We start from the raw sequence: 144,179 nt of genomic DNA, 5'->3' as shown, positions 1-144,179 counted from the left end.
CTGACTCAAACTCATTCCTTTTTATGACTGAATGATATTCCATTGTATGCATATATCACAACTTTTTTAATCCATTCATCTGTCAACAGACATCTAGGCTATGTCCATGTCCTGGCTATTGTAAATAGTGTTGCAATGAACCCTGAGGGTATCTGTCTGAATTATGATTTTCTCAGAGTATATACCCAGCAGTGGGATTGCTGGGTCATATGGTAGTTTTATTCATACTTTCTCAAGTAATCTCTATATTGTTATCCACAGTGACTGTATCAATTTACTTTCCCACTAACAATGAAGGATATCAGCCCTGGGATTTCTTTGGAAGGAATGATGCTGAAGCTGAAACTCCAGTACTTTGGCCACCTCATGCTAAGAGTTGACTCATTGGAAAAGACTCTGATGCTGGGAGGGACTGGGGGCAGGAGAAGGGGATGACAGAGGATGAGATGGCTGGATGGCATCACTGACTCAATGGACGTGAGTCTGAGTGAACTCCGGGAGTTGGTGATGGACAGGGAGGCCTGGCGTGCTGTGATTCATGGGGTGGCAAAGAGCTGGACATGACTGAGCAACTGAACTGAACTGAACAATGCAAGAGGGTTCCCTTTCTCCACACCCTCTCCAGCATTGATTGTGGATTTTTTTGATGATGGCCATTCTGATTTGTGTGAGGTGATACCTCACTGCAGTTTTAATTTGCATTTCTCTGATAATGAGCAAAGTTGATCATCTTCTCATGTGTTTGTTGGCCATCTGTATGTCTTCTTTGTAGAAATGCCTGTTCAGGTCTTCTGCTTATTTTTTGATTGAGTTGTTTGTTTTTCTGGTATTGAACTGCTTGTAAGTGACTATACTACCCAAAGCAATCTACAGATTCAATGAAATATCAAATTACCAATGGCATTTTTCACAGAACTAGAACAAAATTTTTATGATTTGTATGGAAACACAAAAGACCCTAAAAGCCAAAGCAATCTTGAAAAAGAAAAATGGAGCTGGAGGAATCAATCTTCCTGACTTCAGACTATACTACAAAGCTACACTCATCAAGACAGTATGTCACTGGCCCAAAAAATGAAATATAGATCAATGGAACACGATAGAAAGCCCAGAGGTAAACCTGCACACCTGTGGGCAACTTATTTTTGACATAGGTGGTAAGAATAAACAATGGATAAAAGGCAGCCTCTTCAATAAGTGGTACTGGGAAAACTGGACGGCTGCATATAAAAGAATTAAATTAGAATACGTCCTAACACCACACAACAAGGTAAACTCAAAATGGGTTAAAGACCTAAATGTAAGGCCAGAAACTACAAAACTCTTAGAGGAAAACATAGGCAGAACACTCTTTGACATAAGTTACAGCAGGATCCTCTTTGACCTACTTCCTAGAGTAATGGAAATAAAAACAAAAATAGACAATGGGACCCAATTAAACTTAAAATCATCTGCACAGCAAAGAAAGCTATAAACAAGATGAATGGATAACTTCCAGAATGGGAGAAAATAATTGCAAATGAAACAGCTGACAAAGGACTTATCTCCAAGATATGCAAGCAACTCATGCAGCTCAATATCCATTTTTAATATAATAGTGTGCATATGTCAATCCCAGCCTCCCTAACTATCCCTTCCCCTATTCTTCTCCCAGTAACCATAAGTTCATTCTGTAAGTCTGTGAGTCTATTTCTGTTTTGTAAATAAACTCACTTGTATCATTTCTTTTTAGATTCTGCATATAAGGGATGTCATATGATACTTCCATCTCAAGCCTTTTTGATTGTTAAATATCACAGAAGCAGCTCCAGAGAGTAAGCGCATTCTTGGAATAGAGGAGACCTTTTAGGGAGTCTGTTTATATCAAAATAATTAGACTAATATATCTGCCTTTGTCTTGTCTGGACATTTGCCCTGATGCTGCAAAGAGAATTGTGGTTAAAGCTGTTAATTCCTTAGCACCAATTAAGGTGGTGGTACCAAACTGCCAGGAAATCACAGTAAAATAAAAAAAAAATATTAAAACCACTATAAAATCAAAGCCATTTTCATTTAAGAAAGTTCTTGATGAAACAATAAAAATTATGAATTTTATTCATTCTCAACTCTTGAGTATATTCCTATTTAATATTCTGTGTGATTAAGTGGGAAGCATGCAAAGCTTTTGTGTTGCATATCAATTTGTGATGACTTTCTCAAGGAAAAGCACTTACTTGAATTGTGAGTTAACTAGCCACTCCTCCCACCCCACGGATTATCTTTTTTTTTTTTTTTTTACAGAAGAACTAACTATGGTTATTCAGTCCTGATATTAGGCAGACGTTATTTTCCAAAATGAACTAAGTGAGCCTGTTACTTCAAGGTAAACATCTGACAATATTTGCTGCCTTGGACAACATTCGAGTTTTCCAGCAAAAATTATAAATAGAAAAGTTAGAATTTTGGAAAAACCTGTTGATGGCTTCCCAATTCTTAAGGACTTTTCTGATAAACCCATGATGATACAATGACTGATTTTTCAATATTGTATAACAAAATGTGTTCATATGTGAAAGACTAGAATGATGTAGTGGGCCAACGTTTTCCAATTATAATACAATGTTCTAAAAGCTGGCCTGGGTAAAAGAGCCATTCAAAGTAGATTCAAAGTAGACTAATGGGTCTACTATAAGGGTAGGAAAAGTTCATGGGTTGCCATACAGGAACAGTTATAGATGCAGAACACAAACAGATGGTTGCCAGAGAGGAGGGAATGGGGTGAGGATAAAAATAGGTGAAGAAGACTGAGAGGTACACACTTTCAGTTGCAAAACAAATGAGTCATGGGTATGAAATGTACAGTGTATAGAATATAGTCAATAACTATGTAGTGTCTTTGTATGGTGACATGTTATAACTAGATTTATTGTGGGTATCATTTTGAAATGTGAATAAATATTGAATCACTATGTTGTGTAACAAAAACTAATGTAGTGTTGTAGGTCAATTATACTTTAAAACAAAAAACAGATTCATAGAAAAGGTGTTCAGATTTGTGGTTCCTAAAGGCAGAGGCAACTGAATGAAAGCAGTCAAAAGGTACAAACTTCCAGGTATAAGTACTGAGGATATAATGCACAACATGATAAATGTAATTAACACTGCTGTATGCTGCATATGAAAGCTGTTATGAGGATAATTCCTAAGAGTTCTCCTCTTAGGATAAAAAGCTTTTATCTCTATTTCTTTAATTTGGTGTCTATATAAGACAATAGGTGTTCACTAAACTTATTGTGTAAGTCAAGTCATTATGCAGTACATTTCAAACTTATATAATACTGTATGTAAATTATGTATCAATTAAACTGTAAGAAAAATTGTACTGTGAGAAAAATGTCTCTAAAAATATAATTTTTAGTAATTATGTAAAAAAGTTCATGGATATGTTTTCATCCTCTACAACACAACTTTTAAGATACTACCTTTTACTGAGTTTTGGTGTAGTAGGGAAACAGTGGAAACAGTGTCAGACTTTATTTTTCTGGACTCCAAAATCACTGCAGATGATGACTGCAGCCATGAAATTAGAAGACACTCCTTGGAAGGAAAGTTATGACCAACCTAGATAGCATATTGAAAAGCAGAGACATTACTTTGCCAACAAAGATTCGTCTAGTCAAGATTATGGTTTTTCCTGTGGTCATGTATGGATGTGAGAGTTGGACTGTGAAGAAGGCTGAGCGCCGAAGAATTGATGCTTTTGAACTGTGGTGTTGGAGAAGACTCTTGAGAGTCCCTTGGACTGCAAGGAGATCCAACCAGTCCATTCTGAAGGAGATCAGCCCTGGGATTTCTTTGGAAGGAATGATACTAAAGCTGAAACTCCAATACTTTGGCCACCTGATGCAAAGAGTTGACTCATTGGAAAAGACTCTGATGCTGGGAGGGATTAGGGGCAAGAGGAGAAGGGGAAGACAGAGGATGAGATGGCTGGGTGGCATCACCGACTCGATGGATGTGAGTCTCAGTGAACTCCGGGAGTTGGTGATGGACAGGGAGGCCTGGTGTGCTGCGATTCATGGGGTCGCAAAGAGTCGGACACAACTGAGCGACTGATCTGATCTGATCTGATCAAAGAAGAATACCCACAATTACATGGAAAGGTTATTGAAATATTCTTTTCTTTTCCAACTACATATCTCTGTGTGGTTAAATTTTCTTTATATACATCAACCAAAAAAGTTATCACAACAGATAAGAAAATCCAGCTGTCTTTTGTTAGTCTGGACATGAAGGAGAGTTATAAAAATGTGATATAATGGTGCTCTTATTACTGTCTTTTCATTTTCTTTTGGAAAGTAAAATTATTTTTCATTAAAATATGTTATTTATATTAACCTATAGTGGGTTTGTAACTGTTATTTTTTAGTTTAGCTCTTTTTTAGTGGGTTAATAAATGAATAGTGTTTAAATCTCTGTTTTAATTCCTATCATGACAGACATTGATAGATATAATCCACATAAACAAAGCCTCTTTGAGATCTGTGGTAAGCTGAATCATAGCTCCCTAAACTTGTCAACATCCTTAGATCATGGTGATCATTTCATAATGCATGTAAATGCTGACTCACTATGCTCTACAACTGAAACTAATATAATATTGTGTGCACAGTATATTTAAATTAAGAAAATAAGAGAGTGGGACGGGTTGCGAGAGGAGCACTGACATACATACACTACCCTGTGTAAGACTGACGGCTAGTGGGAAGCTTCTGTACACCAGGGAGCTCAGCCTGGTGCTCTGTGATGGCCTAGATGGTGAGATAGGCAGGTGGCGGTGGGAGGGAGGCTCCAGAAGGAGGAGACATATGTATACTTATAGCTGATTCATGCTGTACAGGAGGAACCAGCACAACATTGGAAAGCAATAATCCTCCAAGTAAAAAATGTTTTAAAGTCTGCAAAAAAGAAAATACAATGTAAAAAGTTATTCACATCCTAATTCTTAAAACCTACAAATATTACTTTATATGACAAAGAGAATGTTACAAATGTGATTAAATCAAGGACCTTGCAATAATTTCTATTATCCTAATTAGCTGGATAAGGCTGATGTGATCATGTAGATCCTTATAAAAGAGAGTTGCTCAGAGGAAGCACTAGGAGATGATGACAAAGTGGGGATTTTTCCTCGCATTTTCCATGTGAGGAAGGGATCATGAGTCAAGGAATATAAGTGGTTTCAAGAAACTGTGAGAAACAAGGAAACAGACTCTCCTCAGAGCTTTTAGAAGGCATCAGTGCTCTTGACACTTTAACCCAGTAAGACCAATTTGGGTTTCCAACCTTCAAAACTATAAGGTAATAAAATTTCAGGGTCTTATACCACTAAATTTGTGGTAATTTGTTACAGCAGAAATAAGGAAATGGAGTCCTCAGTAATTTATAAGTGTTGTCCTGAGACCAAAGTTTGAGAACCACTACCCTAAGGCCTGGATATTCATTGGAAGGACTGATGGTGAAGCTGAAACTCCAATACTTTGGCCACTTAATGTGAAGAACTGACTCATGGAAAAGACCCTGATGCTTGGAAAGACTGAAGGCAGGAGGAGAAGGGGACGACAGAGGATGAGGCAACTCTCTGGAATAAAAGCCTCGGCAGTGTGGAGTAGCTGAACACTTCCCCAGGTCCAGAGGGGTCTTCATGTGAGACCAAACCCATATAACCTTCAGTTCAGTTCAGTCGCTCAGTCCTGTCTGACTCTCTGTACTCCCATGGACTGCAGCACACCAGCCTTCCCTGTCCATCACCAACTCCCAGAGCTTGCTCAAACTCATGTCCTTCAAGTTGGTGATGCCATCCAACCATTTCACCCTCTATCATCCCCTTTTCCTCCTGCCTTCAATCTTTCCCAGCATCAGGGTTTTTTCCAATGAGTCAGTTCTTTGCAACAGGTGGCCAAAGTATTGGAGCTTCAGCATCAGCCCTTCCAATGAATATTCAGGACTGATTTCCTTTAGGATTGATTGGTTTGATCTCCTTGCAGTCCAAGGGACTCTCATGAGTCTTCTCCAACACCACAATTCAAAAGCATCAATTCTTTGGTGCTCAGCTTTCTTTACGGTCCAACTCTCAAATCCATACATGACTACTGGAAAAACCAAAGTTTTGACTAGATGGACCTTTGTTGCTAAAGTAATGTCTCTGCTTTTTAATATGCTGTCTAGGTTGGTCATAGCTTTTCTTCCAAGGAACAAGTCTTTTAATTTCATGGCTGCAGTCACCATCTTCAGTGATTTTGGAGCTCAAGAAAATAAAGTCTGTCACTGTTGCCACTGTTTCCCCATCTATTTGGCATGAAGTGATGGGGCCAGATGACATGATCTTCATTATTTGAATGTTGAGTTCTAAGCCAGCTTTTTCACTCTTCTATTTCACTTTCATCAAGAGGCTCTTTAGTTCCTCTTTGCTTTCTGCCATAAGGGTGGTGTCATCTGCATATCAGAGGTTATATTTCTCCCTGCAATCTTGATTCCAGCTTGTGCTTCATCCAGCCCAGCATTTCGCATTTAAATTAAATAAGCGAGGTGACAGTCTACAGCCTTGACGTACTCCTTTTCCTATTTGGAACCAGTCTGTTGTTCCATGTCCAGTTCTAACTGTTGCTTCTTGACCTGTATACAGATTTCTCAGGAGGCAGATAAGGTGATCTGGTATTCCCATCTCTTGAAGAATTTTCCACAGTTTGTTGTGACCCACACAGTCAAAGGTTTTAGCATAGTCAATGAAGCAGAAGTACCTGTTTTTCTGGAATTCTCTTGCTTTTTCTATGATCCAACGGATGTTGGCAATTTGATCTCTGGTTCTTCTGCCTTTTCTAAATCCAGCTAGAACATCTGGAAGTTCTTGGTTCATGAACTGTTGAATACCAGGCTTGGAGAATTTTGATAACTTTGGGCTCCTTCAGAACTGCGAACAGAAGAATGTGCTTCATAATTATATACAAATAAAGGAATTAGTAAGTCAATGGGCTCCTTACTCTTTGTCACTTAAACAATATGATTTATGAAGTTCCTGCTCAACGCCAAACACTGTGAGGTCATTCCGCACCTTCACCTCTATCACACACAACTGCATTGCAAGGCAGGTCCAGAAGGATCAAGGAACCGACCTGAGGCACATAGCTGTTAGGTTGGTGCACATGTAATTGTGGTTTTGGATGACGAATTTTAAATCATAACTGGGCTTAAACACATCTTTAGTAATCAGATAGGAACCATTACAGTCAACACATTTCTGCCAATGAAAAATAAATTTGTTTATTCCTGTAGCATAAAAATCTGTGCCTCAGGATTCAATGAAATATTGGAAAGCATTTTCTGCCCCATGCTGGTTGTGGAAGCATTTTCCTGGCAAAAAGTTGTGATGCTTGAAGAAGTGGTAGTCAGTTGACAAGAGGTCAAGTTAATATGGTGGATGAGGCAAAACCTCATTCATTCCATTGGGCTTTTGAAGCATTGCTTGTGGGACATGCGGTCAGGCATTGTAGTTCAGTCCTTTCTGTTGACCAATGCTGGCTGCAGGCGTTGCAGTTTTTGGTGCATCTCATCAATCTGCAAAGCATACTTCTCAGATGTAATGGTTTCTCCAGGATTCAGAAAGCTCTAGTTGATCAGACTGACAGCAGACCACCAAACAGTGATCGTAACTTTTTTTTTTTTTGGTGTATATTTGGCTTCAGGAAGTGCTTTGGAGTTTCTTATCAGCCCAACCAATGAGCTGGTCATTGCCTGTTGTCATATAAAATCTACTTTTCATCATATGTCACAATCTGATCAAGAAATGATTCATTCTCGTTGCGTAGAATGAGAAGATGACATTTCAAAATGACGATTTTTTTTTGATTTGCAGTCAGCTTATGAAGCACCCACTTATCAAGCTTTTTCACCGTTCTAATTTGCTTCAAATGCCGAATGACCATAGACTGTCATCGCTGAGTTCTTAGGCAACTTCTTGATCAGTTCTGATGACGCTCTCAGCTGGTCTTTGCCAACCTCTGATGGCCAGCCACTACGCCCCTCATCTTCAGGGCTCTTGTCTCCTTTGCAAGACTTTTTGGACTGCCACTGCACTGTGCATTTGTTAGCAGTTCCTGGGCCAAATGCATTGTTGTCTCCACGGCTCTATGACCCGTTTTGAACTCAAATTAAAAAATCACTTGAATTTGTTTTTTGTCTAACATCATTTCCATAGTCTAAAATAAATATCAAATGCACAGGAAGTAATAAGTCATTAGTGAAAAAAAACATAAACTGAGAAATAAACTTAAAAATGATGTATAATAAAACCACATTTATTTAAGAATGTATTCCAGTATTAAATGGCCAAGTTCAACAAGGCAAAGCCACAATACTTTTGCACCAACCTAATAGTAGGTGGCAGAGTCATGTTTTGAGTCTGTATCAGTCTGGCCCCAAACCCACGTCCTTTCTTCCATGGGTTTGGACGAAATTCCTCAATGTCAAATAGGCAGTAACCTACAGGTGGTATTTATGTATTCCATCACCACTATTTTTTTCTGGCCCCCAAGTTAGGATGAATCTAGCCATCAGATCAGATTTGGTCAATAGTCCTGGGTGGGGATGGGTAGATGCAAAGGTGAATGGGGAGTTAACATTTCCCTACACTTACTGTGATCATCAGTGTTTTCATTTCTTCGGGCATTATGTTTTCTGCGTTGGCAAAAAACTCTAAGGCAATTGATCCATAAAGCGACTAGTGTTCACGTGGATGCGTTTCTTTCCCTCAGATTTTAAATGAAAGGAAGAGATAAGTTCATAGTAAGGAAACAATGGCTCAGTTGCTTGTGTCTCTGTGACAAGCATTATCTAATACAATTTACCAGAAATTGTTATCATTATCACTTGTCTTCTGGCTGCAGAATACTTCAGAATAGAGTGTTACCATGGTGCCTCTGATCCTGAGCAATTTTTCCATTTGTTCTGTTTCATTGGTAAATATTTTCTTGCTTTGTCCTTAACCTAAAATAAAACAGCAGAGGACTGACCTGTTCTGAAGTGACCTTTGGCAGTTTCTCTACTGTTGGGTGGCTGATAAGTTCATTAAGCTTCCTATTAATTAACTTTAATAATTAGCTTTGATATGGCCCTACCCAATGGTTATTACCTTGGCTACGGACTGTTAACTCAGCCTGTCAATCGGAAAACGTACCCACACTGCCAAGGGGCAACTTGACCCTGTTGAGAAGGAAATAGAGAACCTCTCCAACTGCCTTTGTCTTGGGGACAGCAGAGCTCCAGAAACAAAGGGATGCTGTGTGTCCAACCTCTTCACATCCAAACTTATGTCCTTCTTAAGGTATGTCTGTTTTTAATGAACCATTGGCAGACTGAGTCATCTTGTCTTAATTTAAATCATATTCCAAAAGACAGATCTGATTTTTTAAAAAATTTGACAGATTTCAGAGATCTTTTTTTTTTTTCCTTTTAAAGGAACCATTCCTCTTTCAGAAAGAAGGATTCATAAGAGCCATGAGTGGTAAATCAGTGTCTGTGCTAGAATCGCCTTTCAAGGAAAATGTTTGCAACCCCACACTCACTGGGGTCGCTCACATCCAGAGACTCTGACCTCCCTGTGAGGGCGCAGGCAGAACCAGCCCACAAGTAATGAGCGTGGGCTTGAAGGCAGCACGGAGCTCTCTCCAGCCACAATGCCTCGCTAATAAGTTTTAGAGCTGCCGGACGTCACATGCAGGGGAGACGATACTTGTCAGCTAATTTGGCTTTTAATACGCGAACAACCTGACTGCTCTGAGGTTTTTCTGTAGCCAAATTGTCTCACCTGTTAAATCTGTAATGTATTTAGGAAGTTTCATTTTACATGTTTAGAAAGATGGCCTTGAAGACTGCTGGGTGCTTGAGCAGGAGAGCCTTGGAGGAGCATCCAGGAGCCAGGGGCTAACCCTGAGGCTGTATGCCAGGGGGTGGGGAAGTCGTGTGCCAGTGGCCAGGGAGCCAGATCCCCTCCCTCAGAGGACTGGATGAATTTCGGTGCAGGGCTTCAGAATTTAAAAAAAAAAAAAATCCAAAATGCTGATATTTTTAGTTCCCACTCATTCCTTGACTATGAATACCAATGTGATTGAAATTTCCACCAGTCTTCAAAGCAGACTTACCTTTAAAGCAAATGCCAAGGGTTTGAAAACTCAGTCAAGATGGAATAATATTCATAAAAACAGGGAAGGCCTTAAAACGCAAAAACCTTCGTGCTTCAGCAGAGTTGGATTAAGGTCCCATGGTCCCCTGCTTGTGACCTTGGGACCCCAGGGCTCAGCTCCCTTCCGGGTAATTGGAGCGGCTGTAAAACCCACGTGGCCCTCCAGGAGATGACCTCCAGGGATGTGCTGTGGGGGATTCAGGCATATTCTTGTCATCTTTCAGCACTAGGGACTGGAGGAGGCAGGGACAGAGAAGGGCAGGAAGACGGGGGAAAAGGAGGAGAAAAACTCAGAGGATGAAAAAAGAAAAACCAAAACATGACCGCAGAGCAAAGTCTTGCCGATGGAGCGCTAAATAGGAAGGGTGGCTCAGAGCCCTTTTGGCTTTTACACACCCGTCATTTCCAGAACAGCTAAGTACCAACACTGGGCAGCCAAGTCAAGACACACCCTGCAAGCTTTCATTACCTCAGCCCTTCTGAAGAAGTCGCTCAAGAGCTCATCTTTAATGCCTGGGAAGCCAGCTAGGGACTTCTGGTCAATGCCATTTGAGAAAAAAAAAAAAGAAAATCAGAGGGTGGGGGAGATCATAAATAATGAATCTCACCAACATCAGATACATTACTTTTCTTTTTTGAGTTACAGACAGGAGAAATTATCGTATTACATATATTTAAGAATATAGGTGATGCTAGTGGTAAAGAGCCCACCTGCCAGTGCAGGAGACACTAGGGACCTGGGTACGACCCCTGGGTCGAGAAGATCCCCTGGAGGAGGAAATGGCAACCCACTCCAGTATTATTGCCTGGGGAAGCCCATGGACAGAGGAGCCTGGTCGGCTGCAGTCCATAGCGTCACAAAGAGTCGGACACGACTGAGAGATTTCACGCAGGCAGTAAGAATCTGGAGCATATGAAAAAGTTGCAAACATCATCCAAAAGAACCCCTCCCAAAAAATGTAATAAATGGTCTAGGGTTTCTCATACTCTTTGCATATCTTTATTTTTCTCTGTCCTTCCAGAACCACACAACGAAATCCCAAGCTGGGATCAGATCTGCTGTCAACATGACTGGTTCCTACATCTGGTTTGCATAAACTGTCGACATCCCGCAGTGCGGGGGCCACTGTGATGTGTAATTTACAGCCTTGCACATCAGCTGGACAGTTGTTGGCACTTTGTGGTCCCTCCCCTAAGCCTTGGTCTCCATTACTGCCAGATTCCGCCCTGATTTTCAGCCCTCCCCAGGCTTCTTGGGTCCCGTCCTCCTCCTCCACCCAGTCCATGGTTTACCTGCTACGCAGGGAGCCAGGGGAGAACCCAGGGAAGAAGCCTCAGTCTTGGTGCCTTTGTCTCTCTTCACCACATCTAGTCTGCAAGGCCCTCTCTGAATCTGTCACCGTCCCCGCAGATAAAGTCTGAAGTCAGGTCCCTGTCACCTCTGGCTGCTGCTGCTGCTAAGTCGCTTCAGTCATGTCCGACTCTGTGAGACCCCATAGATAGTAGCCCAGCAGGCTCCTCTGTCCCTGGGATTCTCCAGGCAAGAATACTGGAGTGGATTGCCATTTCCTTCTCCAGTCACCTCCGGCTAGATGACTGCAAAAGTAATGGCTCTGAACTGTTGCCTCATCCTCTCCTCTGGTCACTGTCTGGTCACCTCCAGGGCCTTGTCTCACAGCCTTTGTTCACCTTTTCAATGAGTCACCACTGTAGCAATTAGCTTCCCCTACCCCGGGCCTCACCTCGGTTGCCCTAAGGCTTCTCTTCCTTGGCGTGTCTGGTGCCTGCCCCAGAGTCCCGCATGGACGCACTTCCCATGGGACCTAGAAAGGTGGACTCTTGGCCAGTGAGGGGTAAAAGCTCAAAAACGCACACTCCCCCTTACCCAGGGGCTGCCACCTTAAGATCCCTGTGTTCATTTCTTGCTCTTCGTCTCCATTTCTGTCACATCCCTATTGTGGGATCTCGTGCCAAAGGAAAACATCTATAGTCCCCACCCACAAGGGAGGTGCCCTCTGCCGGGTTGGCACATGGATGGTGTGGGGTGGGGAGGTGGCCCCAGGGGGTGGGGTTCATGTGGAGTTAAGTTTGATTGAATGAACAAATGGAATATCCTTAGGCACCTGGATTTCTTAATACAGAAAAAAATCTCTAAGCCACATGCTTTAATCCATGATATACTCCCTGGCTCATCCATATTTTAGGCTAGTTAATTCCCACATGACAAGGATGTTACACACCTCACGGAGCTGGTTACTTAGCTGGTGCGTATTGGAGTATTTTATGGCAATTTCACAAGAGCAAAGATGACTTTAAGGAGAAGAAAACCCGAGTATCTTGTGAATCGACCTCAGCACTAGCTGTTCGCTCTCAAAGGCGAGCAGAGTAAGATGAATTAGAAAGCGTCCCTGCCTTCCATTTGCCTCTTTCACTATGAGGGGACAATCTCTAGACTAATGAATCGCTAACTGCATCTGCGACATGGATCCAGAACAGCAGGGGGACACACTGGGCCGAGTGGAGTTACTGGATTTCTCCTGGCAACATCGATTACATTTCTAGCTGTGACTAACCCTTCCCCCTCCCTCTCACCAGCATCCCTCATCACCTCCAGAGATGAACTCAGCTCTTATCACCAGCCTTGCTTTCTGAGTCACCACTCATTTTTCCCACCTGGGGTCTAACTAGACGGCTTGACAAAAGATGAAGTAATTTATAGATACATTAGACCTTATCACCCTGGCTTTGGTCTTCCCTTCTGGTCTCAAGTGAGGCTGACTTTTCAGATTGGCTAGAAATGTAGTGCTTTTTTTCCCCTTTTGCCATGTCTGGTGTCTCTCTCTTATTCCCTCTCCATTTGGGGACATGTTCTCTCTCCCACGTTTGCCTGTGTTTGGAACTTCTTTGGAGCCGTGCCTTTGCAGGATGGTTGCCAGCAGCACATACATTGAGGAAAAGCATTTTCTTTTTCAAGCTTTTTTTCTGTCCTGGTTTGCATCTAGGTGAAGGCAGGTTAGATACCAAGCTGTGCCTTGGTACATGTATGTACTTTTTTAAAAATGAAAATAGCTTTATATTCTGAGCAGTGTTTTAAAAATATGTCCCCCGATTTTCTGATACTCCCCCCATCCTACAGGCTGCTGGTCCTCTCTCTGGAGTGTGGTTGGTCTGTACTAACAGGTGCCTCGCTTCTAGTGAATAGAAACTGGTAGGAGTGATGCCTTCTGTCCAGTGTGACCCCTGAGACTAGGACATAAAAGGCAGGAGGCGTAGCCTTGCTCTGTCTCTTGGCTCACTGGCTGGCATTGGGTTTGGGGGTGGGTAGGACAGCCTCTCTCAAAACTGACCCTCCAGCCTCAGTCAAGCCTTCAGCTGGCTGCAGCCCCAGGCAGCATTTTGGTTGAAATCTCAAGAGAGTCTCTAGTCCAGAGTCTCCCAGTTTGGCTGCTCCCATGTTCCTGACTCACAGGAACTGTGTGAGATAATAAATGTTGGTTGTTTTAAGCTGCTAAACTCTTTTAAGTGTAGCAATAGATAAATAATGCACTCTGCCTTCACGTTATTTCCTGTGGAGGCTAGAGGTGCTAAGACAACGTCTCTTTGTCACATCAGAGTGACTAAGGCTACCAAAACAATGACCAAGGACAGGAGTTATTTAGGAATTCTTAGTTTGAGAAATTCAGTTCAAAGATGTATAACAGAATTACATTTTAAAAATTTATACTCTCTTTTCCCAAAGAAGGCACAGTAATTCCAAGAAAAATAAATGCACAGAGCCCTAAGTACAAATATGAAATAGAAAATCAGGACCAAACCAAGGGAACGGTAATTATAAGCATAGAAAGAAAGTGAAGTCGCTCAGTCGTGTCAGACTCTTTGCTACTCAGTGGACTGTAGCCCACCAGGCTCCTCTGTCCATGGGATTCTCCAGGCAACAACACTGGAGTGGGTTGCCATTTCCTTCTCCAGGGGATCTTCCCAACCCGGGGATCAAACCCGGGTCTCACTGCATTGCAGGCAGATGCTTTATCCTCTGAGCCACCAGGGAAAGGGTTATAAGCATAAGGACCAAATTAATTGCCACAGTTGAATCTTAACCATGATCTGAGCTTCCTGGTAGTCGTGGTGAAAGGGGGAACTTAGTAAGTTCCGTAGTTTGGTTTTTTTTAATATGGAACACTTCATTAATTTTTGTGTCAGCCTTGTGCAGGGGCCATGCTAATCTTCTCTGTATCATTCCAGTGTAGTTTTTCTTATTGGAAAGGAAACAAAGCTTTTCCTAGAATCAAAATTTAAAACAAAGTTCTCATGCGCACTTAAATATGAATGCTGAACTAGGTAGAGGATAAGACTCCCAGTCCTTCAGAGATATTGTGTTAGCTAAATTCATTTAGCTGTTACTTGTGTTCTTTAGTAAAAGAGGGAGGCAAGACTCAGAGCTCAGAGCAATGGTGAATTGCAGAAAATAAAAGGAATTTCTTTGACCTCATGCTGCTGGGCCTTTTGAAAGTGGCATGTAAATGTCTGTGGAAATATTTTTGATCTGAGTTGAAGCCCTTGCTTTTCTTTCTCTTTTCCTTTGGTATATATATATATAGCATGAAAGCACTTCTTGGGCAGCAATTTAAAATAGCCCAGTTTATCTCTCTGCGTATATTCCCGGTCTCGGTTTCAGTCTATAAATTCTTTCTGCTATCTTGGACTTTGCCTGAGAATGTGAATCCTGCAGCACATCCCATCACATTCCTCTGGTTTCCTGACCCCCTGTTATTTTCACCAGTCCTCCTAGATTTTGTTCACAATCCTGCAGGGAGGCTGCAAAGGCGATGGAATGCGGTAGCTGGGCTGCAGGGAAGGTCCAGGGACCTAATTGGTTGTGTGCAGCAAGCTTTCCAAGAGCACTGCTGGGCTGATGCCCTGCTTTTGAGAGTGAGCTGCAGGGGTCTTGCCAGGGTGTGCCAGGCCACAGTGGTCCCGGAAAACCCCAGTGTCCATGGAGCTGCAGAGCCGGAGTCAACGCCAAGCATGAAATGGAAGGAGATTGCTCTCCCAGGGTCAGACAGGGCACCTCTCCTGCCTCCCCTTGCCCTGCGAAGCTGTGTCTGTGACAGCTGAAAATACAGGCTGTACTGTATAAAGACGCCAAGCACACTGCCTGGCTTGTGGATTTCAATTTCTGTTGGTTTTCTCCTTCCCTTCTCCTCTGTCTCCTCTCCTCCCCTTCTTGTTTCCTCCTTTGCCATCTCTCCTTCCTCCATTCTGCAAGCATCTGAAGAGCAGAGCTGGTGTGTGAGTCCATTTTATTGAAATGTTGCCCTGGCTGTTTCCTCTGCCTGGAATCCTAGGTCTTCTCTTTGCTCAGTTAACGCCTGCATACCTTGTCAGCCTGAGCCTTTTCTGCTCCCTCTTCTTAAGTCAGCTGTCCCTGTCAACTCTTCCCTTTGCACTGTGCTGTGTGCTCAGTCACTAGAATCGTGTCTGGCTCTTTGGGACCCCAGGGACTGTAGCCCACCATGTAGCCCATGGGAAAATCCACCCATGGGGTTTTCCAGGCAAGGATACTGGAGTGTGTAGCCACTTTGTTCTCCAGAGCATCTTCTCAACTCAGGGATCAAACCCACATCTCCTGCGTCTCCTGCATTGGCAGGAAGATTCTTTACCACCGAGCCATCTGGGAAGCCCATTTCATCCTTTTAATTCTTATCATATAGATTATTTTAATTTCATTAGCATGATGACCTGATTAAATAAATTTTACATTTTTTATATGCTACTTCCCTGAAACTATCTGGTCACCTTTATATTCCCAGAACAGTGCCTGAGCCATAACAGTTATCAATATCATTAGTTGAGTGGTCAATGAATCAGTGGATGAAAAGGTCTAGTTCCATGAATTGTGCCTGGTGTCTGCCAAGGCATCACAGTTCTTGTGTGATAAAGATGAATACTTCTGTCTACTAGGATGTGTTCAGAACTGTGGACACCAGGTGTTCAGAGGACCAGAACTGTCCCCCAGTAATGGCAAGGCCAGATTGGCAGGCTCATAAGTGAAGCAGAGTCTTCAGATCTTTCAATACTCATTAAGTCCCTGTATTCACTTGCCAGGGCTGCCATAACAAAGTATCACAGCTGGATGGCGAAACAGCCACTCTCTCCCTGCATCTTCACAGGGTCTTCCCTCCGTAACTTTCTGTGTCCAAACGTCTCTTCTCAGATGGACACCAGTTATAGTGGATTAGGCCTTGTCCTAACGACCTCAGCGACCTCACAGAGAAGGCAATGGCACCCCACTCCAGTACTCTTGCCTGGAAAATCCCATGGGCGGAAGAGCCTGGTAGGCTGCAGTCCATGGGGTCGCTAAGAGTCGGACACGACTGAGTGACTTCACTTTCACGTTTCACTTTCCTGCATTGGAGAAGGAAATGGCAACCCACTCCAGTGTTCTTGCCTGGAGAATCCCAGGGATGGGGGAGCCTAGTGGGCTGCTGTCTATGGGGTCTCGCAGAGTCGGACACAACTGAAGCGACTTAGTAGTAGCAGCAACGACCTCAGCTAACTTAATTGAGTATTTAAAGACCCTTTCTGCAGGTGCAGTCACATTCTAGGGCCCCAGGGTGAGGACTTCATTGTTCAAAAACATAGATTTTGAGAGGGCCCAATTCAGGGGCATAACAGTATTTCTAAAGCTAAACCACCACTTACTACCCAACGTGATGTAGTTAACCTCTCTGTGCCTTTACTACCGCCTCTGGAGATAATAAAAGCACCACCTAGTGGTGTGGTATGAAGTTTGTGAGGTGACACCCATGAGGACTTGGGACAACCGCCTGTGAAGAGCTCCCAGTACACGTCAGCTGTTATTGTGATACCTCATTCGTCAGAAGATGGTTGTGGGCAATTGGACTATAAGAATTCGTCTCCAGCACCATTGACAATAGCCAAGATATGGAAGCCACTTAAATATCTATCAACAGAGGAATGGATAAAGAAGATGTGGTACATATACACAATGGAATACTGCTCAGCCATTAAAAAGAATGTAATAAAGCCATTTGCAGCAACATGGATGAACCTAGAGATTATCACACTAAGTGAATTCAGAAAGAGCAAGACAAATACCATATAATATCATTTATATGTGGAATCTGAAAATATATATATAAATGAACTTACTTACAAAACAGAAACAGACTCACAGACATAGAAAACAAATTTATGATTACTAAATGGGAAAGGGGGAAGAGATAAATTATGAATTTGAAATTAACAGATACACACTGCTGCAGCAGCTGCTGCTGCTCAGTCACTTCAGTCATGTCCGACTCTGTGCGACCCCATAGACTGCAGCCCACCAGGCTCCCCCATCCCTGGGATTCTCCAGGTAAGAACACTGGAGTGGATTGCCATTTCCTTCTCCAATGCAGGAAAGTGAAAAGTGAAAGTGAAGTCGCTCAGTCGTGTCTGACTCTTAGCGACCCCATGGACTGCAGCCCACCAGGCTCTTCCGCCCATGAGATTTTCCAGGCAAGAGTACTGGAGTGGGTTGCCATTACCTTCTCCGAGATATGCACTACTAAATATAAAATAGATAAATGAGGATTTATGGTATAGCACAGAGAACTATATTCAACTTCTTGTAATAGCCTATAACAGAAAAGGATCTGAAAAAGAATATCTATGTATAGTGAAGTGAAGTCGCTCAGTCTTTGCGACCCCATGGACTGTAGTCTATCAGGCTCTTCCATCCATGGGATTTTCCAGGCAAGAGTGCTGGAGTGGATTGCCATTTCCTTCTCCATCTATGTATAACATATCATATAACATGTAAAATTAAATCACTTTTCTGTACACCTAAAACTAACACAACATTGTGACTCAACTATTTGTGTGTGCTCAGTCACTCTGTCACGTAGCCAGCCAGGCTAGTCTGTTCATGAGATTCTCCAGGCAAGAATACTAGGGTGGGTAGCCATTCCCTTCTCCAGGGGATCTTCCAACCCAGGAATGGAACCCGCATATCCTGCATTGCAGGCAGATTCTTTACCCTCTGAGTCACCAGGGAAGCCTGTAAATCAACTATACTTCAATTAAAAAATTGTTTTAAAAAAAGAACTGTTCTCTGCCCTCAAGATGCTTACAGACCTCTTTGAATGAAGATAAAACTAATCAGTAAAAACAACCAGGCATTGTCCTTAACCCATTTTCTCTATTAGAATGTAAGCTCCATGAGGGTAGCTTTGTTCATGACTCTGTATTTCCCTCCTTACTAGGCACTTCCTGGGCACTGACTAAATAACTATTCTGTGAGCAAATGAATGAATGAACCATGGCTCTGTGAGCTCCTGATCCCAAAGAGCAGACTCAGGGTCGGGGATGTGAGCCTTCCGGTCCCTTCACAGGCTTCTGCTGATTGCAGCAGCCAGACATGAATGGATCTCCCCCTCCCAGGGCATTTTTAATCTGGCTCCATCACTCAGGAAGTTAGTGAACCTCTCCCCTAGGATGATCCAGGCCAGCTGCAAGGGTAGTAGTTGTCATAATTAACATTTATCTTGCTTAGACAGTTTATAATTATAATCAGCTCATTCAAAAACCCTATAGGGTTCCTTCCTTTGCTCTGTCAGTCATGTCCAACTCTTTGTGACCACATGGACTGCAGCCCACCAGGCTCCTCTGTCCATGGGATTCTCCAGGCAAGAATATTGGAGGGTGTTGCCATTCCCTTCTCCAAGGGGATCTTCCCCACCCAGAGATCAAGAGACAGAGATGTCTCTTGCATCTCCTGCATTGGCAGGCAGATTCTTTACTGCTAGGGACACCTGGGAAGTCTCTTCTATAAGGCAAATATTACTATTATTTCCAGAATGAAAGCATGAAGAGGTTAAATAACCACTCCCCAGCTACTCAACTTGGAAGCAGCAGATCGAGAAATTGAATTCGGATCTGTCTGACTCCCAAGTCCTTGCTTTCACTGTGAGCTGGCTTCTTTTTTTGTTTTTGTGGATATTTTAAGCTGTGTCAGAGACTGCTCGCCAGATGGCTTTTTAATCTCTATCCTGTTGCTTCATTATTAATCTCTAAATTGTTTAGTGGCGAGAGAACTGGTACAGAAAGCAGGCATCTGCATGGGAGAGGTTTCTGGAAGAGCTGCTGACATTTCACGTGGAGGGTGGGCTAGGTCTGGGTAGAGGAGGGACACAGAAACACACTTACAACTGGGGGGACAGCCATGGGATCCATCTGTCTGGCTGCTGCTGCGAGGAGGCTCAAAATGACCATGTCACCAGCAACGCAAAGCTATGAACCAGGGTCAGTCGAATATTTAGCTGGTGGTTGCTTCCTGCTTTGGTCTACTTGGAAAGGGATAAAGAACTCCTTGCATTCTTTGCATATACTGAAAACCCACACTGCACTGGAGTTAGGGGCTCTTTCTGGAAGATGGCTGATGCTTCAGGTAGAGTTCTGCATGTTGCGAAGACCCACATCCTGTTTTCCCCAGGCAGGCTGGCTCCTTAGAACACGCCATGCTCAGCTGGGCTGGGCAGCGCCCAGCCCTTTGTCTAGGCTGTGCCGAGGAGGACTGGAGAGTCTGGTGTGCCTCCAGTGGTAGCTAACTCCCAGGAACCTCTCTGGTCCTTGTATCTCCACAGGATGGAGGGGAAAGTGCTCTCAGATGAGAAAAGTAGGTGGAGGCTGGAAATCAGCAAAGCACATTTATTCCGCCAAGTATACAGCATTCTGAACTTGCTCCACCCTTCTTATTTTCCATCTGTCTCATTATTCATCCCAGTAATATCTGGGCACTTTGAAAACAGTGATATTTTAATGTGAAGCTATTCCAAGGAGAAAGGAAAATATCCTCATTTGGCATAAACCCGCCATGCAAATTAGCCTAAATAAAAATGAGACTAAAGGCAACTTGGAATATTATTGTACTTTCTTAGGCTCCTGCCAGTCTCTGCTGTCAGCTGTAGCATTGCTCCATCCTGGTGACAGTGTTGAGAAGCAGGGGCTTGTGTTCTGGAAAGCTTGGACACCAAAGATCCTGCCCTTGGGCTGTGCTGGACGAAGGCCTTGAAGGCCACACCAGGGGCCACAACAGGACTTTCTCAGAAGGTATTCCCACGTTTGGCTCATCAGAGATCAGCCTCTCATCAAAGGACTCTGGCATCCACTCTGTTGGTTTTGTTTCTGGGTGACTATTTAAGTTGTGGGTGTTTGTCTGTATGCTTGTATATGTGTATGTTAAGGGTCAATGCTACGCAAGTTGACATTAAAAAAAAGTCACAGAAAGTCTTAAGATCAGGATTAGCAAATCATCATGCTCCTGCCACTGACGGCAATGAAGCAATTTCTTTCCTTTCTCTCCATCTGCATCATGTTTTCTTTGCCTTCTCTTCTCCCACTTGTCTCCTTGAATTCTCTCCTTCCTTCTCCTCTGGGTGCACCTTATGTTTGCTCTGGATTGGGGGTCATCCTAGCTTGAAGCAATACACAAATCCAGAATGGAGGGCAGATGCTGTGGCCAACCAAAGCAATGGGTGATCATCATTATCATTAATTTCCTCAAGTCATGGTTGAAATGGCCTCCTTGGAAACATTCTCAGAATCCTTCCCTAAGCCTATCATGTTTGTGAACCGTTCTGAAAGGAAAATGTCAGCTGGCTATGTTTATTCCGAGGTTCTATTTCAATCAGACATTAAGACAACTGGGACAACACCCTTATCAGACTTGTCGCAAAGGAGTCAGACATGTCACTACATTCATTTCACGTCTCTAATTTCAAAGGTCGTAAGGCTGGAGGTGGTTAGATACCCTTCTGCAGCTTTGCTTTGTTGGGGGGAATTTGAAATGATACATGAAATCAACAAGGCTGACTTTTGAACTTTTTTTTTTAAACTGTTGAGCCCATGATCCTGCAATCTGTTTTATTCTAAGAAATAATTCACTGAACAAGCATGCTAACGTGGATAAGTGCTGAAATGTCTAATCTGAAATGTTAGTTTTTCATGCAAGTTGGGGAGGAAATGAATAAGATTTCTGAAGTGTCCTATGAACCTCCTTCCTCTAGATATTTTTATTTATAAGCTTAACTTCAAATCTCTTATTTCTTTATCTGAATGTTTTAAAGTCTTCCTCACCGTTGATACTCGTCATATTCTTCTCAAATAGCCTCATTTTTTCCTTATCTTTCCACGTATCTCAAATTCTCAGTCTTTCCAACAGATAAGATTCCAAAGCTCAGCCATGTGGCTGAGCTGTATCAAAATCCTCCATATTTTGCATGCTCTTTGATCTTGAAGTTCAACTCAGTTGTTTCTCCATATTGGCATGTACAAATATTTAGGCATTAAGATGGCCATGAGAACATCAGTAATGAGAAGAAAATTGGAAACAAGATATTCATTGAATAAATCATGAACACTGATGGAGTGGAATATTATGCAATCATTTCAAATGATGTAAAAGAATAGCAACATGAAAAAATATCCCTAATGCATTATTTAGAAGAGATAAAAGGAGAGTTCTAAATAGTATTGTCCCAGCTTATTAAAAATGTGGCCAATTTTTTCCCCCAAAGACTGTTGGTATAGACATTAAATGTAAACAATGGTTTTCTCTGAATGATAGAGGTGATTTTTATCTTAAAAAATTTTTTTAAATCTATTTCATGTTTAAATTTTTCTGGCTTTTATCTATCTCCATGTACATTTTTCCTGTCTGGACCACAGGAAATTACCAGAAACCACTGCCAGGAAATCACTCTGGGAATAAACAGAATTATCCAAAGAAAATCCACATAAGCAAGTTTCAATCCTCTTTCTAGGTTGCAGACATCAGTGTTTTCTGACCTATATGTCCCTGTGACCTACCCTGAACCAGAGTATCAAGGGGGTGCAGATCAATGGTTTTCAAGACTAGAAGGGATTCAGAGGAGGCTGTTGAAGAGCCCTCAGACTGAAAACCACCTCACCAAGGAACTTAAATTATACACAGTTTAAGAGACAGTTGCAAGTATCCCATTTAAAGAAATATTTGAGCAAAGAAAATAACACTACCTAACCCTTACCCGGTTGATGTAAAAGAGGAAAAAAAAATCTATTGAAGTGCAATAGAAAAAAGAAATTTTGGAGACTTAATGTAATAAAGAGAGTTAAGTCATTTTGGGAAATTGGTAAAGTACCAGAACACAATTTAAAACATGAGAATGGCAAAAAAAAATTTTTTTAATGAAGATGTAAAATCTCTACCCTCTGGAACCTAACAAGCCCATCCCTAGATCAACCAGAGAGTTCATGCTTAAGGAAAAGAGTAGGACATTCAGCCTTACTAGAGAATTCTTGGCAGGATAAACCACTAGTCTGACGTGGTGTGGCAATTCCCATGTGCTTATTTATTTGTGTTTAAAACCTTGAGGGTCTTGAAAATCAGCCCTGCCGCCCACGCCTACAGTTTAGAATGACATCCTGAGTGGTGCTACATTCTCAGTCATCAAAGACATATTCCTTCATGCTTAATATAATCCTCTTAGAATGGTGGGGACAGCCAATGTTATACTTTAGGAAGAATTTTCAATCATGTGAGTAGAAGATCAAAGAGGTTTCCTGGGACTGCATTTTTTTTTTTTGGATTGTGCTTCCTTTGACAAGAGATGAACGTAAAATAGAACATACATCTTTAATTTATTCAAAGTAATGAATAATAACTCCATCAATCAATAAATATTAATATTTGTTGGACATGTATGATGTGCCAGGAACAGTGCCAGTTGTTAAGGATAAAGAACAAAGCATAAAGCCCTCAGGAAGCCCACAGTGTAACTAAAGATTCTCACTGATAGAGTGTTTTTATGACATGAAATGTACCAGGTGGCTCAGACGGTAAAGAATCTTCCTGTAATGCAGGAGACCAGGGTTCGATCCCCAGGTTAGAAGGATCCCCTAGAGAAGGGAAGGACTACCCACTCTAGTATTCTTGCCTGGAGAATTCCATGGACAGAGGTGCCTGGCAGGCTACAGTCCATGGGATTGCAAGGAGTTGGACACAACTGAGCAACTAACAATACACCGCCAATATTAAACATGGTAAAGAGTCAAATGGGGTTGAATTCATCAATTTCTCATGAAGATTTGCATTCAGTTTGCAATGTCTCTGCAGTGACTTTCTCAATAAGAATTAATTTCCCAATGAAGATGTGCTTCTATTTGCATCCTCCAGGTCTACTGTCCACCCTTCTCCATCCTACTATGCCCTGGAGTCTGGCCTGTGTGCTCTTTGACTTTTGGTTGGGTTCAGCCAGTGAGACATTTCGCAGGAGTTGAGCAGGTGGGGACAGTTCGACTGGGGTGTTGATTTTCTCAGCTCCCCACCCGCTGCAATTCTCTACACAGACCAGTGGAGAAGTTTCTCTGTTCGCTGTCCTTCATGCCTGAGGGTGGACTGACTTCCTACTACCGACAGTCTGCAGCACTGCACTATTCTTGTTGGTTTCCTAAATCTAGCCCACGTTTCTGTAAACAGTTCCTGTAATAAAACTCTCTTTGAATTACCTAGCTTCAGGGTGCCGTTTCATGCCTTCCTGACACAGAGGGAGAAGGACCTCATTAAAGGATAACACGAGATATCTATTCTAGATTATTTCTGGGACCAGTATTAATGGGATGTTTTGAGGAAACCTTAATTCAAATCAACCCTCTTCATAATTGTTCCTTTGCTGATATGTAAATCAGTAGCACTTTATGAGAGGCTAGTAGATCATAGATTTGAAAGCCTTTCTTGTTTCTTTCACCATCTAGGAAACTATAAACACGTTAAATCCGTGGCATCGTCTACTGTCAGCCTTAGTGTATTTGTAACCTCTCTCCCCACAGCTAGGGACAGTGGTCTCCCACCTTCAGGTTCAATCTGATGTGAGTTCCCATAGCAGACTCTGACCGCAAATATCAGAGTTAGCAGCAGGCTTGCCACCTTCCAGACTGGCTGTGACCTTTTGCTCCTCTGCTTATTCCTGTACCTCTCCATCTGTTCTCTCTGGCACTTGAAATCCTACCACGGCCAGTACCCCTCCCAGGAACCCTGTAGCCCATAGGTGGCTGTTCCCAACCAGGATACAGTGAATGGGTGTGGCTTTCTGTTTACCACCAGTGCCAACCCAACATGCGACCACGTCTCTGAAAAGGGTCTGGTCGCTGCTACCAGATCCTGCCCCATGATGGGCCACACCCATCCCATGCCTAAAGAGAGAGCACACTTCTGTAAATGCCAACTAGCTTGTTTATTAAGTGGTCGTTCTGTCCTAGGCACCATTCTAGGTCCTGGGGAGACTGGTTTCCTATTGCATTTGGAAAGTGGGAATAAATGATTGAATTCTACTTTTGGTAACAAAAGGAAGAGAGATAACTTACATATTTAAGCCTTAGCTGTAATTCGTCATGTTGGTTTCTTCTCTTTTCCTTTGATACACATCTACCACATTCCTTCTTGCCTTTTCTTTTAAAGATAATTTGCTTTCCCTTAATAGATAAATCAAGCAATTATATTTTGTGATTGTATCCAAGGATCTGATTCTACTATAATCCTACGAGGGTTTCCTTTCAAAGACCATAGGTCTAAAATATCAAAAAATGACTTTTCAAACTCTCATAATGTAGATTGTGAGATAAATTCAGTTTTGCTCACTTCCATAAAATAAGGCTATTCCTGTCTTGCAACCAACTACACAAAGTGGCCTTGATTTGCTGACATTTGCTGACATTGGTTTTAACCAATCCTTTTGAACAAAAAAACCTCATTCAATAGTTTTATTAACAAGTCGTATCCATTTTAACAGATTTTAAGTTTTATTTAATTAAATGGTTCAAGAAAATTTTTAAGTATGGTTTGGGTGACTTGCTTTTGTTTTTTAATGGCACAACTGATGATTTGGCTTTTATAACAACTTATTTCATTGTGGATGCTCAAGAGGGTCTTCAGCAAATGGTTCTGAAGCTGGGGGTGGGTAGGGCAACAAGGCCAGAGTTTCAGTCTGAAGAGTCCACAGGCTATTAAAACTGTTAACAAGGCTTTACTGCATCCTCTAGGATGGAAAGAATGGCTTTGTAAAGGGGAACTGAGCTAAGCATGAACACATCAAGGATATCCACTCTGAAACTAGAGGAGAGAGAAAATACAACTCCCAATTCCTTTTCCATGGCTTTAATGGCTAAACACCACTTAGTTTAAGCTAACGGGATACAATGGTGCCTTTAACAGATGCCTTCCCATCAAGATCTGATAGGAGCCCTGAAAGTCTAACGTTGAATCCTCTTCCCTTCTGCCAAGGATGTCAGTCCACATCTCAGTTCCTCTTCTCTGACTGATTATGAAATTTTGAGCCATTCCTACTGCAGCCCACCACTCTCCCTGGGTGAAACTTGCTTTACACCTAACACCTGTGTGTAAATAACATGGTAATAACTCACTTTGCTTTCTCAGTGTACCACAGGGATCTCACTCTTGAAAGGAACTCTGAAACATATGCTTTGTAAGGCAGAATACCTCTTTTGTAATGTAAACAATATAAACCGTAGACAAAGCTTCCACTTTACCTAAGTTTAGGTTTTTACATATGGGGTTTCATTAAAGCAGAGCATATCTGTAAATGAAAATATTTTAAGCCTCAGCCCTTTGCCCATCATAATGGTTTTAAAAAACCTCATTACAATAAAACCCATTAGCCTGAATAATTAAATTAAAAAATGCTTTCTGCATGCATTGAAATTTCTGATTTTAATAGGAAAAAAGCACAACTGAATGCCTTGTTTTTAAGCCTGTTTCAATCAAGTTTGAAAATAGCAAACAGTATAATGACTTGCAGGATGCAGAAAGTACACTGCAGACTGTGTGTGTTGGGGATGGGGAGGTGAGGAAAGGCAGACTACGCTGAGGACAGAAGAGGCAGATAGAACCTTGGAGAATGCGACCAACACATACAACCTTATTTCAATCTTTACAACTACACAGATTTTGTCATTCCCAATTCGACAGAGAAACTAAAGCCTGGAAGTGTTACATAACTTGTCTCATATCACACAGGTTTCTAAGCAGAGGTCAGAATTCAAACTCCCATCTCTGCCTCTCAAATAAATACTCTTAACCCCTCTGCCTACTATTCAACTGAAACTTCAATTGTCGGGAATTTTTGACCCACAAAGATGAAATTTCATATGGTTCAACTAAGACCTCTCTACCACACAGAAATCCAAGTAGGAAAAGATAGAGATGATCCAAGGTGACTTTAGTCCATTTTGTAGGATGGGAAGAACCCAGATTGCTGCTGTTGCTCACTTACAGTCCTGTTAGCTTCATGTCCCTCCCACCCACTTTGGGATACATCTGTACCTCCCCTTTTTACCAGGTCATAGGCAAAGTGCTAGAGACACCAACCTGAGTATGACTTTGTCCTTGACCTTGACCTTGAGAAGTCTGCATGCATGCTAAGTTGCTTCAGTCATGTCTGGCTCTTTGCAACCCTGTGGACTGTAGCCCACCAGGCTCCTTTGTCCATGGGATTCTCCAGTTAAGAATACTAGAGTGGGTAGCCATTCCCTTCTTCAGGGGATCTTCCTGAACCTGGGATTGAACTTGCATCTCCTGCATTGCAAAAGGATTCTTTACTGCTGAGCCACCAAGGAAGCCCTAAGTCTGTGGCTTTACTCTAGAAGGAACAAATCAAGAGTCTATAAATTGCCTGAGCAGAAATCTTTTCAGAGGGTGGGTCCAGCTGCCTTTGTCCATGTGGGAATGGCCATGCTGATCAGCACACCCCTTACAGATGGGCACGAGGAGGGCCACCCAGACCTCTAAAGGGGGTCTTTAGTATCTGCATCTTTTTATCCAGGGGAAAAACAGTAGCAAGTGACACATGGAGGAAAGAAGTCAAGAGTTTAGAATCCAGGATGGGATGTTGCTCCTTTCTCCTCTCATTCATCACTCTCAAAGCCCCATAAAGTTCACGGCTCAAGAGAAGTCACATCTCACTGCATTTATTTCCTTGGAAGCTGTAGCCCCATGATCTGGCTTCTAGTTCATACATTGTATTTAACTTTACCAAAATCCCAGCAAAAAAAAAAATTGGAAAAATCTGGAAGTTAATGAGATTTAGCTTATGTATGGCACCCCACTCCAGTATTCTTGCCTGGAGAATCCCATGGATGGAGGAGACTGGTAGGCTGCAGTCCGTGGGGTCGCTAGGAGTCGGACACGACTGAGCGACTTCACTTTCACTTTTCACTTTCACGCATTGGAGGAGGAAATGGCAATCCACTCCAGTGTTCTTGCCTGGAGAATCCCAGGGATGGCGGGGCCTGGTGGGCTGCCGTCTATGGGGTCGCACAGAGTCGGACATGACTGAAGCGACTTAGCAGCAGCAGCAGCAGCAGCAGCAGCTTATGTATATCCATATACTCATGTATTCACTGTACAGAGTATACTAAAGTATACTACATGAGCTGAAAATTCATGTGGCCTTTAAACAAGCAAACAAATTAGTTAACTAGCTAACTAACCAACTAACTCAGTTATTTCTTCTGGAACAATGCCTCAAAAAACAGTGGATGGAAGATGGCAGAGTAGAAGGACATGTGGTCATCTCCTCCAGTGAGCACCAAAATTGCAACTAGCTGTTGAACAACCATTGACAGGAGGATGCTGGAATACACCAAAAAAGATACTCCACATCCAAAGACAAAGAAGAAGGCAGCGCGAGATGATTGAAGGGGGGGCAGTCATGATCAAATCAAACCCCATACCCGCTGGTGGGTGACCCACAGACTGGAGAACAGTAATACCAAAGAAGTTCTCGCACTATTGTGAAGGTTCTAAACCCCATGTCAGGCTTCCCAGCCTGGGGACCCAACAAAAGGACTGGGAATCCCAAGGGAGTCTGGCCTTGAGGGATAGTGGGATTTGATTATAGGCCTTCCAGAGGACTGAGGGAAACAGAAACTCCAGTTTTGGAGGGTACAAACAAAATTTTGTGCTTGCCAAGACCCGGAGGAGCAAAGCAGTGACCCTACAGGAGACTGAACCAAAATTACCTGCTAGTGTTGGAGGGCCTCCTGTGGAGGCGGGTCAGCAGGGGCTCACAGGGACAGGGGCACTGGAAGATCCCCCTTGGCATAAACCCTCTTGGAGTTCACCATTAACCCTACCATAGAGCCCAGGGCTAGGTTGCCTCAGGCCAAATATCTACAAGGGAAGGAGTGCAACCCCACCCATCAGCAGATAACTGGATTAAAGCTTTACTGAGCAAGGCCCTGACAACCAGAGCAAGACCTAGTTTTTCGCACCACCAGCCCTCCCATCAAGAAGCCTACACAATTCTCTTAGCCTCATGCATCAGAAGGAAGACAGAAAGAGCAAGAAGCACAGTCTCACAGCAGCTGAAACAAAAACCATATTACAGAAAGTTAATCATGATGAAAAAACAGAAAGTTATGTCGCAGATGAAGGGACAAGAAAAAAACCCCAGAAAAACAACTAAATGAATTGGATATAGGCAATCTTCCAGAAAAAGAATTCAGAATAATTATAGTGAATTAATTTCCCAGGATCTTGGGAAAAGAATGTAGGCAAAGATTGAGAAGATGCAAGAAATGTTTACCAAAGACCTAGAAGAACTAAAGAACAAACAAACAGGGATGAATAATGCACGAGAAGGAATCAACAGCAGAATAACTGAGCCAGAAAAACAGATAAATGACCTGGAGACAGAACAGTGGAAATCACTGCCATAGAACAGAATGTAGAAAGAAGAACAAAAAGAAATGAAGACAGCCTAAGAGACCTCTGGGACAACATTAAACACACCAACATTCACATTATAGGGGTCCCAGAAGGAGAAGAGAGAGAAAGGACCTGAGAAAATATTTGAAGAGATAATAGCTGAAAACTTACTGCACATGGGAAAGGAAATAGCCAAGTCCAGGAAGGATAAACCCAAGGAGAAACACACTGAGACACATAGTAATCAAACTGACAAAAATTAAAGACAGAGATAAAGTATGAAAAGCAACAAGGAAAATGACAACATATAAGGGAACTCCCATCAGGCTCTCAACTGATTTCTCAATAGAAACTACAAGCAAAACCAATACAATATTGTAAAGTAATTAACCTCCAATTAAAATAAATAAATTTATATTAAAAAAAAAAGAAAGAAACTACAAGCCAGAACGGAATGGCTGAATATGTTTAAAGTGATGAAAGGGGAGAACCTAAAACCAAGAATACTCTACCTAGAAAGACTCTCCTTCAGATTTGATGGAGAAATCAAAAGCTTCCCAGACAAGCAAAAGTTAAGAGAATTAAGCACCACCAAATCAGCTTTAGAACAAATGCTAAAGGAACTTCTCTAGGCAGGAAACACAAGAGAAAGAAAAGACCTACAGAAAACAAACCCAAAACAATTAAGAAATCGGTAATATACATATCGATAATGTATGTGTGTATGTATTAATGTAAAATTACAGTTACCTTAAATGTAAATGGATTAAATTTACCAGCCAAAAGTCATAGACTGCCTGGATGGATTAAAACATATGCATGTATGAACTTATATTTACCACATCACTCTGCGTGACCCCCTCCCCCAAAAACTATATGTAATTATTTTATATTGTTAAGTTAATCATGTTCCCATTGTGACTTGCAATTGAAATTATCTTTTATTTTTGTCTGGCTACTGCAAGGAGATCTAACCAGTCCATTCTAAAGGAGATCAGCCCTCGGATTTCTTTGGCAGGAATGATGCTAAAGCTGAAACTCCACTACTTTGGCCACCTCATGCAAAGAGTTGACTCATTGGAAAAGACTCTGATGCTGAGAGGGATTGGGGGCAGGAGGAGAAGGGGACGACAGAGGATGAGATGGCTGGATGGCATTACCGACTCGATGGACGTGGGTTTTGGTGGGAGTTGGTGGTGGGCAGGGAGGCCTGGCATGCTGCGATTCATGGGGTTGCAAAAAGTTGGACATGACTGAGCGACTGAACTGACTGACTGACTGATTGATTGTGGAAATCGATAAACATCTTTTACTACTGTGATTATGTAACTATTACTCACTTAATTGGAGAAGGGCATGGCAACCCACTCCAGTGTTCTTGCCTGGAGAATCCCATGGACAGAAGAGCCTGGTGGGCTACAGTCCATGGGGTCGCAAAGAGTCGGACATTACTGAAGCGACTTAGCACTCACTTAATACCACTGTATCATGATTGGCCAACAGAAAAATAATAGGACTCTATATATCACCAAAACTAGGTTCTAACAGAAAAACCTGTAATCATTTTTTAAAATCCAAATGCATATCAGAATTATCTCGAAAGTTTTTGAAAAATATGAATGCTTAGGTACTGCTTTTGTTCTCCAGAGCCCCAGATATGTTTCTAATGAGCAGTCGTGTTTAAAAACAACTGGACTATATGATAGTTTTTTATTTTTATCTAGTTTGTTTCACTTTTTCTATTTCATATTCAGTGCTCCCATTTCATTTAGTTTGTGTTCTCCAATTTCCAACTTCTCCATCTTTCCCTTTTTTTTCTAGGTTCTTTCTCAAGCCTTTATCAAGTGTAGTAGAAAAGCTTTTGTATACATATACATATAAATATGTATAAATATATATTTTAGGAAACTTATGAATTTTTCCCTAACTAAAAAAATTATGACATTTTGATTCCACTTTGTTTGACTTAGTATGAATAGAATGCTAGATTTCTAATTAAAAAACAGATATGCAGTAAACATCAAAGGCCTACTGTATAGCATAGGGAACCATAGTCAATATCTTGTAATAAACTATGATGGAAAATAATTTCAAAAATAATATATATGTATTTGTATAACTGAATCACCTTGCTGTCACCTGAAAAATTGTAAGTCCACTATACTTCAATAAAATATGTATATATTATTAAAAAAAAAGTGGATGGTGTATTCCTGTCCAGCGCACATGGTTTTACACACACCCCATAGCCTTCAAGTGTCTTCCTTCAGAACATGGTCTTTTCAGATGCTTCAGGTCAGACAACAAATTTAGTCAGTTATTGTGCTTAGTTCAGAGCGGAAGGGCTTCCCTTGTAGCTCAGCTGGTAAGGAAACTGCCTGCAATGCGGGAGACCTGGGTTCGATCCCTGGGTTGCAAAGATCCCCTGGAGAATGGAAAGGCTACCCACTCCAGTATTCTGGCCTAGAGAATTCCATGGACTGTACAGTCCATGGGGTCACAGACAGTTGGTCACGACTGAGCGACTTTCACTTGCAGCTTCACTCAGAGCAGAAAATGAACTCACTGTAAACATTCTGAGGGATTTTTGCTTGTTTGTTTGATGGAGACAAACCCTTCACTTGTGGCTGGCCCTTAGGACTCATAAAACAAACCCTCATTTATCCTGAACACTTGAGTGGGATGTCATGGAGTTGGTAATTATTAATGACAACTAATGGCTGGTGGTTATTGATGACATTTGTGAGAGCAGGATAAAAATAATAATTATAATAATGTGAGATGTCATGAACAAGCAGTAATTGCGATAATGATTGCTATTATAATAATGAGTGAGAAAAGGATTTTAGGTTATTAAATCAATAAGGATAACAGAAGCCTGGATGTGTACATATATACAACTGTGGAGGGTTGCCAGATAAAAAGAATAGTCACTGTTTCTTTAAAATTTAAGTATAGTTAGTTTACAATCTTGTGTTTCAAGTGTACAGCAAAGTGCTTCATTTATGCGTGTGTGTGTTAAATTGCTTCAGTTGTGTCCGATTCTTCGTGACCCTATGGACTGTGACCCACCAGGCTTCTGTGTCCATGGGATTCTCCAGGCAAGCATATTGGCATGGATTGCCATGCTCTCCTTCCAAGTAGGGTGCTTCTGTGTCTTGGCTGTTGTACATTGGGGTACACATATCCTTGTGAATTAGCATTTTCTCCATATATATGTCCAGAAGTGGGATGGCAGGATCACATGGTAATTCTAAATTTAGTTTCGTAAGGAAAACTAAAGTTTTGTTCTTTATAATAGCTGCAAATTACATTCCCACCAACAGTGTAAGAGGGTTCCTTTTTCTCTACACCCTCTCCAACATTTACTATTTGTACACTTTTTAATGATGGCCGTTCTGACTCGTGAGAAGTGATACCTCATTGTAGTTTTGATTTGCATTTCTGTAATCATTAGCGATATTGAGCATCTTTTCGTGTGCCTGTTTGCTATCTGTATGTCAAGAATAGTCATTATTGATTGAAGACACTATATGCCCATGTGCCAAGCACTGTGCCCACGGCATAACATACGTGATCTCCTTTAATTCACAGCATCTCTGCAAGTAGATATCCTTGGTAGCATGATTATCCTTGTTATGTTAAAGAGAACAATGGAGGTTTAGAGCAGTTATGCAATTTGACTATGGTAACTTGAACAAGTGATAAGTGAAAAGTGTCAGTCACTCAGTCGTGTCCGACTCTTTGTGACCCCATGGACTGTAGCCCACCAGGCTTCTCTGTCCATGGAATTCTCCAGGCGAGAATACTGGAGTGGGGGTAAATGGCAAAAAGAGAATTTAAATCTGGTCTAGCTATGCCAAAGTATTACACTTAATACATTTAAGTACTAAATTGGTACACTTAACCAGTAGCCTGTGGTTACTGAAAATCAACCCAAAAAACAACTGGTGTACTCTGTTATCCAGGACAACCCTGACACGAGTCGAATTTCAAGGGACCCCAAATACTGACAAGTTGTCTCAGACCCCATGGTCCTAGCTGGCATTAGGACCATTGCGGTGATGACCCCATACAGGCGGTCCTGTAGAACTGCCCAGTAAAGAAGAGTGTTTCTATAAAGAGGAGGGACTTGGATTACTGGGTTGAGGACAAAGCCTCATAAATATGTGCCTCCTTGGGGTGTTTGGATCAGAGTTGTGGTCTAAGCCATCCTTTGAGTTTCTCTGTATGAACAAATCTCGAGTTCACTGCCCTCCAGTGACCATGACTCGAGCGCTCAGAAAAGCTCTTGGGTTTGTACAAGTCTGTGTTGCCTTAAGAGCATGGGTGGGGCTGTGACTTCATGGTAACTACAATAAAAAGCAAACCTCACAGTCCTTTGGTGATTTGTTTGAATAGTGGCTCTCCTAGCTTCTAACTTTGAAAGATGTAAGGTTTTTTTTTTCCTTATTTGACAAAAAGGATAACAGGATTGTTGGTAAATATTTTATCTAACCTGGAGTGACCTATTTATCAACAAAAGCTATCTACTTTGCAGTGAATTATAACAAAATCGTAAACCTGACCCTCGGTCTATGGCGAGTATGATTTAGTCTTTGATGTCCCCACAGGCATGAGAACCCCCGGTACTTGGAATCGTCACTAACAGCATCGCTTGTCACTGCACACGGGGAGTGTGGCCATTTGAGCACTGCACCTGGGCATATGGATAAATGGGCCCTCACTACTGACTGTGAAAAATGACACATACAAGCTAAGAAGAGCTCAGAAAAATGCCTGAGAATTCAGCATAATGCAGATGAAATGTAAACCCTTTTACTAAGGACTCAATAGTGTACCTGTTCCCCTCATGAAAGCATGGTTACATTCCACTGCTAACAGGCCTGAATAGGAGTGACATTTATTTCAGGGCTTCAGGGTCTGGCCTGTTATTAGTTGTGCAGACTATTCTGGTCTGCCAGAGTCACATGGTTGCAGTGTAGAGTAGAATTCTTTTCCTTAGAGTTGATTTCCAAGCCAAAGCCAAGGGGATAATCACAATGGTTTTTGGCTGGAGCCATGGTGAGTCATAAGGAAAGGGGATCCTGGGACTGTCACTCACTCCTTTGCAGAGGGAATTAACTCCGAGAGCCAAATGGGAGAAGGCAGCTCCTTCCACTGAGTAAAGAAGAGCACGGTTTTCAAGCACAGTTCCCGGAAGGCACAGTTCAGGTTCTGAACAGTCATGAACAGCTAAAGTTAACTTCCTGAATTGTCGGTCAGTGTGCTCTGGTTATAAATCTACAGCTCGCACAAAAAATTAAATTGAAAGATACTGGATGATCAACATTATGAATCTTGCAATTTTCCTACCTCTTGGCATCCTGGGTTAAATTCCGTAGGTAATATTTCATGAGTGTTATTTCAGTTGGGTTTGGGTACACGTTTAGATAAAACAGTACTTGAGTAGAACCATGTGCATTACCAGCACTCAGGAACATAGAAATGATTCATGCTGTGGACTTTCTCTTTTGTGGGGTGACCTTCTTGCAGATGTGTAGTGTTTTCTGGCAAAACTCCTTTTGTCATTTGTTATTCACTGCAACTTCTGAGGTAGGCTGGGCAGGGACTGTGCTTTTGCTAAGTGTGATATGATAAAAATAATGGGAACAGAGAGTTTCATAAAATCAGCAAAGCTCAGTGATAACCAGGATGCCCCAGAACACAGGGCAGAAATCCACTGCAATGCACAATCGATAAAATGATAGGCCCCATTTGGATTAAAGTTCTCATTTACAATTCTCCCACTTAAAGCAACTTCATAGGTTTTACTGTTCCTTCTCTCATTCATCGCCAGTAGGAACATTTTCATCAAAACTGGGTATTTGGTGCTTAAGAGTTCTCCTGACACTGCTTCTTACCCACCGAATAGAGTCATAATCCTTAGTATGTAACTTCAAAATCCTTTACACAATAACCAATTGCTTCCCCAAAGAGGATTGTGACTTCAGATGGTGAATAAGCTGCTGTAGGAAATTAACTCTTGAGAAATGAAAGTCCTGTTTCTGTGCTCTTAGAGGCACAGAAAAGAAAAAAATTTAGAGGCTATCACACAAATGTCAAAGCATCCTTTATCTGCCTACAGAATATCAGGACCAGACAGGTCGCTCACAAGGTTACTCTGCCCTCTTATTCAAAGCTGAGCGCTGGGAGAGAATGGGGGGTGGGGGGGGCACTTGTTTCCTGGAATCTCCTGCCCTTTTCAGCAAACTTGCCCAAGAGGCCAAGACTTCCTTAATTTCTATGATATCCAAATCATTCCATTTACTCTCTCCTTCTAGATTTTTATGCACTAGCTGAATCCTAAAAGATTTTCTGCCTTCTGCACTTGAAAAAGAAGGGAAATCTCATAGGTGAAAGGAAACCAGTACACATCGTTCAGTTTGAAAAAAAGAAAACACAGACCCACGCTCTCAAGAGCGTGTGCATGATATACTTGCTTGCTCTCAAGGTCAAATTAGCAAAGATTATGAAAGCAGACCCACAAAAGCATAAAAATGCCACATCAAGCCAGGCGAATCCTCCATCTTGTGCTGCACTCCGTCTTCCTGGGGGCACCAGTCAACAGGGGGCTGTGTGGAAGTGAAAGATCTTGGTGACCAGAGTCGCAGCTCTGAGTCCTGGCAACACTAATGAAGGAACTTGAGCTGACCACTTCACCTCTTCAAGTCCTGCTTTCCTCATCTAGATGAATCTCTTCTACCTAACGGGTAGTTTTGAGAACCAAATTAGACAATGGATGTGAATGTACTTTGTAAAGACTGTGGTTAACATCTTTGCACGAAATGAGAGACTCAAGGGTCTGGAGGAGAGATGTGAGGGGCGTTCCCAGCATGCCCCACGCCAGCACTGTGGATGCCCCGCCCACTGCCTGGCCTCTGCACAGCTACGCAGAGATGGCTCCCCACGGGGTTGTTCTAGTGCCTCCAGATCCTTTCACAGCGCTCCTGCCTGTCCTTGGAGGCGCTTATCAAAACTGTAATTTAGCTAGCTATTTCTGCAATCCTTGATTTGTCATACGCCTTCTCCTCTAGACTGTAAACTCCTTGAGGGCAGGGACCACTAATGTCTCACTTCCTGTTAGAACCTGTGAAGCTCAGCGCTGGCACATAGTAGGTGTCTGGTAAATATTTCTCCAATGAACAGTGGAACACAGCTAGTAGGAGGGTTTACAAGCACGTCTCTAGTGTCTCAAAACCACATTCTTTGTCTGCTCTGCCTTTGAGCATACAAAAATCTTGTTTATTTATATTTAATGTTTGGACGGTTCTGGAATTTGTGTCTAGAAGTCAGTTTTCTGCTGTTTCTGTATTTACATTTATGCCATACCTGGCGCCCGTAAGGAAGCTGCTATCGGAAGTAGCACTTCTGCTCTGTATCTTCAAACCACCTCTTTCAGGTTTCGGGATGTGCCCCCTTTGCACAGTTTTGCAAGTGTCCATGAGCTGGGCTCAGGAAAGGGCTGGGAAGCCTAGCATGCTGCAGTTCTCGGGGTCGCAAAGAGTTGGATGTGACTGAGCAAGTGAACAGCAACGGCGGGGTTAGTCGGACCGTCTCCTCCTTTCCTCCCGTCCCTTTTGTGATATGAACCCTTTGATCACATCCTTCTTAGCCATTGCTTCCAGCCGAAGAACTCCAATTACTTTAGCTTATTTTCCTACAAAAACTACACTTTCTTGATTTTTTCAGATCTTTTCTTCTAGACATTTCCCAGCTCTGTCTAGCTTTCCCAGGGAAAGATCCAACTTTAGCTGGACTCTAGGTAAGCAATCCCTTTGCTGATCCCCCATTGATTCTGTAATTAAGGCAGGAGGTGGCAGTTGTCTCACACCCTGCAGTTTCCCCTCCAGCGCCAACTCCCCCCGCCGAGCAAACTTGGCGGTTAACAACCTTTCACCCTTTGCTTGCCAAGAAGATCTGATCTTCCTAAGGAGGCCCTCAGTCCCGGCCCCATCCTCTCATCCTTGTGCTTCCAAGAGAAGAATTGTTCTCCTTTAAAAACTTTCCTAAATCCTACAAATGCTGTTCCCAGACTTATCCTTCCCCTGTCTTACTTCATCCTTTCCTTAGTGAGAATAATCGACATTAGCTGTTGTACCAGACAACAACCTAAATTTCAGAGGCTCAACAGCACGAACAGACGTCTCACTTCCACAAAGCCCAGTAACAGTTGATCAATAATCTCTAGGCCCATCCATGTTACTGCAAATGTCATTATTTTGTTCTTTTTAATGGTTGAGTAGTATTCCATTGTGTACATAAATATATCTTCTTCTTAGCTCTTCTGAAGCAATGCTATCTGGAACATGTGGCCCCCAGGGATGCCAAGTGGGGGAAAGCCTGGTGGAGATTGCTACTTTTTAGACTATTAGCTTTAGCTAATCAAGTGAATCATCATGTTAGTGAAATATTTTAAAATACTGTCTTTTTCATCTTTATCCTCTCTTTATTTAGTTAGTTATTGAAGGATAGTTGCTTTACAATGTTGTGTTAACTTCTGCTGTACAACTAAGTGATTCAGTTAAATATAGCTCCCTGTGCTATAGAGTAGGACTTTGTTTATGTGTTCTGTCTGTAGCGGTCTGACTTGCTAATCCCAAATCCCCAATCGAGCCCTCCTGCATCTGCCTTCCCCTCGGCGACCACAAGTCTGTTCTTTGTGTCTGTGGGTCTGTCTCTGTTTTGTGTGTAAGTTCGTTTGTGTCATATTTTAGAATTCCGCATATAAACGATATTACGTGGTATTTGTATTTCTCTTTCTGACTTACTTCACTTAGTGTGATACTCTTTTAAGTCCATCCACGTTGCTGTAAATGGCATTATTTCATTCTTTTTTATGGCTGAGTAGTATTCATTTTCCAGTACTCTTGCCTGGAAAATCCCATGGATGGAGGAGCCTGGTAGACTGCAGTCCGTGGGGTCGCTAAGAGTTGGACACGACTGAGCGACTTCACTTTCACTTTCCACTTTCATGCAAATGGCAACCCTCTCCAGTGTTCTTGCCTGGAGAATCCCTTGGACAGAGAAGCCTGGTGGGCTGCAGTCCACGGGGTCACACAGAGTTGGACACGATTGAAGCAACTTAGCTTAGTATTCATTTTTAATTTCAATTTTTATCTATGGTTTGTAAAGTATCTATTATGTGTAGTAGTATATGCTACATAATTTAAAAATAATTAATAATAATAAAGGAAAAACTAGGGGGCTGACAAGGTTGTATGATGGAAATATTTGAAGACCATTGGTCTAGAGGGTGCCTCTAGACCCAGCCGAGTTGCAGCTCCATGGCCCAGCATTTTGGTATCAATATCCTAAAGCCACTCTGAACCCAAGAAGTTCAAGATGGAATACATATTCTTCCACTAAGGGAACATACTTTTGACAGCCCATTTTCCCTCACTAATGCTCTGATTTCCAAGTTTAAGGCTTTTAAGAGAATTCTGACTTTGTCTTTTTTAAGACTATTCCCCCCAGTACCCATTTATTCTGCAGGCTTCTTCTGCCTTCATTCCCCTCCATCCTTTCCATTTCCCTGGCACTGTCTCCCTCCCACCTCTCATTACATCCCTCCACACTTATTGCACTAACTTCCCAACAGTGCTCCCTCCCTCCAGCACCCCTCTCCTCCACACATTCAGTTACTGCATTTGCCTTTCCAGACTACCTGTGTCCTTCTGCCCCTTTCCCAGCCTTAACTCAAAAAGCACAATAGTCAGTCTCTCATATCTTTGAATCTGAAGATTCTTGCAAGTCTTGAAGAAGAATTGCAAGAACTTCTATAATCTGAGCTTTCCCTTTCATTGATTTATTTGGTCAAAACAATATTGATCAGGTATCTCCCTTATTCCAATCCCTGTATGGATCACTAGATATATGTTAGTGAATAATAGAACAATAATGATTTATTAAGTGTCTCCTGTGTGACACATAGTACTGAGCTGAACACATAACTGAATATGACACATGCTGTACTGTGAACAAGATAACAAAGTCCCTTCTCACAAGGATTCATGCTTTCTATTAGATCTTATATTTTACTCCCCCCCCCATTTAAATCCTTCATCTAAAACTTGTTATTCTTTACAAACACGCTAGATTGATTTCCTAGTTCTGAGCCAGCCCCACCACTCCCCTGCATCCCCCACCGCTGATCTGTGTTTGACCACTCTTTAAAGTGCTGCCCATCCCCCTTGACCTTTGTGGGGTTCTCCCTGACTGCTAACCTTGTTCATTTCTTCCCTCTAAAGATCTCTGCCAAATACAAACCATACCATGCACTGTCCATTCTACCCCTTCCATTTCTTGAGTTATGCACACATGTAGGATCTTCCCACCTACTGTGTGAGGCTCCGACTTCATGCTTTCGTTGCTATAGCTGTCACCATGCTGCCTCTGATACTGTCGATGCTCCTTAAATATTGTTCAGTTACACCAAGATCGATCTTGTGAGGGCAGGGGATTATGGGAGTTTTTTCCCAATATATTTTTCATATTCTCTATAATGTGGCTATATTATTTTCATAATGAAAAAATTGCAAATAAAAACAAATAAAATACTTCTTTAATTCAATTTAATTGAAATCCAGAAATAATTGTTCTCATTAGGTAGCTAGACCTTGGCAAGTACTAAAGCTAATTTAGACCAGATTGGAAAAATTCAAAAGTGGTTATTAGCATTCACCAGTTCCTACTAGTGTAAATTGCTCTTTTCCGATGACAGACCAGCTTTTCTGGGTCACAGCTAATTTTCCGCTAGTTCTGGATTTCCTAGAACACCCTCCAGGGTCAGGCAGGAGTGTCTGTCAAAAATGCCTAATATCAGGACTTGCTTATAGCCTGTTAAGCCTATAAAAACACATTCATATAGGTTTCTAGAGGTTGTCAGATGAATCTTGAAGGATTCTCACTTTCAGTGTCTCCTAAAATGGTAGCTGGGAAAATGAAAGAAACTCAAATTATCAGCAATAGCTGGGTTGGATGCAATGCTGGTTTCTCCCTCTGCCATCAAAACAGAGAGGCATGATTTGCATAGGATGATGGATGTCCTTGGTTTAACTGGCTAATATCTTAAAGTAACAGAAGTGGGGGTTGAGCTAGGTAGACCTCCTATAAAATTAACCACCAGCCTGAATTTTGCAGCTGAGCCAAGCCTGTTGGGATGACAGTGGGAAATGAATAGGATCCCTGCAGAGCAGATACACACTCTTCCTCAACCACCAGTCCCCTCTACCTCCTCTCTCTCCCAGGGACTAATTGAGCAGTGAGTTTTATTGCTTGGATCATTTATGTCATCTCTTTTTATCTCTCTCCCACTTAACTCTCCCTGGTCTGTGAAGGGCAGTTTTGATACCTAGTCCTGTTGAAATTTGCCAGACTGATTCATGCATCATGTACGTGGAGCATGAACTTGGTGGCGCCTCTGCCCATCTTGGTTTGCTGAAAAGCAAAACACATTTTCACCCCACTTTTTCAATAAAGAAAGCCCACAATATGCAGCTGTTTGGGGATGTAGATAATAAATAGGGGAGACAGAGAAACTAAGAGGATGTAAAGACTGGCTATATCTCTGCTCAGATGTTCTTTGCTTTAAGTTCACATCGTTACGGGGCAGATGGAGGGTTAGGAATTGAAAACTTAAGGGTAGTGCAACATAAGTGCTCTAAATGCTCTGTTTCTCTGAAGAGGTATAATGATCACATTTGGGAGGGAAGCTGTCCCAGATGATAAATGTTCATTCTGTTCCAGCTTCCAGCACTTCTTACTCCCACAGAAGAGGAAGTGTTAGCCATACTATATTGTGCAGCCCTATAAACACCTCTCTGCAGTTAGTTCCAATTGCGGAGTAAACGATGGTGAGAACATGATAATACAGGGAAATCGATGTCCAAGGACTGATGACTTCAACATCTTCCCAGTGCCATCTGAGCAACAGGGCTTCCAGCGAGCAGAGAGGACTCCAAGTGTGAATCTGATTCAGGATAAACAAGGCAAACTGCCAATGGCCTCCCCTCTCCCAACAGGGTTACATAAGCACCTTCCCACTTTTTCAAATATTAGAAACTCTATTGATTTAGTGCTCACCAAGCCTCTGTGTGATTTATGACCCAGAAGATGTCTGACGGGATTCAGGCAGATTTGTGAGGTTCCAGGCCAAAAACAAAATGAAGAAATGTAGAAGGTACTTTGCTCACTTACAGATAAGCCTCTGAAAATCATCCCTATCTCTGAAAACCCCTCTGCTTTGTTTAAGGCCCCCTTTCGATAAATCATGGGAGAAATTAAACTTCAAATTTGACCACTTTCTCTGCAAATGTTTATCTCTTTGGAACTGAAATACCATGACAGCTGTCTTATTCTGTTTTCTGATCGTCTCTTCAACTCTTTCCAGCCTTCTGGTTGAGATATTTAAGTTTTGATATACTATAGCTTATTTCAACCAACATTTATTGAACATCTGTTTCATGCCAGCATCATGGTATATTTATGAGGCTAACAAAAATGAATGCATTACAACATATAGTCCTTCCTTCAAAGAGGTATCAATACAGTAGATGTATAACAGAAATGGATAGCATAGCTATTCAAAAGATTACATGCAACCCTTGCATATTGTAGAATGTCACTGGGGGGTCCAAAGAGTAAACTGACAGTTTCTAGTTCTAAGTGTGAGCAGCAGTACTGGTTGTCTTCCAGCCCTGGCCCATAACCTGCACACCCAACCCCACCCAAACACACACATGTGTGTATATATGCATGTATGTTTCTCCATGTTCTCTTCCTCGGCCGTCTGAGAAGAATGGAGATGAGTCCAAGGGAAGCCTTGAAAACCATCATAGAAGCTGAAGTCCTTACTGCAGTTTACAGGACCTTACAGGAACCACCTCTGCCTTTCCTCCTACTTTACCTCATGCCGCAATTAGGAGTTCGGACACTGGATGACTTGTTTATCACTGTATCCCAGCACTTCAGAAATAAATTTTGAAAGTATTCCCCAAACTTACTTGATCAAGGAATTCTAATCTGAAGAGGATCTTGGAAACCAGTAGCCTATAGAACACGTTTTAGAAAATGCTGGTTTAGAGAAAGCCCTAAAGCTTTCCCTGTAACTTCCTATGAAGTCAGATATACATACAAACAGAGGGAAGAACTGTACTTCATCTTATCAGGCACTGGGGATAAAGAAGGATCCTTTGCTGCCATGTGGAAGACTTTGGAAGCAACTTGACAGACACTTTTATCAAGTGAAGGGGAAGTGGAGAGCTAGACGCCCCATGCCTTCATTGCTTCTCTCCTCAACTGCCAAGATACAGATGAGGGGAGTTTTTGCCAAGTCAAGGAATTCCCACTGTGCTCAGTGGCCAAATGTCAACAGCACTTGGCTGATTTAATCTCCAGTAATTCATCAAAGATCAGACCTACTGGTTGATTTGGAACCAATTTAGTTCTTATCAGTGGCTTTGCTACGGTGAAGTCGGGTAGATTCAACTTTGGCGAAGTCGCACTTTCCTTTTCCACTTTTACAGCTTTATCCCACACGCCACAGTAGATAGGGCTCACCTTCCCTGCGTATTCTCCTGCAGGGAGTTTGGCATTTGCTCAGAAGTCAAGTGAGTTTCATCAGCAGCACTATCATCCACTGAGTGTCTGCCGCTCACTTCTTCTGAGGCTCTGCAGGCTATACGTCTCCACATAGCAACCCCTCATGAAGCTGGCATCTTAAGGTCAAGGAAATGAGGGAACAGAGCAGTTAATCATGTGCAACTCCCATCTGTTAATAAACAGTGTTAATGGGACAGAATTCATCATTTGTTTTTGGAGACACAAAGGTTAAGTGCTTTGTCCCACGCTACAAATCAAGACACTGTCAGAGCCCAGAATGGTCTAGGGAGAATTGACAGGGCTCTTTTCAACCCACCAACACTTCCTCCCTCCACAAGAGTGTTACTTGGTTAAAACATCTCCATGGTGGAAATCAGCAAACAGCAGCTACAGGAAAACCTAAAGCACCCAGAGCAATTGATGAATGTTTGTGGCAAAACTGTGAGAGAGAGTCCAAGCAGAAATGTTCAGTCAACAGATTCCAATAGAAAGGCAAGTTTGATTTGCTAAATTTCATCCCATCCAGCCTATAAAACAAATGAGTGCCATTTAAAGAAAGGGTTTCAAAATTCTCCAATAGTATAGACTCATTTACTTCTCATTTCCAGGCTTGTTAAATAAGGCAGAATGCCATCTCATCACATCTGAAAGTAGTTTGGGCAAGAGCTAGAGAAAAATATTTCCTGGACATTATTCTTTATATGACTTTTTTCTTAAAGTGCCAAGGAACAGAGGGAAATATAAAAAAACAGTATATTAGTTGGCTCTCTGCCCACTCCTTTACTGCTAGTTTCTGTCTCACATGTTGCATATTGTGTGGTTTAGGGACTTTCCTAAGAGAGAGATGTAGTCTAGGTTCATGGGTTTCCAATGTAGGAACCTCAAGTCTCTGAGGTTAGAAAGATACTGACCTACTCTCCCCACCAGACTTTGTATTTCAAGCTTCTAACTTGGAATTGATGTCTAATCTGATTCCTTTTACCTGATAAGGGCCCTTCTTTCCCTGGTGGCTCAGATGGTAAAGAATCTGCCTGCAATGCAGGAGACCAGGTTCAACCCCTGGGTCAGGAAGATCCCCTGGAGAAGGAAATGGCAACCCACTCCAGTATTTTTGTCTGAAAAACCCCACGGACAGAGGAGCCTGGTGGGCTACAGTCCATGGGGTCACAAAGAGTCAGACACAACTGAGCAACTAACACTTTCACCTTTCCTTTCCTAGACCACTACATTATTTTCCAAGTCAAAGAAACTGCTGCAGGCATGGATACATAGGCCAGCGTCAAGGACAAGGCTTCATCCTCAGATACCTTAGCCTCCACCTTGTCTGGGAACAGCATGTGCCATCTTGGAGTTCCATTAATGGAGTGAGCAAGGGTGAGTGAATGAGAAAAAAGGGAAATTCCTCCAAAGCCTGCTTGTTATCTTTCAGAGTAAACCCAAATCCCCCAGTGTAGCTGACAAGATATACCATGACCTGGCCTTAGTCAATATTTCCAGCCTCATCTTTTGTCAGTCTCTCATAAAACCCACATAGCTCCAGCCTTGTTAACAGACTTACAGTTGCCAGACTGTTCCATGCTGTGTCTTCCCCCTCTGACTTTTACATATGCTGTTTGCAGTTTCTGGGAATTCCTCAAGGAATGTACAAATGTCCTTTCCTCTGGGAAGTATGTGCCAGGCAGGGTTCCAACTTTGTGCATTCATGGTGCCTTGAGATATACTTCTTTGCAGCTTAGTCTATTTTATGGGATTCTGTGTCTGCATGTTTCTTTTCCAGGAAATCGGGAACTCCTGGAGGGGACTGGGTTTAGTACAATACAGGTGTTCAACAAATGTTTGCTAAATAAGGGATTTGATTGTTAGAAATGCAACGTAAGTGCATTCCCTAAGGATAGAAGGCTGAAAGTTTTATCTTTCTGGCATTTTTTTAACCATGGGTCTTAGATGTTGGTGTCGTCCATCCTTCAATCATGAGTCTGAGAGTATGCTAATGACTCTTTGGAATGATATGATACAGTCTTATAAATTTAATAGAGAAAAAAACTGTTAAAAATTCCTATGCAACAGTGTTTCAAATTACTGTATATGTGCATTCAGTATATCTTATTAGCAAAATTGCACCAAATTACTGCAATCCCAGTTTGTTTCCATCCAGCAACCAGAGGTCTTAGGTGAGGAATTCACCAAGAAGAGTGGTAAGGGAAGCTGATGCTATTGCATACTTTTTTTAAGCTGCAAATATGGAAGAAAGAATGTTCCTCGATGTATTATTGCATGATTTATAATCCTCTCCGTCCTTAAAGAGCAAATTAAAGTCTAGCAGATGGTTCTCTGAAGCCCTGTAATGCAGTTTGTCTGTAGCCATAGTTACATGTTTCAAGAGTCAGAAACATCTTAGCCAATTGTTACTGAATTGTAGAGCTTCTCCAAGACCGTGAAAGGCTTCTCCACCCAGAAGTGCTGGGCGGAGAGAAAGTGTGACTCTGAGGCAGCCATCCCCACCAGCTCATTTCCTGACAAATATTTTCCCAGCCCTTCACAGGCAGCTCTAGTCTCAAGGAACAAACCACGTAACTAGCCTTGGTCTCCTTTGATGGATGAAGCTCAATGTGGAGTGAGGGATCCTCCTAGAATGTACTGATAGGTTCCATGAGGAGATAGGTTTTGTTGGTTTTATTCAGTGAAGTGCCACAGACCCTGGAACAGTGTTGGCACACAGCAGGCATATAATAAGTGCTTGCTGAGTAAGTGGGGGAATAAACGAGTCTGAGAATCTGACCTCTGGGGATGCCTCTGTGTGACATTGTACTCCCGAGTTCCCCAAGCACTGCAGAGCCCTTGTCAGACAGTAAGTTTCCTTGATCCTGGAGGCTGCTCCTCTCTCCCCACCCAGTGCTCAACCTGGCTCTTGCCTGAATTCCCAGTCGTGTTTCATTCACCTGATGGACATCTCTGTGCTGTGCTTAGTCACTCAGCTGTGTCTGACTCTTTGCGACCCTGGACTGTAGCCCACCAGACTCCTCTGTCCATGGGGATTCTCCATGCAATAATACTGGAGTGGGTTGCCATGCCCTCCTCCAGGGAATCATCTATACACCATTTTTAACTCCCTGAGAAAGTCATTTGCTTCTCAGTGGCTGGGGGTGGTGCTGTTTGCTTTGCCTACTCACTGAACTTCCTTAGTCTACCATCCACGCCTCTGCTATGCAGTGTAATGGCAAGTCCTGGTTCTTCCTCAAAGTTCTGCCTCCCTAAGAGTAAACAGCCCTACCTCTCCAATAAGTCCTGAGCTCTAAAAATTTCCAAGAGAAAAAAAGAGCCCACTGACGCCCAGAACTGAAGCAAATGAGGTCATCTCAAAGAATTATGGATGCATCTATACTTGGACACTTGAGCTATATCTTTACATCGGTTGGTATATTTTTTCTGATTCAAGCCTCCTTGCTTGAAGCGTAAAATCTCAAGCCTCAGAAGATTCAACTTGTTCTCAATGGTGCTTTTCAGACAAGAACCTTTGGAGATTACCAAGGGTCATTTTCATCAAAATGAAAGACATGTCTGATTATGATGGCTTTGCTGACAAATAATTAAGATGAATCACCAGCATATAGTTGTCCCAGCTGCCTCGTTGGTGTCCATTTGGAGTTCACACGGAAAGCTCATAGTCCATGTCTCAGCTCCTTAAAAGCAATTTATAACCTAACTCACCATCCTAACTACCTGAGAAGATTTTAATCCTAAACCTGTCACCACCCATTATTTTCACTGGGTCCTGACAGTTCTACATTAAAACAGTTTATAAGTAGAAGTTAACAAGGCCTAGAGAGAGTGATTTATGTTTCAGTGTGTGGAACAGTCAACATTCTTCCCCTGGTCAAAGAGAGCCCAGAGCTCTCTGTGGACTGAGAGAAGAAAATGATCTCACCAAGATGGATGGCTCCTGCCTTCGGGCAGGTGGCTGACGTGTGATGCTGGGCCTGAGGCCCAGACACCAAGCAAAGCTCGTGCATACAAGGAACAGAGTGCAGCCCTGTTTCCCCACCTCCCTCACCCTTTCTGGCATCACCACCCTCCTGGGCCCTTCTCAGGGATTGGGCAGTTTGAAGGAAGCATGAGTTTTTGTCTTTACAAAATGTTGATGACTCAGAAAGTATCCTTGACTCATTGAAGCCAATGGCGAGGCGCTGCAAAGCTGTCCCGCTTGCCATGGGCAAGTGCGGATGGCTGAATCAGAGGAGGCAGAAGTATTTGTTAAGGAAACGCCTTTCCCTCCCACTGACACCCTCCAACTTCAGGGAAGGTACAACAACTGCTGCTTCTTCAAGCCTGACCTCCTTCCCCCATGAGCTGCATTTTCTGAGAAGTTGTCCTAAAATGTAAGTGAATGGCCACTCCCATCCCAGTTGCATGGGTTTTCCAGGGCTGCCATGATATTCTACCACAGCCTGGGTGGCTTACACAGCAGAAATGAATTTTCTCACAGTTTTAGAGGCTGGAAGTCTGAGAGCAAGGTGTCTGCAGTTCTGGTTTCTCCCGAGGCGTCTGCCCTTGGCTTGCAGACGCCGCCTTCTCGCTGTGTGCTCACACTGTCTTCCCTCTGCGTAGGCACACCCAGGTGTCTCTCTGAGTCCACAGTTCCTCGTCATGTAAGGACACCAGTCAGATTGGATTATGGCCCACTCTAGCAGCCTCATTTTAACTTAATCACTTCCTTAAAGGACCTTTTCCCAAAGAAAGTCACATTCTGAGGTATGGGGGTAGGCCTTCAGCATGTGAATTATTTTTGCGGGGGGAGTGGTGGGGACACAGCTCAGACCATAACACAAGTCAATTCCAAAAGCCCTCCAGCTGCAAATACCTTCAGCGGAAGTACAGTGAGGTTTCTCTGACTCAGCAGGGCTGAAATAATCCCATCCTGGGCAAGAAAGGACAACCCATCTCACCAACGGAAATGGAAATGCCATCTCAAGGAAGCTATCAAAGGAAGTTTAGCAAAAGGAACTCCTCCCCAAGACATTAATTGTTTCCTTCCTTTGATGCATCATTGATCAAATCTCTCTTTTTCTCTTTTTAAAGAAGGGGACTTGCCCTTTCTGATTTTCTTCAAGTATATCATTAGAGCAACATCTTCTCTTTGCCACAGCTGCATTCCATTTTCAGTACCCGAGTTCTAAATGTGACCAGACACTGATTTAGAGTGCTCCGTCTGAGGATGGTATGGTGCATCTTTCTCCATCCCTTATGTCAAGTTATAAGAAGTTGGTGTGATTGGAGCTGCTCCCCAGATAAGTGGGCCATAACATTTTCACACTCACCATGAGCACAGGCTGAGATAAGAGGCACGTGTGCTATATTTACTCGCTATTTTTTTTACTCCTGGTGTTAAATACAAGGAGAACCAGTGAAAACCAAACCTCCTAAGCCCCTGCAGCAGAATACAACACATTCAATCCTCAACACATTCGATCCTCCTCTCTTTTTTGCAAGTAGGCTGGGATGTTCCTCCAGGATGGCAGAGATCCTATTGAGGTGATTTGGTGCTGAGGAGATGCTTCTTAATTGTGTTTGCAGCCCAGAGCAGAAAGCATGCCCATTCGAAGTACTTGTATCATTTTTAAATCAAGGCCATCTTTTTCTCAGTGGTAAACGTGAAATGTTTTTAAAGGCCAGACTTAGCATAAAATCTATTGGTTGCCATGGATACCACTTGCCACACAGGACTGCGCTCTGTGTTCAACTGTGTGATTTTCTCTATTCAAAGGTTCAGCATTGTCAAAAAACAAATTACTTTTTCTGTTGTTTATCTCTAAGTTCATTATGGGGAAGGCAATAAATAAGAAGATATTCATGTATGTAGGGGAGCGATGTGGGGAGTCACTTGGGCTCTATGCTTTCACATTCAGTATTTTACAATAATTATAGCCAAATTGGCTATTGTTAGGAAATAAAATGCATTTTGATCTTTTTTGTGTGTGTGAATATAAAGTAAAGCAGGTACTTGGAAGTCTGCTCCCAACAAAATTACATGGTAATAAGGCTTTTCACACCTACACAGCACTTAGTAAGAAGCTCTGAAAGAGGGAGATTTAGCTCTGATAGGCTTCAAACTTGGTACCTCAGGCTCCTGGCTTTCCTCTTTATGAGAGAAAACGTGGGTTCAGGACCTCGTGCTCACTGAATTATTCATGCCTTCTTTCCACCGTGTATCTCGAGGGTTGAGACCTGTTAGGCTGCTATTATGAAGCGCACTGGTCCACCCCGCTCCCACCCCGCCCAGACATCCTCACCGCCCTGCAGCCCGGAGCCCTGCTAATTAGCTTGAATGTTTGCACCTGGCACCTCCTTCCAAGCCCCACCTCTTCTTTCACGTGGCAACTCCTCTCCTCAAGGAAAAATGGGAAAAAGACTTGACAGAAATAGCAAGCGGGAGTTTCTCACGTTACTAGAGGGTATTCAAAGATGATTTAGTGTCAGCAAGTTCCCATTGGCTGAAGCCTGTGGTATTTTGCTCTGACCCCCAATTAATCAAGGAATGCCCTGAACATTGACTTTTTACTTACTTAAGATGCTCTCCAGTCACCTCACCAGCACTTTTTAGACTCCTTGATTCGGGCTATTTGCATGACAATGAGGTAAAGGGGAGACCTAATGAAGGGATCCTTTTTCAAATGTGCTCCTTGGTGTTGGATGCCTGTAATAATAGCCTGAGGGGAGGTGGAATTCTCCTTTGGGTTCACTGGAGAGCAGCACACTGATGCCCGCTAATATGCAAATTCTAACTTGTCACCAACCTTCCGCCTGTAGCTGGTGGAGATGTTGAGGCTGCAGCCTATTTGTCAAATCGCTGCCCAGAAAAAACTCACTTGTAAGATGCACTGCAATTCATTTACATACTGCAAACATAGCCACAAGGCAACATAAAAGTGAGACCACCCGAGGACAGCACCAGTGGTGTTGAAACAGAAAGTTCCCTACCTACGATAGGAACCTTCAAGCTGCAAACTTTCAGAGATGTGAGTGTGCATTCGCACAAGTTAGTGCACGGTTCTGTCACACACTGCCATGTGCGTGCGTCCTCCACAAGCGGCCAGGCTTTTGTGTTCTTTACTGTATAGTACTGTATGGAGTACAGGAGTGTAGTATCTTTACTTCAAGCCCAGGATGTCTGGAAGCAAGTGTGAAAGCAGTGGTTTGACATATCTGGCACTGTGAAGAAGTGCCAAGTGCCAAAAAAGGATGAAGAGAGGCAAGAGGAAGAAGCAGTACCCAAGGAATCAGAGATCTGTGACCCAGGAAATGGCGGGGGGATGCTCTTTACCTGAAGAAGCACTGGTTAGCTTTTGTGGCACAGGACCGGAATGTAGGATGGTACGTGGAGGTTGCAGCCATTCAAGGGGATAGATGGGATCGAATCCAGCCAGGAACCAGGGAAGGAAAGAGGGAAATTGCAGCTTGCTTATCTCCTATTGCTGACGATCCTTTAGCTCTACCATCTCCCACCTCCTCCCCCTCCTCCAATCAGCAACTCTTTCTGCCTGTTCTCTTGATGCCAGCCCCTGCCTGTCAGCTGTTGTACTGTACTACCATACTTTTCAAGGTACTGTAGGATTTTTAAAAATTTATTTTTTGTGTTCATTTGTTTTTATGTATTATTTGTGTGAAAAGTACTGTCAACCTATTATAGTACAGTACTATATAGCCAACTGTGTTAATTGGGTACCTAGGATAACTTTGGTGAACTTGTGAATAAATTGGCCTTATGAATGCACCCTCAAAACAGACCTCATTCATGTGTAGGGTTCTTACTGTAATATTATTGTGCATTTGTCTTTGTGGGAAACCTGCTGAGTCACAACTGGAGTTTCAGGCTCCCACCCAAGAAACAGAGAAGAGAGCCCCCAAAGCCAAGACCTTTGCTTTCAGGAAATCAGAAGAGGCGGCTCAGTGAGGGCAGGGTCCTGGTCTGTTTCACTCATTGATGTATCCTACTGCCTAGAACATTGTCTAGCACACAGCAGATGCACAAGAGAGCTTTGTTATTTAGTCAAGCTGTAGGTGATTCCAAGGGAGAAGGCAATGACACCCCACTCCAGTACTCTTGCCTGGAAAATCCCATGGATGGAGGAGCCTGGTAGGCTGCAGTCCGTGGGGTAGCTAAGAGACACGACTGAGCGACTTCACTTTCACTTTTCACTTTCCTGCATTGGAGAAGGAAATGGCAACCCACTCCAGTGTTCTTGCCTGGAGAATCCCAGGGACGGGGGAGCCTGGTGGGCTGCCGTCTATGAGGTCGCACAGAGTTGGACACGACTGAAGTGACTTAGCAGCAGGTGGTTCCAAGAGGTAGTTGTATCAGTTGCATCTTTCTTGCAAATAATGAACACCATCTCTGGTTAGCCATAAGCAGAGACAATACTTACAGCAGTGCCAGAGGGAGATGTGAGAAACCGGTCAGGAATTAGGGCAGTTCCAGGAGTCTAGCTGGTAGAAATTGTTACCAAACCAAACTTGGATCTGCTCACATGCATGCAGAAAAGCCAATCTACTGACAATGGGTTGTGCTGAAGGAAAGTGCAGCATTTATTGTAAAGCTGACAATACAAGGAGAATGGGTGGCTCATGCTCTAAAACCCCAAGCTCTCCAAAGGGTTTCATCAAGGCAGTTTTAAAGGACAGATGAGGAAGTGGGTGGTGGTCACAGGGTATGTGATCAGTTTGTTCACAATTCTCTGGTTGATGGTGAGGTAAGAGGGTTGTTAACATTATCAGTCTTTAGGTGCCAGTGGGTCTGGGATGATCATCAGGTAGTTAATTTCTTCCATTTGGTGATGGTTTTAGCATCTGTAAAACAACTCAGAGGGTGTGCATCAGATTCTGCTATCTGGGTACTTCAGAAAGGAACTATAGCCGAGGATATGGGGAAGGAGGTCTGTCCTGGGAAGGCCCCACAGGGTCCTGCTCAGTTACAAAGTCAGTGCAAGTTTTCTGCCACTGAGATGGATTGGCTTCAACCATTTGCATTCTTCTTGCTGTTCTGCTCAATATTAAAATTTCTATGCTTGGGAGAGTGTTCTTTACCAAAATTGGATTATGTGCTCACCTTTTGGCTGATAGTTCAATTGGTAAAGAATCCACCTGCAATGCAGGAGACCCTGGTTCGATTCCTGGGTCAGGAAGATCCCCTGGAGAAGGGATAGGTTACCCACTCCAGTATTCTTGGGCTTCCCTGTGGCTCAGCTGGTAAAGAATCTGCCTGCAATGTGGGAGACCTGGGTTCGATCCCTGGGTTGGGAAGATCCCCTGGAGAAGGGAAAGGCAACCCACTCCAGTATTCTGGCCTGGAGAATTCCATGGACTGTATAGTCCATGGGCATGACTGAGCGACTTTGACTTTTGGCTAGAGTAATGGCTAGAACACATGGAGCCTGGTTAGAAACATACTAGTCCCAGCCTCCCTTGCAGCCAAGTGTAGTCAAGTTTGCTCCAATGGAATATGACTCTATAGACATATAGCCACTCACAGGGCCACACTTCTCCAGGCTCCCTTTCCTTTCTGCTGGGTAGACATGGCAAAGACGGGGGCAGCCTTGGAAACCATGCACTGAGAGTGGATGATCTACCCTGCTGGCCTCAGTCCCTAGATGACGGAGGAGTGGATCCTGACTGCTGGCTCTGGATTGTTCTGTGAGAGAGAACTTAACCTTCCATCTTGTTTGAGGTTTGAGACGTGACATCTGGAGTCTCTTTGTTACGACTTATAAAGCTTGCAATTTATTATCAGAGATGGGAAGGGAAACATCATCCTCTCCAAAGCAATCTGTAAGGTCAGTTTCATCAGAAGCAGGAGAAATGGTCACATGCTCATTGCAATTGTTGCTATTACTGGCATATGATCATGTGCAGAAGCTACATTCAGGACAAGTATTCACAGCTCCTGCGTAGACTAGACTGTCTGGTTTGAAATTCCTAACCAGTAAGTACCTCTTTTTTTGCCCCTCAAACCCATGATTTGCCCCAAGTAAGCAGCGCTTCTCCAGTCATAGAATTGAAATGCCAATCATAAAATTCCTAGTTGAAGGAACTGGTGAATTCAATCACAATCCACTGTAAAAAGAAAAGGATTGAGGTTTTGTGCCTGCCATCTTATCTCTGTGGCTGTACCACTCAAGATAGAGACTGATCTCTAACACAGATTAGTTTAGGCCCAGCCTCAACAAGCACTGTTTTGTACTAACAATCCCTAATGAGAAGCCGTCACTAGAGAAGTAAACAACTCGTTAGTCTGGGGAGAGAATGGTCAGCAGAGGCTGGGCTCCTAATTTGTATTTTTATTTTGTGATTTACTTTCAATCAGTCAGCAAGTACATATTGATTGCTGACTATGTGTCCATCACTGCTTTCATTTTGAGTAGAAAAATGTATTGTTTTCAACATGAGTATTGACATTAGTGTTTAATAAAGAAAAGTTATTGGATTTTTTCCCTAGTTAAAATAGACACACACACACTTTAACTCTTGCTGCATTGCCAAGGGTAACTTTCCAAATCCATGTTGAACATCAAATGGAAAATGGATTTAAAATAATTCCATTCCAGAATAAACTTTTTTCTGAAATGTACATATTTCATTTGTAAAGCCTTAGTTTTTTTCTCGTGTTTCCATTAGCTTGTAGCCCATTCCTGGGTCAGTCTCTCTGCCCACACTCAGGCATCACACAGATTTCAGGCCTTTCCTTACTAACTGGGCTGGTTGTTTCACCAGCTCAGAGTTTTCCTCAAAATAGGGAATTGGACTCACCGACTACTCTGTTCACTAAAGTAAGTAAGTGCCCAAGTACTCAGTTCTGCTTAGCCCAGTTCAGATCATCACTGTCTGACATCTTGTCCAACCCTCAGATTCTATGTAGATGTAGATGGCTCCATTCAATATAGACGGCTACACTGTCTTGCTGGCCCCCCTGGGAGCTAGCTTGTTCTTCTTCCCCCAAAGAAAAGGACAAATTACTCCAGTGCTCCAGCTCCCCACGCTGCTGCTAAGTTGCTTCAGTCGTGTCCGACTCTGTGTGACCCCATAGACAGCAGCCCACCAGGCTCCCCCGTCCCTGGGATTCTCCAGGCAAGAACACTGGAGTGGGTTGCCATTTCCTTCTCCAGTGCATGAAAGTGAAAAGTGAAAAGTGAAAGTGAAGTTGCTCGGTCATATCCGACTCTTAGCGACCCCATGGACTGCAGCCCTCCAGGCTCCCCCATCCATGGGATTTTCCAGGCAAGAGTACTGGAGTGGGGTGCCATCGCCTTCTCCCGCAGCTCCCCATGGAGAGAGGCAATTCTGATCAGAGGGGGAGAGCCGGTCTTCGGCGTAGGGAAAACCTTTGAAGGAGCTTTCCTTATGTATAGATATGTGGAGTCCCATCTAGGGAGAGGTCTAGACAAAAATAGTGGGTTTTTGTGTACTATAAAGGGATGGTACTACAGAGGGAGGAGAGTTTGGAGCTACCACAGTCAGAAGAGAAAGTCTAGACCAGAAATGTCTGCGGTGATAGAACTCTTTCATCTCTCTACTCTCCAGCACGGTGGTCACAAGCCACAGCAGCTATTGAACACTTCCAGTTTTATCTAATTTATCAAATTTTATCTAATTTGTTTACATTTAAATAATCACATATGTGGCTGGTGATCACCCTGTTGGACAGCATCCATCTAGATGGAGAAGTCTTAGCAAATTCAGGTTAAAGTCTTAGAAACAGCCAATGAGCAATCACCTACGGTGAAGATGGCTGAAGATCTCTGGATTTCTGTCCTGTGCTGTGATAGTCTCCTGTGCAGGGGTGCCTTGGGGGTGGGGTGGGGGTGGGTTATGAGACAACGGAAGAGGAGACAGAAGGTGGGTGTAGCACATGGGAGGGTGAACAAGGAGACTCAGGCTGGCTGCTCTCCCCCCATCCGGCACCTGGTTCTACCTCACTTCTCCGGGCCCCTGATGCTTGCGAGGCACCTGCAACCCATCACTGCCCTCGGCTTGTCTGTGACCAGGTGGGGCTGGGAAGGGAGCCAGCGCTCTCGGCAGCCCACAGGCAACAGGAACTGGATGAGGAGATCAGAGGCAGAGTTTGATGTGCTTTTTACCCTCAGCCCTAGGACCTGTGCTTCCAGCTAGCCTGGTGCTATCTGAGCATGAAAGAGAGCAGAAGAACGCAAGACGGTTCAGGAGCACCGGCTTTGCTCTGCTGTTTAGTCCTCTCTCAGCACAGATCTTGGGTGGACACCAGAGGTGAGACTGTAGAAGAACGCAAGACGGTTCAGGAGCACCAGCTTTGCTCTGCTGTTTAGTCCTCTCTCAGCACAGATCTTGGGTGGACACCAGAGGTGAGACTGTAGAAGAACGCAAGACGGTTCAGGAGCACCAGCTTTGCTCTGCTGTTTAGTCCTCTCTCAGGACAGATCTTGGGTGGACACCAGAGGTGAGACTGTAGAAGAATGCAAGACGGTTCAGGAGCACCAGCTTTGCTCTGCTGTTTAGTCCTCTCTCAGCACAGATCTTGGGTGGACACCAGAGGTGAGACTGTGGGCTCCCCTTCCAACCTTGCCAGTGTAGGTGGACAAAATTTGACACCCCAATCACTCGATTTGGCATGCAGATTATTTTGAGTTGAAAACAACCAAGGCCCCAAAGATTGCTGCCTAAAGAATGTAGATAGAGAATCTGTCCTAGGAAAGGAGCTAGCTTTGTAGGTCACTATAGTATGAACTACAGCAAATTCTGTTTAAGCTCCTCTCTGAGTCCTGGTGGGCTGCCGTCTATGGGGTCGCACAGAGTCAGACAGGACTGAAGCGACTTAGCAGCAGCAGCAGCAGCAGCTGAGTCCCGTTTTCTCTGCAGGGCCCAGCAAACACTTATGTGCCAAACATTCACTTTTCCATCTCCCTGTCAATTGCCTTCCCTCCCTTGAAAGCCCACAACCACTACCCTAACATCTTCTTTTGTCTTAAGTTGAAGATGGTATTTAAGGTGAGGGTTTTGGCTATTTGGCAAGTTACTCAGTTTTCCTGGATCTTTCCCATATATCCATGCTATTGATTTTTGGTGTGATTTTCCCCTGTTAATCTGCCTCAGGCCAATTTAATTCTTAATCCATCCAAAAGAACCTAGAAGTGGGGAGGAAATGTTCTTCCTCCCCAGTACCAGTCATCATCAAAGCTCATCCTAGGGACTTCCCTTGTCTAGTGATTGAGAATCTGCCTTCCAGTGCAGGGGACATGGGTTCAGTCCCTAGTCAGGGAACTAAGATCCCACATGCAGTGCAGCAACTAAGCCTTCACATCAAAACCACAGAGCCCAGATGCTCTCCACCCACTACAACTAGAGAGAAGCCAGCGCACTGCAACAGAAGATCCTACGTGCTTCAAGGGAAATCCTAAGTACTGCAACTAAAACCCAACATAGCCAATAATAATAAATAAATAAATAAGAAGGACTGATGCTGAAGCTGAAGCACCAGTACTTTGGCCACCTGATGCGAAGAGCTGACTGATTGGAAAAGACCCTGATGCTGGGAAAGATTGAAGGCAAAAGGAGAACGGGGCAGCAGAGGATGAGAAGGTTTGATAGCATCACTGACCCAGTGGATATGAATTTGAGAAAACTCCAGGAGGTAGTGGAGGACAGAGGAGCCTGGTGTGCTGCAGTCCATGGGGTCACAAAGAGTCAGACACGATTTAGTGACTGAACAACAACAAATAGTTTTAAAAAATAGCTCATCCTAATGTGAACCCTCACGTTCATAAACGCCATCTGGTTCCAGAGACACAGGGCCTCAGAGAGGGGGCACTTGGAGGTGGGAGGGGCTGTAGAAAAAAGATTTATCTGCAAGTACAGATGAAGCAAAATCTTTAACTTTTCACCACTTTTGGGGGCAGAAGCATTACCCTGAGCTGAGAGTAACAGTGAAAGCAGCTCTTTTGCCCCATTCCTGTTTGCCTATTTCTGTTCTCCTCTAACCTTAAAAAAAAATCTAATTATAGGCATGAGATCATTAGGTAATTTAACCGAACTCCTGAATTATGCTCTCTCCTGAGTGCACACTATGTCTTGCCTAACCGGCTGATTCTTTTCCCAGAGTACTATAAGAATGAAAAATTAAGTAGTAAAGGAATGACCAGCTCTCCACTCCCAATAGCCCCCTTAGCAATCCTGCAGGCAGACCACAAGGGATGAGATGCCATCTGAAGAAAGATCACAAGGAGTCAGCCAGCCTGCACACGATGGAAATTGATGTGGAGCTTGACCTCCTGCCTTGATGATTCATTAAGATCCTTCTCCCCTTTTCCCTTTAAAAACTGCCATGGCTGACATTAAAAAGAATGAAGTAATGCCATTTGCAGCTACATAGATGGACCCAGAGATTGTCATACTAAGTGAAGTAAGTCAGACAGAGAAGGAGAAGTATCATATGACATCCTGTATATGAGGAATCTAGAAAGAATTGATACAAATGTACTTACAAAACAGAACAGACTCACAGACTTAGGAACAAACTTATGGTTGCTGATGGGGGAAGAATGGGGGGAAGAGATAATTAGGAAGTTTGGGATGGACACGTACACACTGCTGTGTTTAAAATGGATAACCAACAAGCACCTACTGTACAGCACAGGGAGCTCTGCTCAACGTCATGTGGCCACCTGGATGGGAGGGAGTTTGGGGGAGAATGGATACATGTATATGTGTGGCTCAGTCCCTTCACCGTTCACCTGAAACTATCACAATATTGTTAATTGACTATACTCCAATACAAAATAAAAAGTTAAAAACAACTCACGGCTGAGCAGAATCTTAGGCCTTGGTCTCAGGACATGAGTCCGCCTTCTCCTCAGATTGCCGACTTTTCTGTTTGAAGCAGCTTTCCTTTCTACCAACACTTGCCCCTCGAGTATTGGCTTTTGAGTGGCGAGTAGCCAAACCTGAGTCTGGTAACAGCAGATGCAGCTGGAAGTTGTTGAATCCAGATAAAGAAATAAGCATGTCATTTAGAGTTGTGATGGTGACTACAATAATACTGAGAATCTTTGTTGTGAGGAGGCGATGGGAAAATGGAGAGAAAATGTTCCTTTTCATCTTATATCTTTTTACACAGTTGGAACCTGAATAATTTTTTCAAGAATAGTCTGGCCATGTTTGTAATCATGGTGATAATGAGGAGAGGCAACAGTTCAGAAAATAGATCATTTGTGAAGCCTCTTTGGTTTAGAATGGATAGTTGGAAGTCTAAGATGGTTTTTCTTGTCTAAAAATGAAGGTTATGTGCCAATGTTTCTGTGAAACTGTGGATTCCAGTGTGAGGAGGAATTCAGTTGGGGGCAGTCTGGGAAGAAGATTCCTCAGAGCCACCAAGACAGTTTTAGAAGAGATACCTTCAGATGCGTTCTCTGAACTTTAGATCCAGAGGGGTGTGACTCACATGCAGCCAATTCAGAAAGAGGGTGGGGAAAGTTAGTAGTGGACCTGGTCGGGACTCTGAACATTTGATCTGAAGGTTAATGTGGTGAAGATAGGCGGCCTCAAGTGATGAGACCGAATTCATACCCTATTAATAAAGCGTATAGCACAGAAGCACCACACGGCAGGCCACGGCTGAGCTTTGGAGGGTGTGATGGGGAGAGGAGGGCCTTCTCGACACCCACAGGGCAGAAGCACCCCACACACAGCAGTGGGGGCTGGAGTTACCCCAGCAGAAGTTGAGGAGTCTTCCCTGCAGACGTTGCCAAGCTTTGCTATCATCCCAAAGATCCTCTCCTCATTTGCGTTTCATTCCTCCTTCTCCTCCTCCCCTTCCTCCTCCTCCTCCCTTCTCACATCCTAAACGCTTACTGAGAGGAGATGAGCAGCCTTATTCACCTACAGGTTGAACTTGCAGCTACAGTGCTTGCCTGATAAATCTGGAGGCAAATCAACGTGAACATCCAGCGATAAGGGACCAAAGGCCTAAAAGTAGCTCAGAGCAACGTGAGCCACCCAGGTGCTCCCTGAACGGCGGACAATCCAGACACAACACTCTATCACAGGAGGCCAAGGTCAACCTGCAAGACAAGGGCCTCAGCTCATCCTCCTCTCCTTGGGAAAAAACATGTTCTCACCCTCAATCTACAAGATACTCATGCTCGATTCAAAATGCTTACATAGCTTACTTCCTCCTGGGCCCCGATGCCAGTGAACAGAGGGCTCTGCTCTCCCAGGCTTCCTTCTACAGAACACTCCATTGGCTTGATTATTTTAATTTAAAAAAATAGGCAACTAATAATGGCATCTCTCCTGCTGAAGTCACTGCAGTCGTGTCCCACTCTGTGCGACCCCATAGACGGCAGCCCACCGGGCTCCTCCGTCCCTGGGATTCTCCAGGCAAGAACACTGGAGTGGGTCACCATATCCTTGTCCAGCGTCTCCTTAGCTGATACATAATGAAACCACAAAGCTAAAGGACCTGAAGTCCACTCTGAGTTTTTCAAGGCTTGCTGCTTCAGAACAGCTCTCATACTTGACTTGGAGCAAGGAATTCCTAGTCCTTTGGGGAGGACTCCTTAACATAGTCAGTGTCAATTTATTCCTTCATCTTTTTGTGGAAAACCCACCCCACAGCTCTGCCTGAGTCAACGGGGCTCTGAAGTGCCTATGAGTTCTTGCTCAAGAAAAAGAATAGCTTTTTTGCATAATTCTGAGAGCAAACCACATGACTCTACCACATCCTGGAAAATTCCGCGATACACGATGCATAAAATGAATAGAGGTCCCAGCACGCAAGCCGTGGTAAGGAGGTGTGTGGCATTCCATAGCCAGTCTCCTGGCTGTGAAGCCACATAAAAGCCCAGTTAGTGCTGTGTAACAGCTGTATTTTTCTTGTCTACAAATTTCAGTTGTAGGAGAGTAGCATGCAATGAGGAAACACCGTGTCTGCCAATAATGGAAATTGTTTCAGATTTCTGAGGAACTGGTGGCAGGCAGAGGTGGCTTTGGGAGTTCATATCTTGGCTTGAGATTTTGGGTACCGGCATCTTCCTCTTAATTTAGCAGCCCCAAAGAGGGGTGAGAGGAAAGTCAGTATGAATGTGGAGTAGGGGGATGTTTGGGCATGAAAGTGGCATCTGAGGGTCTATAGAGGCCAGAATTGCAATGTGAGGAAAGATGTAGAAGATGGACGTCAGGCCTAACCAAGGATGGGGACACCCGCAGCAGAGTCTCCCCACCTCTGTCCAATGGCCACCGCAGCCTGAGCACTTCTGCTCAGAGGGCCGTGGAAGGGCCAGAGCAGGGACACGAAAGTAAGAAGCCTCTGGATCAAGCTGTCCCCCAGTTAATTGTTCTATCACCTGCAGGCCTAGGGCCTCCTCGATCTCAGGTTTGTGGTGACGAAAGACACACGGCACAGTGTCTCACAGCCATCTATGAGATGGCCTGGGGGCGGGGGCTGTCTCTATGCTCAGCTCTTCAGATGAAGAAGCAGGGACTTAAGAGCTTTAGGGGCCCACATCTGTGCACCTAGCCCAACAGTGCTGCTGCTGCTGCTGCTGAGTCGCTTCAGTCGTGTCCGACTCTGTGCGACCCCACAGACGGCAGCCCACCAGGCTCCCCCATCCCTGGGATTCTCCAGGCAAGAACCCTGGAGTGGGGTGCCATTGCCTTCTCCGCAACAACAGTGCAACCAGAATCAAATCCAAGCTCTTTGAAGTCAAGCTTGTTTCTCTTTATTATCTGTACTGCCTCTTCTGTGAGTATGCTAATTTCTGACCATCAAGCCACTTTTTCGGCCCTTACCTTACCCTGCCTTTCAATGTGTCCATCTGGCTCCTTACAGCCTGCTCACCTCAGCATCCGTATCCACCCATGCTCCTGTTTCTGCTCACACGACTGGCTTCAGAGAGTTTGCTGGTTTCCCCTGCTGCCAAACTCCTGAGACTCTATCTGCCTGTTTTCTGACCCCTGTTTCAGCCTGCTCCATGTTTAACAGTCTCAGAGTTTTGCCCTGTGTATGCTTCATTGGTCAGGTTTTCTGGAGGATGGTCCATGAAGCTGGGCTGTATTTGATGGGAACTGGGCCAGACGAGCAGGTCATTAGCCAATGACTGCTCCATCGATATGCCAGGACCAGATGAGAGAGGCCAAGTCACCTCAGCCATGAAGTGGAGCTGAAGTGCATCAGGTGCAAGCCCTGTGGGGAGAGGCAGCAGACAGCCTCCACCCTGTAACCACTGGGCGTCTATCCATGGAGTGTTTCTGGAAAACATGGACAGACAAGTTTTACTAGTATTTCAACCATATTAACCTGGGTAAGACATGGTGGGGCCAGATGCACATCAAGAGAGGAAAGCTGGGAAAGAGTTTTACAGTTGGTTATACTCAGAGCAGAGTTCCCTGGGAAGAACACAGTGCCCCGAGCAGGACCACCCAGGAAAGCATCAGGGTCAGTCACAGGAAGAGAAAGAAAGTGGAGCGATGGGCCAGAGCCATTATTCTCATTTCCTTGGGAAGGAACAGGAGTCATGAAAAGCAGACCTAGCGTTGGCTTGTTTGAGTAATTTCACCAGGAGCCTAGAGGCTGTCCCTAACTGTCCGGTACCTGGCCCTGGGTGACTAGGGGAGGTGAATAGCGGCCTAGAGTTGTGAGAGCCCCATAAAGAGGTGGCTGTGGTGGGAAATTAATTGGCTGTTCAAGAAGGGAAACTGACCAGCCTCTAGCCGGGACCTCAAAACTAGGTCAAGGCAGGATTTGTACAAACCAGATTACAACCAGGTTGGGAAGCATTCTTAAGGAGACTTTTGTTTGCTTATAATTATAAAAGTACTACACAGAGATTGAAAATTTCAACAATACACCGAAAACTTTTTTTTAAAGTGACTCTCCAGCATCACAAGAGAAATTTAATAGATAAATATGCATTTTTCCAGAATGTTGGCTATTCCTATATAAAATGTTTCTCCATGAATATATGCACATATACTAAACTCAGGTATACACAAATGTTTTGTAATTTATAATAAAGAAAAAACAGAATTATACTGTGGCATAAATTTCTTTTTTTAAATGCAGTATTATAACATGGACCTTCTTCTATGTCAATATATGCAAAGGAACACCAGTATTTTTAATGACTGCATAGTATTCCACAGTACAAGTCAATTGTAATGTATTTTGAATTGTTCTACTATTAATATTTGTGTTGTTATCAAATTTTTTTCCTATTGTATTGACTCAGTAAACATTGTACACACTTGCAAGACTTTTCTGTGGAATAAATTTCTATAAGTGAATTTTCTGGGTCAAAAATTGTATGCAGTTTGAATTTAACTAGGTGCTAGAGAATTTCTCTCTGAAAATATTACATCAGTTTATATTCCCACAACAGTTTATGACTAGACATTAGACATTATTGATCTTCATTTCTCTAATCTATTTGTTGAGAAATGTATTTCTGTTTTAGTTTTTATGTATCTGATCACTAGGGAGGTTTGTGGGTTTTCTTAATTATTTATTGCTGTTTGAATCTGCCTCTATAAATAAACTCTTCAGGTCTTTTCCCAATGTTTAAACTTTATTTTTGTATTTTAACAATATTAACTTTTACTATATAGATTATAAATATTTTTATGTTTATCATTTGTTTTTAATTTTGTTTATAGTGTTTTTACTCTGTAAAAACTTTTCTGTTTTACATCATAAAATCTGTCTATATTTTCCTTTATGAACTCTGGGTTTCCTGTTTTGCTTAGGAAGTCTTTCCCACCGGGGTAGACTTTCAAGGAGACTAGGCTGCACTGGGCAATATTCCTACCACTGATATTATCCTGATGTGGAGTTAGTTCAGCTTTCCCAGAAGTTTCCTGGTTGCTAGGGTCTGGGGAGGGATGCCACACACACAAGTCACTGATTAAGTGGTTCTTAACTTTCCAAGTGCCATTGAAACCTCTTTATTGTTGTTGTTTAGTTGCTAAGTTGTGTTGACCCTTGCCACCCCATGGACTATAGCCTGCCAGGCTCCTGTGTCCCTGGGACTTCCCGAACAAGAATACTGGAGTGAATTGCCATTTCCTTCTCCAGGAGATCTTCCTGACCCAGGGATCGAGACTGCATCGCGTGCATTGGCAGGCAGGTTCTTTACCACTGAGCCACCTGGGAAGCCCAATATCTCTTTGAGATTCTAATAACAGCTATGGACCACATCTATGATTTTGACAATGACTTCAGAGGTTTTATAGACTATCTAAAGTCTATCGTGAAGCCCTGTTTATTCCTGCTCATTTTAAGAGCCCATCCCTACTGCATTTGTTAATATCTGATCTAAGGAATTCCCTGGTGGTCTGGAGGTTAGGACTTGGCACTGTCACTGCCTAGGTTCAATCCCTGGTCAAGGAACAAAGATCCCACAAGTCATGTGGAATGGCCAATAAATAAATAAATCATACAATGTTAAAAATAAATAAATATCTGATCTAGGAAAACATTTCAAATGATTTCTGCCATCTAACATGTGGTCCTGATTGTCTCCTCCTCTGAAATTTTACCTAGGAAACTCTTTATGCAACCCCCTCTTGTCCACTCTGGATATCACAACATCCTCATGGCCCCAAAAGGGCAAGTGTCACCCCAGCTCGGGACTAGTGTCCCAGTCCCTTCCCTGGAGAGCATCCTCCTCACTCTTCCCTTGGATCACTCTGATTTCACACCTGAGTTTAGACCCGTGCAGGTGACACTGGGGGCTTCTACACAGTTCACACTCTTTGATGGTTGTGGGCAGGGGTGGGGGGTGAGGTTTTCAGGGAAGAATGTCAAGGACTCCAAGAGAGTCCTTGAGAAGATTAGATTCTACCTATCCTCAGAAAGCCCATGATGAAGAATGAACACGTTAGCAGCAGGCTCTTACAAGGACTCTGCAGGGGAGAAGAAAGGAACTTTGAGGTTCAGGGCCTCTTCTGGGAAAACCAGTAAATTGTCATTGAGGAAAAAGTTTCAAGGACCTCTCCAGAGAGTTGGGCCTCCCCAAGTGCCAGGGAGGAAAGGAGATCCATTTCAGAGACCTCAAGTCCTTTCTAGGAACTTATAAATAGATGCAAACATCCTCTGCAGTTGTCTCTCCCTCTGATAGGAAACTTCCCTGGGCAAATCTAATCAATACTTCAACAGGAGCACAAAGGAGCTGCTCTCAGCTTGACAAATGTCAGTTTTAAGTGGTTCTGATTGCTTTCCATGGGGCTTTGGTGGCAGGAGTGTCAGCTCGGAGCATAAAGATCAACTCTTGAATTTAAGATCATCTGGATGCCTGCAACATGAATTCAAATCCCATTAGAAGCTGGTCCCAGCTCTCTACTAATCTGTTTCTCCTGGACTCCCCTTTTCTGGGATTCCCGGTAGCTCAGTGGTAAAGAATCTGCCTGCCAATGCAGGAGATATGAGTTTGATACCTGGTTTGGGAAGATTCCCCTGGAAGAGGAAATGGAGTGGCAGCCCACTCCATTATTGCTGGGAAATCCCATGGACAGAGGAGCCTGGAGGGCTACAGTCCAAGAGGCCACAAAGAGTCAGACCTGACTGAGCATGCACACACGCCCCTTCTCTACCTTGACTTTCCTTTCAGTATCTATATGCAATGAATAAAATGTTTGTTTGGCTGTTTGTGCCTCCAAATGTAACCCCTCTTGATCATAATCCTCCCAGAGAAATAATTAGCCAAGATTCAACTCTTAGAGAAACATGGAGAATAAATCACCCAACTCAAAGGAATGCAGGTCAATCCAATTTCAGCCATAGGCTTTATTTCTCCCAGTGGGCTGTATTTGTTTAAACTTCCATTTCTCATAAAGCATTTCAAGTGAAGAGGAGGAAGATTACTACCCACAAAGGAGATCTGGATGAAATGGAGAAGAGCTGCTCGGGCATCAAGAGGTGGTTGCTAAAGAGAGTGTGTTGTGCTAGTCGCTTCAGGGTGTCTGACTCTTTGCATAGAGAAGCCTGCTGCTGCTGCTGCTAAGTCGCTTCAGTCGTGTCTGACTCTGTGCGACCCCACAGACGGCAGCCCACCAGGCCCCGCCGTCCCTGGGATTCTCCAGGCAAGAACACTGGAGTGGGTTGCCATTTCCTTCTCCAATGCATGAAAGTGAAAAGTGAAAGTGAAGTCGCTCAGTCGTGTCCGACTCTTAGCGACCCCATGAACTGAGCCTAATGCCTGCCCTCCAGGAACTTTCAGTTTAAGAAGTCTCTACTGACAGAAACATATGGGTAAAATACTGGCTAAGTGCTATTCAGTGCACTTTGAGATGAAGTTTGGCTCCTGCCCCCATCTACCACAAAGCAGCTGGTACACACGTTAGCCCTGTTGGGGATGTGGTCTGGAAGGACTTCTGCTTTCCTGTTTCTCTGGGCACTGAATCTTGACCATTGACCATAATGGTCTGAATGTAATCAGTAATTTGAGTCTACATATTCATAATCAGTAGCACAGGTGGGGTTTTTTTTTAGAGATTTTTTTTTTTTTTAATGTGGACCATTTTTAAATTTTTATTGAATTTGTTACAACATTCTTTCTGTTTTCTGTTTTGGTTTCTTGGCCATAAGGCATGTGGGATCTTGCCTCCCTGACTAGGTATCAAACCTGCATCCCCTGCACTGGAAGGTGAACTCTTAACCCCTGGGCCAGAGTACTCCCCTGAGGTGTTTTTTTTTAATCTTGAGATTTTATCCAAAGACAAGAAGACAATCACTGGACCTACATTCTAGAATGAGAACATTCTAGAAATACAAGTTTTACTCCAGTGTTTATTAATAGGCAGCTCTGCATACCATATCTTGGAGATCTGATAGCAATTTCCAGTTTCACCTGCTCAGCGAATTCAGGTTCTGAATACACATTCAGACGTGTAGGCTGAAGGTCAAAGAGAATCATCTGTTGCGGTCTGAACTTGGTTCCTCTTTGAGGAGATGTTGCTGTTCCCCTTTCATAAGTCCTAAGATACTATCATTTTGTAGGGACTGAAGATAGTCCTTTTTGTTCATTTGCAGGAAACTCTCTTTTCCGTTTACATTCTTTATCAACTATTATAACTCCTTCAAAGGTGGTCTTTCTAACATCCCTTCAAAAGGCTGTTTGCCTGCAGCTCATACACCTCTCTTTCTCTCTCTCCAGCTCTGTCTCTCTCTGCCCCTTGCTATCTGCCTATATTGTCATTTCATTCTCTGCTGCGAACAGTGTTCTCCACACTGTGAAGATGGAAGGAGAATTTTACATTTCTTTTGGTGGAAAGAGTCACTTTCTACCCGAGATACAAAATAACGATTAATTTTCAGCTTCCTTCCTCTTGGCGCAGAAACAAGAACACTTGGTGAGTCGAGTGTAACACAATTCAACACACCCCCCTCCAAACACACACAATTACACAAAACTGCTGTTCTCTAAGAAGAGTTCTTCCTTAACATTTTACACCTTGTTGTATAAGCCGAGGGGCAAACCTGGCGGCCAGTGATTTTAGCAGCAGATTCCTAAGCCCACCCTGGACCTTTAGAGTTAGAGTCTTTGGGGTAAAAGCCCTAAGAGTCCTTATGTCTAGCTGACCCCTTTGTGAGTCGCTTGGCACAGATGTAAAAACTGGAGTTTTATAACAGGGAAGAGTACGTATATAGAGGATGTTGCATAATTGTGCAAAGTAAGAAAAGCAGAGAAAACCCCCCTTTCTTGAAATTGGGGAGCAATTCATGGAAGAGTGGGCATTTCAGACCAGCCCGAATGAAGACAGCTCTTGGAGGCATGGGGCATTCTAGGCAGAAATGCAGGGAGGGAGAGTTTCAGAAGAGGGCTGGGAATAAAGGGGAATTTAGTCTTCTCCTGGGAGGAATAACGAGGCCAGACTGAATGACTCCAGGATTTGGGATACTTCCCTTTTCTGGAACCCTCAGTCTTTGAGGAGGAAGTATTTTCATCCCCAAAGCCATGAATCTAGGTAGAAGGCTGTGTTAACAGTGATGAAATTCCCAAGCCCACACATCCCCCACCACCCAGGGAAGTCCGCACCCCCTGCTTGAGCAGCCCACCACCCGGGTCTCCAAGCCCTCCTAACCATCATTGCAATCACACGGGAGCTTTTGCAAATACCAATGCCTGTTCCCTTCCCCAATAATCTGACATGATGGGTCTGGAGTGGGGTTCCAGCATAGGATTTGTCAGAGTTCCCGGGGGACACCAACGTGCAGCCAGGGATGAGAACCACTGAGTTGGCCAGTTAATAAGCCATCAGTTGGGAAGCTCTTGTTTGGCCTGGTGCCTCAGTTTCCTCATCTGTCCTGAGGGAGGTGCCAAGGGGCCACTCGTCCTCAGAGCTGCTCCGCCTCTAGAGGTCCTGGTCTCATCACAGGCCTCAGGTTCTCTCGCTACTCTGCTGCTCCCAGGGGTGTCTGCCTCCCATCTCTCCCCCTTCCCGTCTTATCTGTTCTGCTTAGCTTCCTCTGGACCCCTGCTCTCTGCTAAGTGACAAAGAGTGCTGATTGCTTAATCAGAGAACTACTTGCTGTTAACACTACCTGGCTAAAGCGTTCTCCAAGCCAGTTAGAATTCATTCCCCTAGGGAGCTGTCCCTACAGAAAGAACTTCAGGCAAGGCCAGCAGTAAAGGACACGGCTTCTTGGTGCCTCCATTCCTACCCCAGTGGGGCCATATCTGTGCAGAGAGGAAAGAACAAGCTGTGTGAAACTGGGCCATGATCGAGGCTCTTCTCTCTCTCTCTTCTTTTAAAAAATGAATTTTTATTGGAGTATAGTTGCTCTATAATGTTGTGTTCGTTTCTACTATACAGCAAAGTGAACCAGCAAAGTTCACCAGCAAAGTGAATGTATACATGTGCGAGCATGTGTGCTGAGTTGCTCAGTTGTGTCCAGCTCTTTGCAACCTTATGTACTATAGCCCACCAGGCTCCTCAGTTCATGGGATTCTCCAGGCAAGAATACTAGGGTGGGTTGCCGTTTCCTTCTCCAGAGGATCTTCCCAACCCAGGGATCAAACCCAAGCCTCCTGTGTCTCCTGCACTGCAGGCAGATTCTTTACCACGGCACCACCAGGGGAAGCCCACATATACATATATCCCCTCTTTTTTAGGTCACCACAGAGCACTGAGCAGAGCTTCCTGTGCTATAGAATAGGTTATCATCAGTTATCTATTTTACACACAGTGTACATATGTCAATCCGCATCTCCCAGTTCTTCCCACCCCGCCCCCCCTTCTTCCTTGGTATCCACACATTTGTTCTCTATGTTTTTGTCTCTATTTCTGTTGTGATTCAAGGGATAGTAACACTTATCTTCTAGAATCACCATAAGGGCTCATCAAAGGGTATGGCATATTGCAGGTGTTCTATAAATATTAGCTTCCTTTTCCTTCCTGTCAAAGGCCAGATCCAATTACATCTTCTCTGAGTCACTTCTTACTTTTAACACGTGGAGATTAAATCTGCAGCTAAGCCATGGCTCTTTCATCCTGTACTTGCATAGTTTGCTTTTTAGATCTAAGTATTGAATTTAAAGTTTTTCCTGCTAAATTTTCTCTTGTTATTTCTGCCCACTATCTTCACCTTTCTAGAGCTTCTGGTTCCTAATTCATGGTAGCTAAACTTCCTGGTCTGTGACATCAGTAGAGATGGGCAGAGGATTCTCAAAGTCTTCATCTGAATTATGGATAACATTACTGAACAGAATGGAACAAAAGATAAAGCCCTTTTACACCCCCAAGTTCCTAGCTTGGTGCTGGCAGATTAACCCTATCTTTAGTTTCAATGTTGGTTTCAAATGAGCCAAACTGTATCTTCATTCAGTTCACATGTCCACACTTCTCCACTATTGCATTTATGGCAGAAACTATTTTCTTGCCCCAATATCCAAGCTTTCCTTCCTCCTTAGCAACAGAATCCTGTATATGTTATAGCTGCACTGAGCCCAGCCTCCCTTGTAGCTAGGTATGGCCATGGGCCTCCATTCTAATCAATGAGTTTAAGTAGAATTGCTCTGTGGAACTTCAGGCAAATCTCCTTAAAAGTGATTCAGCAGGAAGAAGCTAGTCCTTCTTCCTGGTGCTTGAATGTAATGGCTCTTGAATGTAATGAATCTCCAGCAGCCATTCTGGGATGTGAGATTAAGGATGACAGATAGACAGAATTTGGTCTTTGCTGAACAGAGAACCATGACAGCAACCCACGACTGCCTAAAGATTTTCTAATAGGAGGGAGAAATAAACTTGTATTTTGTTTTTAAACTGTTGAAACTATTCCAAAGGAATATGCTGTGTTAAAATCCAAATACTCTGTGTCAAGCAAGCAAGAAAGAAATTCTAAGTGTTCTGATGAGAATCGGGGTATCTTCCATATCTGGAAGAGTTCTACACATCCACAGCCTTTCCAATCTTTGGAAAATTGCTTGAGAGGTCATTATAAAAGGGAGAAAAAACAAAAAGGGAAAAATTGTCAGCATGCGTTTGAGTAGATCTCCTAATGTTAAGAGCTAGAAAAGGCTTTCTTTAGAGACCTGGGCCATTTCTAACAGCTTCCTTTGAAATCACTAATTATGCTCTAAAAGAGAAGGCATCACTGGAGCCAGAACCAGCAGCCAATTACCCACAAGAAATCACTCACTGTGTGGGCTGCTTTCTCTCTCTGTTCGCATAATTTCAAAATGTAATTTCTAGAATCATGCTAAATACTTGTAAACAGAGATTGGTTTAATTGCAAGGAGGAACAATTTCAGGGGATAAAAATGAGAGTTGTTTCTCATTTGGCAGATAACAGAGCAGTCCTCTTTGGGTCCGACGTGCAGTTCCCATCTGTCTTCCCACCCAAGTCAGGTCCCTCTGTAACTCCCATGAGAGGTGCTGACTCCAGCAGAAGGTAGAGGTTGCTATGGAAAGGGTGTAACACGTGGACTCAGAAGGTATGGGTTCAGATCCCAGCCACAGCACCTACTAGGTTGTTATGATCAGCTAGCAAATTGACTTTCTTGAGTCTCTATTTCCTCATCCCCAAAATGGGACTGCCCCCTGGGCTTAGGAGTGCAAAGCAGGCGATACACACGTGTGAAGTGCTCTAACAGAACGTTGGTTCCATGAGAGTTGTGGCTCAGTTTTATTTCCTTTTACTTTCTCCAGGGTTCTGAACAGTTCTTAGAAGATAATGGGGGTGTGTATCATCTGTACTGCCACAAAATTGTGGCATAACAAACCTTGTGTGTGTGCTCAATGTTGTCTGACTCTCTGCAATCCCATGGACTGTAGACCATGAGGCTCCTCTGTCCAGGACATTTTCCAAGCAAGAGTACTGGAATGGGTTGCCATTTCCTACTCCAGGGGAACTTCCCAACCCAGGGACTGAACCCACTCCTCTTGTATATCCTGCATTGGCAGGCAGATCCTTTACCACTTGTGCCACCTGGGAAGCCCATAACAAAGCGTAAACAGTGGTAATGGCGATCACCACCAACACGGGCTCTTCACAGGCCTGCAGGGTCTAGTTGATTTGGGCTGGGCCGGGTTTGTCTTCACTGGACTGGTTCATGCTTCTGCCTCAGCTGGGGCAAGCCTGATCCATGGTTTTGCATTCGCCTCTGGAGCCTAAGGGCTGGTCCTTCTCATGGTGATGGCGGAAGCATAAGATGAAGCAAGATGGCATGCCTGTGCCTTGTCTGCTGTTGTCCCATTGGTCAAGGGCAAAAGCCTACACCCAAGGGTGGGAATTTCACTCTGCCCTCAGTACAGGAAGAGACTGCAGAGTTACATGCCAAAGGTCATGGATGGATGGAGGGCAAAGAATTGGACCATTAATGCAATCTGCCACAAGATGCGATCAACTACTGGGTTAGCAAAAAAGTTCATTTGGGTTTTTCCATAAGACGTTGCTTACGAATGAACATTTTGGCCGACCCAATATCTACCGCTGACATGAATATATAGGTTTTTTGAATGTAGGAGGACAAAGGTGAGATAGTTGAGGTTCTTAAAGCAGACCCTCTCCTTGCCCATCAAGGGTCTCCTTCTCCCATGCTCATAATCCTTTAATTAATGGTAGGAAAACCAGCTACATGACCTGACAAAGCCATGCAGAAAAAGAAATTCACTGCAATCCTTCTCTCTTGGAGTTCCCTCCTTTCTCTCTAGCCGTTCCTGTTTGCTCCTCCAAACACCCAATCTAAGTGTTTTCAGCTCAGTCTCGACTAATTGTTGCTAAGATTTCAATTCCCTCCAATGTGCTACCTAGAGACCTTGCACCAATTTAAAGGGTAGAGGGACAAACAAAGTGGAGAAAACCTTTCTGTCTTTCCATCACAGGCAGTCCTTAGACAGCTTCTTGAGTTGAAACAAAGAATCATTTAAAATCATAGTAATTATTTTTTAAAAACCAAAACTGAAGCTGTTCATGGTGGCTCCCTTGAGGAGTTAGAAAAGAGGTAGTCAAGGGATAAGAAACCTGCTTTGGGCTTCCCAGGTGGCTCAGTGGTAAAGAATCCACCTGCCAGTGAAGGAGACATAGGTGACGCAGGTTTGATCCCTGGGCCGGAAAGACCCCCTGGAGAAGGAAATGGCTCAGTTCAGTTCAATTCAGTTCAGTTGCTCAGTCGTGTCCGACTCTTCGAGATCCCATGGATTGCAGTATGCCAGGCCTCCCTGTCCATTACCAACTTCCAGAGTTTATTCAAACTCATATCCGTTGAGTCAGTGATGCCATCCAACCATCTCATCCTCTGTCGTCCCCTTCTCCTCATGCCTTCAATCTTTCCCAGCATCAGGGTCTTTTCCAATGAGTCAACTCTTCGTATCAGGTGGCCAAAGTATTGGAGTTTCAGCTTCAGCATCAGTCCTTCCAATGAACACTCAGGACTGATCTCCTTTAGGATGGACTGGTTTGATATCCTTGCAGTCCAAGGGACCCTCAAGAGTCTTCTCCAACACCACATTTCAAAAGCATCAATTCTTTGGCCCTCAACTTTCTTTATAGCCCAACTCTCACATCGATACATGACTACTGGAAAAACCATAGCCTTGACTAGACAGACCTTTGTTGGCAAAGTAATGTCTCTGCTTTTGAATATGCTGTCTAGGTTGGTCAGAACTTTCCTTCCAAGGAGTAAGCATCTTTTAATTTCATGGCTGCAGTCACCATCTGCAGTGATTTTGGAGCCCCCCAAAAAAAGTCTGCCACTGTTTCCCCATCTATTTTCCATGAAGTCATGGGACCGGATGCCATGATCTTCATTTCTGAATGTTGAGCTTTAAGCCAACTTTTTCACTCTCCTCTTTCACTTTCATGAAGAGGCTCTTTAGTTCTTCTTCACTTTCTGCCCACTTCAATATTCTTGCCCGGAGAATCCCATGGACAGCCTGGTGGGTTACAATCCAAAGAGTCAGAAAAGACTTAGCAACTGAGTTGGTGAAGGACAGGGGAAGCCTGGTGTGCTGCAGTCCATGGGGTTGCAAAGAGTCAGACATGACTGAGCAACTGGACACATATATATATGTATATATATATATATATATGATGATGCGATTCCCTGTAGCTCAGCTGGTAAAGAATCCACCTGCAATGAAGGAGACCCTGGCTTGATTCCTGGGTCAGGAAGATCCCCTGGAGAAGGGATAGGCTGCCCACTCCAGTATTCTTGGGCTTCACTGGTGGCTCCCCTGGTGGCTCAGACAGTAAAGAATCCGCCTGCAATGCAGGAGACCTGGGTTTGATCCCTGGGTTGGGAAGAGCCCCTGGATGAGGAAATGGCTACCCACTCCAGTATCCCTGCCTGGAGAATCCCATGGACGGAGGAGCTTGGTGGGCTACTGTCCACGGGGTCGCAAAGAGTTGGACACGACTGAGCGACTTCAGTTTCACTTTCCAGTATCCCTGCCTGGAGAATCCCCACAGACAGAGAAGCCTGGCAGGCTACAGTCTATGGGGTTGCAAAGAGTCAGACATGACTGAGTGACTAAGCACATATAAGATGATGGAGGAGATATTCCCTTTGTGTTTTATGCCTTCCCGTGCTGTTGGAGGTGGGGAGGAAGTCTAACATGTTATTTTTATAATACTTTTTTTTTAAGAGGCTTGAAGAAGCAGTTTGTGAAACGCCCTTCTTGGATGTGTGTTTTCAAGCCCCGGAGAGATGAAGCAAGTGCTGCAGGAAGCAAATCCTGTGTTGAATGGAGGCTTGCCTCCCCTCCTCACAGAGCCTCTATTTTGAACAAGAAAAAGAACCATTCACCCTATTCCATAATAATATGGAAGAGAGCATGAACGGAATTAATATTCTCATCTGCTCACCTAGAACGGAATGTCCCCGAGTGAGTAACAGAGCAATGACTACCAACGCTGAATGAGCAAACTAGTTAGGCAGATGGGGAAGTCTTGTTGTACTACTGATTTGGGGGCTCTTTCGCTTGTCTTTTCCATTTCTTCCCGCCTCCTTCAGGCTTCCTGTGGGCCTGGGTTTGTATAAAGAGTGTGTTTGGAGGAACATATTCTGGGAAGGCACAGGCCTCTTTTTAGAATTTGCAATTTGGTTTTTAAATGTTGCCATCCAGCAGGAAGGCACAGTAGGAAAAGGCATAGGAGATAAGAGAGATTTTTTTGGAAAATGCTGTTCATGGCTCTCATTTGGGTAAGGCTTGGATGGCTCTGTTCTCAAGGTTTATTTCTGCTGCAGAGTTTAAGACTGTGGACAACCTGCTCAGAGTTTTACTTTGCATAATGGCTGGATAGGGTCCTTCGGCTACTGAGTCCAGCTCTGACATCACAGCTGATCTGAAAGCTGCTGACTTTCTCCTGGGGGGAGACCAGGCCCAGCCTCCTCTGAAATGATGAGAGAACAGACCTCAGGAGTCTGAGTTCCTCACAAAAACCTGCTGAGTGTGTGATGTAGTTGTGTGTGCTGGAGTGGAGGCACTTGGGCAGAGAAAATTCCAGAGCAAAATGACTTTTCTGAAGAATCTGCCTTGCGTTCTCGTCGCTCAGGCCAGAGTGAACAGAGCAAACCATAAAAAGGAAAGCTCCAGCCCCCAATAAACTAAGACAAATTGACACAGGCTGGGACCTGGGCTGGTTTGCTGCAGTGCTCACACGGGCACACACCTTTCCTCCAGCAACAAAATACAAAGAAACGATCTGGGACTAAAATAACTGCATGCTTGGTAGCTGGGGCAAAAGTATGGACAAAAGATACAAAGAGACCAAAAAACCCAACTGCTACTTTTGAAGAGCCAGGAGGAAAAGCAGGGTACTGCACACGCCGCTTGCTCACACCACCACAGAGGGATGGGCAAAGCATCTAAGCTTCTCCTCCTGCCAGACCCCTGGACACACACCTACCCTTACCCCGTATTAGGAACAAGCTCCCTGCCCTCTACTTCCTCAGAGATTTTGCTCCTTGCTGCTGCCCTGGAGGGGAGGTGGGCCGAGGGGGTGGTGGGTGGGAAGGGGTTGGGAGGTTGTAAAAGCCTTGCTTGAATTTCTTTTCTGGCTTCTAGTCAATTTCTATTGATTGCAGAAGGCCAAGAACCCTGGTTAGTATCAAAATGACCACATGCCTCAAAGTCACTCTGACCTTGCAGCCACTCATAATGGGCCCGGAGTGCCGGGTGACCTTGAAACTCACAACTTGGCCAAAATCTTTTGTTAACTGGGAGCCACAAGTGTTGGGTTGGTTGTCAGTTGGCTCAGGGCCTGGGAAGGAGAAAAGGGTTTGCTTGAGCCCAGGTCACAGTCCCAGGTCCTTCCCACCAGCCTTGCTTGCTTTGCCTTTGCGGAGATTTTCAGTCTATTGCAGCATCTCCCCATTAAAGTAAATAGTGCTTTCCCAAGAGCACATCTTCGATATTTCTGCAATTGTGCCATAGCCAGCTAATGTGTGATGCTGTAGTTTAATAGTCTATTAAAACTCAGCACTGCACATTAAAATCTCTACTGTATCACTGCGGATCTACTTAACAAAGGCGAGGTCCCCAGAAAGCACTATACACTTGCTGAGAGTTGCTGCAACAGAACAGAGGAAGTCTCTTAGGGCAGAAAAATTTAAAGGGGAAATGAGGTGGAGATAGGCCAATAAACACCTTCCCTCTGCTCCCTCCCCTTGCAGAGCAACCCCTTTGCCTGCCTGGAAGGGACACAGTCTGCTGGTACTCTAGATGGAGGCTGGAAATTCTTAAGAGTTTACCACCAAATCCCTTCAGATCAAATCTCATCACTCAGATCTTTATTTGGAAGCACTTCAGTTTCCCTTCTCTCCTTCTCAGAGACAGGGTTCAGGAAATCTGCCCCCAGCTGGGAAATTACACCAGCCGTTCCTCCCTCCAGAACAATTGCTGGGGCGGAGGAATTCTTCAAACAGCTGTAAATCCTCCCACCAACAACTTCCTCCTTCAGAAACTACAACAGAGCCCCACATCAAAGCCTCCCTTCAGCTGCCAAGAGGAAGAATCAATAGTTTAACAGAAAGGAAGCAATGTGGTTACTGGGTGTGTGGTGTAAACACCTGTATTGCAAATAACCCAAATGTCACCTAAGAGACAGGAGAAGCAAATTCCTGGTGCTTTGGATTCTGAGGAGCCCCAGGGAGGAATTCCCACATGTGAGCAGTCAGAAGACCAGCAGTGGCTTTGCTGCAGAGGTGGGAAAGCAAGGGAAGATGGAGAGAAGAGGATGTGTGTTTAGAGTGGGATGTTCAGAGCCAAAGGCCTGGGGAGAGAAAAAAAGTGGAGATGTGGTGAAACCACACGACTCAGATGGGACTGAAACCCACAGTCTTTTCATTGAGATCACATGCCCCGTCTCAGGACTTAATGAAGCCTTCGTTCTTCACGTCTCATCACAGAAAAAATTCAGTGAGAGACAAAGTGATAGGTAAGAAGTGCTTTCATTTAGAGTGATAACACATTCCATGGACAGAATACAGCCTGTCTCAAAGAGGCAAGAACGCCCTGAGAGAAACACACTTCACAGAACGGCATGGGCCGTCTCAGGAGGCGAGAGGCCCTAAATATGAGGTGGTTAGTTTTTATGGGCTGGGTAATTTCATCAGACCAGTCAATCCTAAAGGAAATCAGCCCTTAATATTCATTGGAAGGACTGAGGCTGAAGCTGGAGCTCCAATACTCTGGCCATCTGATGCAAAGAGCAGACTCATTGGAAAAAACCCTGATGCTGGGAAAGATTGAGGGCGGGAGGAGAAGTGGGCGACAGAGGATGAGATGGTTGGATGGCATCATTGACTCAAAGGACCTTGAGTTTGATCAAACCCCAGGAGATAGTGAAGGACAAGGAAGCCTCACGTGCTGCAGTCTTTGGGGTCACAAAGAGTCGGACATGACTGAGCAACTGAACTGAGTGGGAGGATTATTCCAACAATGTTGGAAAAGGGGCAGCTATTTCCAGGAATTGGGCCACTGCCCACTTTTTGGCTTTTTGTGGTCAGCCTTGGAATTGTCATAGCACTCGTGGGTGTGTCATTTAGCAGCTAGTGTATTACATGAACTTATAATGAGTCTCAAGATCTACTGCAAGTTGAATCTTCTGTCATCTTGGATCTAGTTGATTCTAACGAGTTTATGTTGTATCCTCAAGGGCTATGCCATCTTTAAGAGGTTATGCCCTGCCCACTTCCCTCCTGTTTCAGTGAGAGGCATACATATTGGAGTGGGCATCAGGAGCTCTGCCAAGCTCCATGCCATCACCAGGCACTGATGGCTCAATCTGATAACCTTGGGATCTTCATCCACCTGAGAAAACCAGAATATGGCAACCCAAAGTGTGTCCCTTTGACATAAAAATTATTTTGAGCTGAAAGTAACTCAAAAAAGCAGTAAATGCAGATAAATCTTCCCCTTTTCTGCTTAAAGGCAGGAAATAAATTCTCCTGGAGACAGACTCTTATCATTCCAGGGAAGTCACCGGAGGAATCTGCAGACAGACCTTGATAAACTAACCCTTATCTTCTTTCTAAGAAGGAAGATAAGGGCTCCTTAGCCTTAACTGGACCACCCCCAACTGAAACTCCTTTGTCTTGTCAATTCTTTACAAATGTATCATTTCTTGGCCTAAAAGGCATAAAAGCTTCCTACTCTGGTCACTTCTGGTCTTCATTTTTTCATGAAGGCTCCCATGTACATGTACAAATTCAATAAAATGAATATGCTTTTCTCCTGTTAATCTGATTCGTCAGTTGCATTTTCAGACCCATCCAGTGTCTGAGAGTTGAGGGACATTTCCTTCCCTATAAAGGATGCTCTCAAAGTTTCCCTCCAGCTCTTTCACCTACATAGCAGATGAGAGGGAGGGAGAGAGGGGGACAGAGCGTAGGGGTGTCCATCTTTGATCATAGTGTTTTTTAATTCTTAGTGCCACCTAATTTATTAGACTACTATGACTGTGTGGATCACAATAAACTGGAAAATTCTGAAAGAGATGGGAATACCAGACCACCTGACCTGCCTCTTGAGAAATCTGTATGCAGGTCAGGAAGCAACAGTTAGAACTGGACATGGAACAACAGACTGGTTCCAAATAGGAAAAGAAGTACGTCAAGGCTGTATATTGTCACCCTGCTTATTTAACTTATATGCAGAGTACATCATGAGAAACGCTGGACTGGAAAAAACACAAGCTGGAATCAAGATTGCCAGGAGAAATATCAATAACCTCAGATATGCAGATGACACCACCCTTATGGCAGAAAGTGAAGAGGAACTAAAAAGCCTCTTGATGAAAGTGAAAGTGGAGAGTGAAAAAGTTGGCTTAAAGCTCAACATTCAGAAAACGAAGATCATGGCATCCAGTCCCATCACTTCATAGGAAATAGATGGGGAAACAGTGGAAACAGTGTCAGACTTTATTTTTCTGGGCTCCAAAATCACTGCAGATGGTGACTGCAGCCATGAAATTAAAAGACGCTTACTCCTGGGAAGGAGACAGCGTATTCAAAAGCAGAGGCATTACTTTGCCAGCAAAGGTTCGTCTAGTCAAGGCTATGGTTTTTCCTGTGGTCATGTATGGATGTGAGAGTTGGACTGTGAAGAAGGCTGAGCACAGAAGAATTGATGCTTTTGAAGTGTGGTGTTGGAGAAGACTCTTGAGAGTCCCTTGGACTGCAAGGAGATCCAACCAGTCCATTCTGAAGGACATCAGCCCTGGGATTTCTTTGGAAGGACTGATGCTAAAGCTGAAACTCCAGTACTTTGGCCACCTCATGCGAAGAGTTGACTCCTTGGAAAAGACTCTGATGCTGGGAGGGATTGGGGGCAGGAGGAGAAGGGGACGACAGAGGATGAGATGGCTGGATGGCATCACTGACTCGATGGACGTGAGTCTGAGTGAACTCCGGGAGTTGGTGATGGACAGGGAGGCCTGGCAAGCTGCAATTCATGGGGTCGCAAAGAGTCAGACATGACTGAGCGACTGAACTGAACTGAACTGATGATGTCTATAGTGGTTCCATGTCAAAAAGTCATAGCTAGCTTCAACTTGTGATAAAACTGTGTTTCTGGAGCAAAGCACCAAGCTATCTAGATTTGGTAATGTTGGGGGAGTGTGTAATTTCCTCAGTTCTGTCTCGTCACAACAAAAATTTGAAGCGACGCACCAGTGTTACAGCTCTGTGTTATAGCTCAGTTTTATTTAGAAAATAAAGGAAAATACATCCTTGAGGCGTGAGGGCATGCTGACCCAAAAGACGCTGAGAGAAGAGAGAGAGCCCCCCCCCCCTCCCCCAGCCCTTTGGCTCCTCTTTTTATATGTTTTTTCCTCCCCCTGGGCCTGCCCTATGTAAATTGGGCTAGCCAGGAGTGCTGTTTGTTCTACCTGAGGTCCTCACTCCAGTCCTCAGACCTTCCTTTGTTCTATTTTCAAGGGCTTTTCCCTTTCTTGTCTTTTAGCCACTGCCATTCTGGACTCCCGTTTCCTATTCTAACTACCTAACAGTAATTTAAACCAAGTGTGTTTTCTCCCTGAATGCAAACACTTGACCCACCTTTGACAAGTGATGATCCAGAAAGCAACCATGGTTCCACCTCCTCCTGACTCCATGTGGAGACTTCAGTGGCCCCAGAGCTTGCCAAGGTCATCATTTTCTGTGGCTTTCTCTTCAGATATTTTCCCCAAGATGCCAGCTGGGGCAGGGAGAGCAAGTTGCTGGAGTTTTACCAATCATCCAATTCTTCTCAGATCTCACATAACTGACATGGTTTTGTGTGCTGACTCCACTCTTGGCTTCCTCTTACCTCTCGAACAGCTGGTCTCCAAGGTCCTCACCTGCTTACCTTTAATTTCATCTAAGTATGTATCTTATTGTAGTGTACAGTTGGAATTACTTGAAATCCTATTGAGAATAAGGTGGATACAAACACATGAACAACCCCTTGAGCTCTTCCTCCCCCAGTTGTACATGCAGGTGTATGAAACAGGGGGATTAGGATGATAAGAAAAGATGGCTAAAGTACAATTGCCTTGAGGGACTTTGCTGGTGATCCAGTGGTTAAGATTTTGCCTTCCAAGGCAGAGGTACAGGTTTGAACCCTGCTCAGGAAGCAACAGCTTCCCATGTGTTATCTCACTGAGTCCTTACAATGATCCTCCCAGACAGGGCTTGTTTCTATGTTATAGATGGAGAAACTGAGGCAGAAATGGGTTAAGTAACAGGCTGCAGGATGCAGAGTTGATGCTTTTGAACTGTGGTGTTGGAGAAGACTCTTGAGAGTCCCTTGGATTGCAAGGAGATCAAACCAGTCAATCCTAAAGGACAGTCAATCCTAAAGGACATCAACCCTGAATATTCAGTGGAAGGACTAATGCTGAAGCTGAGGCTCCAATACTTTGGCCACCAGATGCAAAGAGCTGACTCATTGGAAAAGACCCTGATGCTGGGGAAGATTGAAGGCAGGAGAAGAGGATGACAGATGGTTGGATGGCATCCCCAACTCGATGGACACAAGTTTGAGCAAGCTCTGGGAGATGGTGAAGGACAGGGAAGCCTGGCATGCTACAGTCTACGGGGTCACAAAGAGCCGGACATGACTGAGCCCCAACTGAACAACAACAAAATGGGCTGCAGGATGCACACCAGCAAGGGACAAAAATTAATATTTCAATTTCTGATCATTTTCTTACATTACATTATGGGGCCACTTAGTCCATTAAAAACTATAAAATCATGAATAAGCCAGTGTCTTCTCCCTCAAGCCATGTAAAATTTGGAAGGCAGAGGAAGAAAGTCCAGGAATGTCTACCGCATAAATAAGGGACAAGGAAGGACAAAACAAGTTGTCTCCAGGAAGCTGTTTCCTCTGAAGTTTCTGAGGTTGGAGGGAGGTAGGAAGCAGGCCCTGCTCCCTGCTCCAGGACCCACCACATTCTTAAGTCTAGAAATGTCCCAGATAGTCAAACAGGGCTACCCTGTGTCCTCAAGAAGGCCTCAGATAATTGTAATACTATCTGTTTGTCTTTAGGTGAAAGCTGACAAATGGAAGAAGTGAGGGCTCTACCCACAAACCCAAGGAAAGGGCATTCAAAGAGGAATGCCCTTATCTCTGCCCCCAGCTGTGAGGCTGATTGATGCTGTTAAAATTCCCAGGAGTCTGTGCTATCAGCATTTCTGGTGGTGTTGGAGTTGGGGATGTGCAGGGAGGGAGGGAGGGATGGGGGAAGTGGAAAGTGAGAGAAGCTGCCTGGGAAATGCTTGGAGATTCCCTTCTTGAAATAGTCCAGGTGGGAGAGGTGATAACCAGGAATGAAAATGCATGATACAAAGGATATTACGGCTGGTGCCCACGATAGTGTGGGGTAGGTGAGGTCCAAAGACCAACGTCTGAAAAATACTTTGCTTGCTAACGTAGATGCAAGAACTGTGCACCAAGTCTCTAAATAAGAATAATCAAAGTAAATGCAAAAGTCTCATTCCTCAGGCCCCTCTTTAGGTTGCCAGCCCAGAATGGGAGGAGAATTGAGGAATAAAAGACCTGCGCTCCAGTCTATCACCTGTGCGGCCTTGGGAAATCGTCTTATAACCTCTTTCATCTAGATTGCTCATCATCAACTTTAGTCTTATTATTAAAGCAGAAGCCAGGGAGGTGAAGGCACTGTGCATGCTGTGGAGTGCATGATGGAAAATGCCTGTTTATCACAAGCCGGGTTTAGCTGTGAGAGGTCCATACTTTGGGCCATTTTCAATAGATATCCTGTGATCTTGCCCAGCTGCTGTGGCTCCCTTGGAACTCACTTCAAGGGGGTCCATATAGCATGTGGTCCAGGAGTTCTCAGATGCCCTCGGCAACTTGCACAGGGCTCTGCCAGGGAAAAGCTAATGAACTTACTCCCAAGAGATCTACATGCCATCAACAGAGGGACCCCCCCAAAACTCTGCTTTCTGAATGAATTCTTTGTCAGCAAGTCCATGCAGGGATGAGGCCTGGAAGAGAAACTGCAGTGTGGTGTAGTTTGTCCTTTGTCCAGGCAAATAGAATGGATCAGGGAACATTTTTAAAGGGGACCCTGGTTTCCTCTCTGCCAAGTCAGTTCAGTTCAGTTTAGTCGCTCAGTCTTGTCTGACGCTTTGTGACCCCATGGACTGCAGCACGCCAGGCTTCCCTGTCCATCACCAACTCCCAGAGCTTGCTCACATTCATGTCCATTGAGTCGGAGATGCCATTCAACCATTTCATCCTCTGTCGTCCCCTTCTCCTCCTGCTTTCGATCTTTCCCAGCATCAGGGTCTATTCCAATGAGTCAGTTTTTTGCAATAGGTGGCCAAAGTATTGGAGCTTTAGCTTCAGCATCAGTCCTTCTAATGAATATTCAGGACTGATTTCCTTTAGGATTGACTGATTTGATCTTGCAGTCCAAGGGACTCTCAAGGGTCTTCTCCAACAACATAGTTCAAAAGCATCAATTCTTCAGTGCTCAGCTTTCTTTATGATCCAACTCTCACATCCATATATGACTACTGAGAAAACCATAGCTTTGACTAAGGTCTCTGGTGTCTAGGTTTGTCATAGCTTTTCTTCCAAGGAGCAAGTGTCTTTTAATTTCATGGCTGTGATTTTGGAGCCCCCCAAAATAAAGTCTGTCACTGTTTCCACTGTTTCCACATCTATTTGCCATGAAGTGATGGGACCAGATGCCCTGATCTTCATTTTTTGAATGTTGAGTTTTAAGCCAACTATTTCTCTCTCCTCTTTCACTTTCATCAATAGGCTCTTTAGTTCCTCTTTGCTTTCTACATAAGGGTGGTGTCATCTGCATATCTGAGGTTATTGATATTTCTCCCAGCAATCTTGATTCCAGCTTGTGCTTCATCCAGCCTGGCATTTGCATGATGCACTCTGCATGTAAGTTAAATAAGCAGGGTGATAATATACAGCCTTGATGTACTCCTTTCCCGATTTGAAACCAGCCTGTTTTTTCATGTCCAGTTCTAACTGTTTCTTCTTGACCTGCATAAAGATTTCTCAGGAGGCAGGTAAGGTGGTCTGATATTCTGATCTCTTGAAGAATTTTCCAGTTTGTTGTGATCCACACAAAGACTTTAGCATAGTCAATAAAGCAGAAGTAGATGTTTTTCTGGAACTCTCATGCTTTTTTGATGATCCAACAGATGTTGGCAATTTGATCTCTGGTTCCTCTACCTTTTCTAAATCCAACTTGAACATCTGGAAGTTCTCTGTTCACGTACTGTTGAAGCCTGGTTTGGAGAATTTTGAGCATTACTTTGCTAGTGTGTGAGATGAGTGCAATTGTGCAGCATTTTGAACATTCTTTGGCATTGCCTTTCTTTGGGATTGGAATGAAAACTGAACTCTTCCAGTCCTGTAGCCACTGTTGAGTTTTCTAAATTTGCTGGCATATTGAGCACAGCACTTTCACAGCATCATCTCTTAGGATTTGAAATAGCTCAGCTTGATTTCCATCACCTCCACTGTGTTTGTAGTGATGCTTCCTAAGGCCCACTTGACTTTGCAGTCCAGGATGTCTGACTCTAGATGAGTGATCACACCATCGAGGTTATCTGGGTTATTAAAAACTTTTTTGTACAGTTCTTCTGTGTATTCTTGCCACCTCTTCTTCATAATTTCTGTTTCTGTTAGGTCCACAGGAGCTCAATTTGACATCATCCATTCTTACCAGGGATGCAAAATAGTCTATTCTTTGGACTAGCTGGATAGACAGTGCAGCATCAGATGCCATCTCTCCTTGGGCCTTTTTAGGCAGGTAATTCAGGGTACAGACCAGCATTTCTCATCACCAGTCACTGTGATTGGTCTTACAAGCTCTTCTCTGTGAGCAAGTGCCTAGGTGCCTCTCTGAGTCCTTTATTCCGAAGTGAAGAGCCTGGCCCTTGTTCCCTACTCAGTTTTCCTCACTGCTGTCTCCTCCAGGTTTCTGACCCACAGAATACAAAGGTGTAACCAGCCCAACCCCCTCAGTCCTTTTGGTACTGAACTAAACTTGGGTCTACTTGCCCACACATTGTAAAGCCAATCTACCAACACCAGGTTGTGGTGGAGGAAAGTGTAGCATTATCACAGGAACCCAGCAGGAGTCCAGGGCAGCTAGTGCTTAAAATACCAGAACTCCCTGATGGGTTTCAGAAAGGCATTTTTGACTGCCAGGTGAGGGAGGGAGGGTCCCAGGATCTGGGATCAGCTTGTGTACAGTTCTCTGATTGGCTGATGGTAAGAACATGGCAGAACTGTGTCACGGGGGTTAACACTTGATCTTTAGGCTCCAGTGAGCCTAGGGGCTTTGGGGTGGGGGTGGGGGTGGGAGTGGGGGTGTTGCACAGTTTTCCTGAGTAAGAAAACTCAGGAAGTGAGCATCAGATTCTGTTATCTGGGTACTTTGGAGAGGAGCTACAGCTGAGGATAAGGGGAGGGGCTGTCCTGGGGAGGCCCCATAGGGTTCTGCTGAGTTACTTTCCTCCTGGGAACCTTCAGTATGCCCCTTCTGCTGCTGCTGCTGCTGCTGCTGCTAAGTCACTTCAGTCGTGTCTGACTCTGTGAGACCCCATAGACGACAGCCCACCAGGCCCCGCCGTCCCTGGGATTCTCCAGGCAAGAACACTGGAGTGGGTTGCCATTTCCTTCTCCAATGAATGAAAGTGAAAAGTGAAAGTGAAGTCGCTCAGTCTGTCTGACTCTTTGAGACCCCATGGACTGCAGCCCACCAGGCTCCTCCATCCATGGGATTCTTCAGGCAAGAGTACTGGAGTGAGGTGACATTGATTAGTCCCCCTTCCTATCCCCCTTTACAGTTGTCATTTCTCTTCTACTGAAACCTGTCTCCGGAAAAGAAAAGGTGGTGTATCTACTGAACCCATTGCACTGGCAGGCACACTGCGTTTCTTTTCTGATGTCTTTAGCTGAAGAGGCTCCCTCCCCACCTTTCCTCCCCTACCCTCTCTTCCTTTCCTTCCCCCCTCCCTCCCCCTTTCTTGTCCTCTTTCAGAGCTCCACCTATTCTACTTTGGCGTTGAAAGAAACACCAGATGTGCACTTTGGTTTCTGAGAGGAAGATGTGAGTGATAGAACCTGGATGTCTTGGGGGAGGGGGCGGGGGTTGCTCCCTCTGGGATGAATCTTTTTTTTTTTTGGCAGACAGCCATTGTATAGGATGAAATAAATCAATGCTGCTGAAGATTACAAATACTGTGGTACAGATGGGCAGCAACAGCACTGACCAGACAATGCTTGTAACTATCCTCCAGCCCAACAGGCGCCACAGGATGTCCCGCGACCCTCGGGGGCAGGGCCGACTCGCAGCCGGGGCCATGGTGATGGCGGCCCCTACTCTGAGGGCTGCAGGATACCTGGGATGAATCTTGACAGATGGGAGGTGGGGGATGGGAGAGAGCTCTGTGGTCAGGAGGAACCCAGTTGTGCCTGGCCGACTGGAGTGGAAGCACATCGTGTGTGTGTGTGTGTGTGTGTGTGTGTGTGTGTGTGAGAGAGAGAGAGAGAGAGAGAGAGCGAGAGAGAGCGCGCGCGCATGCTCACTACTCTTTGAGACCCGCCATGGGCTGTAGTGTAGCCCCTCAGGCTCCTTTGTCCGTGGGATTCTCCAGGCAAGAATACTGGAGTGGGTTGCCATTTCCTCTTCCAGGGGATTTTCCTGACCCAGGAAAACCAGCGTCTCTGGAGTCTCCTGAATTGGAGATTATTTACTGCTGAGCCACCTTGCTGCTGCTGCTGCTGCTGCTAAGTCGCTTCAGTCCTGTCCGACTCTGTGCGACCCCATAGACGGCAGCCCACCAGACTCCCCCGTCCCTGGGATTCTCCAGGCAAGAACACTGGAGTGGAGTGCCATTGCCTTCTCCAATGCAGGAAAGTGAAAAGTGAAAGTGAAGTCGCTCAGTCATGCCTGACTCATAGCGACCCCATGGACTGCAGCCCACCAGGGTCCTCTGTCCATTGGATTTTCCAGGCAAGAGTACTGGAGTGGGGTGCCATTGTCTTCTCCGAGCCACCTTGGGGAAGCCCCAAAAGCACATCCTGGAGACTGTCTTCTCAACTGACCTACCCCACCTGCCTTTGACCTTCACCCACTCCCCACCTGCACCTCTCACTGTTTTGCCCCTATCTCTGCTTTTCTAGAGAAGAAGACCAAGATAAGCCTCTTATTTTACTGTGAGTGAAGTTGCTCATTTACTTCTCCTCAGAGGGATTTGAAATATCGCGAGAATTGCGGCCTCTATATTTGTTCAGTAAGTAGGTTTGTGAGGAAGCGGACACCTGTGTGGCGCGGTCACTTCCCTGCTCCTAAAAGCCCACTGCAGACCCTCTTCTATCCTGAGCTGGTATTGGCTGTTCTGTATACAGAGTTTCAATCATTTTAGAAACCTTGGGGGGGCGGTGGGATTCAGGGAGAACAATTTGGCTTTTCCAGACCGGAAGAGGCTCTTCTCTGTTCATTGACTAAAAACTTGCTCAGAAAGAAGAAATCCGAGCAGGGGCAGTTCAGCCTCTGTGAGGACTCCTGTTCTCTTTCTCTCTTCCCTTTTTCACTCTCTCAAGACAATATCATCAATAACAGAACTTATAAAAAAATGAACTGCAGAGAGCGTGAGAAGTCTGGAGACGGGCTTTTTCTCTGCATTGCTCCTCTTGTGGAAGTTTACTGTTATATCCATTTGGAAGATGGGCTGTGTTGGTAGCAGCCCATCACCCCATTATGGGCTGGGCTGACAGGCAGAGTTCGCAGAGGCAGACAGGTAGGTGGCCTTCCCTCCTGCTCCTGACTCTGGAATTCCCCGGACGCTGCTGGGAGTCAGGGCTCAGCTCTGCAGCCCGTAAACAAGAACATCCCAGAACATCAGTTGCAGACACTGCTTTCTCCTCTGCCCTTCTGCCAGGAGGTGAAGACTGAGCAGAGGAGGAACACTGCATGTTCTCGAGTGTTCACTGAGGCGCGCTCTTTCTGTCTCACTGTCTCTAGGGTCTGTGCTCCATGGACACAGGGAAGACAGCAGGAGGGACCCGACTGAATGCTGAGTGCTGAGTGTTGACGTGGTCCAGCCACATGGCACAGGGAAGGCAGCTTCAGCCACTAAATGGGAAAAATGTCACATGGCAGGAAAAATGTCTGCACTTCCTTGCTCTTGCAGACCTAAACCCCAGCATCCCCCAGACTGAACAAACCGTCTTCCGTCCCACCCTTGGCACTGTCACCAACCCTGTCTCAATGGAGTGCTAGGAGCTTGGGTCCTCCCCAGCGCCCCTCTGCTCTATTCCCATGTTTCATCATCAAACCACCTTGATTTTGTTTAATAAGATTATAGAGTCTCTGGAATCGTCCATGCTCCCATCTCCACTTTTCCATCCTAGTCCAACCCCCAGCGCCCTTCACCTGGAGGATCACAACGGCATCCTTCTCATTATCTTCATACCCATTCCTGACCCTGCAGCAAAGTTAACTTGTTCACAAATACAAATCATATTATTATCCCGCATTCTGTAACGCCCTCAAATGTCTCCCCACTCCCTTTAAGCTCCCCTTAAGCACCTGTAAGTTTGAGTTCAAGTCCCCAAGGTCCTTAACCAGGGTTTCCTGGGCCTTCATTTCTCAGTCCATTCCTGCCTCTGCTAACCTGCCCATCCCCGCTTCTCTCCACTCCTGGGTCTTTTCACGTCCCACACTTACCCTAGAGCCTTTGAATATGTTGTACCCCAGAAGCCTTTCCCCACCCTATTCCTCCTCATAGCTCTCCTCAAGCTTGGTGGGATTTATTTTTCTAATGTTGTACTCTCAGTTCCATGGAAGAAGGCACTAAATCTGCTTTACTTACCACTGTCCTTGGCTTGCAACACAGTGCCTGACACCTAATAGATGCTCAGAAACATATAGACTTATTATATTATCTATATGTATAAAAATGAGATTTTAGTAAAACTGCCTTAGAACTATAAAGTCTGTATAAGACTGGTGATTTTTATTTCTTCTCTCTAGCTCAGAATAAGCAGGATAGAATAGTCTATTATCATTTAGTCTTGAAGGGAATTTATTTATATCTCTGTGTTAAGGCTTCCAGGCATTTGCATCTTAAGCTTTTTATTTCTACCTGCAGAATGAAGGGGTTTGTGCTTCTTTAAAGGAATTTCTGGCAATAGCCAGCAGGTGGGTTCATTAAGGAAGAAACGGAACACTCTCATGCTATTTTTATTTCTTTTTTTATAGTTTGGAAACTGGAAAACAAAGAGACAAGCTGAGGCTAAGGAAAGAACGTATATGTGTGTGTGTGTGTGTGTGTGTGTGTGTGTGTGTGTAGGGGACTATACTCAAGATTTGGAATTCTCTTCTCACCCCCTTTATAAGGAACTACCCCTAAGATCCCCTTCTGAATGGGATGGGGCTGCTGGGAAAGCAGCCTGGGGAGTAGGAAACACCAGAACTACCCTGACACCATCGGTAAAAGCTTCTATTAACCCTGGGACTTTGAACAACCACTTAACCTCAGTGTCTTCATTTGTAAAGCAGAGATCAAATCCTGGACATCAGGATTATTGTGAGGATTAAAATAAATTGTGTTTTAGAAAGCACATTGTAAGTTGCAAATATAAATTAAAGGTGACATGATGAGACCACTAAACCAAACACCTCAAATACAGAAATACAAGCTGACATTTCTCTCCCATGAGCCAGCCTTACCTGTGCAGCCCCATGGACATGGCCATGTGTCAGCAGCTTCAAGAACAGTGGTGAGTATGTGCATCGCCCCCTCTTCCAGTGGTCAGTAAGCTCAGAGACGGGCCCTAGTCATGTCACATCCCTAGTAAAGAGCAATGGCAGACACCTAGTACCTGCTGAATGAATGAAGAGATGGTGAGAAGCAAGAAGAAAGAAGGTCTGAAAAAAAGTGAGTGGGAGAGGGGTGAGCTGGACCCCTGGAGAGATTTATACTTTCTTAGAAGTCCAGGAGAGGGCTTCCCTGGTGGCTCGGTGGTGAACAGTCTGCCTGCCAACACAGGAGACATGGATTCATTCCTTGGTCCAGGAAGATCCCGCATGTCATGGAGCAACTAATCCCAGACATCACAACTACTGAGCCCACATGCCCTAGAGCCCGTGCTCTGCAACAGGAGAAGCCACTGCAGTGAGAAACCTGGGCACTGCAGCTGGAAAGGAGCCCCGCTCGCCTCAACTATAGAAAAGCCTGAGCAGCAATAAAGACACAGCAGAGCAAAAGAAAAAGTCCAGAAGAACAACTGAAGGCACTAAATTCACGGGGCGTGCCCTCTTAACTCCCTTGGCTCATACCCCAACTCCTAACTCTCCTGGCCTATGGCCAGCTTTGGGGATGGGATGGGGCAGGAACTCTTTGTCTAGGCTTCATTTGACTGCAGGGGCCTCTCCTTGGGGTCCTTGCTGAGCGGCCAGAGCAGTGGTACAAGAAGAATGCTCAGATTTCCACATTTGGAAGCCTTTCAAGAGATGCATGCCCTGGTCTCACCCTCAAACAAAGGGGACAGAACCAAATACAAAGAAATGCTTTTTCCCAGTCCCCCGGCACCAACTAAATATCGTCCATCCATCCATTAAATAGCTGTGAAGCCCCTGCTGTGTGGTGCGCTGGGTGCTGGAATGACATAAAATGAATTGCACCCTCATCTCAAGCAAGGAAAACATAGCTACTTTTCCACAGGGAAGACTCAGTGGGGAGGGAGCAAGAGCCAGGCCCTGGAGGGGGAGGAACACAGCCCCTGCACCTTGACAAGCCTGACCCTGTCATCTCTCTCTCCATCGCTCTTATGTCACTCTGGGCCTGGGTGCCAAAGGTCCATGGTGCCAGGTACCAAGGGGATACCCTCAAACCCTCCACCTTGCTGGGAAACTTGCAAATCACCTACCAGTATGTTCGCCAGACTTCGGGAATTACTCAAAAGTTTTCTGCACCAAAATCTTTCTGGAGCTGACAAATAAGGAATGATGATTCCCTTTAGATCAAATATATGTTTTTAAAGGGAAACAGTTTTCTATTGTGAATGGAAAGTAGGTCTCACCTCAGAATGGAGCCCATTTGTCAGTGGTCCTGGAGGCCTGGGAGATGATGATCTAGATGTCTCCAGGGTCAGGGAAGAATGGTCTGAGGACCCATCTCCCCCACTGGCTGCCCCCTTACTAAACAGCTTCCAAGTTTTAGGTGGTGAGGTTGGAGTCAGAAAGAGAATGGCCTCGAACTTGACACCTGAGTGTCCTCCAGCTGATAGAAGATCACTTCAGTGCAGATGGAGCCATCCCAAAAGAAAAACAATTGCAATTACTCAGCAGGTCCTGTGCCCCGTGTTGAATCCATCCTGCTCTATTCCTCACACACAAAGCGAGAGGCCCTTAGTCATTTGAAGAGATGGCCCACAGTACCAGTGTTGACTGAGGGCTCTGTCGGAACCACTTTCTCAATTCAGTTAACAAGCAGGGGTTGCCAAGGGCCCCTGGCCAGTGGCATGCAGCCCCGGATGGCACCTGAGGGAGGTGTTGCTGTGATTCTAGCCACGTCCTTCATGCTCCACCTGTGGATGCAGCACAGCCAGCTAGCTTTCAGCGAGGAGCCCCCTCCACCCCCAAAGCTGGACTGCAAGGCCTTTCTTCCCAGGCCCTGAGCACAGGACCAGAGGAAGCTGCCTCTGCTGATGCGAGCGGAGCCTCTGAACAAAGGGGCCTGTGTGAGCCGCCGCAACAGCATCTGTGGGTGCAGAGCCGAGTCTGGCTGGAGTGCTTGCAGTGCGGCAGTGGGCGTGCTGTGGAATACAGATTGCCCCCGAGCCTTGGGGGCTTTGCTTGTCAAGTGGCGGGGCCTGGCTTGGGCAGCCCAATATCCGGCTGTCAACAGCCCGCAGGCCTGTTTGCAGCATGGCCAGGGTCCTGTTTGGTGATTTGACAAGAGTCCCAGGCTCTCCTGGCACATCAGAATTCAGGGTTTGGTGCTGCCAGCGTGGGCTGGCTGCTTCTGGAGGCTGGGGTGTTCTCCGCCATGGATCAGCTGCTGGCGGAGCTCAGGAGAGGCAGCTGGAAGGTCCCTGAAATGCCTCCGCTTCCTGCCCTCCATCCTCAGGCCCTCCCTCCATTACTCACAGGAAGACATGACAAGATGTTCCAAGATACTGTCTTGGAGAAGGGCTGAAACACACGCCAGATTCTGACAAAGATAAGAAAAACAAGAGTTTATAGAAAATAGATTCATCTGATTTTTTGAACAATCACACCTCTTTAATAATAATTAGTCACATCGTTGTGGGACCCAGTCTAAAAAACACTGAGACAGCTGAGATGCCTCATATATTTCCCCTTTGATCCAGCTCCCATGCTTCTGTGTGAGCAATTTGTGAGAGGAGGCACATGGACTCAGTGTTGCTGTTCATTTGCATCCCACTCAGTAAAATCATAAGCAGGGAAAGTGCCTCTCCTCCTTGATCCCATCGCTCTCCTGTGTCCTTCTTCTGCTAACACCTCCATCTTCTCTCCATTCACCTGGATCATCCTGCCCCCTCTTCCTTCACCTTCCTTCCTAGGTCAGATCCCTCCATGCCCCTCAGCTCACAGCAGGCAAAATCCCAACCTGGGCACACAGAATCCCTCACAACCTTGGCCTTTGTTCTAGTTCGGAGACTGAGCACTCGGGGAAATGGACATTCCTGGGTGGGCGGGGCCAGCCCAAGTTCACGGCCCCACCTCCCCTGGGCCCTCAGCCACTTTTACTTGTCCTTGAAGAGCTCCCACCTCTGTGCCCCAGGTGACCACTCTGAGCTTCCAACTCTCTCATCAAGGTTCCTGCTCAACCTTGAGTGTCTCAAACTTGACTGCAACTTCAAGGTCACCAGGTTCATTGTCTCTCAAATTCCCACCTCCCTCCTATGAACACCTCCATCTGCACGGCCATCTACACCTTCAGTCTCAGAAACATGGCCCTCTTTCTGTGCTATTTCTTCTCCACCTTGATGACCACTGACAGACTGTGAGAGTTATCCCCTCTGTTTCATTTTTGTCAAATCTCTTTCTTCAAATCCCTTGAAGCTTCTACATATGCAGGAGGCAGACTTCATTTTATTGGGCTTCACTTTAGTGCACTTCGCAGATAATCACATCTTTACAAATGAAAGGTCTGCGACAACCTGGCAGCCAGCAAGTCTGTGGGCACCATTTTTCCAACAGCTTTTCCTCACTTCCTGTCTCTGGGTCACATGTTGGCAATTCTCAAAATATTTCAAACGTTCTCATTCTCAGTACCTGAGTCTTGTGGGCCATGTCTTCCTCTAGTTACTTCTCAACATACCTTCTCCCCTTCTCTTGCAAACATCTTGCTATTTACACATCCATTCATTCCCAGCTCTTTGTACTCTGCTTCTGTCCACAGCCCACTACCAAACTCAAGTCCTTTCCTTACTAGAACTTTCTGAGGCCTTTGAGAATACGGGTTATCCTTTGAAGCTTTGTGATCCCTTACATCTGTTCTCCCCTTCCTCTGACAAGGGTTCCTCTCCCACTGCCTGTCCCAGGTACCTGGCTATTCTCTGGGAATCTGTTTTGAATACCTCTTGCCTTCCATACACACCTCTGTCGAAGCTCATCCTCTCTTGTGGGATGTGCAGATAACTTTAATTCCCTCTTTCTAACCCAGACCTTTATCCCCAGCTTCTCCCATAGGCACAATATTAATCCAGCATTTCCAAAAGGGCAATTGGGACACTTCCTTGCACCTGAGCTTCTGCTCTAAGTCAACCAGGGCTGTCTCAACTTTCCCCTCTTGCCCTGTCTTCCTCCTCCACTGCCCACTCATCTCTTCACTTGGCTGTCTGTTACTCATTCTTTAAGACCAAATATGTTGCCTTCTCTTCACTCACCTTCCACAACTATCTTGTATGTGTTCCTATAATACCCTGAGTCTGTCCCCACCGCTGTGGCATAGAAGTCTGTCCCCCAAATTGACACTTAAAGTCCTAACTCCCAGTCCCTTGGAATGTGATCTTTGGATCATTACACATGTGATTAGTTAAGGTGAAGTCATACTAATCCAATATAACTAGTGACCTTATGAAAAGGGGAACTTTGGATGCGCACACACACACACATGGAGTATGCTGTGTGAACATGAAGGTTGGAATTGGGATGATGCTTCTAGAAGCCAAGGAAAGCCATAGATGGCCAGCAAACCACCGGAAGCTAAGGGAGGGGTATGGAGCAGATTCTTTCTCACAGGTTCAGAAGGAATCAAACCTGTCAACACCTGGATCTCACGCTTCTAGCCTCCAGAACTTTGAGACTGTAAATTTCTATTGTCTAAGCCACCCAGTTTTGGGTACTTTCCTATGGAGCCCTAAGAAACTAACATGCCCACTGTCACACTGCTGCGAGCGTGTTCTCAGTCACTCAGTCGCGTCTGACTCTTTGCGTCCCCATGGACTGTAGCCCTCCAGGCTCCTCTGTCTGTGGGATTTCCCCAGCAAGAATACTGGAGTGGGTTGTCATCTTCCTTCTAGGGATTGAACCTGAGTTTCCTGCGTCTCCTGCGTTGGCAGGTGGATTCTTCACTGCTGCGCACTTGTACTGTGGTTATTACCTTTTGGGGTCTTCCACTCCTCCCTGTATCCTTTTATCTCCAGAACCAAAACCACTGTCTCCAAGCATAAGAAGTTTCGAGTAGTTGATGAATAAACTAATGAAAGTTCAGCCTTCCAAAAAAGTCAAGCTGCAGACTAAGCAGCTTCACTGATTTGCCGAGTTCTAGCACACTACGGTTCTTTTTTCCATGGCTTGTTGTGGAATCTGTCCACGTCTTCCTATGCCTTTGGGTGGATGTGCTGCTGGTTTTCTAGTTGGCCTTAGAGGAACATTAGGCCCTTTTCTGCCCATCTCATCCTGTGGCTACAGATCCTGCTGGGCTGCCTCCTCTAGGTTCCAGCTCCCTGGCCACCTTGACTCTGTCCTTTGGTCTCTTTGGGCCCAGGGATGGCCAGGACATCACGCTGGGGCTGGTCTCAGGTTCATTCCTTGGTATCCCCTTCATTCTACCCACCCCAGGGAAACGGCTTCTCCATTTGACTCTGATGAGCTGTCCGTTTCCTGCTGGGACCCTGAGAAATACAGTCAGTGGGCAGGTAGGCAGGGAATGAGATGATAAACATGGTGCAAAAATAATTTGCTTGAGTTTGTTTGTTTTTAAATAGTCTTTTAAACCCCAGTGATTAAGTCCCTCCCAGTTTTGTTTTCAAAGTACCACTCAGCATTTTTACATAAAGCCTGTTGTTTGACCTTATCTGGGCTTCACTTGTGGCTCAGCTGGTAAAGAATCCGCCTGCAATACAGGAGGACCTGTGTTTGATCCCTGGGTTGGGAAGATCCTCTGCAGAAGGGAAAGGCTACCCACTCCAGTATTCTGGCCTGGAAAATTCCAGGGACTGTACAGTCCATGGGGTCGCAAAGAGTCGGGCACGACTGAGTGACTTTCACTTCACTTTGACCTTATGTATGCATTTGGCTAAATATAGAAACTAACACTGAATACCTAAAATTTGCAGGCAGAGTGATAGGCACTGGGGATCCAAAGAGGAAAAGATCCTATTTCTGCTTGAGAAGACCCAGGGGTTAGTGGGGGAGACAGATGCGGGGAGGGCACTGCACTTGACCCTGGGCTCGGTCCCACATCCATGCTGACACTGGAATGTGGGTAATTGCCTCCCGGTCTAGACTCCTACAGTAACACTGGTCCTTCGACTTAAGCTATTTTTCACAGAATCATTCTCAGATTTTTTTCTTCAGATAAATGCCTTCTGACAGCCAAATACACACAAGATGATTATGTAACACATTTTGGAGTCAAACTTCGTCTCATATTTTCTCTTTTCCTCACATTATAGGTTCCTTGTGTTGGCAATAACTTTAAATAATCAGCTGGACTGGCAGTTGCCAATTCTAGATGATCCTAAGACTGGCTCTATAAAAACAGGTTCCTGAGCTTTATAGTCATCTGAGGAATCAAAACCTTTGGGGAGAACAAGTGCACAGGGAAAAGTGAGGCCTCGAGATCAAGATTTTTCCTTTTGAAACCCTTATGAGGATTCTGATGTTCGGTCTGTTTGGAAATTGCTGGTTTGGATTAATTCTTATTTACAGCAAATATAATTTAGGCTAAGTTTTTTCCAAACGTGGCTCCTTGGCCATCTGGGTGTGTTATATTGGCATAGGGATAGACATGTAGATCAATAGGATATAACTGAGAGTCTTGAAATAAACTTTATATTTATGGGCAATTGATTTTCTTCAAGGGCATCAAAACCACTCAATAGGGGAAAGAATGGATCTTTCAACAAATGGTGCTGGGGAAACTGGACATCCACATACATAAACATGAGGTTGGACCACTGCCTTGTCTCATACACAAAAGTTAATTCAAAATGGATCAATGACCTAAATGTAAGAGCTCAAACTACAAAACTCATAGAAGAAAATAAGCACACATTTTCATGACCTTAGATTAGGCAGTAGTTTCTTAAATATGACACAAAATGCTCAAGAAATTAAAAAAAAAATTAGGTATGTATTTTATTTATTTTTTGATAAATTTGACTTTGCAAATATTAAAATCTCTTGTATATCAAAAGACTATCAAGACAATGAAAAGATGATAACTCACAGAATAGGAGAAAATATTTGCAAATCATATATCTGATAAGGGATTAATATCCAGAATATATAAAGAACTCCTACAATTCAACAATAACAACAACAAAATATCCAAACAATACCTACTCAGCACTAGGTAATCTGCCTGAAAGACCTCTGCCATCCCCCAAAGAAAGGTGACCTTGCCTGAAACAATTCATTCTCTGCCAGAATAACTTCCTTGCTTCAGCTCCTCCTGTCTATAAAAATCTTCAATTTGTATAGCTCTTAGGCACTCCTGTCTGCTATGCTGGAATGATGACTAGGTCATGACCCATTCAGTAAAGTCAATTATATCTTAAAGTTAAAAAAAAAAAAAAAACTCCAATAGCCCAATTTAAAAAATGGGCAAAGTACTTGAATAGACTTTTCTCCAAAGAAAATCTACAAACGGTCAATGAGCACATGAAAAGATGCTCCACATCTCTAGTCATTCAGTTCAGTTCAGTTCAGTTCAGTCGCTCAGTCATGTCCGACTCTTTTCGACCCCATGAATTGCAGCACGCCAGGCCTCCCTGTCCATCACCAACTCCCGGAGTTCACTCAAACTCATGTCCATCGAGTCAGTGATGCCATCCAGCCATCTCATCCTCTGTTGTCCCCTTCTCTTCCTGCCCCCAATCCCTCCCAGAATGAGGGTCTTTTCCAATGAGTCAACTCTTCACATGCGGTGGCCAAAGCATTGGAGTTTCAGCCTCAGCATCAATCCTTCCAATGAACGCCCAGGACTGATCTCCTTTAGAATGGACTGGTTTGATATCCTTGCAATCCAAGGGACTCTCAAGAGTCTTCTCCAACACCACAGTTCAAAAGCATCAATTCTTTGGCACTCAGCTTTCTTCACAGTCCAACTCTCAAATCCATACATGACCACAGGAAAAACCATCACCTTGACTAGACGGACCTTTGTTGGCAAAGTAATGTCTCTGCTTTTGAATACGCTATCTAGGTTGTCATAACTTTCCTTTCAAGGAGTAAGCATCTTTTAATTTCATGGCTGCAATGACCATCTGCAGTGATTTTGGAGCCCAGAAAAATAAAGTCTGACACTGTTTCCACTGTTTCCCTATCTATTTCCCATGAAGTGATGGGACCAGATGCCATGATCTTCGTTTTTTGAATGTTGAGCTTTAACCCAACTTTTTCACTCTCTTTCACTTTCATCAAGAGGCTTTTTAGTTCCTCTTCACTTTCTGCCATAAGGGTGGTGTCATCTGCATATCTGAGGTTATTGATATTTCTCCTAGTCATTAGGGAAATGCAAATCAAAACCACTGAGAGCTATCACTTCACACCCACTAGGAAAGCTGGGTTTCCCAAGTGACTCCGGAGGTAAAGAACCTGCCTGCCAATGCAGGAGACGTAAGAGTTTGATTCCTGTCAAGATCCCCTGTGAAGGTCCCTTAGAGGAGACCATGGCAACCCATTCCAGTATTTGTGCCTGGAGAATCCTATGGACAGAGGAGCCTGGCAGGCTATGGTCCATAGGGTTGCAAAGAATTGGACCTGACTACTATGACTTAGCACACACAGAATAGCTATGATTAAAAAAAAAAGATGAACAATAAAAAAAAAGGATGAACAAGTGTTGCTGAGGAGATGGAGAAATTGGAACCCTCAAACATAGCTGGTGGAAATGTAGTCATTCAGCCTCTGTGGAAAACAACTGTGCCAGTTCCTCATGATCTAGAAATTACACTGTCTTAGGCATATATCCACAAGAATTTGAAACATACGTCCATACAAAAACTTGTACGCAAATGTTCATATTGGCGTATTCATAATATCCAAAAAGTGGAAATAATCCAAATGACTATCAACTGATGAATGGATAAATAAAATGTGGTATTTGTCCACACAATGAAAAAGTATTCAGCTATAAAAAGGAACAAAATAGTGATATGTGCTATGATATGGATGAACTTTGAAAACATTATGCTAAGTGAATGAAGCCAGTCACAGAAGAATTTATGTTGTATGATTCTGTATATTCTATATATTGTATAACTTTATATTCAGAGTAGACAAAGCCAGAGAGATCAGAAAGTAGTGATTGCCAAAGGCTGGGGGATAGGGGTACATGGAGAGTGACTGCTAATGAATATGCATTTCTTTTTTGGGGGGATAAAAATGTCCTGGAATTAGATAGTGGTGATGATTGTACAACTTAGTGAAAGTACAAAAAACAAACAAAAAAAAACCCCTGTGTATTTGAGGCCTGGGAATGTGCATTTGAAACAAGTCCTCAAGATGATTTTTAGGCCACTGAGATTTGAAAACTGCAGCGTTTCATTTGTAATCACTTTATCCCCTGAAATTTTGAAGAATTTAAAATCTGTTTTAGAAAAAAAAAGGGTGGGGGGCAAAAAGCAGACAACCAGAGCGTGGAAAGCAATCATTCAGTGAACAACTATTTAGCTGCTGCCTGCTATGTAGCAGGTAGCATGCTGGGCCCAGTGAACTAATCCCAAACCCTGTCTTATAGGAGTTTAGAGCTTGGGAGGGATGCAGCCTGCAAACACATAGCCCCAGCACCAAGACAGTCATGACATCTGCATTAATGGAGGTTTGTACAAAGTACGGCAAGTCAGCAAAGGAGCCTCAAGCTGGGCCTGGAGGAGCCAAACAACGAGGTAATATCTGAGCTGGGGCTCAAGATCTGCACACTTGGGAAGGTAGAAGAGAGTATGAATGAGGGAAGTGGGGGATGCTTCCAATCAGAAAAAGTGAAAGTGTTAGTCGCTCAGTCATGTCCAACTCTTTGAGATCCCATCAACTGTAACCCTCCAGGCTCCTCTGTCCATGGGATTCTCCAGACAAGAATACTGGAGTGAGTAGCCATTTCCTTCTCCAGGGGATCATCCCCGACCCAGGGATCAAACCGGGGTCTCCTGCATTGCAGACAGATTCTTTACCATCTGAGTCACCAGGGAAGCCAATCAGAGGAACAGCATGTGTAAAATGCACAGAGAACTTGGAGAACTTGGCATATTAAAGCATCTGTAACAAGTTGGAATCTCTCCCAAGGGAGGACAGTCAGGAAGGAGAGGAAGCAGAGAGCTGGCTTATTGTGCAGCAAGGCGCCATTGGAGAGTTTAGAAAACAAAGATACCAGTCCTAGATTGGGAAGAGCCATCTGATGGCAGGATGGGAGACTGGGGCAGAGAGAACAGAGGAGCTGGAAGGCTGGAGGGAAGAAGGCCTGAATGATACACTGAAGGTCTAAACTAAGGCAATAGAAGGACAAGGAGGAGACAGAGTCAGGCTATACATATTTAGAATCCCTGGGCACTGACAGATGCTTTGTAGGACCCTTAGCAGCCTCACTGACCTCTACCTACTAGATGCTAGTTGCACATCTAGTAAACAGAAGAATCTCCAGGAATTGCAAGGTGCTTTTGAGTGCCTACCTGAGAGGCAGCTGAGACTCCAATAAGCTTAGACTCCGTTGATCTGGTTGTAGGACCATTTTTGTGTTATTTGCTAATAAACCTCTGAGGGGAGGCAGAATCCATTCTGAGTTGTGCTGTGATTGTGAGGGAGTTAGGGAGCAGACTTGTAGCCTCAACTTCCTCTCACAAACAGGAAACCCCCCTGGTTACCAAAGAGAGGGCGACCGTGACCAACCAGGTGGCACTAGAAGTGAAGAACCCATCTGCTGATGCAGGAGGCATAAGAGACGCAGGTTAGAGATGCAGGTTTGAACCCTGGATCAGGACGATCCGCTGGAGGAGTGAAAGGCAACCCTCTCTAGTATTCTTGCCTGGAGAATCCCATGGACAGAGGAGGCTAATAGGTTACAGTTCATAGAGCCGCAAAGAGCTGGACACGACTGAAGCGACTTAGCACACACACGTGAACAATCAACTTGACTGAGGTCGGTTGGCCCCGGGGCAGTTTTGTTGTTTTCTGGATAGACAGGGTTGACATCCCTTGTTTTAAATTAAACAAAGAGGTCATTAGACTGAAGTCACTTTTAATATCTTGGTAGCAAACTAATACTTAAGCCTAAAATCCCTCGAGGTTAAGAAATCAGAATTTAAGGGCAACCAATAACAACCAACCAACCAGGCTTTCTCAAGTAAGGCAACTACTTACACTACAGCCAATCGAATCACTTCCTTGCTTTCCTTCCTCCTCTTCTTTATAGAAGTTCACCCCTCCCATCTACTTCTGTCAGCGGAGTGTTCCTAATCACTTCTGGTTTGTGACTAGAATTGATTTTTGCTCCAATGAACTCTTAAAATTTTTAATGTGCTTCAGTTTATCTTTTGATGCTCGAAATAGAGAATCCCCGACAGAGAGCTCCTGGCCAAGAGAAAGAGGAGAGACACAAACAGAGTGAGCTCCAAGACCAGGAACTTCAGAATGCAGAGAATGGATTTCGTCTGGGCTTCTCAAGTAACTGTTTACAGGAATGCTCACCCCAAACTCATGGATCTGTGATGATGGCCACAGCAGGGCCCAAGGATAGTTCTGCCCAGCTTTGAGACAAAGCAGACCTCGTTAGCAGAGAGCTCACCATGAGAGCTACGGCACCAGGTGAGAGTCACAGGCTGCCTGAGTGGGAAAGGACCCCTGAGAGATCTTGCCTGTTATCATTCCTAAGAGTCCTGTGTCCACATCCGTGCTAGGTCCGGAATCCATCCATACCTGTCTGTTCCCTCTACCACCACCCTGGTCCATGCCAGCATCACCTCCCACCTGGAGGGCTGCCATTGCTTCCTAACTAGAATTCTAATTTCTTTCTTCTTCTCTATACAATCTCCAGAATGATGATTGTAAGTAAATCTATCTTGTCCTTTCCTGATGAAATGCCTTCAGTGGGCTTCCATGATATTTAGAATAATTCCACAATCCTTACTTGTTTTTGCAAAGCTCTGCAAGAAAGCATCCCAATTTCATCCAACCCTTTCTTCACCAAAGTCCAGCCACAGCGGCCTCCTTTTGGTTTCTGAAATGAGCTTAGATCTTTCCCATCTGAGGGCCTTGGACTCTGATGGACTCTCTTCCAGGAGTAGTTTCCTCCGAGTCTTTCTGTGGCTGCCTCCTCCTGCATGGGGCTCAGCTCAGATGAGACCCTCCCAGGGAGGTCTCCCTTGCCTCCCCTAGCTAGCAAAGCTCCCGATGTCCCCGCCCTCCCAGTCACACCACCCCTTACTCCTGTGCTGTCCTTTTCACTGTAGGGAATTATCTTGCTTGTTGCTTGGTTGACCGTTTACTCCTCCCTCTAAAATGCAAGATCTTCCAAAGCAAAGGATTGCTCAGACCTAGCACATGGTCTGGTGTGTCCCAGGCACTCTATGGATATTTCATGAAGAGATGAATGACTTTAAGATTGGCGCCAGAATAAATCCATTTAACATGTTATGTGCACAATGATGACCAAGACCAGATCCCTTGATATCCTTGTCTTCACTAGAAATTAAGAGCTGTCTTTACAGACTACTGTGAAGGCCTACCTGCAGGTCTCTAAATGTTTTGGATCTCCCGCTCACCCTCCCCACTGCAAAAGAGTGGGGAGGTCCTTGTTGACAGTAGTTGCTCCCTCCTCTTCTTTCCCTCCCTCTCTTCCTCTCTCTGGCTTCTTCCTGAAAAATTGCTCGTTAGCTGAATAGCTTAACATCAAATCCTTCTTCCTGTTAACATACAGAAGCCCCGTGATTCAGTTCGAAAGACTCCAACTGGCTGCACTTTAGCTTTTGGCCCCTTTTTTCAAATGATTAATGATCTATAAACAAACACGGAGAATGGTTAAAGCACCTGCTATTTAGAGGCCCCCTGTGGTGAATCCTTTTTGTAAATGGAAGGACTGACTGGTTTATCTTCTGTGTAAATATGGATTTTCTTATTTTGGATGCTGTGTTGGTTACACCTGCACCACTGATGTGAATCCATCATGCCCTGCTGTAACTTGTCTCTTTTCACCTGATCACTCCATTTAGTCACTCAACACACCTTTGTTGAGCACCTACTATGTGCCAAAGAGACAAACGAGGAAGCCCCTGTCCTCAGTGATGCCCTATCCATCAGGGGAAATGGACAAGAGAATGATCAAATAGAGTCTGCAGGAGAAGAGCCCCTCGCCACGCCCCAGGTGATCAGGGAGGACTTTCATGATGGTCCTTGTGCTGTCTGGGGGGAGATGAGTGGCAGGTTGCCAAACAGATGGAAGGCAAGCACCCAGAAGGGCAAAGGGCCTTCATGTTCAAAGACAAAGAGGTGTGAATGGGCTTTGCAGAAGCACTCCAGCCATGTGTGGATGTGGAATGCTAAAGGGCTAAATCTGAGGAATAAGCAGAACCATGAAACTATACGCAGGACTTGGGATTTTATTCTTAAAGTGATGGGGGACCACTGATGGACAGTATAGGGAACACACGAAAGGCCATGGACAAACTGCACTACTAAAAGATGACTTAAGCGGCTCTTGTGGAGCTTAAGAGGGGGAGGATCGGTGTCAGAACATCTGTTAAAAGACATCATCTTAGTCCATCCAGGCTGTTGTAACAGAACACCATAAATTAAAAAGTGAAAGTAGAGTGAAATTCACTCAGTTGTGTCTGACTCTTTGTGACCCCATGGACTATACAAGTCCATGGAATTCTCCAGGCCAGAATACTGGATTGGGTAGCCTTTCACTTCTCCAGTGGAGAAGGAAATGGCAACCCACTCCAGTACTCTTGCCTGGAAAATCCCATGGATGGAGGAGCCTGGTAGGCTACAGTCCATGGGGTCGCAAAGGGTCAGACACGACTGAGCAACTTCACGTCATGTCACGTCACTTCTCCAGGGGATCTTGCCAACCCAGGGATCGAACCCAGGTCTCCCACACTGCAGGTGGTTTCTTTACCAGCTGAGCCACAAGGGAAATCCAAGAATACTGGAGTGGGTAGCCTATCCCTTCTCCAGTGGATCTTCCCAACCCAGGAATTGAACCAGGGTCTCCTACATTGCAGGCAGATTCTTTACCAGATGAGCTACCAGAGGTGGGAGGCAGTGATTTATAAATAACAAACATTTATTAATCACAGTTCTAGAAGCAAGGATGTCAAGGATCAAGATGCTGGCAGGTCTGGCATCTGATGAGAACCTGTTCCCCACTGATGACTATCTTCTTGACACAGCCTCGCATGCAGGCAGGCACAAGCAAGCTTTCCAGGGTCTCTTTTTATAAGGGCACTAATCCCATTCACAGGGGCTCAGCATTCAAGATCTAATCATCTCTCACAAGCCCCACCTCCAAATACCATCACACCAGAGGGTTAGGATTTCCACATAGGTGTTTGAGGAGGATACATTCAGATCACAGCAGACTTCAGAGTTATCTAGGTGAGAAACGAGAAGTCTTTGAACCTGAGATTTTTATCCTTGGACACAGTGGCGCCCAGGGAGGGTTGTCCTCACTGAGCTTTGGAGTATCTAGAAACTCTTTTGTTGAAAATGTGGTATCTGTGTGCATAAAGAGGACCCACATGTTTCATGAAATGTGCAAAGGGATCTGAGACACTCGATCAAGGTCGTGCAGTGAGGACAGAGAAATCCAACTCCACAGAAGAGAGATTTAGATTTACTGGGATGTGTGACAGATAGGAGAAGGGTGGAGAGAATAGGAAGTGGTGAAGCCAAAGGTGATGTTTCTGACCTGGGATATGATTTAGAAAATTGTGTATCTTTCTAGAATCCTGGCAAAAGCATAGTTTTGGAGCAGAGAGTAGGAGAGAGGGAGGAGATAAATTACTCATTCATTCATCAATTATTGAGTTCTTACTTTGTCTTCAGTACTCTCGTTGGTGCTGAGGATTTAGCTAAATAAAGAAACTTGCATTGTAGTGAGGGTAAACAGATAAACACATTCATAGAAAGTGGTGATCACTGGTGGGATGGACAGTGTGCTTGCTACTTCGGGATGGACAAAGGGTTGCTACTTTGGCAGGCTGGTCAGAGACACTTCTGTGAACAGCTCATATTTCAGCAGCAACCTGAGTTAGGTGAGAGAGAGAGGTTTGTGGCTACCCGATCTGGGGCTGTCATAGTCTAGGCAGAGGGAATAACCAGGACAAATGCCCTGTGATAAGTACATCCTTGGCTTACTGGAGGAAGATCGTGGAAGATAGCTTGGGTTGAGCACAGTGAACCACGAGAAAAGATCAGGTGATGAGGTAGAGCATGGTCATAGAGACTGGATCATTCGGACCTCAGCCCTGGAGGATTATAGTAATAATCATGGTTTGTTTGTTTTTTTTCCCTAGGTGAAATGGCAAACCACTGGCAAATGCTAAGTAGAGAGAAGGACCCAACTTCAGTTTGGGACATGTTGATTTTGGAAGAGTGTGTACTCTGATGCTGGGAGGGACTGAGGGCAGGAGGAGAAGGGGACGACAGAGGATGAGACGGCTGGATGGCATCACTGACTTGATGGACGTGAGTATGAGTGAACTCCAGGAGTTGGTGATGGACAGGGAGGCCTAGCATGCTGCGATTCATGGGGTCGCAAAGAGTAGGACATGACTGAGCGACTGAACTGAACTGAACTGAAGCAGCATTTCGCAGAAGGCAATGGCACCCCACTCCAGTACTCTTGCCTGGAGAATCCCATGGATGGAGGAGCCTAGAAGGCTGCAGTCCATGGGGTTGCTGAGGGTCAGACACGACTGAGTGACTTCACTTTCACTTTTCACTTTCATGCATTGGAGAAGGAAATGGCAACCTACTCCAGTACTCTTGCCTGGAGAATCCCAGGGACAGGGGAGCCTGGTTTGCTGCCATCTATGGGGTCGAACAGAGTCGGACACGACTGAAGCAACTTAGCAGCAGCAGCAGCAAGCAGCTTTTGGGCTTCCTGGGTGGGCACTAGTGGTAAAGAACCCTCTTAACAATGCAGGAGACATGAGAGAAGTAGGTTGGATTCTTGGGTTGGGAAGATTCCCCTGGAGGAGTTCATGGCAACCCACTCCAGTACTCTTGCCTGGAAAGTCCCATGGGCAGAGGAGCCTGGCAGGCTACAGTCCATAGGGTTGCAAAGAGTCAGACATGACTGAAGTAACTTAGGGTGCACAAAAGCAGCTTTTATTTATTTTTCCAGTGGAATAAAACAGAAATTATCAGAAAGCATCATTCTTAATTTTAAAAGAATATTTTGAGAAAATTACTCTATGTGTGTGTGTGTGTGTGTGTGTGTGTGTGTGTGTGTGTGTGTGTGTGTACACAGTTCTGGACGAAAATGTAAAATGTATTTCTAATTGTGCATTGTGATGAAAAAAGATGAAGTTAAGATGACATGAACTCCAGAGCAGGATTTTTGCAGGAAGATGGAGGAGGGTGGAAGATGAGAGAGGGAGCTACAGTCTGAGCTTCTTTTGGCTTGAGCTACACGGACCCCAAAATGGCCCAGTGGCAGACCCACAGGAGTAGAGGGTAGCTGGTTTAGAGCTGCTGATAAAGGAAGCCATTCCACTGGGGTGCAGAATTGCTAATACCTGAGCTCACCCAGAACAAGGTATGATCATTACAAATGATATGATTTGGGGATGTAGGCTCGAGTCACAATATCCAGGAACCATAACACAGTAACAATCAAATACCCTTGTTTTGAGAAAGGAGCGCCGTCTGGCTTAAATTTAGCCGATGCAGCTTTGTGAATGCCGCCTTGGTTTCTCAGAAGCTTCATCCTCAAGAGCCTTGTGTAAGCGGAGAGGGTGAATGTTGATTTTTCCCTCTCAGTGTAAATTTCACTCGACTTTTCCCTTTCAGAGTTCGTATTACCTTTTTTTCACTTTTATTATCCTGTCTATTTTGTTACTGTCTCTGTGAACTTTGCCTGTGGTACTATAAACCTGGGAACTAAATACTTGGCTTTAGCTGCAAGAATGAAGACATTAAAGAAACAGGTCTTAGGCTTCTCAAACAGGTTTTTGTGTCCTTGGAGTTTGCACTGTGCCCTTTGTGGCAGAGACCAATTGCTGTTCTAAAAACTCATCTCCATTTCCTCCTGAGGAAACAAGAGACTGTTTTCCCAGCCTCCCTTGCAATTAAGATATGGCCACGTGACTAAATTTTAGCCAATGGAGTGTGGAGACAGAGCGGGCAGGCGTGGCTTCCAGGCCCCCTCCCCTAGAAACAGGCTGCATTCAATCTTGTCCAACTTGCCCCATCTGCAGGCTGAGCCTCTGTGTAGTGGCATAACTGGGAGCTTTCTGCTGAAAAGAGTAGAGACTCAGCCAGCCTGGACCCTGGACTGCATGGAGCAGAGGCTCCTTCCACACCCCTCCCATCCCTGGTTTGTAGGACTTTATTAGAAGGAGAAAGATACATTGTTTCAGTTCAGTTCAGTCGTTCAGTCTTGTCCGACTCTTTGCGACCCCCTGCACGCCAGGCCTCCTTGTCCATCACCAACTCCCGGAGTTTACTCAAACTCACGTCCATTGAGTCGGTGATGCCATCCAGCCATCTCATCCTCTGTCGTACCCTTCTCCTCCTGCCCTCAATCCCTCCCAGCATCAGAGTCTTTTCCACTGTCAACTCTTCGCATGAGGTGGCTTTGGAGCTTTGGTGGTATTGGAGCTTCAGCATCAGTCCCTCCAATGAACACCCAGGACTGATCTCCTTTAGAATGGACTGGTTGGATCTCCTTGCAGTCCAAGGGACTCCCAAGAGTCTTCTCCAACACCACAGTTCAAAAGCATCAATTCTTCGGTGCTCAGCTTTCTTCACAGTCCAACTCTCACATCCATACATGACCACTGGAAAAACCATAGCCTTGACTAGACGGACCTTTGATGGAAAAGTAATGTCTCTGCTTTTGAATATGCTATCTAGGTTGGTCATAACTTTCCTTCCAAGGAGTAAGCTACATTGTTTATTGGAGTTTGTCTGTGACAGCAGTCCTCATTGCTTTAACTGCTACACCTGTGCCTACATAGATGCTCAACCAGGGGTCCCAACTGGATCTCCGTATTCATTTAGAGTTTGCCTTTGAAACTGAAATAAATTGGTGATTTCATTTTATCTCTCCACAGAGTCATCGCTTAGTGTTTTGAAAAGAAACTTTCTTAGTTGCTTTCATTTTCACTTACCTTTATATTTTCTTGCCACGGTTAAAAAAAGCAAGCAGTGGATCACTCCCTGCTTTCCTGGCCCCACTGAAGTCGAGAAAGTTGGTATCTACCCAGCAGGTGCTCCTTAAATGTTGCTCAGCTGCTGCTTGAGTTTGCTTTAAGAAATTATTTTTCCTTACTTTTGTAAGTCCTCGACTGAATTTACAACGAAGACAAGCCAAGTGTTAGTGGAAATTCCCGGTGATTGTACATAAATAATGATGACATGCACATTGGGCAGCACAAGATGCCAGCACGGTTCTATACATTTTATACACGTTATTGGCAATCTAAAACCCTGCAAGGCAGGTATCAGTAATTTTTTTTTTTTTTTTTTTGCTATTTTGAAACAGAACCTGAGAACAACTACAGGACTCATCAAGGTCACACCGCTAGTGATTGATTTGAGCCAAGATTCTGAATTAGATGTGAACAGCTCGAAAAACCAATCCTGATGCACCTGCTTTGCAGTGTGTGCTTTTAGCTTGCTCACCTATGCCTGCTTGTTCCTTTCTTCTACTTCCCATTGATACCAATTTTCCTAGTTCTGCTCATTGACTGGTCAACACAGTGTACCCTGAATTCAGCCAGGGTCACTTAGTTTTAACAGAGGGAACAGAACTCAGGCCAGTCAGTGCAGGGAGCCTCAGTCCTGCTTTGATGGGTATTAGAATTTATAAATATTTGCATAATTCCTCCAGCAGATATATGAGTATGCATTGCTCACTGTTAGAGAGCAACAACGAGGGCTCCTTTTAATCGCCTTGTTCAAAGTTAAAAAAAAAATGCTGGTGGATGTTAAAATTCTGGAGGTCACATATCACATTTTAGAAAAGAACTGGCACCCCATCCTCCTTCAAGACTTGCACAGGCCTGGAATGAGGATTGTGTTTGCTAAACTCGTTTACATTTGAATATGCTGCTGCTGCTGCTAAGTCACTTCAGTCGTGTCCGACTCTGCGACCCCATAGACAGCAGCCCACCAGTCTCCCCCACATTTGAATACACTTTCTGTTAAAAACTGGTGTGTGTGCTAAGTTAAAGCAAGGCAACCAGGAAGTGTGCATGGGTGTGGAGAAGCAGAAAGGAGGAACTACTTAGCTGTGGGTATGAGGGGGTCATTTTAAGGCTCACTTCGTTATTGCTCACTTGCTTAGTCGTGTCCGACTCTTTGCGACCCCATGGACTGCAGCATGCCAGGCTTCCCTGTCCTTCATCATCTCCTGGTGTTTGATCAAACTCATGCCCATTGAATCACGTCCATTAAGGCTTACTAGCTTGCTAAAAAAAATGATCCTGGCGTGTCTCAGGATGACAGATGTTTGGTGCGCAAGTCCAGTAGCTCTCTTACCTCGGTTGTATTTCTAAACTCTCCAGGAATAAAAACTTGTCCGTGGACGTGAGCTGATGCTGAGTCCCTTCCAACTCTAAGAGTTAAGAGGACTGGCTCTGAAAGCACGCAGCCCAGGTCAAAATTCTGACCCAGTCAACCTGGGGCAATGGGCTCAGCCTACCCGAGCCTCTTTTTCTTCAGCACTGCAATACCCTTGATGCTGTGACCTCACCACAGGGTCGCCTTTGGGGCTAAATCACCCTTGCAAAGCATTTAGCATAGTGCTTGGCACAGAGAAACTGCATAGTGGGTGTGAGCGGTGGAGCCTGGCTTTCATTTTGTCCTGTCACTGAGATCTTAATGCATCTCATACAGGAAGGAGTCAGCTCTGGGTGCTGGGACTGGCCCAGACCTGGAAGAGCCTGGTCTTTGGGCGGTGGAGAATTTATATTCAGGATTTCACTAGTAAGACTCACAAGATCTCCAGCAGGAGACATTACCTGCCTGGGCCTGAGCTTCTGCGTGTGGAAGGAGAGAATGGACGTGAGGGAAACTTCCAACACAATGTGTTTCCAAGCCAGGACGTTGGCTGGAACTCAACTGTGGACAGAAGGAAAGAATGGTTAGTCCTTCCCCTGGCAAACATGGCAGAGTGATCATCTCGTTTTATTAATAGACCAGGCTATGGGAGCCATAAAAACAGGGTGGCTTCAAAATTGAAGTTCTTTGAATTTGAGTTTTTGTTACACCCGATAGAATGTGAAAAGAGAATTGTGTTATACATGGACTTTGTATAATGATCTCCTATCTCATGCTGCAAATCAATTACTTATTAGCTTTCATTGCCAAGGAAAGGAAAATATATTACTATTCATTTTAGCCTTTTCCTTATTGATTTTGTGAGTACAGTACTAGTTCTTGAAGAAAGATTATATTCATTCTTTCATTACAAAAGACCTAGGCCACATTACACAATATTAAAATGCGAGAAAAGCACAAATAAAATAAGCTTATCATACTCCTCTGTGGTGAAGCATTCAGCTTCCATTTTTCTTCTGCATATTTTACATTGAGGATTGCATTTTTCACTCAGTGCTATGTAAGGACCAATTACCATGTTACTTCATAGAGTTTATAATAGTTTTAATTGTAACATAATATCCCCAGAAGCATACTCTGGTTCATTTTAGCATTTCCCCTATCCTTGTCAGAAGGTAGCAGAGAGGAAACATGGGACTTGGTGTCACATTTCTTAGCAGTGAGACCTTGATCAAGTCACTTAAACTCTTCAGCCTTCAGTGGCCTCAGCTACAAAAATTCCAGCTGCCTAGAGCCATCTCACTGGGCCATTGCGCAGACTAAATGAGACCGTGTTTGCAGAAGGTTCCCTGCTGTCTGGAACGTAGCAGGGTTCACTGCTGCCAGTGGTACTTTCAACCTTGTGACCTACATTCCAATCTGATGAATGATCTGATTCTTATAAACACCCCACCAGAAAACGCATGTAACACAGACCACGTCACTCCCTCTCTCTGGGCCTGCCTTATCATTTGCAAAGTGACGTGGTCAAACTATAAAGTGTGACCTCAAAGGCCCCTTCCACCATGGTCCTCGGCTGTTACTAAAAGCAGCTGCAACCATCTCGGGGAAATGACCTCTGGAAAGGTTCAGCCTTACTGACAAAGAGAGCGCCCTATGAAAGCCTGAGGGCTTGTGGACACTAGCTTCTCTTTTCTCCCAGATAAACATTTGACATTCCTCTGAGAGGGCTCTCCTGGCTCAGGCTGTGTGCCCTTCACATCTCCATTTTTCAGACGGGTTCAGCAGCCAGCACGCTCACCCAAGGTTTTATTTATCCATTTCACATTTCTAATGTTGCGTCGCTGCGGTGATCATTTTCCAATGTGGTCATTTAAGGAAGATAAATTGGACTGCAAATCTCAGGAGAGCAAGCATTCCTTTCAGTCAGTCCTCAAGGGACAAAGATTTTTCTCCACTCTTAACACCACCTGCTTTTGCCCTCCCTAAAACCCTCACAAAGACTTTCTGACTGGGAAAAAAAAAAAGAAAATTTTGGCCTCAGAGTAGTTGGATAGTCCCCCTCCCTGGTACGTGCACTGTTACCCCTAACACTAAGATTTCTCAGATTCCCCAAACCAAGGGCAAAAAACAAACCAAAACACCTACTGTTAGGATCAGAGGTGCCACTGCAAGGAAATAAGTGTCATTAGCAGAGAACTGCCACCTGCCCCTCTGATAGCCTGTTCTCAGGAGTTTCAGTGGAGACAGTCCCCCCGACCTCATTCACTCACAGTGCCTGGGGTAGGGTGGGGACCCACACTATGGCCTGAGTGGGGAACTCACACTGTGGAAACACAGGATGTAAAGAGGCCTGGCACACATGGGCACTCACTGGCAGCTGGTACAGCATGAGGCCAAGCATGTAGGCTCTGAACCCTTGCATTTTTGCTTACTGTGTGATCTCAGGTACGTTATTTAACATCTCTCTGCCTCATTTCCGAAATGAGATGAATAGAAGAGCCTCTCCTAAGGTATGAGAGAAATAAAGACGTTCAGGCGTGTAAAAGCTATAGAATGTGCAAGGTACATGTTTCATAAGTAGCACCTTTTGTGCTAAATGGACAAATCTGATCATCATTTTGAGGGACAGTCAATAGTATTGGAAAGAGGGTGGAATGGGTTTTAGAGACAGACCTGAGTTTGAATCCCAGCTCCAGGTTGTGTTTCAGTTCAGTTCAGTCGCTCAGTTGTGTACGACTCTCTGCAACCCCATGGACTGCAGCACACTAGGCCTCTCTGTCCATCACCAACTCCTGGAGTTTACTCAAACTCATGTCCGTTGAGTCAGTGATGCCATCCAACCATCTCATCCTCTGTTGTCTCCTTCTCCTCCTGCCCTCAATCTTTCCCACCATCAGTGTCTTTTCAAATGAGTCAGCTCTTCACATTAGGTGGCCAAAGTACTGGAGTTTCAGCTTTAGCATCAGTCCCTCCAATGAACATTCAGGACTGATTTCCTTTAGGATGGACTGGTTTGATATCCTTGCAGTCCAAGGGACTCTCAAGAGTCTTCTTCAACACCACAGTTCAAAGGCATCAATTCTTCGGTACTCAGCTTTCTTTATAGTCCAACTCTCACATCCATACATGACCACTGGAAAAACCATAGCCTTGACTAGATGGACCTTTGTTGACAAAGTAATGTCTCTGCTTTTTAATACGCTGTCTAGGTTGGTCATAATTTTCTTCCAAGGCGTCTTTTAATTTCATGACTGCAGTCACCATCTGCAGTGATTTTGGAGCCCCCCAAAAATAAAGTCTGCCACTTTTTTCACTGTTTCTCCATCTATTTGCCATGAAGTGATGGGGCCAGATGCCATGATCTTTGTTTTCTGAATGTTGAGCTTTAAGCCAACTTTTTCATTCTCCTCTTTCACTTTCATCAAAAGGCTCTTCAGTTCTTCTTCGCTTTCTGCCATAAGGGTAGTGTCATCTGCATATCTGAGGTTATTGATATTTCTCCCAGCAATCTTGATTCCAGCTTGTGCTTCATCCAGCCCAGAGTTTCTCAAGATATACTCTGCATATAAGTTAAATAAGCACGGTGACAATACACAGCCTTGACGTACTCCTTTCCCGATTTGGAACCAGTCTGTTGTTCCATGTCCAATTCTAACTGTTGCTTCCTGACCTGCATATAGATTTCTCAAGAGGCAGGTAAGGTGGTCTGGCATTCCCATCTCTTGAAGAATTTTCCACAGTTTATTGTGATCCACACAGTCAAGGCTTTGGCATAGTCGATAAAGCAGAAATAGATGTTTTTCTGGAACTCTCTTGCTTTTTCAATGATCCAGCAGATGTTGGCAATTTGATCTCTGGTTCCTCTGCCTTTTCTAAAACCAGCTTGAACATCTGGAAGTTCACGGTTTACGTATTGTTGAAGCCTGGCTTGGAGAATTTTGAGCATTACTTTGCTAGCATGTGAGATGAGTGCAATTGTTTGGTAGTTTGAACATTCTTTAGCATTGCCTTTCTTTGGGATTGGAATGCAAACTGACCTTTTCCAGTCCTGTGGCCACTGCTGAGTTTTCCAGATTTGTTGGCATATTGAGTGCAACACTTTCACAGCATCATATTTCAGTATTTGAAATAGCTCAACTGGAATTCCGTCACCTCCACTAGCTTTGTTCATAGTGATGCTTCCTAAGGCCCACTTGACTTGGCACTCCAGGATGTCTGGCCCTAGGTGAGTGATCACACCATCGTGATTATCTGGGTCATGAAGATCTTTTTTGTACAGTTCTTCTGTGTATTCTTGCCACCTCTTCTTAATATCTTCTGCTTCTGTTAGGTCCATACCATTTCTGTCCTTTATTGAGCCCATCTTTGCAAGAAATGTTCCCTTTGTATCTGTAATTTTCTTGAAGAGAGCTCTAGTCTTTCCCATTCTGTTGTTTTCCTCTATTTCTTTGCACTGATCGCTGAGGAAGGCTTTCTTATCTCTCCTTGCTATTCTTTGGAACTCTGCCTTCAAAGGGGTATATCTTTCCTTTTCTCCTGTGCTTTTGGCTTCTCTTCTTTTCACAGCTATTTGTAAGGCCTCCTCAGACAGCCATTTTCTTTCTTTCTTTTTTTTTTTTTGCCATTTTTCTTTTTTGCATTTCTTTTCCATGGGGATGGTCTTGATCCCTGTCTCCTGTACAATGTCACGAACCTCCACTCATAGCTCAATGGGCACTCTGTCTGTCAGATCTAGTCCCTTAAATCTATTTCTCACTTCCACTGTATAATCGTTAGGGATTTGATTTAGGTCATAGCTAAATGGTCATACCCACCACAGAGGTGCCAGAACTTACATAGGACTGGGAAATAGAGTCTTGGAGGGCACAACAGAGCCTTGTGCACCAGGACCAAGGAAGAAGGAGCAGTGACCCCACAGGAGACTTGCCTGCTGGTGTCTGGGAGTCTCCAGCAAAGGCGTGGGTGGCCTGCTGCAGGGTTGGGGGCACAGACTGTAGTTTGGGTTTAAGGTTTAGTAAATCACAGGATCACGGGTCTCCTCCCACCCTCCGTGTCCTCATTTATTCACTGGGAGTGTTTCATCTGTCTTGGAGGCTGACCAGGAGGACTAAACAGGGGAAGGTATGTTAAGTGTGCAACACGGTGCCTGGCGTGTAATCGACCTTGGAGAAGGTGAGTTCCTGCTGCAGTCCAACCCAAGGGGCAGAACCCCACCAGCCTCACCCCATCTCACCTCTTGGAGAGCCTCAGTCATGCCAGGGTTTGCTTTCTTGCTGCCACCCTGGCTGTGGCAGTTCCTGGGGCCTGGTTCCTCAAAGCCATTTTGAGTCTCTGTTTTCCTCCAGCATCTTCCTCCTGGTGGAGGGAAGACTGCCCCCAGCTGGGTAGCCCCCGTGTCTGGGGTCATCCCATTCTGGTGCCTGAGCTGCTCTGCTCTTTTCGAAACCAATCAGCAAGAACCCTTCTCTGCAGGCACATGCTTCCTTCCTCCCACTGCCTCCCCGGGCTCCTGTTCTCTGTGCTGCTCCTGCTCACCTCGTAGCAGGCTGGGACCTTCCAACAGCCTTTCCTTCCTGGGCTTGTTCTTTCTGGTAGTTTCTCCTCCTCCTCCTACTGCTTTGCTGCGTTCTCTTTTTCCCCAAACCTGCCATCTCCCCAGCCCGTAATGTTCTGCCTGTGAATCCCCATCCCACGCCTTCTGTGGGTAAGCCTTCAGGACCCAGCTAAACTTCATCTTTACCCCAAAGACTTCTAGACCTTTCCAGATTCCAGAGAGCTCTCTCCTCCGAATTGGCTCAGTAAGCCCTTTGAAGGATGGATGCTATGTGAATTTTCCTGTGTGTGGTGCTTCTTGGTTCTTCTGGTTTGTAAGCTTCTTGAGAACAGGGAACCTTCTACATGAGACAGAACTTTGTCAATACTGATTGTTTAGTTGAGATACTATGAATAGCTTCTGTTTATTTAGTGAGACCAGGGTGTGTGTTTGTGTATGTATGTATGTATGTGTCTTCCTCTCTTTAATCTCTATCTTCTCTGTCTTATTTGGTCATCGCATGTCCCCATGATGTGGCTATTGCTGTTTATTTTGCACTTGAATTATCTGAAGTTCAGAGAAAAAAAGAACTGACCAAGACAAAACAGCTCGAAAGGAAGAGGGCCCAGTATCATAATTCAAGCACATTTCCCAGGCACCAAACATGTGGTCTCTAAATTTTCCTTACTGAGTATCCCTTTCAGGAAATATTTGTATCTTTGTGTGTTTGTTTGCCATTTATAAGTAATATGTATCTACCATAGTGTACACATTATGTACATTATGAAGCATCTATTACAGAAATATAAAGCAAAGCATAATATGAACTTAATAGATTGTGACCTCTGAATACCATTTCCCACTAAAAGAAACCAGCTCCTTGGAGAAAACAGTTTGGAAAGTGAGCTTGGAGTATCTTGTCATATCAGAAAGCAAGGAAGAGATCAATTATTATTGGGGTCACGTCAAAAAAATCAAGAGTCAACTTGAATAGATTCAATTGGCCAAAAATGGGTTGCTTGGAGCCACTGCAGTAGATTAAACCACACTAAATATACTGAAATCCACGTGTTTATAATAATACTAAAAAAAAAGGGGTGGGGTGGGGTAGGGGTAAGAGAAGGGTTTATCTTACCTTTCCTGAAAGAACCAGGACTCAGATTAGCAAATAGCTAATGAGAAGATTCTCTCTACAGAAATACTCCAGCAAATAAATGAAGACAGAATTAGAACACGACACTTTGTAACCCCCGGTGAATTAAAGGATTTGGCAATGATCATCAAAAATTGCAGATATCCCCCCCCATAAAAAGAGATGACCAGATATTATGTTCTCCTAATGATGTTATGGACATCTATGTCCATAACACCACCTACAGAATGTTCTTGCCAAAATATTTAATTTGAACCTGATGAAACTTCTTGATTTTTCATTTATGGGAAACACTAGGCATGGAGGCACATGATAAAATGATACTAAGGGAACATAATCGGCAAAATCCAGCCTGCAGAAGATTAGTTAGGAAAAACAATCCAAGTTCTTTAGCCAAAAATTGCAAAAATAGAGAATGAGAGGTTGAGAGGGAGATCAATGGATTAAAAAGGATGGACTTCAGGTTATCCATCACAATGTATGGAGCTTGTTTGGATCCCAGTTAAAACTATAAAAATTATTTATAGAATAATTGAGGGAATGTTAACACTGGATATGCAATTATACTGAGGAACTCTTGATGTTTCAGAGTACAATGACGGCATTGTGGTTGTTTTTAAAGAGGGAAGACTTGGTCTTTATAGGCTTGTTTTCAGATCCATGTGTTGGAATATTTATAGCTGTAATGACAAGTGTCCAGCGGAACATGGAGTGCTGATTGTCAATCCCCCGGAGCAGAACACGGTGTACCAGTCACCAAGCCCCAGGGGAGGACTGCAAACACTCTGCCCACTGCACCTTGGTATCGGAGTTGCCAAGAAAAACACTGGGTGGAACAACACCTTCCTTACACAGAGGGGAAACAGTAATAGTGGCTTCAATACTGGGCATGGGTCTCCACGGCCATCGGGTCTCTCCCAGGAGACAGTGGAGGGGCACGCATGGCAATGCACGCACCCTTCTTGGGATTAAAGAATCCCAACCCCTCTTTCATGGAGTCAGAAATATGAAGGTCAGGGGCATCTTTGGGGGAGCCATTAATATACAGACAAGCAGAACAAAGGAAGAGTCACTGACCCTGAAATAGGGAAAGCTAGTCCCACAGGAGGCAACAAGCCCCATGGGCTCTTTATCTCTTGATAAGGAAGTGCTCCAAGGGCGTTGAAAGTCTGCAGGCACAGGATGGCCTTTGCAGCATATAGTGTCTGGGATTTGCTTCAAAGAATGTGGAAGGAGGAGCAGGCAAGGTGAGTAGGAGGCTGCATAGAGGAGAAAAGACTAGCCAGGAATCACCAATTTTTGAAGTTGGATGGTTACATGGGCACATGGGAAGCTCAGGATCTTATTCTGCCTTTATATATACTTAAATTTTAAATAGCAAAAGTGGCTTTGTAATGATAGTATAAAATATAAAAAGGTCTTCTTCCTTTACTCCCAGTGGATTGCCTGGGGGAGCATCCTCTGGGAGTGATCCCTGCTTGGGAGACCACCGGCTTGGGAGTCTGTTGTGCAGCGTCGCCTCTCAACCCTGGGCCCGTGGGAAGCATGGCTGTCAGCGGGGTCTCTTTCAGGAGGAAACCAAGGTCTGCACCCCATCTAAAGGCCTTAAGGGACAGAGACCTGACAGCCCGCCTTGCCAAATCAGCAGTACTTAGAGCCTTGTCATCAGAATTCGTTCACTCTGTGGGACATCAGTCCCTTTCATAAAAGTAGAAGATTTTCAAGATCCCTTCAGAAGGAAAGATTGGCATTGTTTAAACAACAACAAAAAATTCAATATTTAAGAAAAAAGACAAAGTTCTCCTTCAAGAAATAACAACCCTGCTAGCTTACTCCGGGTGTGAAATAATGTTTTTGGCAATGAGATTGGGGTGTTCTATTTCTGTCTCAATAAACTTTCTCTCCCCTGGGTAGTATTTTATAGTTACTGCTTCTACGCTCCATTGGCATAGGCATAATTTATTATGTGTTTACATGTTTCACTCGCTCTGCTAAGGTGGGAGCCCAGTGATACATTATTACTGTGCGTGCCTGTGTGTGTGCACGTGTCTGTGTGCACACTTGCACTAATATTGACAGGCTACTCAGACACCTGACAGGTGGTGGGCTTTTCACTTTTCACAGCACCAGTCACCCCCCACCCCCACCCCGGCCGCCCCAGGACGACAGGCACCTCCATGGGCTCTTGGCTTAGATCAAATGTGTCCTGAGTCCCCATATAGTCCCTTCTTCTCTGAAAAGGAGCAGGACAATCCCCAATGCTGTCTCCCTGTCACTGCTCAGCTTCTATATTTCCTACTTTGACTTGCTTTCCTGTATGAAGATGAAATTCCTCCTATTTCTGGGTGGAAAGTCAGCTTGCACAACACTTTTCTCAACAGAGTCATGTGAAGGAATTAAAGCAGATGTTATTATTTGCCCTTTTCCTCCACTGGAGACCCAGCAAGGGCAATGGTATTTGCAGGTCAAACAGCAAGGGAGGAATCCAGCCCCGGGCCAGCTCTGATGGGAGAGCCACGATCACTTGCTCACTCGCAGGCTCTCTGACCTGGGGGAAGTCACTAAATGCTCAGGTTCTTCACTGTTAAAAGATGGAGATGATGGTAATTACTGCACAGAGCTGTTTCTGAAATGATACATTATTTAAAATGCTCAGCAGAATGACTGGCATGTCAGAAAGTGCCGTAAATGTTCCCAATGCTAGTGCTCTTTTCCAGGTATTGTGTTCTGAGACCTTGTAATAACAACAACAATTGGTACTCTTAGATAATAACCATAACAATAATAAAATAGGTGACTTACTACATACTGGCATTGTTTGAAGCCCTTTTTGTGAACAGACTCATTTATTTGTCACAACAGTTCTATGTAGTAGGCATTATTATTGTTATTTAGTTGCTAATTTGTGTCCCACTCTTTTGCGACACCATGGACTGTATGTAGCCTGCCAGGCTCCTCTGTCCATAGGATTTCCCAGTCAAGAAAACTGGAGAGGGTTTCCATTCCCTTCTCCACGGAATCTTCCAGACCCAGGGATCAAACCCATGTCACCTGCATTAGCAGGCGGACTCTTTACTACTGATCCATCAGGGAAGCCCATAAACATTATTATTAATCCTGTATTATGGATAAGGGACACAGAGATTGTTAGGTTGAAGTAACCTGGTAATTCCCTTGTCTTTTAAAATAGAATTAGCCCATACTTGGAGTATTTCCTCCTAACCACATCTTTTCTACCATCATTCCTGACCGGTGACTGCCTTGGGGTTTCTAAATTCCCCATCAGCCCTTGCTCGCAGGTCACCACCTCTGTAGCATCCACTCCCCGGCTTCCCTCTTTGTATGGGATATTCCTTTATCTTATGTCTCAAGGGTTCCTTTGGTGAGGAATCTGAGCCTCGGAGTGGGCAGCGAACCACCCAGACCTACAGCGTGAGCTCCGAAGGTCCAGTCTGTGCTTGCCCTCCCCGCTGTGTCCCTGGATGCTGTAAGAGCGCAAAGGGCCGGCTGCCTGCAGCCCCCGGAGTCCTCAGGAGGCCTGGACCACTGCACCAGCCGCGGCCTGGCCGGCATCCGAGCCGAAGGGACAAGGACACTCAGTAGGGGGCACCCGAGAGCCCACATGGCCTCCAACTCCCCTCCCTCCGCCCCACCGCCGGGAAGGGCTTGGAATTTAATCCTCCGCATTCCTTTCTGGGTTCCTGTGACATAATAAGGCCCAAGGAGGGATCTCGAGTGACTGGTCAGCAGAACCCTCAGCGGGATTTTCTATAGATAGCCAGGGCGTGTCTCGGGCTCGGTCCTTGCTGCGGGAGGAAAGTGCTTCCCCGCCGGGCTGGGCAGGGCCCTGTGCGGCAGGTGGGCGAGGTGGGGGACCGGCTAGGCCCCGGGTTCGGGGGGACTTTGTCCGGCAGCAGGGGAAGGGACGCCAGGGATCCCGGGCCGGGAGAGGGAATTCCAACTATGGAGTTTTGGAGAAAACTCTTTAGTTATTTGCCCTCACCGACCTCACCCCGAGATGGGACTGCGGCTGCGATGAGATGTCCCAGATACTGAGCCTCTAGCAGCCTTTGACGCCGGCTCTGCAAATATTCTGCGGTCTAAGCCGGGCTGTCCTTGGCGAGAGAGGCGTGTTTGGAATGTCCGTGCGGCCGCCGCTCTGATTGGAGGTTTGGGGTTTCAGCGTTCCTTAATTTGCATGACCATGCGGCGTGCTTATTACAGTCCACAATAGAGGGTTGGAATTTGAAACTGTTTACCTTCCAGATTCCAAACAAGCAGCATTCCTATCAATAATGTCACATAAAGACCGGCATGATGGTATAGAATCCTAACATGACTAATATATTTTATTTTATCCTGTCTAGCGGTGGAAAGGACTTCTCAGGAGGCAAGTATCTCTTTTACATAAAATAATAGCTAAGCTGCCAAGGGCTTTAATGACATAATTTCATCATGGGATTCTAGATTCTTTGGTTTATGCGACCATCAAGAACCCTGAGACGAAATTAATTAATGTAACTGGGACAAGCCCAAGTGCTGTGTTTCCATTCCCCTTATAAGTGAACTCAACTATTTTAATTGCCCAAACATTTGGTGGGTAGAGAGGTGGAGAAAAGCCTGTCTGATGTATTCATTAGCTGCAGAATAAATTCCTTAGAGGCAATATACTGTTGTTAAAAATATGAGCAGTTGAGTCAGACAGCCTGGGTTTGAATCCTGACTTGGCCTGAAATCTGTGAAAACTTGAGTGAGTTATTGATGTTTTCCAAGCATATTACTCATCTGTGAGATGAGGTTGTTGATACCTGCCTCTCAGGGTTAAGAGGATTAAAGGAAGTCAGAACTGATGGGCTGGATGAATACAATACCTCTGAAAGGCCCTGGGCCCAGTGCTTGGAGCACAGTAACTGCTGGTAGAAGGCTACTGTATTATTAATCTCAGAGCAAAAGCAAAACATTCCTGCAATGGGTCCCTGACACCATGGAGGTCCAGGAATCTTAGCCGCTTCCAGCCAGGAGCTTCTCTTTTTAGCCCCTGAATTCCTTAAATGCCCCACATTTGTGAGTTGTATTATTCGAAGCCTGAGAGAGCAGGATGGCGGCCCCCACCCTGTCTGGAATCCCAGAGCACCTCTGAGATTCTGACCTAGCACAGCTGCCTGTTGCAAATAATTTAGGAAACATGAAACAGAGCATATTGCAGTTCCACAGAAAGGTCTGAAGGGTGAACTTCATGTGTCTGTCATGTATCTGCTTTCTCCTGCAGAGGACTGAAAGCAGGGCTCTGCCTGGAAGAATATCCCCCTCCTGCCCCACCAGGGGAGGAAGAGGAGTTCCTCAAACTTGAAAGATGGGGTCCATGCAGGTCCCATTTTCCCCTAAAATCTGTTATCATGCTACTTTGTCCCTGGCATCGAGAAGGGCTTTAGATGTAAACAGAGCGCCTGCCTGTAAGTGGACCTTAGCTTTGTAATTCACAATTATGATGTCACACCGTTCTTACATTATAGCTTCATGGCCTTGGCACAGAACTGCATGTTTCTGCACCTGTTTGCTCGTCTTTTTAAAGACATTTTGATGTGGACCATTCTTAAAGTGTTTATTGAATTGGTTACAATATTACTTCTGTTTTATGTTTTGGGTTTTTTTTGGCCTCAAGGCTTGTGAGATCCTACCTCCCCGACCTAACCAGGGATCGAACTCGCAGCCCCTGCACTGAAAAGTGAAGTCTTAACCACTGGGCCTCCAGGGAAGCCCCTGTTTGTTGTTAAAATCTTCAGGATGAAAGGAATGGAAAGCCCTTCTCTGGGTGATTGGGTAGATTCAATGGCTTATTGCATGGCAAGTGCCCAGTACAGCTCCTGGCATATGGTAGACAGCCTGTGAACCTTGTTTTTCTTCCAAAGGGCCATGAAGCCTGAAGCAAAGAGGCAGTGCCCACTCAGCTCCCTCCTATTCTTTCCCAAGGAAGATGACCATAGGTGGAGAGAGAATGCCGTCTCAGAGAGGAACGCGTGGCGATGTGATGTCACATGCTGGGTGGTGGGGATGTGAAGGGTGACAGGGCCACCCTTGTCATCAGCAGCAGCACCATCAGCAGGGTCACCCTTGACCAACCTGCAGGGCCCTTGTCATCAGCAGCAGCCCAGATATTGATACACGTCCTATACTGAGGCCTTCTCTGAGAACACCAACCTAAATGACCTGAGAACAGGGATTTCTAAGGATTCAGATATTACTGTTAACTATCAAAGAGAAAGGATGTTTTATTTCAAAAATGTTTTTTCTTTTCTGCTTGAAATCCAGTCACTCTTTCCTATCTGTGATCTCTAGAACTAGGAGTCCCACTTCCTCCAGAATAGAGTTTAGAGTCTTTAAATATGCCCACCCATTTTCCTGATCAAGCAATGGCAGCAGACAGTCATTAAATCGTGTGTGGGGGCAGGGGTGTGACACATCCACAGGCTGTTGGCAGCGGCCTCTATGGGATGCATGTGCAGATTTGTCTCTGTAACTGGACTGACCGCTCCTTTTTAATAGCTAAGAATTTGTGTTCGATGTATGCACTCTCAAGCCTTTCCCACTTATTCTATGTGAGTTTTTCCTACGTGCCTCTGCTCTCTCTGAAAATATTTTCTTCTCACCTATGTGAGTGAGCTGGTCACAGTCATTCTTAGGAACTGTGAATGGAGCTGACTTTATTTGCAGGTCAGCTCTGCAGCTGCCAATTCCTTGCAACAGATATTTGGAAAGAAAGAACCCTAGCTGCAAATAAATAAATAAATGTAGACGTGCTGGTTTTCACCTCTAAAGCAGGTACCATGCCTGTTAAGTCTTGTGTATTTCCCCAGGGCACCTAGCATAGTTCTTTCTAATGGTTGGCATTCCATAAATGCTATAGTCTGTTTACCTTCCAGATTCCAAACGAGCAGCATTCCAATCAAGAGGAAGAGTCTCAGAGGCAACTGGAGTGGGAAGGGGGCTGCAGAAAATGGATTCCTCTCTTTTTAGTGACCCATTGTTTGTGATTGACACCATTATACACCCCAGAAGGTCAAGTATAGACTTTACATGAAATTATTCCAAAAACATATCAATATAAAAGATGCTACATAAAATAGCCACTGGACACTCTAAGATTGTAATCACTAAAGAGGCTGAATCTTTGCTTGGTCTGCTTTGTATCACGCCTAGTGCCATGTTACACAGAAATAAATGTATAATTTTATACAGAATAAATGCTGGGGCTTTCCTGGTGGCTCGGTGGTAAAGAGTCCATCTGCCAATGCAGGAGACATGGGTTCGATCCCTGATCCGGGAAGATCTCTCAGGCCACGGAGCAACCAAACTGATGTGCCACAACTGCTGAGCGTGTGTTCTAGAGCCTGTGAGGCACAACTTCTGAGACTGTTGCAGGAAGGCAGACCCCTTCCAGGGCCCGACACTGGGCTCTTGTCTAACACTCGGAAATGAATTGTCCGAGGAGACACATGTGCTGACAAAGCAAGAGATTTTATTGGGAAAGGGCACCCGGGTGGAGAGCAGTAGAGTAAGGGAAACCAGGAGAACTACTTTGCCACGTGCTTGCAGTCTCGGGTTTTATGGTGTTGGGATTAGTTTCCCTGTGGTCTTTGGCCGATCATTCTAATTCAGAGTCTTTCCTGGTGGCGCACGCATCGCTCAGCCAAGATGGATGCTAGTGAGAGGGATTCTGGGAAGTGGACGGACAGGCGGTGTATCCTTTCCACCTTTCCCGAACTCTTCCGGTTGGTAGTGGCTTATTAGTTCCGTATTCCTTATCAGGATCTCCTGTCATAAAACAACTCATGCAAATGATTACTATGGTGCCTGGCCAGGGTGGGCCCTTTCAATCAGTGTGCTTCCCCTAACAAGACCACGTGGTGCAACTACTGGAGCCCACTTGCTTTGCAACAAGAGAAGGCCTCGCGCTGCAACTAGTGAGTAGCTACTGCTTACAACTAGAGAAAAGCCTGCACAGCAACAAAGGCCCCGCACAGCCAAAAATAAACAAATAAAATTAAGAATAATAAATGCTATTAGAAACTGACAAGAACGCTGAAAAGATCAGTGGGCGGAGTTGCCTCCATATTTGCCTTGAAGCAACATGTCTCTTCGGTAAATGTCTTATGGGCTGGGCCTCAGTTATATTTGTAAAATGACCAGATTGTTGCCTCCTAAACTTTTTATCCATCAAAAACAATTCTAGGACACCCTCTCTCAGCCCCACCACCTCATTCATTTGCTTCACAAATATTTACTGAGCACTTTTGCACTGTGGTGTTGGAGAAGACTCTTGAGAGTCCCTTGGACTGCAAGGAGATCCAACCAGTCCATTCTGAAGGAGATCAGCCCTGGGATTTCTTTGGAAGGAATGATGCTAAAGCTGAAACTCCAGTACTTTGGCCACCTCATGCGAAGAGTTGACTCATTGGAAAAGACTCTGATGCTGGGAGGGATTGGGGGCAGGAGGAGAAGGGCACACCAGAGGATGAGATGGCTGGATGGCATCACTGACTCGATGGACGTGAGTCTGGGTGAACTCCAGGAGTTGGTGATGGACAGGGAGGCCTGGCGTGCTGCGATTCATGGGGTCGCAAAGAGTCGGACACGACTGAGCGACTGATGTAATCTGATCTGATATAGCATGTACCAGGTACTCTACTAGGAGTTGGAAATACAATTTGTGAGGAAAAACAAATGCATTCCTTGCCCTCATGGAGCTTAGAGTCTAGTGGGAGAGACAGACACAAAATAAATGGCCATGCAAATAAAAATGCAATTCAAAATTGTGTTGAGTGCTCTGAAGGAAAACGTAGAGATTATGAATCTAACATGGAAACCTGATTAGAGGTTGGGGGATCATAAAAAAGGTCTGTGGTTGTATTTTTAATGCCCTTTGAGAAACCACATACTAATAAAAAGTTACTGCCAATTGAATAAGGCTTTAGAAGTATTTGTATTTTATTAGGCACTACAGCAGGTGACTGAGGATGAGATGGTTGGATGACATCACTGACTCAACAGACCCTGAGTTTGACCAAACTCTGGGAGATAGTGAAGGACAGGGAAGCCTGGTGTGCTGCAGTCCATGGGGTCACAAAGAGTTGGACACGACTTAGCAACTGTAAAAAACAAGCACAGCAACATAGATAGATATATATACATGTGGGGAAAACATAGTTCACATGTCTAAGGCAGCTAGAATCCATGAGTGCTTTGTAGGCACCGAGGACACTTACCCAGAATATAGCTCATCTCCAGCTGCCTCTAATGGCTATTTGTGCATGCTAAGTTTATTCAGTTGTGTCTGACTCTTTGCGACCCCATGGACTGTAGCCTGTCAGGCTCCTCTGTCCATGGGATTCTCCAGGCAAGAATACTGGAGTGGGTTGCCATTTCCTCTTCCAGGGGATCTTCCCAGAGATAGAACCCCTGTCTGTTATGTCTCCTGCATTGGCAGGTGAGTTCTTTAGCATTAGCCCCACCTCAGCCAGTTCAGTCGCTCAGTCATGTCCGACTCTTTGCGACCCCATAGACTGCAGCCATGCCAGGCTTCCCTGTCCATCACCAACTCTGGGCACTTGCTCAAACTCATGTCCATCGCATTGGTGATACCATCCAACCATCTCATCCTCTTTCATTCCCTTCTCCTCCCACCTTCAATCTTTCCCAGCATCAGGGTCTTTTCCAGTGAGTCAGTTCTTCACATCAGGTGACCAAAGAATTGAAGTTTCAGCTTCAGCATCAGTCCTTCCAATGAATATTCAGGACTGATTTCCTTTAGGATGGACTGGTTGGATCTCCTTGCAGTCCAAGGGACTCTCAAGAGTCTTCTCCAACACCACAGTTCAAAAGCATCAATTCTTTGGCTCTCAGCTTTCTTTATAGTCCAAGTTTCACATCCATACATGACTACTGGAAAAACCATAGTTTTGACTAGACAGACCTTTGTTGGTAAAGTAGTGTCTCTGCTTTTTAATATGCTATCTAGGTTGGTAATAGTTTTTCTTCCAAGGAGCAAGTGCCTTTTAATTTCATAGCTGCAGTCACTATCTGCAGTGATTCTGGAGCCCCAAAATATAAAGTCTCTCACTGTTTCCATTGTTTCCCCATCTATTTGCCATGAAGTGATGGGAGCAGATGCCATGATCTTGGTTTTCTGAATGTTGAGTTTTAAGCCAACTTCTTCACTCTCCTCTTTCACTTTCATCAAGAGGCTCTTTAGTTCTTCTTCACTTTCTGCCATAAGGGTAGTGTCATCTGCATATCTGAGGTTATTGATATTTCTCCTGGCAGTCTTGATTCCAGCTTGTGCTTCTTCCAGCCTGGCATTTTGCATGATGTGCTCTGCATATAAGTTAAATAAGCAGGGTGACAATACACAGCCTTGACGTACTCCTTTCCCGATTTGGAACCAGTGTGTTGTTCCATATCCAGTTTTAACTGTTGCTGCTTGACTTGCATACAAATTTCTCTGGAGGCAGGTAAGGTGGTCTGGTATTCCTCTTAAAGAATATTCCACAGTTTGTTGTGATCCACACAGTCAAAGGCTTTGGCATAGTCAATAAAGCAAAAGTAGATGTTTTTCTAGAAGTCTCTTGCTTTTTTTGATGATCCAATGGATGTTGGCAATTTTATCTCTGGTTCCTCTGCCTTTTCTAAATCCAGCTTGAACATCTGGAAATTCACGGTTCACGTACTGCTGAAGCCTGGCTTGGAGAATTTTGAGCATTACTTTGCTAGCATGTGAGATGAGTGCAATTGTTGGTAGTTTGTACATTTTTTGGCATTGCCTTCCTTAGGGATTGGAATGAAAACTGATCTTTTCCAGTCCTGTGGCCACTGCTGTGTTTTCCAGATTTGCTGGCATATTGAGTGCAACACTTTCACAGCATCATCTTTTAGGATTTGAAATAGCTCAACTGGAATTCCATCACCTCCACTAGCTTTGTTCATAGTGATGCTTCCTAAGGCCCATTTACCTCACATTCCAGGATGTCTGGCTCTAGGTGAGTGATCACACCATCGTGTTTATCTGGGTCATGAAGATCTTTTTTGTACAGTTCTTCTGTGTATTCTTGCCACCTCTTCTTAATATCTTCTGCTTCTGTTAGGTCCATAACGTTTCTGTCCTTTATTGTGCCCATTTTTACATGAAATATTTCCTTGGTATCTCTAATTTTCTTGAAGAGATCTCTAGTCTTTCCCATTCTAATATTTTCCTCTATTTCTTTGCATTGATCACTGAAGAAGGCTTTCTTATATCTCCTTGCTATTCTTTGGAACTCTGCATTCAGATGGGTATATCTTTCGTTTTCTCCTTTGCATTTAGCTTCTCTTCTTGGTTATTTCTAAGGCCTCCTCAGACAACCATTTTGCCTTTTTGCTTTTCTTTTTCTTGGGGATGGTCTTGATCACTGCCTCCTGTACAATGTCACGAACCTCCACCCACAGTTCTTCAGACACTCTATCAGGTCTAATTCCTTGAATTTATTTGTCACTTCCACTGTATAATTGTAACGGATTTGACTTAGGTCATACCTGAATGGTCTAGTGGTTTCCCTATTTTCTTCAATTTATGTCTGAATTTGGCAATAAGGAGTTCATGATCTGAGCCACAGTCAGCCCAATTTGCTTTAAAGATGTAAGAAAAGTAGCTGGTTTTCTGACCAGGATTCATATGAACACTCAATGAAGGCTGAGTCAGGGGCCTGCTCCCCAGAAGCCAACATACCCATCAGCTGATGGCCACAAATGTATGTTCTAACCGGAAGTGCAGGACATCTCCCCACCACCTGGCAGAGTTTATTTACCTTCAGGCAGGTCTGATCTAGATCATCAGTTCAGTTCAGTCACTCAGTCATGTCCGACTCTTTGCAACCCCATGGACTGCAGCACGCTGGGCTTCCCTGTCCATCACAAACTCCCAGAGCTTGCAGAAACTTATGTCCATCGAGTCACCAAAAGTCCTTTTGCCATTCAGTCCTTAGCTCACCAAGTGGAGGCAGCAAGCGCCTCTTCAGCATCCCTCACCTAACCCCAACGTTGTCCATTTATATTTTATTTCCCAGGGCTCAACTGGGTGACTGTATGTTATGTCCCAGAAACAAACGTGTTTCTGCCATGTCAGCCTCCTAGCTATGGAAATGGCTATACATCCTGGATTTATGTCTGGGTGGGGCAAGTTTCCATCAAAAGTAGACAATTTCAATATTATAATCCCCCTGGGATAACTAGGGAGTAACAAGTTCAGATAAGAAACTAGGTCCAGGATGGGAACAATCCCCTTGAATAGGCAAAACCAGCGAAGGATGGATGAGGAATTTACATTCAGCTTGTTGGCTGCCTGTCCTTTCCAGGAGGAGGAAGAGAGGAGTTTGAAGTCTACGCAAGGTCCGGAGCTGAAGTTGAGGCAGTTCCATCCCTCACCTAGAACAGATGTGCAGAAAAGGAAGGTCCTTGCAGTGTTGGTGACCTTACTTATATCCTAATCCCTGGATGGCAGAGATGGCAGGGGTGGCAGCCCAAAGGGCATATACTCACTATTTGTTCAAAGAGTGAAGGGTCTGGAAAGGTGTTGGGATAAGGGCACTGAGCCAGGCATGGACTAAAATAAACCTTAGATATACTAGAAGTGAGGCAGAGAAGCAAAGGAGGGCTTGCCAGGGAAGTCAAACAGGGGACAAGGGGAGGCGCTGGGTCAGCACTGAACCAGGCCGGGTGACGGAAGGAGACGCACTCACAGCAAACCCAGTGCAAGCTGCTTCGGGTCTCCACACACCCAGCGCAGTGCTCCTGTTGCAAAAGGAGCGTTCCCCTTGCAGAAAGTCTGACCTCACCATCTCTTCTGGTAGGAAGTGCCTCACATTTGTTTGAAATACGATTGCATTTAGAATTTACTTTTTAGAGACAGCACCTGAGGACATTCCCAATATGTAAAATGCACATATATCTGTCACCTGGGCCATTTCTGTTTTTATTTAGGTCCCATCAAAGTCTAAAATGGGATTGGAGGTGACGAAGTGCTCACAGATAGCTGCCGAGGGCAGCCAAATGGAACCATGGAAACCCTGTTCTACGAAACACATCCTTGCTCGGCTCTGCTCCATGCGCACCGCGCCCTGTGAGTCCAGCTCCGTGCTTGGTTCAGAACCTACGAGCTGGTGCGAGTTGGGATAAGTCATGTAACCTCTCTGAGCTTCTCTGCTTTCTCTCTTTTCACTGTGATTATTTCATTTATTTTCGTAATCATTTTTTGTATGACATGAAAGTGAACAGGCTTCCAGGACTTAAATTCAGACTTTCCCAGAGTGATTCATGTGCATGATTAAAATATCAAATAATCCAAAAGGTTTTGGAAAGTAAAGAAACAGTGCCCTGGCCCACCTCTATCCACCCTCCCTCTGCTTCCCATAGACAACAGTCTCCAACATGTTTCTATTTTTAGTTCTGCCTGTGGTTTCTCTTTTCATCTCCAAATGGTATGTTTACACTGCTCTGTCTTGATCAACAACCTTAGTAGACATTGTCTATCCACTTCCTTCTAGGGTAGATAAAGTTTTAATTCTTATCCCCCACTCCCTCCCATGTTTTGAAAGTTTTAGCTATTTTGGTTTCTCTGTTACTACTCAAACTGAATACAAACCCCTAATTCTTGTTCCACCAACAGTCAATGATACCTCTGACTGCTCATTCAGGAAGATGATGATAAAAGCGGAAAGTCTTTCTTCTACCTCTCTACCCACTTCTGCCTCCCAAATTCTATCTATTCTGTAACCACAATCAAGTTTCCCCTGCCTTGTTTATAGGTTGATTCCAAAAACTGAAAACCAGAAAGCAGTCTTTTCATTATGACTATGTAAATATCGTTACCAAGCTAAGCAGTGTGCCATGATTACATTTCTTCTCCCTGGTTCCAATGTCATGACCCCAGTGCCGCTCAATGCAAAATGTCTCAAACATCAAGAACAAATAGGCTTCTTTTTCATACTCATCCAGCTGCTCAAAATATGGCCCCCTTTTAGTTGAGTTCCTATTTGGACTATGACTTATGCGTATGTTTTGTTTTTGTACACATCTGTACACATTTTGTACACATCTGTGGTTTTGAATTTGAAATCTAATGGTAGTCAGATTCTCTTTCCTTCAGTTCAGTTCAGTTCAGTCCCTCAGTCGTGTCCGACTCTTTGCGACCCCATGAATTGCAGCACGCCAGGCCTCCCTGTCCATCACCAACTCCCGGAGTTCACCCAGACTCACGTCCATCGAGTCAGTGATGCCATCCAGCCATCTCATCCTCTGTCGTCCCCTTCTCCTCCTGCCCCCAATCCCTCCCAGCATCAGAGTCTTTTCCAATGAGTCAGCTCTTCGCATGAGGTGGCCAAAGTACTGGAGTTTTAGCTCCAGCATCATTCTCTCCAAAGAAATCCCAGGGCTGATCTCCTTCAGAATGGACTGGTTGGATCTCCTTGCAGTCCAAAGGACTCACAAGAGTCTTCTCCAACACCACAGTTCAAAAGCATCAATTCTTCGGCACTCAGCCTTCTTCACAGTCCAACTCTCACATCCATACATGACCACAGGAAAAACCATAGCCTTGACTAGATGGACCTTTTTTGGCTCTTTAGAAACTCAGAATTTTTCTGATCCCGGGTATTTTGACATTTCACAGTGAGGGTGTCTAAGGAGAAGAATTGTTTCTTTGTTTCTTTTGGGCATTTGGGAGCCCTTTTATTTAGAAAACTCTGAGCCTTTTCTTTGTATATTTACTAGGTTACTTATCCTTTGCAATTTCCTTGTTCTCTGTTGTGAACACCTAATAGGCAGATGCTAGATTCTGCCTGGAATTGATCTTCTATATCTTTTTTCTTCATATTTTCCATCTTATTTTCTTTATCCTATATGCTCTAGAAGATTTCCTCATCTTTATATTCTATCATTTCTATTAAACATTTAATTTGGCGATCACGTTTTCTAATTTTTGAGAATTTTTTCTTGGTTTCTGATTTGTCCTTTTTCTTAGCATTCTGTTCTCTCATATATATATATATATATATATATGTAATATCTACCCAAATCTTCCTGGAGTAGAGTAATTATCTTAGTTTAGCCATAAGGCTTCCCAGGTGGCACAGTGGTACAGAATCTGCCTGCTAATGCAAAAGATGGGGGTTTGAGCCCTGGGTTGGGAAGATCCCCTGGAGATGGAAATGGCAACCCATTTTAGTATTCTTGCCTGGAAAATTCCATGGGCAGAGGAGGCTGGCGGGTTACAGCCCATGGGGTTGCAAGGAGTTGGACACGACTGAACATACACTGCACTTCAGACTCCTGTAACAAAGATGCTATAGACTGGAGGCTTAAACAACACACCCTTTGGAGGCTGGGATGTCCAGGGTCAAGGTGCTTGTAGAGGCAGCGTCTGGTTAGAGCTCCACCCTCATGACTTTCCAGAGGTCCTTTCTCCTAGTACCGTTACATTGTGGCTTACAAGTCAACAGACGAATTTTGAGGGGACACAAACATTCAGTCCATAACAATGATTGTATATCCTGATTGTATGTCAGGGATAGCCATGGTTTATACCTGTTGTCCTGGTGTAATTATTAACATCTCCTCCACATTGCTTTCAAAATTGTCCCAGGTTGGATGAGAAATTACACCATCTCTTTACTGTAAAGATATTGAGAATTAGTTTAAAAATCCTCTTCTGTTCTTGAATTATTTGTTTCTTCAGGGTGACATTTTTAGGTTGCTATTTTTTAATCTTGATTGTCCATTGATATTTAAGAATGAGTTAGGGATTTGAAGCTCTGGGTCCATAGAGCTAGAAGTAGAGTAGAAGTCAATATAGTTGTTTCTTAAATACATTCTTTCAATAGTTATTGCATTTTAAAAGTTATTTCAAAACCATAAAAAGACAAAAGAAAAATGTTAAGATACTTTCAGCTCATTAATTTCCCTAGAGAAGAAAGTGCTTTTGAAAATAGAGGAAAAAGACCAAGGAGATTAAAAACTCAATAGGAAAAAAAAAAAAAAAGCCCAGGACATGACACTGAAGACAAAATACAAATTATCCTGAAATAGAGAAAAAGATGTTCAACCTCACTCATGACAAGACATATATGCAAATGAAAAACCATATAAAAATGCAATTTCTCACTAATCAGAATAGCATCGTTGGCAGGGATACAGCACAATACTGAGCTGCGATGGACAACAAGCCACAGCTACCAAAGCGTAGAACATTTATCCATTCACTTAGCCCTTCTTCTCCTGGGGCTCGAGTCTACATATCTGACATCTGTACAAGGTTATTTATTACAGCAACAGAATAGCAAAGGATGGAAAACAGCCCAAATATTCACTGAAGGGATAATTTCAAAGAAATTAAGATGTTGTGTACCAAGGAATACTATACAGCAATAAAAGAAAAAAGGAGGAAGATCCCCAACTGCTAACAGGGGGAGATTCTTAGGATGCTTTCTAGAGTGAGAAAAACAAACAAGCTACATATATACACACACATACACGTATATACACATATGTTTGTACTTAATGCTGCTGGGCTTCCCTGGTGGCTCAGATGGTAAAGAATCTGCTTGACATGCGGGAGACCTGGGTTCGATCCCTTGGCTGGGAAAATCCTCTGGGGAAGGGGATGGTTACCCAATCAAGTATTCTTGCCTGGAGAATCCCATGGACAGAGGAACTTATAGTCCTATAGTCCCAATAGTGGGCTATCGTCCATGGGGTCACAAAGAGTCAGACATGACTGAAGCAACCCAGCAACCACATGTATATAAAGTTACCTTTTGCATCAGCAAAGGAAGAAATTTAACGTATTAATCAGTATTAGCATAAAGAAACATTAGAAAAATAAGTAAGTTAATACTAATAGGACAGAGACTAATAGAGATTGATGTGAGACGTCTCAGTTTTATTTTTGAATCATGTAGCTAAAATATATATTTGAAAGAATGGAGTTAAAAATAAATATGCATGAAGGTTAAAAAATTATAATTTCCTATTACATAGTGTCCAAAGGATTGCAGGCCCTACTAGAATTCCCAGATATAGAAACACATTTTCTGTACTAGCTTGATTTGTGTAGTGTTTTGGACTTAAATAATCAAAGACTATTCAAATTGGCAAAGACCTAGGGGTCTGCTTGTTCCGGTCCCCTCATTTTGCCGATGAATAAACTGAGGCCCAGAGAGATTTACTGACTTATTCATGGTCACGTCGTAGTTCAGAGGAGAGTCAGATTTCACTCCAGTTGGCTTTCAGCTCAGTATTCTTTCCACGGCCTTGTGCTCCCCAGGTACTCAAGAAATGAGTTAAGTGACACACAAATTCATACCATATTGCTTTCACTGGAACGTAATGCAAGTGACCAATTTGTTCACTGAATATTTTATCATACCTCTCTTATACCCTAGACTCTGTGTAGGGGCTGGAGCTACAATCAAGTCAAGGAGATCTTCACTCCCTCTTACCTGCACTCCACTTCCCACAGAACTGGATCCCCCAGTGAGAGTTAGCTCGTTAGTCATGGTGTGTTCTTGCCTGGTCTCTCTCTGCTACCTCCTAGGCGATGTCAGGTCCTGCCTCCCCTCCAGATCCGTCAACTCTTAGACTCGACCATGGCCAGCCAGGCAGAGGGCAGATACTGAAAGTCTGGCTGGGCATGCTGACATCAGCAAACACATCGAGACTGCGTTCACTGGTTTTCTAAGGCTTGGAGATGTAAGGTGAAGAAGAACTGAAATGTAGATCCAAAGTTGAGAAGCAGTCAAGGAAACAGGCAAAGCAAGACCCAAGAGGATGGAGTGGACAGTGGGTTTGGACCTGCTGCAGAGATGGCTTTGTATTGGGACAGCCTGTGGAACAAAGAACCCCCCGAATCTCAGTTGCTTATTACAACAATAGTTTTTTTGCTTGCTCGTGAAACATCTTCTCTAACTTTAGTGCCTGTCTAGAGCAGCTCTCCTCTCTGTAGTGCTGATGGGACCCAGGCTTTTGCATTGGCATCCCGAAATCTTGGCTTAAAGTTGACATGGCTGGAGAGATGGGACAAAGAGAACTGGGGGAAAAAGGTAGAATAGAAGCAGGGAAATGCCTCAGCCCAGAGTAATGTCCGTCACTTCGGTTCATAGTCTGTTGGCCAAAGACCCCACTCTGACTACAAAGGGGCTGAGAAACTGCACGTGGGCGATTTGGTGAGCAATCCCGTTCGCCACAGGAAGGACCACTGCGCCTGCTTTTATGCTGTCTGCGTGGCACTGGGCGGGGCTCTTCAGGCGCGTAGGAACGAGGCTAAAATGGGGCTGAATGGATCCTTCCTTTTTTCCTATGTGCTCACACATTACTTTCTTAACAATCCATTTTTTTAAGAGGAGGAAATTTGAAAATTTTTTAAAAGATTTATTTATTCACCACTTCTTTTTGGCCGTACTGGGTCTCTGTTCCTGTACCCGGGCTCTCCCTGGTTTCAGCGAGCAGGGGCTCCTTCCGAGTTGCGATGCTGCGGCTTCTCACTGCAGCGGTCTGTCCTGGTGCATGGCACAGGCTCTGGGCATGCGGACTTCAGTCGCTGCGGCATGTGGGCTCAGCCACCCCACAGCGTGTGGGACCTTCCCAGACCAGGGATCAAACCTGTGTCCCCTGCACTGGCAGAAGGATTCCTAACCACTGGAGCACCAGGCAAGTTCCTTAACATCCATTTTAAAAGACTTTATTAAACATTTGAGAGTGTTAGCCACCCAGTCGTGTCTGACTCTTCGAGACCCCGTGGACTGCAGCCCATCAGGCTTCTCTGTCTTAGCATTTATTTATAGTTGTGCCAGGGCAAATTCTGCTTCTTTAAAATAACAAAGCTGTAGAAATTTCCTGCCTCTGAGAAATTTAGACCCAGGAAGAGTTTTTCTGTTGTCCTTTTAGATTTCAACCGCAAACAATATTTGGGTGTCGTCTACACAATTTACAGCCTCTTCTGGTGAGATTCGTCCTTCCTTTTTTTGTTTTCAGAAGTCCGAATAGTCCTGGAGTCCCCATTTTCTGAGGGAGCAGACACAGAGCATTTTGCTCACAGAAAGGAAACGGAATGGACCACATTTATTACAACTTTTCTGGGGCCGAGATGAGGGTCTATGGTAAAAGGTCAGTTCCATGTTCTTTACTACAAAATTAAGTGTGGTAGGTCACCTACATATGCACGAGTTCCCTTCTGAGAGTGCATTCATAAGTCCAAGTTGTTTGTAAGTTAGCCTGGGCACCCAACTAACACAACTGGCTACATGGTACTGTATTATAATAGGCCTATAATAGTTTTTGCACAAAATAATACATAGAAAACAAACACAAAATAAAACCCAAAATAGAAAACCCACTTTTAATCTTTTAGTACAATACCTTGAAAAGTATAGTCATACAGTACAATGGCTGGCATTGAGTGAGCAGGCAAAAGTTACTGAGTGGAGGAGGGAGAGGAGGGGGAGATGGCAGAGCGGAAGGGTGGTCGGGAATAGAAGACGGAGAGCAGGCTGAGACACCACTCATGACTAGTGTTGACGGAACGTAAGTTCACAACTTTGAGAGTCTGCAACTTGAAGGTTTGTATGGAGGGGACTTTCTGGAAGCACAACATAATTTTGGACACAGAGGATCTCACTTCCCATATTCCCCTGTGCGCCCCTGAAGTCAGAACACACACACAGACACACACATCCTTAACGGTGCTCAGTCAGTACGCATCTTGAATGGGCACACGTGCTCCCCAAGGTCTGGGATGCACTTGCAGCCCCATAGGCAGGAGACTGGCCTCCCACAGCCCAGCCCCCAGCGCACCTCCTGCCTCCTCTAACGGCTCCCCTTCTCTAGGCTGGTTCCCCCACCTTGTTTCAACAGTGCAGATTCTTACTCTCCCTTGCGAGTCATTATATGACTCTCTTCCCCACATGGTTTTCCCAAACCAGCCCACTGGGGCCCAACTCTCCTCCAAACTTGACAGTCAGTCTTGAATGGCTTTAAGACATCTATCTCCCTGTTGAGTTGTTGATCAGCCACACTTCTATTGCTTATTATTCCTCATTTAGCCACATCTTTTTGTAAGCATGAGACCGTTTCACTGTTCTGAAAATGTATATATTCAGCTATTTTAACCACATATGCCACATACCATCCTAAGTACTCTACAAATGTAAACTCAATTCTCATGACAACCCTATGATGCGTTTGACAATATGTAACTGAAGCTCTGTGCTGCTCCCTGAGGCACAGAGGTGTTAAGTAATTTACCCAAGGTCACACAGCTAGTGAGTGGCAGGGTTAGGATTTGAACCAAAGCAGTTACTACTTCGGAGAAGGCAATGGCACCCCACTCCAGTACTCTTGCCTGGAAAATCCCATGGACGATCCCTGGTGGGCTGCAGTCCATGGGGTCGCGAAGAGTTGGACACAACTGAGAGACTTCCCTTTCACTTTTCACTTTCATGCATTGGAGAAGGAAATGGCAACCCACTCCAGTGTTCTTGCCTGGAGAATCCCAGGAACAGGGAGCCTGGTGGGCTGCCGTCTATGGGGTCGCACAGAGTCGGACACGACTGAAGCGACTTAGCAGCAGCAGCAGCAGTTACTACTTAACCCCTAATAAAATGCCTGCTGCAAAGTGTTTTGATATGTGTGGCATTTAGTGATCTTTTTACTAGGATACTTTTAACCAGATAATGACTTCAAGTTTTTAAGCTGAACTACTCTCCAAGGCATTAGCTCCAAATAATCAGACAATGCAATAGCAACTGAGCTTCCATTGCTATGTGTTTGTGAGTTTAACAGAGGCGAACCCCTTACAAAATGTTTGCCATGTAAATTACAACTATACTAACCCTCAGGCCTGGGTGGCAGGACTCAAAACCACCACAACTCCCTATTGTCCTCTCAAAGCTTAGCTCCCCACACCATGCTCCATATCTTTTTCAAGTGGGCAGTGTGCTGAATGGAGTGATCTGAGGGGAAGCTCATGCTAGAATACTGCGGTTCTCAGTGGGACTGGAGCTGTCCCCTCAGGGACATTTGGAAATTTGAGGGGGGGGGGGCAGTGTTTTTGGTCCGTCACAGGGACTGGGTGTCTGTTGGCATTGAGTGGACCTTTGTCCAGAGCTGCTCTCACAATGAAGAGTGTCTGCCTCCCACATGACTCTATCTGTCCTACTGGGCAATTATGTAGGTGAAAAACCTGTTCCCAATCATACGAGCTTAGAAGCATAACACAGTGTTTTAGGGTTTTTAAGTTTTGTTTGCTGTTTAGAGTACAGTTGATTTCCAAAGAACGCAACCATTGTATAAATCAGGGGATGACTGTTCTTTGTTTTGTTAGGAACTTTATCAAAGGACTATTGTGCCGTTGACGGTGATTCTGCTTGTCATTTTGGGGCCATCCATGTAAGGTACCCTCAGTCTACACTGGTAGCTGGTGTGTCCACGGGAATTTCTCATGGGTACCAGCATCTGATCACTCCTTCATGATTAGCAGTGTGGCCATTTGCATGTTGAGGTCTGTGTCATTGTATTGTATGTTACCTTTCTTGTATATTATATGTATATCACCTACTTTTCTGGATGTGGGGCATGCTGGTGAAATTCTACACCTCTGGATTGATTTCCCAACCACAGAGATGCTCCTGGTCAAACACATCATCATACTCATCATCAACAAACAATTTTCCTGAATCTATAGATATTACCACAGGGCAAGGTATTGATTTATTTGAAATTATCTATGCATATATGTTCTATAATCTGTGAATTTCACTTCAGGAAGGCAAAAAGGCATGATAAACAGTTCTTTTAAGAGGGGCCATTGTGTCTGGTGGGCCAGAGACGCCTCTCCAGCACCCCATAGCAGGAGGCGGTGTGTGCACAGCAAACCCACAAATGCACAGTGTGCTAGGGAGTGAACAGGGACGACACCTGTCCCAGTCACAGCCCAGCTTAATCACCACGTTGCGTGTAATGATCAGGTTGCTGCCGTGCTCCGCAAGCAGCTGCGGGAAATCAGAGTGGCTGAGGGCACGCTCTTCTCTGAGTTGCTGGAATCAACTTTGGCTTTGATTTACAAGAGCTAGCAATTGCGCTAAGCAGATGACAGATCAACAGAAGTCTTTCCATTTGCAAGCACCTGGGAAAACCTCCTAATAGGCCTACTACACTCTTGGCACTTAATGAATATGGAACAGAAGTTCATTTTGATTGAAGTAGGAGACACTGGTCTATTTTTTCTGGATTTTGGAAGGAATGCTGATGAAATTCTACTCTTCTGGCTTGATTTTCTAACCATAGTGATTTTCCTGGTCAAACACATCATCATCATCACCATCATCACCACCATCATCATCGACGCTTTTGCTGAGAGTTTAATTACCATTCATAGCAGCAGTGCAGAGGCAGCTCATGTTAATAGCGCTGAGGATGATCACTACAATTTATATTATCCAGCTCACTTTTTCAACATTCAACAGATGTCTACTGAATTCTACTCTGAGCTAGTCTGTGCCAGGTACAACTCAGAAGATATAGGCACCTCAATAATGAAGTTCACAGATTCAGGAAAGAATGGATATTAACAAATGATTACACAATTATGTGTGCAGCTGATTTAATTATTAAAAAGAGGAAAGGTTTTTACTGAATTTCCCATAGGTACCTGAAGTCATCTTCTTACCTTCAAACTTGCTTATCCCTGAAAGTCCTGATCTTAGTTATCTGGACTTCTCTCCAACTGATTCTTCAGAAAACTGAGTCATCTTAGCTATCAATTCTTTCTCACTTCCCACTCCTGACACCCAGTTAATCACCAAGGACTGCTAATTTTACCTCCCAAATGTTGTTCCAATGTGTCCCTTCCTCCATGTGCCCACACCTCTCTTCTCATCAGCCTGGACACTTGTAACAGCTCTGTGACATGTCTCCCCGGCCTTCAGTCCTTCCTGGGTATCAGTCAGGATTCAGGTGCAGAGAACGGCATCCATTGCATCCGGTCTGGAGAGAAGGTAATTTGTTGGAGGGCAGTAAATGGTTTACAGAATTGCTGGAAAAGCTGGAGAAACACGTTGAGCTTTTGAAAACGGCTTTGGAGCCACATTGCAGAACCTGGATACCAAGGGAACTACAGCCTCTTTTATGATCGGGAAGCTGCTTGCCAAATAGAGAAGCTTGTGCTTCAGTTGCCAGTTCCAGAACCGTGGCTCCGCTGCCATCACGGGGATGCCAGTGTGATCAGGAAGCCATGACAATTAGCAAACAGCCATAATTAGAAGCAATCTTGATAGAGAAACCCCTGCAGAAAACCCCACCATCTCCATGCACAGCATAACCAGCAGAAACCCAGCCCCTTCTTGGTTTCCACTTTCTAGACCTCAGACAGGTATTTCCGACTGATAAAAACCTAAATCGGATCCAGGGTCCTCGTCATGATGGAGTCTCAGGAGTGTAGCTTGCATCTTTCCAGCCCCTGCAGAGCTGTAGTAGGGGAAGCCTGTCTAGGGGAGGGTTAGAACAGATGTGCAAAGTCCCCAGGCCCATCACACTGCTTTTAAAGTCACCAGTTATAAGTCTACATAGAAATCTGACCACGTGGCCCTACTGCTGAAACCCTTTCAATGGCTGGCCCTAAAATCAAGTCCAAGGGTCTTTGTCTATCTTTTCTCTCGTATCATAACAGCCATTCACACTTGACTATCTGACAGCACCGGGGGTGTTCTCTGTGCTCTGCGGGGTCCCCGTCTCTGCTCCTGCTGTGCCTTCTGTCTGGAGTGTACTCCACACCTCATCTGACTAACTTTTACTTGTCCTTCCAGATTCAGTTCAGAGGTACCAGGAAACCCTTCTTGAACTTTAGGGGCTCCCAATGCAGCTCCCTGGGCAGGCCTAGATCTTGAAACTATCTGCTCATATATCTGCCAATGCCATTATATGCATCTTCTCTCGGAGCAGCAACTGAGTCTGAGACACCATGAACTGTAGTCCGCCAGGCTCCTCTGTCCATGGAATTCTCCAGGCAAGAACACTGGAGAAGGCTGCCATGCCCATCTCCAGGGATCTTCCCAACCCAGGATCGAACTGGGATCTCCTGCATTGCAGGCAGATTCATTACCATCTGAGCTACCAGGGAAGTCCCAAATAAAAATCTGTTAGCCTGAAAGGAGTGGTACCGAAGTAAGCATGTCTTCATTTGGGGTGCCCAGGAATCAGACTTTGAGACCAAGTTTGCATACAGGATATTTTTTTTCTTTTTTTAAAATTTTTAAATTGTGGAAGTATGATAACACATTTACAGAAGACTTGGAAAATATAGAACAGAGTTACATATAGTTCCAGTATATATTATAATTATTTTTAAGTAGATAAATTAATATTTTTAGTTGGAGTTTCAATTTCAAACTCTCAAAAATTAATAGAATGAATATACAGAAAGGTAGAAGGATATAGTAGACCTGAAAAGCACTATGAACCAATTCAACATAATTAAGATTTATACAATTTTCACACAACTGTAGGATACAAATTCTATTCAGGTTCCCATAGACTATAAACTAGGAGACCCTGGAACATATCCAGGGTCATTAAACAAGGTTGCATGCAGGAAGTGTACTGGAAGCGTCCTGGGCATCAGTTTCTGCAGTGAAGGGTGTGTGTGAGTGTGAGTGTGAGTGTGAGTGTGTGTGTGGGGGCGATTGAAGCAAAATTGGGCAAAGGGAGATGCTGGAGTGTGGTGTTGCACTTCAGCCAGTCCCACAGTGCGCTCAAGAGCTAGACGCCCCTTTAGAGGTGTCCCCCTTTGAAGCAACAGGACTGGGCCTCTATGTCCCCATGTCAGGCAGTCATTAATGGTGGGGAGAGGGTGTCACAGTGGGCTCAGCAGCTCCCTTCAGCTGAGGGCAATCCTAGAAGGTGACTAGAGTAAGTCCACGACACACAATCAAGTTCCATTCTGAGCACACGTTCATAAGTCCTATTTGTTTGTAAGTTTGTTTATAAATTGTAAACAAATTTAGTCTAGGTATCCAACGAACACACTCAGCTGCATCACTGCTGCTTTTATGCTCGCTTCTGGACATCTGGGCATGAAATAAAGATACCGTACTACTCTAATCTGTATGGTACTGTACAGTATAGTACTTTTACTTTATTGACTATGCCAAAGCCTTTGACTGTGTGGATCACAAGAAACTGTGGAAAATTCTTCAAGAGATGGGATCACTAGACTACCTGACCTGCCTCCTGAGAAATCTGTATGCAGGTCAAGAAGCAACAGTTAGAACTGCACATGGAAGAGCAGACTGGTTCCAAAGCAGTAAAGGAGTACATCAAGGCTGTGTATTGTCACTCTGCTTATTTAACTTATACACAGAGTACATCATGCAGAATACTGGGCTGGATGAAGCACAAGCTGGAATCAAGCTTGCGGGAGAAATATCAATAATCTCAGATACACAGATGACACCACTCTTACGGCAGAAAGTGAAGAAGAACTAAAGAGCCTCTTGATGAAAGTGAAAGAGTAGAGTGAAGAAGTTGGCTTAAAACTCAACATTCAGAAAAGTAAAATCATGGCATCCGGTCCCATCACTTCATGGCAAATAGATGGGGAAACAATGGAAACAGTGAGAGACTTTATATTTTTGGGTTCCAAAATCACTGCAGATGGTGACTGCAGCCATGAGATAAAAAGACGCTTGCTCCTTGGAAGAAAAGCTATGACCAACCTAGACAGCATATTAAAAAGCAGAGACATTACTTTACCAACAAAAGTCCGTCTAGTCAAGGCTATGGTTTTTCCAGTAGTCATGTATGGTTGTGAGAGTTGGACTATAAAGAAAGCTGGGCACCAAAGAATTGATGCTTTTGAACTGTGGTGTTGGAGAAGACTCTTGAGAGTCCCTTGGACTGCAAGGAAATCCAACCAGTCCATCCTAAGGGAAATCAGTCTTGAGTGTTCATTGGAAGGACTGATGCTGAAGCTGAAACTCCAATACTTTGGCCACCTGATGTGAAGAACTGACTCATTGGAAAAGACCCTGATGCTGGGAAAGATTGAAGGCGGGAGAAGCGTACGACAGAGGATGAGATGGTTGGATGGCATCACCGACTCAATGGACATGAGTTTGAGTAAACTCCCGGAGTTGGTGATTGACAGGGAAGCCTTGCATGGCTGCAGTCCATGGGGTCACAAAGAGTCGGACACGACTGAGCGACTGAACGGAAGTATAGTACACAAAAGCACAGCTGCTTAGAGGATGCACATATGTGACAGTGTACACCAGGCATATGAACTAGCTTACATGACTGGACATGTGAACACACGTTAGCGTCTTTGGAAGCTTGTAACTTGAAGGCTCATATGTAGGCGACTTACTGTACCTGACTACATTAACCAGAGTTTGATCACAGAAGATGAAGCTCTAGGATGGATATGTGGATAGAAGGAGGGAGGATGGATTGATAGATACATAGATAACATTTATAGTTGAGGTAATTAAAAAGAAGGAGCTAGCTAGATAAGATATTTATTAAAGGCATTTGACCTTACGCTATTGCGGAGATTTTTACATAGTTCGTGTGAGATTGTTGTTTCTGTTTGATGCTGGAGCCTGAAGTTCGAAAGACAGGCAGTCAAGAGAGCAGATGGAAGTGAAACGGGGAAAGCAGGACAAATTGGAACCTGAGAGGTTGAGCTGGAACCCACCTCTGTTTCTCTATCCAAGCTGCCATCTTAACTAACGGGTGGTGAGAGAAAATGGCGCCCTTCATCACGGAGGTAAGAGCTGTAAGCCATGAACTCTCCCAGCACCTGGAGCAATGAATATCTCAGGGCTGAAAGCTGGAACCTGGGCAGACAGCCACAGTTGCCACTCCTGGGTGCTGTACAAAATATACTGCCTATATACTACTCAGTATCCAAGGATGACAGAATTTGGGCCGCAGGAAAAAGACAAAGAAACAAATTACAAAAAATGTGTGATGTGTTGTTACTGTCATGGGGAATATGGAAAGTAGGGTTTGGAGGATGAAAGCCTGGGAAGCGCTAATTTGAAAACAGCATCTTCTGCTAGTTAATTGTACATTTCGAGGGGAACGCGGAGAAATCTATTCACTCTTCTTGCAGTCCTTCCTACTCCTCGCCTTCGTCAAAGATGGCGCGGTGCGGCTTCCTCTCACTCCTTGTCCATGGTAGACATTACTAATCAATCCTAGCATTCTTGCCCTGAGGTACCTGAAGAAGATTTCAGAGTCCTTCTTAGCACAGCTTTCCAGATAGGCATACCAATTGATTGGCTAGAACTTAACAGTCATCCCTCTGCATAATCAATTCCAGTCATTTATTCCTAACTTGTTTCCCCTAAAAATTTGTTTTTCACACCATCTTTACCTACTACCACAGAGCTAAACACCCAGGACCCTAGTTTCTGTTGTGTATCCCTGGCCTTAAAATCAGGTAGAGCGAAAGGATGGAGACTTTATGGAGTCCTGCTTCTTGGGGACCTGGATTTAGGACCAAAGATAAAAGTTAATGAGAACAAAGGCATGTGTGACGGGGTTAAGCTCACCTGCCATTTCTGGAATAGAACTGTTCTTAAGAAGCAGGCATTGTAGAGAAACTAGGGGAAAGGCAGGGTAAAATTAAAATTATGCAAAAATAACAGGGAAACTTCAGCTTCCATTAATAACAGTTCTGAGGAAGATATCTTCAGAGGTATGTCTTGCTTTCAGCAATGGATGGATAGGTAGTGCATTTTAAAATTCAACCTGCTGGCTTAGATGATCATTTCAGAAACCTTGATCTCGGGTTTATTACCTTAATATTTTAACAACGCATTAATAGTGTGGTCCTCTGGCCTTATTCTCCAATTAATTTTCTGTAAGCAAGCATTTACATGTTAAGAAATCTCTTTGTAAGGCAAATGACTCCTTTGTAGTGTAAATAACCCCTCAGTTTATCTAATATTGATATCACCTGCTGCTCTAATAGAAATTTACATTTTTCAAAGCACAACCATGCTTAAACACATTTGATCACCTAAAAGACTCTGTAAGGTAAGTGTAGGGCCACTGCGGCTTCCAGGCTCTGAAGAAGAAACAGGAAGTGTGTCGTGAAGGTACTTTGTTCAACCAAGTTCACATGGCTAGTTAGTCACAGTTAAGACTAGATTCCATGTCATCCGACTTGTGGCCAAAACTAACTGTGTTTCCATTGGAGTGTACTATGTCAAGTTACGTGTCTGCTCATTAATTTTTTGACGTGACATCAGCTGTATCGAGTTATCTGAATTCAAGCCTATTCTAAAATGATCTGCTTGCAGAGGAATTAAGTAGTAGTAGTTTAGTTGCTAAGTCATGTCCGATTCTTGCAACCCCATGGACTACAGACTCCTCTGTCCATGGGATTTCCCAGGCAAGAATACTGGAGTAGGTAGCCATCTCCTTCTCCAGGGGATCTTCCCAACCCAGGGATCAGATACGCAGATAACACCATCCTTATGGCAGAAAATGAAGAGGAACTAAAGAGTCTCTTGATGAAAGTGAAAGAGGAGAGTGAAAAAGCAAAGTTCATGGCATCCGGTCCCATCACTTCATGGCAGATAGATGGGGAAACAATGGAAACAGTGACAGATTTCACTTTTTTGGGCTCCAAAAATCACTGCAGATGGTGACTGCAGCCATGAAATTAAAAGATGCTTGCCCTTGGAAGAAAGGCTACGACCAACCTAGACAGCATATTAAAAAGCAGAGACATCATTTTACCAACAAAGGTCTGTCTAGTCAAGGTTTTTCCAGTGGTCATGTATGGATGTGAGAGTTGGACTATAAAGAAAGTTGAGCACCAAAGAATTGATGCTTTGAACTGTGGTGTTGGAGAAGACTCTAGAGTCCCTTGGATTGCAAGGAGATCCAACCAGTCCATCCTAAAGGAGATCAGTCCTGAATATTCATTGGAAGGACTGATGCTGAAGCTGAAGCTCCAATACTTTGGTCACCTGATGCAAGGAACTGACTCATTGGAGAAGACCCTAATGCTGGGAAAGATTGAAGGCAGGAGGAGACTGGGATGACAGAGGATGAGATGGTTGGATGATATCACTGACTGGATGAACATGAGTTTGAGCAAGCTCTGGGAGTCGATGATGGGCAGGGAAGCCTGGCGTGATGCAGTCCATGGGGTTGCAAAGAGTCACACACGACTGAGCGACTGAACTGAACTGAATCCTAATGGGGAAGCTAGATGAAAGCCTGTGTGTTGAAACTCACCTGTTTAGGGGACCCATTTTCCAGGGCTGCTTTCTCATGCTCAGGTCCCATCCTCAGCCCCAGGTGGTCTGAAAGGAAGACTCCAGAGGCCAAGGATCCATCATCAATTGGTGGTAGAAATTGCATTTGGGAAGGTTGTTCTTGTGTGAAGCCCAGTCATTGTCTTCTCTGGAGCTCTTGGTGTGCTGGCATCAGATATAATGTGCTTGGTGGGCAGAGAGGGCAGGGAGAGATGCCTCAGGCTCCACCACCTAAGAGCTGTGTGGCCTCGAGTGTGTTAATCAGCCTTTCTGGGCTTCAGTTGCTGCATCTATCAGGGGCTGTGTTAGCTCCTTCCTCACAGGTCTGTTGTGAGAATTCAGTAAAATCATGCCCACAAAAGGCTCAATGCTCAAACACCTAGCAAGTACTAAAACGTGTTAGCTGTGGTGGTAACTTGGCCTGGGGCCGTCATATCATCTGAGCTCCTTCCACCTCTGTTTTTGATGGCCGTCCAGTCTGCTCTACAGGAAGACTTTGTCCCCAGCAACAGCAGATCTATAACTTCGTAGATGTTTAGAGATAGAAGGGACCTTGGGGAAACCCCTTATACAGGAAAGGTACCCCGTGGTGGTGAAGGGGTGCCTCAGTGATGCCACGGTGTTGGCAACATTCTTCCGGTCACCTCACCCTTCCATGGGGTGTTTCCTACGACCCTCAGGCTCTGACACCAGATTTCTGGGTTTGAGTCCTGCTGCTTCTACTGCTAACAGCACAGTCACAGGGAGATCCTCAGTCTCATCATGGACTAGCAGAGCCTCTTCTGCAAAGTGGGGAGAGTAGCTTGCTCCTCATGCAGCTTTGAAGAGAACTGACGGGAGCCATCTCTTGTTCATGGAAAGGCCTCGGAGT

At 44.5% G+C, this 144,179-nt stretch overlaps 3 long non-coding RNA genes and 1 other non-coding gene across 4 annotated transcripts; 1 reads left to right on the top strand and 3 right to left on the bottom strand.

The window, feature by feature from the left end:
* Positions 1–14,381: 14,381 nt before the first annotated feature.
* LOC112442125 (U6 spliceosomal RNA) lies at positions 14,382–14,487 on the bottom strand. Its single transcript, XR_003030132.1, has one exon. It is a non-coding gene; the product is annotated as a U6 spliceosomal RNA (small nuclear RNA).
* A 36,698-nt stretch (positions 14,488–51,185) lies between these two features.
* LOC132342579 (uncharacterized) lies at positions 51,186–54,465 on the bottom strand. The gene is made up of 2 exons (XR_009490994.1): positions 54,385–54,465; positions 51,186–51,464 (listed from the first exon to the last, which is right to left on the bottom strand). It is a non-coding gene; the product is annotated as an uncharacterized lncRNA (long non-coding RNA).
* Positions 54,466–54,565: 100 nt separating this feature from the next.
* LOC132342578 (uncharacterized) lies at positions 54,566–86,163 on the top strand. Its single transcript, XR_009490993.1, has 4 exons — positions 54,566–54,655; positions 54,755–55,178; positions 85,248–85,357; positions 86,089–86,163. It is a non-coding gene; the product is annotated as an uncharacterized lncRNA (long non-coding RNA).
* Positions 86,117–107,917, bottom strand: LOC112442012 (uncharacterized). The gene is made up of 5 exons (XR_003029970.2): positions 107,733–107,917; positions 89,151–90,283; positions 88,998–89,059; positions 87,799–87,953; positions 86,117–86,199 (listed from the first exon to the last, which is right to left on the bottom strand). It is a non-coding gene; the product is annotated as an uncharacterized lncRNA (long non-coding RNA).
* Positions 107,918–144,179: the final 36,262 nt, after the last annotated feature.

The sequence above is a fragment of the Bos taurus genome, chromosome 17 (assembly GCF_002263795.3).
Source record: "Bos taurus isolate L1 Dominette 01449 registration number 42190680 breed Hereford chromosome 17, ARS-UCD2.0, whole genome shotgun sequence".
Taxonomy (NCBI): Eukaryota; Metazoa; Chordata; class Mammalia; order Artiodactyla; family Bovidae; genus Bos; species Bos taurus.
This window is presented reverse-complemented; position numbering and strand designations above follow the sequence as displayed.